The sequence below is a fragment of the Dermacentor variabilis genome, chromosome 6 (assembly GCF_050947875.1).
Source record: "Dermacentor variabilis isolate Ectoservices chromosome 6, ASM5094787v1, whole genome shotgun sequence".
In the NCBI taxonomy this organism is placed as follows: Eukaryota; Metazoa; Arthropoda; class Arachnida; order Ixodida; family Ixodidae; genus Dermacentor; species Dermacentor variabilis.
The window spans coordinates 42,507,347-42,651,525 of NC_134573.1; the positions used below are offsets into that span (position 1 = coordinate 42,507,347).

Consider the following 144,179-nt stretch of genomic DNA (forward strand, 5'->3'; position numbering starts at 1 on the left):
TCTGCGCTCCAATAGTGCATTTGCCCACTGAGCTTCCGAAGGGCAGTGTTAAGCAAACTATGGCTGGTAGGTACAACTTCTTCTAGAATGGTTACCATGTCGAAACGCGTTTTTCCAGATTTTACGTGTAAGTGTGCACCACTTTCACTTGTCATCATACTGTTAGAGAGACCTCCTCGGACAATACCTTAACGCTCATCGACATAGCTGCAGCAAAACATGGAAAGACCCCAATTCATGCCTTTTAAGGAGGCCAAGGCTACTACACCCCGGCGCTACATCCAGCCAACCATGTTGGAGCAGGCCAAACGCCGCGGCTACAGAGATATCCTTTGATCTCTCGCTCATATCTGATTCTGGAAACCCGGTAGCAACGAAAGCCAGTCCTCGGACTGTGGTTGCGTTGTGGGAAGCTTCACGAAATAGGCATTGTTGGAACACGTGCAGGCCTGCAGCTGCATCGTCCTGGTCGATTAGTCACCGGCTAAAATAGATTATGCCAGTGTAATGAAGAAGAGCACAAGAACAAGGCCAGCCAGATCGTCTGTTCCATACCTGCAGTGCAAACAGTGGGCCAGTCGGATCGCCAGTGCTTAGCGCGAGTGTGAGCCGTTCGGGCAACCAGCTATTCCTGCTCTGCGTCACCTGCCTTCTCAGTTACGAACAGATGCTACCACCTGAACTGTTCAGTATACTCCATTACAAGTGGTGGAGGTGCGGGGTACTGAAGAACATCTACACCCTGGAACTCCGGTCTCGGACTATGCCTCCCGTCATGCCTGACTCTCCCCAGCCGACGTCGCCGCCACCCTCCGTTGCCTGCTCTGGCGCTGTCCCACAACGCCATCCAAAGGTTTTCAGCGGTACGGATGAACAGGACGTCAATGACTGGTTGTCTACCTACGAACGGGTGAGCTTCCACAACCGATGGCATGATACCGCCAAGTTAAATGCCGTCATCTTCTACCTTGCGGGAGGGGCTCACCTGTGGTTTAAAAACCACGAAGCCGACTTTCAGTCCTGGGGTGCTATGCAGGATGCGCCGAGTTTAGCGAAACTTGGTATCTTCACGAGCTCTGGCGACACCCCGAGATGAAAGCACAAGTGGTACCGAGACACAGTTTATCTTTCGACAAGCCTCCAGTTTCATTGGTTTATCTAGATTCATTCTGGGTGGCTATCATTCCTTTGGCGTTGCCTTCTGGGCGGTCGACAAACTAGGGCTCACGCGACCATACTGTCGGTGCATGGTCGTGCCTTATTTCACTTGTTTGTTCTTCTACACTGAGCGCATTACATGCACAAGCGAGTTATAAAACAAATATATTTAGTACAATATTATTAGTTACTTTAACGTGGTTTAGAAGCATTTTAAAGCTTACAATATGTACGCTGAACATGTATTAGAATAATTTGTAACTTAGTACGCTTCGCATTATACCACGAGGGAACGCTGTGGTGGCGTCGTCACATCCATTCACCGGGCGAGCATGGCGGCGAAACATCGAAGAGGCCTAGTGTAAGCAAACTCGTACAACGAGCTTGCAGTGCGCGACGTAGTGATCAGGCTCGACGATGACCACTATTTCTTGGATAGTTCTGTTCCTCCGTGAGCAATCTTTCCGTGCACACAGTAAGACTGCCAATAGCTTCGGCGCTTTTACAGATCGCAACGCGCACCCACTGTTCACGGCGCAATGATGAAGAAAAAACTTCTCCAGCGCTGCTTCTGTGAGTGCGCTTAGTTCCTCCACTCTGCGGGACTGCGAGCGTCACGAATATTACATAGTGTGTGCAAAAGGAAGACAGCCTATATAGCTACGATGCGACAAGAAGGTGGTGCCGACGATGGATCTCGCACCCAACACAGTGAAGGAGACTTCTCCAAACTGCAGGGAAGTAAGTATATTTCTACTGTTTCATATTTAGCATAATGATAGTGCACGGATTAAGTCACTTTCGTAGTAACGAACTAAATGTCCAGCAGTTTAAAAAAGGCATTGAGAACCAATGAGTGTTCATGCTTTTACATGCACGTGGGTCCGCGAAAATATGGAAAAGATAGAGGTAACCTTCACTAACTTGGTGAGATAACAGAAATTCATGAGTGGCATTCAGCACGCAGCATCTATGGAAGAGTATCTTTATCCAGGTAAAATATTGATATTAGGTACTTATATAAAGCAGGAAACTTATACAAAAATTTCAGGAGTTCAACAGCACATGGAAGGCATTACCGAATCGTGATTGCCACATTACCGATATTCTTGGAAAATTTTTAGAATCATTGCATTCTACCGGTTATGCAATATGGGACATAAACCTGGAGGTTAACAAAGAAACTTGAGAAGTCGAGGACTGTGCAGAAAGCGAAGTAACAAAGATTGTTGGAGATAGCATTAAGGCAGGAAGACAGTGGAGTACTAAACCGTGGCCACTGATATGCTAGTTGAGATTAAGAAAAGAAAATGGAATCGGCAGGCAAGCCATGTACGTCTTCAATCACTTGTTACCAATTCATACAGGCGATTACATAAGCGGGACAGAATCGTTGTCAAGGAGAGAGAACTGCAGCCGAGGATGGTAGAAAATTGCATAATGGGACAAAAATATGATGTTTGTAGGCATAGGATGCAATCAGCTCACATAAGACGCGATTGTAGGGAGAGCCATTTGTTTTGCAGTGAACAAAAATAGGTTTGTGGTGATGACAGTAGAGACTCGTGAATGTGCGCGGACACCTCAGCTGTTAGCACACTAATAAACATTACAATTGGCTCTGAAAAAAAAAAACCTGTTATGAAAAATCAAGCAACGTTGTCCCGACACATTGTTTTATTATGCATGCACTAAAGGCTTCCACAGTTAAGGGCACTTAGTACCAATAGTGCATCGAGCATATTCTTTGTAAACAATGGTTTATATGCGGTTGATTCATTCCAACAATCCACTTTTTTTGCAGCGAAACATTCTGCTGCTGGAGGCACTCAATCGCATTGTGGCAGTAGGCGAGCGCCAGGCATGTGCTCTTGAGAGGGTGCAAAGTCCAGAGGGCTGCTCCGCAAAAGTAGTATCGGTGCCCTCACTGCTCTCCAGTCGAGCCCTCAGAAGACAGCTTATAAAGGAGCTTTCAGTTTATTATTTTGTTTATTATTCAAGAGCATTAATAAAATTATTGCAGTAAATATTGTGCTGTGCATATTAGGACGCTTGTGACATGCACTTGGTGTCTCTTCTAAATGCGGAAGAAAGTAGGACAACCTGTGCCACTCTTGGACCATGTAAATGAAAAATACACTAATGCAGCATACACGTCATTGTGTTGTTTCTTCTTTCTATGTGCAAGAATACAGTGCATGTTGATTAGCCAGAAGATGAACAGTGTGTACAATTCACGATGAAAAGACAGGAAACAGGAGGAGCTTAATAATGCTATCACCTATAGACTGTGCATATGAATACAAAACTCCCCGATTCAAACGTACTTGCCTGCGCGCTGCAATGTCTGTCGCTGTGCACCTCTGTTTAAGGAGATAAAGATTCTGGGGAGAATCCATGACCAGACTGCACGCGAACTGATGGAGGCTTATCGCATGAAAAAGAAAGGCCAAGACTGTGTTAGTGACACCCCTATGAGATTGTTTCAATCGGAAATATATTTTTTTGATAATTGCTTTCCACGCTAGGCTGATGGGTGTTCTTGTTTGCTGCGATCTGCGCATGTTCTATATGCCTATATATGCCCACGGGTTGCCGTGAATAAAACAGTTGAAAGTTACCGCCCGTGCTGTTTATGTGTTCTCTCCCTCTGTCGCCGGCTTTATTTACGGTCAATATGATATGAAGTGCCATTACATGCATGTTCGATACCACATATTCTTTTACAATGTCATATATTTGCATGTACTAATTTTCACACCGCTTAAGCCCTTACATAGCTCCCTTGTGATGTATTCATTTCATAGGCCAAATAATCGTACACTTTGTCCTTTCGTGTTGCATGAAAAGGGGCATACTCTAGTCGGATACAACTTCAGAAGACAGGAGAGGCCCCGCCCAGATGACCAAAGCGCCGCAGCCGATTGCCTCCACGCCTAAAGAAATAGTCTCTCTCCAACGAGCGGGTATTAGTGCCACGTCATCACGCACCACGTCAGTCTATAGAGCGTGCCCATTGGTGCAGGCTTGTGTTCACCTGCCTTTGAAGTGCAGATTCTGAGGCCTCCTAAAGTTGTATCCGACTATAGAATCGCGTAATGCCTTGCACTGGTTGCATAGACTTTAGCAACTTGATAGCACACAATGATCAGGAATAGAAATCTGTAAAGGCATCCAAGCAAAGCTGGCTGGCCACACTTCCATTCTGAGGGGCTGTAAAAAGGTCTCGCCAAATATTCCCATGACGTCATTGAGAAAGAGGTGGTGTTTGGCACTTATTTAGAATCTGAAACAGATTACAGTGAATGTTGTGTACCACGTTAAAACAAACTGAGCTTGGTTATCTGTGCAGCACGTAATGGAAGCTTGTGCTTCACATAGGAAACAAACTGCTCTATCCAGTACAATTGTCGAGTCCGGTGTGGCACCTATTATGTCATTAGTGCCAATCTACAAATTACACTTTTTCAAAGGCCATTCATTTCACCATAATTTTTGTATGACGGTTCATTCAATCAGTACTTGTATTACATGAGCAGGTGCATTTGAAAGCAAAGCTTTCTTTGCAAACCTTCAGACTTCCATAATTGTGTGTCAAGGCACTGGCATGTTGTCGCATAGCTCACACTTCCTCGGTCCTGCACCAACGAAGCCCAATGCTCTATTTGTAGTTGGATTGCGCAACAATTCGACGGCACACAAAGAAGGGTAACACAGACAGCAGAGCCTTCTGCTGTGTGTATTTCTCTTCTTTGTGTCCCGTCGAATCGTTGTGCAATTCAACTTCAAGCTTCTATACCAATACACCCAGTATTCAACCTCACCAATGCTTTAGTTATTATGCCACAATGGCGCACATCTTTGAAATGTCCCAAAACGAATTAGCTCTCCAAAAAATCACCACAAGCGTCAAATTTTGCAGCACAGGTGTATGCACGTGCCACATTCTTTACCACTAAACTCGCCGGAATCAAAGGAGCAAGAATTAACCAGCCTTAGCGCTGCCGCTACCATCATCATCATGACACCAATGGAAAGACAGTGCCACGTCTCAGTAAAAGGAGTGCCGGAGGCAGAGGAGTGACAGCAAGGCTTACAGTAAAAATGGCAGTTAAAAGACATGTTCAATGCCAAAATATGCTGCATGTCGCTCATCCAACTTGGCATTGCGCAAGCTTTTACACATTTGAACGTATCACGTTTTGAGTAATCATTGCTCTTAAGCTGCACAAAAGGTTTTCTTTCGCTCTGCAAGCATTATTTTTATCATGGCGGGTTAAAGACCCACTTTTCAGTGGCATCAGCACCCCATTTCTCCCGATATGTAATTTTTCCTTGGTAGTTCATGACGTCTTCACGCACACCGAGTTCTGCAGAGCATTGGATCTGCATTGTTCTACTGCTTAAAAATTAGAGCTCCACTATGAGACAAAAATATATGATTTGTACACCCAGAATAACGCTGCCCCCCCCCTAAAAGATACACTGAGCCTCTGGCACATGCATCAACAGTGAACAGAGCAGACACTCTGAAGTATTTTCTTCATGCAAGCCAGCAAACTAAGATTCTCAAAGCATTTTCATTTCGTCAAAAATGCATAGGCACAATCGGCTTGGCGCAACATCCGCATCTCGCGCTGCAACGAATTGTGCAATGCCTCGCTGTTTCATAGTGCGGTCAATAGATGACGCATGAGCAAAATTCAGCATTATGCATACTAAGTAACTTCACCAATGAAGAACCCCAAGTTTTTGTGAGATTAGCATTCACAGGGTGCTTCACACAATTTGTGATATCCATCTATCTATATATAGTTAATTAACCTCTTTCCCCAAAAAGAGAGCCATTTGGAAGACACCCTGACAGACAAGTAGAACAATCGGCAGGAAGTCAGCAACCAGCGAAAAAGTCAGTATTATAGGCTGTCGCATGTGAGATGTCGGTAACACGAAATTTAAGTAGGATACACAGAAGTGACCAATTTGGCAATATAGTGTATCTAGACATTGCTTCAATGCTAATCACAGTAACGGTGACATTGAAGGTGCCTTTATTCCTACGTTCGTAATTCATAATTCCCGACTACGTTCGTAATGTTCCCACCAAGTAGGAAGCGTTGTTTTATATATGCCGGCTCAGCCGCAGTCTTCGGTCTTCGGGAAAGCCAGCCACCACTTATGCACTGCCGCATCGATAAGCGCGTCAGACACATCTCTGACACAGCGGCGCACAGTTGTTTGATGACGTCCAATGTAACGCTCGGCGCCGACGCTTCTCTGAAAACTCCCAGTCTCGTAGAAACGGTGCGCACAGATGACTTGCTCTACGACGGTGAGCGAATGAAGCCCGCCAGGCTGTCTCCGCAGACGAGAGTCTTCGCCTAGCTCGCCACACAGCCAGCGCACTGATGTCTTCGACAGGCGAAAATGACGCTGAAACTCCACGGCGGTCATGCACGTGAACAGGTCCAGACGGTCATACTGATGCTTGCTGCCGCTGGATGCAGTGACACAGGCTGCTGCTGCCGCCGCCATGTTCCCGAGTAGAACTCGGAGGGAGTTTCGCGATGTACGAGTTTAGCACGAGTTCGCCTGTCAATCAAAGCCAGAGGTCACGTCCCGCGCGAGGCATGTAACTCTTGTGCGCTCACCCAGCACGGTTTGGCCACGCCCACCTTATTTTTCGGCAACAGCGACGCGGGGTCGAGCTGAGAGGTATCATCAATCTTGACCGCCGACATAAAACGCGCCCAACGCACTGTCATCGGGGATTGACTGAGCACCACTACCAAAAACAAAGCGTTGACTGTCGCTGGCATGTGCACATATATTCTCGGGCTGAGATGGCCCCACAAGACGGTTTCATTGCCGGCATTCTGGCGATGTAGCGCACAGTAAATAATTATCGGCACGTCACTGTACCTGCTTGCAAGGCGCCGATGCGCCGAGGGGGACGACGATGCTGAGGAGTGCGTACCGCAGCAGTCGTTTGAGATGGCTGCTCTGTCATCGGTGATTTATCGGAACCACTGCGTCGTAAACACGATCAGCGTCTGAGAATCGCTCGCTTTTCTAGACACAGTGCAATGCATTTCTTCATCACAATCACTGCGCTACCCGCCGTGGTTGCTCAGTGGCTATGGTGTTGGGCTGCTGAGCACGAGGTCGCGGGATCGAATCCCGGCCACGGCAGCCGCATTTCGATGGTGGCGAAATGCAAAAACACCCGTGTGCTTAGATTTAGGTGCACGTTAAAGAATCCCAGGTGGTCAAAATTTCCGGAGTCCTCCACTACGGCGTGCCTCATAATCAGAAAGTGGTTTTGGCCCGTAAAACCCCAAATATTAATTAAATTAATCACTGCGCACTCAACACCTTCCTGCGTTCGAAGTGTCATTTTATGACGGCCCACAACAGCCTTCACGTGCCAAAATGCGATTGCTGCGGTGTCGTAACGATATCCATCTGCGATCGCTGCTGGCTCCAGCAGAGGTAATCATCAAGCACCTTGGAATGTGCAAAACACTCGAACAGTGCGTACATGGGCTTGGCGTACATGGCATGGAATTGTGTCGCTGGGAAGCACACACTTCTTCACGATGAATTGCAGAGGCTTTGCGCACAAAGATAAACTGGTACATTTTCAATGAAGCGCGTCATTACGGGCCCTAAAATAACGTACCGCCATTTTGTAGCGACAGCCATTGCTCCCGTATCTATGACTAGTGTGTCGTTTTTAGTTGGTAAAACGGGGGCCTTAATGGCCTAGTGAAGCAGCTGCGATGAACAGCCGTACCGCGGCACTGCGTTTCTATTCCCCTAATAGAGAAAGGGTGGTGATGACTGACTTTATTGAGAATAGCACTACAGCACCCCTAGACGACTTCTCACCGTATGAACTCCCTCGTGTGTGCGACTCTATTAAATGTATCCGCTTCTAAAGCACGGCCGCTCAATGGAAACTAAGCTTTCGCTTCAGTGTCGCCACTCGCGGCAAGAAGTGCAAAATTTAATAATTTGCTCTGTCTCCGTTTGTCATCAGATATTTCTAGCATTCATAACGAAAAACAGATACATACAGAAAAAATTAGTTATTTTATTTCTTGTATTTTAACAAGAAATATTCGTATGCGTTTGAGCGAAAGTGTAGGTGCAAGAATGCGCCGCATGTACCCTGTTCGCATTCGATGGAGGATAGAAAGATAGTGCCCGAAAGTGGAGGTACGCCCTTGACGCGTCCGGGAAAGGCGTGGCAAGCGGCTCACGGGAAGTGTGCAGCTAGACAGCGGGACAGTCACGGTATTGCTAAGTTGCAATAATATGTTGATAACAATACGCGGCGCTGGCGCGTTTCGTTGTGCAGCTTTCTGCGCTTGAAACGTGGAAGCAGCGTGCAGTGCAAGGTGCGCTCATGTTGTCATACGCTGCTTTTTGTCTTCATATTTTCTTGCCTGCAGCTTTTGCGCGTTTCACACTAGAGAGGTTTAGCTTGTCCGGTATTCCGGTAAAACGCAGGCAAACGGGGATTTGGAGCGTTGGGGCGGAGGCGTAAACGTGAGCGGTCTGCATGGTGCAGCCACCTGGTGGCGCAGTGCTCAAACAGACAGAAACAGCTAATATTCCATTAACCGAGCGTATTCTTCTTCGCTGCTGGTGTAAATTTGCGGCACTGGCGTAATCGTGTTGCTGCCAAAAATGTATACCAGGAGCGAAGAATACGCTCGATTAATGCAAAATTGCCTGCTTCGGTCTCTGTGAACGCTGCGCCACCAGGTGGCTGCACGATGCAGACCGCTCACACTTACGCCTCCGCCCCAACGCCCGCTTGGGTTTTACCGGAATACCGGACAAGCTAAACCTCTCTGCTATCTCCGTTCACTGACTGCCGTCGAGCAAACTCGGGTAAAACTCGGGTGAACGAGAAACTCAGCGCATCCTGCATAGCACCCCTGGTCCGCGTTCAAGAGCAGTTTCTCTGCAGTATTCTGTCGCGCCGCCGTCCACAAGTTGCGCGCCGAGCAGCGGTTACGAGAGCGAGCGCGACAACCTGGTGAAACATTCACCTGTTATATCGATGGAGGTTCTCGACCTATACAAACGTGTCGATGCTTCTATGCCCAAAAATGACAGACGGAAGTACATGTTCCATTCGGTTCTGCGTCGATTATCGCCGTCTTAATAAGATGACGCGATAAGACGTCTACCCTCTACCGCGCATTGACGACGCTCTGGACAGCTTGCAAGGCACTTAATTCTCTTCTTTGGATTTACGCTCGGGCTGCTGGCAGGTTCCGATGTCAGCAGTTGATCGCCCTAAAACTGCATTCATTACTACAGATGGTTTATACGAATTTAATGTGATGCCATGTGGCCTATGCAATGCGCCGGCTACGTTTTAACGAATGATGGACAATATTTTGCGCGGCCTAAAATGGAGCACGTGTTTGTGCTCCATTAAGGCCGACATCGTTATGTTCGTCCCTGATTTCAGCCCGCATCTTCTTCGCCTTAGGCACGTGTTGACGTCCTTGACCAACGCAGGCCTGCAACTGAACCTCAAAAAGGGCCAGTTCGCCGCGCGCAAGCTCATGATTCTAGGTCACGTCGTATCACAAGACGGCATTTGTCCCGACCAATCAAAACTTTACGCTGTGGCAGAGTTTCCGAAACCCAAGACACTCAAAGAACTCCGCGCCTTCATCGGCCTCTGTTCTTATTTAGACGCTTTGCTCGGAATTTTGCCTCGATTATATCACCTCTGACACAACTCTTAAATGGCGCCAACGACCTATCCTCCTGGTCTTCTGCATGTGACACCGCGTTCCTGACTATACGCCGTCTCCTGACTATACTGCGTCACTGCTACACCACCGCCCCAACAGAAGTGGATACCGATGTCAGTGGTATTTGCCTTGGCGCTGTCCTTGCGCAGCGCAAGCCTGGCTACTCCGAATTCGTCGTTGCTTAGGCCAGTCGTGCGCTGACCAAAGCGGAACGCAATTACAGCGTCACAGAAAAAGAATGCCTGGCCATTGTTCGGGCACTCGGGAAGTTTCGCCCCTATTTATATGGCAGGCCTTTCAATGTGGTTACTGACCATCACGCCCTTTGGTGGTTATCCCCTTTAAAAGACCCGTCTGGACGCCTTGCCCGCTGGGTTCTGCGCATTCAAGAATACGACATACACGTCATATACCGCTCAGGTGGCAAGCACACTGACGCTCTGTCCCGCTCTCCTCTGCCAGCCGACGCGGCCTCCCTCTCCACCATTAAGGCGGTATCCTCGGTCGACATCGACACCTTCACATCAGAGATCTTTTGGATCTCCTTCTCCCACCTGCATCTCCCACCTCCCGCTCCCTGCGTCGCCAGGCTGTCCATTTTGCTGTCCGGGATAACCTCTTGTATCGACGCAACTACCAGCCCCATGGTCGCAAGTGGCTCCTGGTTATCCCTAGGAATTTGCGTTCCGACATGTGCGCGTCTTTCCATACTGACCCACAATGTGCACACGCAGGCGTTTTAAAGACGTATGAGCGCCTGCGGCAACGTTACTACTGGCGAGGAATGTTTACTTTTGTCCAAACGTTTGTCCGCTCGTGCCCGCAATGCCAACGCCGCAAATCTCCGCCTCATCCGGCCCACGGTTTATTACAGCCGATTCCGTGTCCTGCTCGTGTATTCGACCTTGTGGGAATTGACCTGTACAGGCCACTAACGCTAACACCCACTGGAAAACGACGGATTATTGTAGCAGTTGATCACCTTACACGCTTTGTTGAAACCGCTGCTCTGCCTGCAGCGACCGCCAGTGACGTTGCATCCTTTCTGTTTCTTCGTTTCATTCTTCGTCATGGCCCACCTCCGGAGCTCCTGAATAATAGAGGCCGTGTGTTTCTGTCGCAGGTGGTTGAAGCTCTGCTTGCTCAATGCCGCTTAGTTCACCAGGCCACCACGGCGTACCATCTTCAAACTAACGGGCTTACGGAGCGTTTCAATCGCACCCTTGGTAATATGCTCGCCATGTACGTTTCATATTTATATGTACGTTTCAAATTATACGCAGCTAAATGTGTATGATTCAAATGCATAAGAATTTGTGTGCTTACCCCCCCCCCCAAAAAAGTTTGTCCGTCATTCACGTAAGACGAATGCAATGGCTCATACACCCCTAAACCGTGGCTGATGCCCCCACCGTAAGGTTTCTGTGGTCGGACCACGAGTGTTTCGCCTCGGCATATACAGTTGCGCTGTAAAAAGAATGAACACCTTTCTGCTAGAGACCAAGACGATCATAAGGCGCACTAACAAATGAAACTTTATTGAACATGCCAAGTAAATGCTGGTTGATAAGCAATGAATCGAAGTTACACAAAAAGGGGAAGGAAAAGCTGATGTGTGTCCATACAGATCCCAAAAGGAAACGCATACATCTCTGAAAGTGCAACAGAGGCTATGCTGACAGAAGATTCGCCCAGCGTCTTTGAATCTAGAGCTTCCATAATTTCTTTAGGCAGCAGATATCCACAGAATGCTAGCTTGTTCCTCTACAATGCACTCTCGACATCTGAGCATGCATTGTAGAGGAAGAAGCTAGCATTCCGTGCAGGTCGCCTGCTTAGAGAAATTATGGAAGCTATAGATCTAAAAATGCTGGGAGAATCTTGTCAGCATGGCCTCCATTAGAGATGGATGCAGTTCTTGTCAGGAAACACAGATTAATTTTTACTTCTCCTTATTGTGTATGTTCGGTTTATTGCTGGTCAGCCAGCATTTACTCGGCGCGCACATCAAACTTTCGGTTGTTACATCATCGCGGTTTTCTTGTTCCTCCTAAGCGTTCTCTGGTGCCGTTTGCAGCCAGGCAATTCCTTATTTTTGTAGACTGCAACAAGGTATTTAATGGCCTTTAAGATGCTTCTGTGTACCTTATAAAATCTCTTATTTGGGTAATTTTGCAAGAGCGTACAGTCTGAAGCAGTTAGAACAGGGACACGCCAGCGTCTAATTAAAAGGGACATTGTGAAAATGCAGTGATTTTTAAAGCTTACCAGAAAGACGTACAGCAAGAAAGCCTGATAAAACTGGTGCTTGATGAAACCAAACAAAATGAAAAACAGGAGAAAAAGTACAAATAAATATACAAATGCAGGGGAAAAAACATTGTGATAACCAAGTGCGCATCCGGCTATCTTCCAAGAAACTGGCTTTCTCTTTCCAATGGCGTGGAAATGGAAGAGTGTGCTTGCATAAGCAAGCTGTCAGTCTGTCTATTGCAATAAGAACAGTGCTTCTTGAAAGGTGCTGCGATGCACGATTGGCGATTGTAATGCATTTTTTCTGCACTTGGGATTGTTCAGCATTTCCTTTCTGTAGAGTTTTTATTTACGTTTGGTTGCATCAAGCACCAATATTTATCTAACCTTAAAAGCTGTCTATCTTTTTTCTGGTTAACTGTATAAATCACAACATTTTTACAATGAACCTTAGTTGGAAGTTAGCCTTCATTCCTCTCCAGTGTCATTCCCTGGATACTGCTTCATACTATGCACCCTTGCAACATTTGTGTGTGTGTATATGTGTTTGTGTGTGTGTGTACGTGCGTGCGTGCGCGTGCGTGCGTGTGCGTGCCTGCGTGTGTGCGTGTGTGTGTGCGTGTGTGTGTGTGTGTTCAAACCAACTTGATTAGTTGGTATGAATTCAATATATACCAACTAATCCAGTTTTCAGTTCTTATGTCGGGCGCATAAACCCGCTCGTGTCCTGGAATGTCTGCATGGCTATGCGTCTTGTGATTTAATTTTTGGCCATGTGCTTGCAAGTTGCGTGCCAATGTGCTGATTTTCCTGACAATCTCGTGTGATGTGCAGTCCCAAACAGTTTCTGGTGAATCCGTGCAGGTGTGCAGGTTGTTGTAGTCGCCAAATTTGGGCTGAACGTGCTGCTCTGATTGCTTTTAGTTCGGCTTTTCTAGTTGTAAGATTATCTAGAAGGGTGCTCACTTGCATGGGGTTTAATTTTAGTAGTGTCATACTCGTGTACACTGCTATTGCAACATCAGTATACTATATTTGCCTGATGTTTGCTTGCATCTTCATGACTAGCAACCTCGTCTGTACGTTTCGCAGTTGCAAATAGTGTCCTTGCCTGATTGTTTGCCGCCATATTGCACGATATGGGCCTGTTGTGTTTAAAGTTCAGGTGCTCCTGAGGTTATGTTGGCGACGGGAGAGGTACTCGTCTTTATATCTCATATGCTAGCTGGCATAGTATCTTTGGACCAGGTTCTGAGCTCTTGAGGCAAATAATTTGTGCTGCAGCCTGCAACTCCACTCGGTCTAGGTGCTTGTTCGTTTGCTCTTTCTCATAGAGGTCTTCAGGCATGGTAGAGTCGGACAGACCTGTTATTACCCGATGCCTATATTCGATGAGTTGTCTTCTTTGTGCGCAGCCAGTAATTGACACCGTACAATACTTTGGACAAAAGTATAACACCAGCGATTTTCCATAGTATCTGCTCGTCCATCCCCCATGATTTCTAGAACCAGGTGTAGCATTTGCGTCTAGGCATGCCATAATTGTTTTACTCACGTGCTGGCTTCGCCATCATGGTCTTACACTAGCTGAGGATTTGTGGATGTTGACTGGCGGGTATATTTGTCCAGCTATGTGAAGCAAAAGGTGCATTCTGGGTTACTTGCTGATGCGACGTCGTCGATGTAAGCTGACTTGTCAGAAAGCGAGAGGCCAGACTGGCCAAGAAAGTCTGCAGTGTTATCGAGAGCTTGTTCCATCATTCTTGATTTCCGTATAAGGCAGCTTTCCGATAGACTGTAGTACTTCTTGAAGTATGCCTGTGTTGTTGGTGTGGGTGAGCCAAATCTACCTCTAACTCTTACCTGGAATTTTCTGTCTTTCAAGAAGTTGCTGTTGAACTTAAAAGCACTACCAGGAATTTTCTTGCTCATCGTTCCTCTTATTAGAGTAGCATGAGGTACTGTTTCTAAAAGCCTCTTCACTCTCTTCATTCTTTCATAAGCGGTATCATACAACGCCCTGTAATAATGTTTCTGCTGCGTATGGCCCATTCATAACTGCCAGAAGGGACAACTCTTCATAAAGGTTTTCTTGGTGCTGTGTGCATGATGCAGTATGAGCGTTCATGTCGTGACATTTATACCTCTTTAGAAGCAGTTTCGTGACAGAGTGCTTGCTATGCCTGGTCATGCTTACTTGTGCAGTGCTGTTGAACCATACATATTGATGCAATGAATGCTTACACGCTCGAAGTATCAGAAAAAGTGTTTATACTACAATTTTGGCCTTTGCTTTCGAATGGTGTTAGATTTTGCATAAGCATGCCCATCTATGCAATAGTATTTGGAAGTTTAAGAGTTAAATAAATGATGATGAACTAAATCTAAGTGCAAGAGCTTTTTTTACCTTTGACTCCCATGGAAATGTGACTGCCATGGCTGGAAATTCAACCCCTCGTCTTGTGTTAGCAGCTGGAGTTGTAGGTGTAACGTTAAGGGATAAGAAAAGAGCAGATTGGGTGAGGGAACAAACGCGAGTTAATGACATCTTAGTTGAAATCAAGAAAAAGAAATGGGCATGGGCAGGACATGTAATGAGGAGGGAAGATAACCGATGGTCATTAAGGGTTACGGAATGGATCCCAAGGGAAGGGAAGCGTAGCAGGGGGCGGCAGAAAGTTAGGTGGGCGGATGAGATTAAGAAGTTTGCAGGCACGGCACGGCCACAATTAGTACACGACCGAGGTTGTTGGAGAAGTATGGGAGAGGCCTTTGTCCTGCAGTGGGCGTAACCAGGCTGATGATGATGATGATGAAAGTGAATAACCATCTTGTTGTCTAGAGATCCGTTTTTTTTTCCTTGCGCGTATGCAGGTAAAACTTGGGCTAAGTTTGTAATGTAAAAAAGCAGCTTTTGGTCCTTTACTGAATAAACCGGCTATAGTGTATAGTTGCAAAACAGAAATATATTTTAAAATCTCAGGGTGATATGTTCATGTAAGTACATGGTATTAAAGGTAGTAATCACGGCGAAAATCATTATATGGGTTTACACACTAATATATGTAATCACAAACTTACCAGAAACTGTTATTACAAGCATGTAAGGCATGGATGTTTCTGCACACTTCAGCAGCTGTCAATGTGCAAGAGCCGTTTGGGCTTAAAAGATTCAAAGATTCACAGGAAGGGACGCAACTGGCTGACTTCACAGTGCAGTTTTGATTGACTTTTCTTTAACGTGCCTTCTTCTACTGTTTGATCTCCACAAGAACAGGCTATTTGCCTGCTTTTCGCATTTTTGGCGAGTTTTACAAGACGGTGCAGGAGGGTGGCACTGTGGCACTATAGCAAGGGAATAATTTACCTAATTTGCAAACTGTAGGATTAATTACTGTTCAAAGCAAATGGTAATACAGGTGCAGTAAGGATACAAAGTCCGCAATATACAGGGTCTGTTTTGAAAATAGTACGGCTGATTTTTTCCTGGGTCAATGGACGGAGAAGAGGAAATCTAGCGCACGCAGGATCGGTGAAGGGGATTATTGGGAACACTGGGAAAAATCGACAGTCGGCTCTCGGCCGTTTAAGAGAGCAGGTCGCTTGCACTGTAAACCCCTGTCGAAATGCCTCGTCACGGAGAATCTTGCAGCGTTTACTTGCGGAGTATCTTGCGGAGCACAAGGTGGAAACGCTGCATCAGCCCTCCTACAGCGCTGACTTGGCCCCGCCAGACATTTTCTATTCCCGAAAATAAAATCGGCGCTCAAGGGGAAGCATCCCAGATCGGTAGAAATGGTTCAACAGGCCGTGACGAGGGAGCTAAAAAGCATTCCGGTCCAGGCGTTCCTGGAGGCTTACGAGCACTGAAAAACTCGTTGGAAGCACTGTGTAGATGCAGAAGGGTGCTACTTTGAAAAATTGTAATCGTTTGTACTACTTTCATGAATTATTTTTAATGACTCATACTACTCTCAGAACAGATCTTGTATTCAATGCTTACTGGTTTCTGTGCAAGAAAAAGATTTTCCAGAGAAGAGATGCAACTTAACGTGCATGAAATATTAAATAACAAATTAACGTTGCTCTTTGTTCAAGACACGGAGTTAATGCTATAGTAGAAAATTCATTAGTATAGCCTACAAGTTTGCTCTGTCAAACTTATAAGTAAGTAAGGTAAGATAACCTCTCAAGATTCATCGGAAAATTGACGGCTGATAACCGACAAGAAAATGCAACTCAACGGAACCGCGTCTAGTGCAACGTTGAAACTTCGGATAGTTTGCTGTCTTGTATTTTTCCCTTGCTGAAATTGAAATTATTTAAGGTGCTCCGTACGCACGAATATTGTGTGTTATTCAACAAAAGATAATTATGAAGACCACGAAAGGTCCAAGTCGTCTCGTGGCAACTCGCAGAGGTTTACGAAACATACGTGAAAATTTACTTCATTTGCTGCCTAGGTTGTTAACGAACGCATAGAAATGGGACAATGGAATCTGCGGTACAAGTTTCTTTTTTCTCCCTTCGCGTACATATCGAATTCGGCAATCCACGACTCAGCGCATTGCACTTGTTGAGTGAAACGCAATTTCCCAAAACAAACCGGTGAAATACGTGTCCGTGCAATTTCGAAAGAAAATCGCAGCGATCGCTGCAATGGTGCGACTGTACGACCAACCGGTTGGTCGCAGCCGAAAATCAGAGGGTCAGCACTGCAACTGCGATTTTTTTCGCCAACAATGGCAATCGCAGTTCCGGTGTGACGAAAATCTTATCATGTGAAAAAGGCTTTACGCCAGCTTCACAGATCGGCGCAGCATTCTTTTTTTTTCATTCTGTTTTGTTTTGTTTCTACTGCTCAACTGCTTGCGCTGTCTTGGTGCGGAATTGTTTTATTATGAAGAAAGAATGATTGTCAACTATCTTTACAAGCCTCTATCGAATATGTGCCTCTTGAAATTTTATAAAGAACACGCAAGACGTCTTGTAAAATGAGGAAATGTCTATTTTCCTCTATATGAATGCTCGTTCCGGGCTTTTTGTATATTCATCCAACATTGTGACACCAGGTAAATAGTTCCCATACGAAGCTCCACTCGGACAACATCAGCTGAACAAAGTAAATTATAAGCATGTGTCATTTTGGTATTAACGCTTTATAGGAAAATGCCTGTAGAGGCAAACCTACGAAAGTGGTAAATGGACGCCATTACAAACAAAATCGGTTAGCTTTTGCACGCATGGCGTAGAAGATATTCCACCAATCCTAAACATTACGGTACATGTCACGAAAACAATTGATTTACATGCATTGCACCATTAACGGACCCTGTTTCCTGCACTTCAAGAGCACAAATGCAAGGTCGACTGCGCCTTTTAAAAACAACTTGGCTTCAACTGACCGGACAGTACGCTACGTATACAAAGAGGTGGCGACAACATAACCTCTCAATCAGACCAAGCCAGGCGCTCGCAAAACTGCTACTCGCCATCAAGACAAATGTGTGAGTGCAAAGCCAGCTATTAGTCATTCAGAAGGCATAATTTTTTACTTACAAGTTCATGGTGTTTCAGCTCCTTGGCGTTATCTCGTGCGCGTTCTGCCGGCGCAAGCAACACACTTCAATGTTCTCCCTCTCGCCAATCGTTCATCGAGTTTTCGATAAGAGTGAGTGTCGAAAGAAGGTATGTGTTGTTGCGAGAGCAGAAAAAGCGTCACAAACTTGTCTCACTAACCCCCTTATTCTTAAACACGGCTTCACTCAACGGTTCTCCTTGATTCAGCCAGTTAGAGGCAACGGGGCTACCTTAACCCAAGGCGCCATTGCGTTCAGTGAACACCATTCCCACCGAGGAACGCCTTGAAAACGCACCTTCTACTCGAGTGAAGTCTGATATCGAGACTATTCCTAAATGTTCTCCTGAAAACTACATTTAGTATGTAATATGTAATATTAATATGTGATTTCGGTAATACGTCTTCCTAATCAAACAACTACATGGCGCAATGCATGACTCTAGCTCGGCAACACTGAAAATGTGAGCATTAGACTGATAGATCAAGCGGGAACATGCGTTTGAGCTCTGGCAACAATCGAACACCAACAACCGAGCGCACGACGCATTACAGAAAACCAAGAAAATTGGCGCAGGCATTTGTCCGCGGCTATTTGTTTCCTAGTGTTTCACCGGGGCCTTACGTCGCGGTTGTTAATAGCGGTCATTGGGGGTGATTTTGCTCGTGTGTGTATTGTGACCGAGCAGGACTGTCTTCGAAGGAGGTCACAGATGGAACGGCCGATGGGCAGCTTTGTTAGCCTTCAAGACTGAGTGCTGCCGAAAGTTTGCTGAAAGCAACAACAGGACAGAAGATATGCGTGAGTGAGTCCTTTTTACATGGAAGGCTCCTTTTACATGGAAGAGTCCTTTTTACATGTTGATGCGGGTTTGGTGAAGTTAGCGTCATGCTGCCGATAAGACTTTCCGATCTGTCCAAGCATGATGGCTCCCGTTGCTGATGCTGCCAGTGTTAGCACCGAAACATTTTATTCGAGGCAGCGTAAACTTGTGCAAAACATTTTTTTTGCCTAGTTGGATCTTGTGGGAGGTTCGACACGACAATTAGTTACAAGTTCCGCTTTTTTAAACAAAAATGCAGACTCTATAAATCGGCGCGTGTGTACAACGATCGTTGCAGTATCGCGTATGAAATGTTTTAGTAGAGGAGAAGCCGTTATTGCATAGAAGTGGCAGAATGCATATGGTTGAGTGCGTAGCCCCGGCAGGCTGGAGAAAAGCGTTTATGAGTCCTGTAATTTGTTTTAGAAGCCGTAGTGGTTAGTCTGTTTGTTCAAATGTAGCAGACGTGGTCAATGCACCAGCACTGGTGCCTGCATTTCCACTGCGTCCTCACTTCACATATACGCTACGCGATGTTTCAGTCGTCTGAAAACTCATAGTCAGTAGTTCATCACGAGCATTAGTGTTTTTTTTTCGCCTTAGCTTTTTCAATGTGCTATGTGGTAGCATCTGCTGCACCGTTCCACAATCTGTGCTTTCGAGTTCACGCTATGGCAACATCTTTTGCAGTTGGGCCATGCCTCTTCGTTTTCAATGCTTAGGTACACTGAATTCACTTGGCGCATGAACACCCTATGAACATAAAATTTTTGGAATTCTTGAGTAGGAGGCAGCCTTGGAAGAACCAGTTGATGAAAAAATGAACTTCTGTGCTGCACAGTAAGGCTTGTGGCTGACCTGAAAGCATCGATAGACACGTTGCCTGCCTGTTGTAATTGCACCGGCTCGCTTCCATGAAAAAACTTAGGGTGCTCAAGAAGAACTCAACCATCCTTCCTGGTAATTAGTCTTCGCTTATCTTCCTAAACTTAGCAATAATATTGATGTTACGTCTCCCCATATTGACAAAATGACGAAATGGACACCAGGTTATTTCGAACCACAAACATGAAACAGCTATACTATAAGGGATACAAACAGCTATGCTAAACCGCTATAATGAAATCAAATTCATATTTTATTCCTCTATAACTGTCATATAAACTTGTTGTGGGAAGCATATATTCATGATTTTGTTGTGCGAATTCATCAGCTGACCTTGATATGTTGTGATTACGATGTTAGTTTTTCACAGCCCACAATTTGTGATGCAGCAGTTTGGTAGCATTTCCAGCCAGCACTTTACTATTTAGTAGGATGCTGAAGCTATTTTAGCATGATGAATTGTACATTAACAAATATGCCATAATTTTATGATTGCTCTCAGCTTGTCTGAAGTAATGGTAGTGATGCACTCTATACTGCATTATTCAGCATTGCCACTGGGACAGCCTCCATCCCCAATTGGCCTAATTTGTGATCCCAGAAGGAACGCTGCTACCCTGGGTTTTGTCCCTCGGTCAATAATTGAATTTCTGCAAGCCCCATGGATGCCAACTGTCATCTCTATGCAATGGAAGAAATTCCCTGTTCGGGCCCTCATATTTCATGTTAAACTGAAGCTATAACCAGACAAAAACAGCGTATATTCTGCAAGGATTTACCATTACATACCCTCGGGTGCCTACACGCGACAGGCTACTGTCTAGAATACAGATGGTGTTTTAATCTAGAATGTATTTGTCAGCAGTAATACTGCTTCTGTCTGTAGCATCAGTGTTCACGCTGTATATTTAACCCTAAAAAAGTGGAAAAAGGCGAGCATAATATTAGTTTATTGATTTCGAATAAACTTGGCACTTAGATTGACCTGTAATGAATAAGGGGTACATACTGTCCTAATAAATATGACTCAATAAAAGAAACCTTGATGAAAAATACAATCACTTCAGCTACAATGTGTCTACGAAGGCAAATGCATGCAGTCAAACTGCTTTCACTGGTGATGTTTAAACTGGTGAGATGTCAGAAAGGAGATAGTTGTCTTAGCTAGAATAGTGCGACAACCATTGTAATGCAGCAGGGCTCATTAACTTGAGCTCTTAGCCACGTTCACACCAATGCAATCACATCACCCACAGCACATTGAAAAGAGAGATTCTGTGCATGCTCGTGTTAGCAGCCTCGTTCCTGCATAAGAGAAGGGCTTGGTTATAAACATACAATGATGTTAAGGCCCATGAAAACTTGCCTTGATGCTGTATTCGTTTTCTTTAGTAATCTTTTTGCATTAATTACATTTGTTCAAGATTTTTGTGTTTCAGAACACAATTATTTTACATCATCGAGCTCAGAGTGTTCTTGTTTAAATTTCCAAAGAAACATTTCTCAGCTGTTCTGGCCCTTGCGCAGCCAGAACGACATACAACGCTCTAATACTTACATAATGAACCCTCTAGAGAGCTGGAATGTTGGCGACAACAATATGAGATATATCTGCTACTACTTGCTGGCAATATATGTATTAGGAGCTGTCACTGCACTGCTATAACTTTTTATGGCAACACTTTTTATGGTTTGATGTACAAGAATCATGCTCTGTTGCATTGTTTTTCTGTGCTTTGTATTCAAATGAAACATTCCATTCACTTCCATTCCATTCATGAAGGTGCAATTCCGAATGCCGTTTAGTGGTTGAGCTCGGATGTTCATAGGCATGATAAGCAAATTAAACCGACAATTTTCAAGCAAGGCTCACGTAATTATTAGGGACAGCGTTAAATTCCACCAACTGCACGCGGTCATTGCAAAATGACAGTAAATTTGTGTGTTGCGCAACTAGCTCATTGAAATTAAATAAAACTAAAAAATAATAAACTGAGCGCACCTGCTCGTTTATAGAGATGACGGCCTTGCTTCGGTGTGCTTCGCCGTCCTTGGATTAGGGTAGTCAGTGACGATTTACCCCAGTGCAAACCGCGCGAACGGGGTTTACTGCCGGCGCTTGCACAAGCAATATACGCACTAATGTCAGGAATCTTCGTAGTTGTTTTCATAGGCTTGGAGTCCGTCGAAGGTATGTATCGCGCCGTGCTTGAACTGATGCGGCTTTGTACGATTAGCCGCGAGAAAATGAACCGATAGTAGTTTTGAAGCACTCGCACGAAAAATACCCGTAAGCGGGTCAATATCTGGCTCATGCACGGACTGAGACGACAGTCACTGCACTAGCTCGCAGTCTTCTTGAAAGGATGGCCGATCTTTCTCGGCGCCGCAGTGGAATAAATCTGTTGCCGAAGCGCTCTAGAATACTACACCGGTCCCTAAAACAAAGCCCTTGAAAATTCGCAGCATCATTAAAGGGCCACTGCGCCGTTTTTTACACTATTAGAATATTGCCATATTGAAATGGCATTGATAGTCCTGTCACCGCTAGGTGATTCAATTTGCTTGGAAATTTATGAATAATTTTAAATACCAATCAACGAGATAGCGAAACCGAAGCAGGTACCTGATTCGTGTGAGGGCACAATGAGTCGATGACGTCAGATCCTACAATACCATAACGTAAACACGCACAACGCGTGCTAAACACGCAGTACACTCCGAAAAAGCGAAGCTAATGATGTCTCTTGACGACACAGGGAGCTCTTACAGAATTTCCAAACTGGACAGGGGCGATATAAGGGGCGATTTCAGCGGCAGTGGCGGTGTAATCTGTGGCGTCCAAACGCAGGGTGGCCAGTAGAACGTAATGAGTCGGGAACTCAACCAATCTTTAAAATTCATTTTCAGGAAATCTAAATGACCTGGTGCCATCTAGTTTAGCACTGATAATCAGAGTTCAAAACAGAAATTTTCAAAAATATATTCAAAATATATTCAAAATTTTATTAAGATCAGTGGACATAACAAATCGCCGAAGTTGCCCTTAACTAAAGAATAGCTATGGGGGCAACCGGTGTCTATCGAAAAAAGCTGACGAGACGATCGACAGATAACAAGGCCGCCATGTTTAGGCACCCACTTCACTCGAGCAGCGATTCAAGGCAGCTGCGGGGCTACCTTGAGATTCTTGAGTAAACTCCTCTAGCTTTCCTTCACTCAAAGCGCGTTTCAAGTGGAGGGCGATTTGTGAAACGAACAACCGTACTCATGGAGCATTTCGAGCGAAGGCTCGAGTCGAGGTGCGTAGGTGAATGCGGGGGTAAGTTTCAGTACACACCGAACTAGGTTGGTCACTATGGACGAGTGGCTTTTCGCTGCGTCGCGAGAGGCGCAGCGAGTGTGCCTCAAGATTATTCGAAAATGTAACAGAATGAACCACAATAATGCTCGGGGCCAGAGAAAGCGTCACTGACTTGTCCCAGTAAGGTTCAGTTCACGCGAAAACACTGCGTCAGACGGTCGAGCTGCATTTTGCTAACTGAGTCACAACATCAGGCGCAGCGAGCGCACGCAAGAACTGCCGAAATTACTTATATTAATGTGGGATTCACAGCAAGCGCCGCAAGTACCTCGCAGTACGAGTCATTAACTAAACTACGCCAGGACGGCTAAGCTGTTTTTCGCTAACTGCGTCAGAAGTCTAGGTTCCGTGCCGTAAGCCTAATACCTTGAAGTGCGTCAAAGATTATCAAACCAAATTTCTCACCTTACTTCAGTCCAATAGTGAACTGGTGCCGTGTCGAAGTGCAAAAGAAGCGAAAGAATACGTCGGGAGCCCAGCAAACCAGCGTAAGTAGAAAAAAAGAAAAACAGGCAGGCGGGTAGCCGAACAGGCCAACGCTCACATGCGCAGCCAGCCACTCTCGCTTCGTCATGTCTGACGCATGACGCACGGATCTGGCGCTTCATTGTCCTGTCGCTAAGTAACGCGAGAAAAGTAAGTCGCAAAGTATAACTTAATTTACACGCAGATATTTTTAGTTTTAGGCCGGGAAGATTGACAAAAATAAAACAATGTTTGTTAACCTCATTTCACATCCCTTATTTTTTCCGATGCTCCCGACAGCAAACGGTCGACATTAATAATAGCGCGACGTATTTCTTCTTGCCAGTTTTCGCAGTTTTCACTTTTTCTTGAATTTATTTCTATATGGTTTAACCTTCGTTAGTGTAGAATAGATAGAATGTAATGACAAGAAAGCTAGAGACCTGAGCTAGTCCGCTATAGTCTGCTACTCTGCACTTGGGAAGAGGGTAGGAGAGTGAAAGTACGGGATGGGTGATGATGACGATAAGAGAAGTGATGAGCGCTTATGTATATGAGACAGTGGCCATACTAGACCGGCTCGTCTAGCTTGGTGTCCTGCAAAAACTGCAACAGCGCTTTAGTTGCCCGCATTGAAGTTCCAGTGTCAGGCCATGGGCGGAGGATAGCGTCCTCCAACAGTGGTTACCTGCCAAGGCTGGCTAGGGAACTGTCCACCGTCCTTCACGTTGAAGTGTCTGGCAGCGTTCACAATCAGGGCTGTCCGACTGGCCGATTAGGTTTGCGTAGCGACACGGGAAAGCAACGCTCAGCCGAATCCTGTGTAGCAATGACGTCTTGCTCGCGTAACCTACGGGGGCAAACAGAATTTACCGTCTGGGTCGATCACATGTAAGCGTCTGTGGTGGTTGTCACCGTGGGTTCTGTAAGCCTTTGAGAGCTCCTGCATGAGTACCTTGATCATAGAGTTGGTGACAGGTCGCGAGTAGGCGATCTATACTATGTATAGGAAGAGAATGCCGATCTTGCCTCATCGCCAGCGAATTCATTGCCAATCACACCACAATGACTAGGCGCCCATAGAAAAGTGATCGCGTGGCCACCTGACCTGGCACTTTGATGGAATTTGTCGATTTCCAGCTCACGCAGGTAATACGGTCCTTTCATTAAAAAGCATTTTAGAGCCTCTAGCGCTGATTTGACTTCGCAGAACACCGTCTTTTTATGAGATGTCAACGTTCTCATAAAACAGAGCGCCTCCCGTATAGCCACAAGTTGCGCGGCCGTAGATTTCGATTTGTGGTGTAATTGAAATCGCCAACTATTTCGAAGTTTTGGTATAACAAATGCTGCCTTTGTGGCAGATGGTATGACCGAACCATCCGCATATACATGTACAGTCCCACTAGATAATGAAAATTTATGGGACAGGGTGAGCTGTTTCAATCCAATGGAAAGAACCTGGGATTTTTTCCCAATTTCGGGTATTTGAAGCCTCTTAGTGCTCTCGGTCATGACGACAGGGCGTCTCGGGGATGTTGGTGGCCTGGAACGTTGAGGGTATAATGCTTCCGTGACATGCAATTGCTTTAGAAAAAGCACAGTCAAGGTTGTTTCGTGGAAGCGTTCACAGTGGATGGTGTGAGTGTCTGGTCAGCAGGCGAAGATAGGTCTGCACAGGTTCTCAAGACTTCTATGTGTCGATTGGACAAGCACGCGCTTCTGCTATTCTGCCCTAAGTTGGCGTGCAGCGTGGCAAGCCTAGGCATATACTCAGTGCTTGTGCTTGAAAGCTCTCCAGCGTGTGCATAAAGATGATGCCATGTTACTTAGCACAGGCATGCTGTAGCGTATGTAGCCCACAAAACGTGTCTAGTACACTTGAAACAAAATTTGTCCAGAGGCGACTAATCTCAGTCAAATATAACACGAAGAACGTGTATGGAGTTTCTCAGTTTAATCCTAATTCAGTAACATGTTTGGTCCAAGAAAGATTGCAGCTTATTATCACCGCAAGAAATCTGTGGTAGATGACTAAAGGGAGCGCCGTTCCGTCGACAGCGAGAAGGATAAACAAGTACAGGTGTCGATGCCCCACTCTTAAAACACATCATTCCGATGCTACTAACATAACAGGAGATCAAAAAGCAAAAGCACGCTTTGCAAAGAAAACGTAACGCAGAAAAGGAGCCCCGAAGTTTGTCAGCGCTGGTAGAACAGCCTAAGCCACACAGCATGGACTTTTCTCAGGCCGTGAGTGGCGCCGGGAGGATAGTGAAATGCCCTCATGAAATGCACACAACGTCATAGTCCAGTGCGCCAATTCGTCCGATGAATTTGTAGGGTCCGATGTAGCGTCCCAAAAGTTTCTCACTAAGACCTCGTGGGCGTATTGGGGTCTAAACATAAACACGGTCGTCGTGCTGGTAATCCACCTATCTTCGTCGGACACCGTAGTGCCAGCTGTCAGTCCTCTGCTGATTCTTCATGCGCAGACGGTGGACTTCTCGGGCTTCTTTGTCATGCTGGAAATAAGCGGAGACGTCTAGAGTCGTCGTCGGGTTCCTTCCGTAAACCAGCTTGAATGGTATGATCTGCGTTCTTTCTTGCAAGGCCGTGGTATAGGCGAAGGTTACGTGCGTAACGACGGTATCTAACGTCTTGTGTTCTACGTCGACGTACGTGAATGACTTGCGTGAGCGCCGCTGTAAAAGCCGTTCCTCGGACGAGTGATGAAGGCTTCTGGGGTAGCGTGTCGCAGCAGAATGCTCTCGACGAAGAATTTCACCCCTTCGGTCACATTAGCTTTAGGCAGGGCTTTCGTTTCGCCGTAGCGCGCAAGGTCGTTGGTGGCCGCAGCGATCCACTTATTTCCGGATGTTGACGCCGGAAATGGCCCCAATAAGTCCATCCCGATTTGTGGGAGCAGTCGGGAAGGATGCTCAGTCGGCTATAGTAATACTCGCTTGCCTTGTCGCCGGTGTCTGGTTTCGCTGGAAGTCTCGGCATGTCTTGACGTAACGCACGAGGTCGGCGGTCAGGCTTGGCCAGTAGTACCTGTTCTGGGTCAGCGATAGCGTCCAGGAGAGACTGAGCTGACCAGCGGTAGGATCGTCATCTAGGGTATGCGGTATTTCTGGACGCATTGCTGAGGGAACAACAAAAATTTAGTTGACACGGACTGGTGAGAAGCTCCTTACGAGGACGTCGTCTTGAAGCGAAAACGAAGATACTCCTCGCCTACATGCACTTGGAACAACGTCGGTGTTACCTTCCAAATACTCGACGAGGCTCTTTAGCTACCGGTTTGCTCGCTGCCATTCAGCGAATTCTTCCACTCTTCTTCTTCCAAGGAAGGCGTCGTCATCCTCGTCGTCTTGCGGCGCTGGGTCAATGGGCGTGCTGGATAGGTAGTCGGCATCTGAGTCCTTCCGTCTGGATTTGTAGACAACGGTTATCTAATATTTCTGGAGCCTCAGACTGTCTTGTGTTAAGCATCCTGAAGGGTGCTCTAAATTTGTCCGCCAAAACAAGGCGTGGTGGTCGCTGACGACTTTGAAGAGCCTGTCCTAAAGGTAAAGACAAAATTTTGTGGTAGGCCAAATGATGACAAGACATTCTTTTTCAGTTCAGGAATAATTGGCTCCCGCTTTGGACAGCGACCGACTAGCGTAAGTAATGGCCCTGTCAAATCGGTCTTTCCTTTTAACTGGGACGGCACCGAGGCCTAGGCAACTTGTGTCAACGTAGATTTCATTGCCGGCGCCTTCATTAAAGAGGGCGAGCACTGATGGTGACTGCGATTACTGCATAAACTCTTGGAAAGCTTAAGCTTGCTCAGCTTGCCACTAGAAACCGACGTCTGATTTCGTGAGAGAAGTTAATGGCTCAGTGATTCGTGAAACGTTCTTGACGAAGCGCCTGTATAAGACACGCAAGCCAAAGAATCTGCGCCCTCATTTCTTGTCTGTGGGCTGTGGGAAGTGAGCGATAGCAGATGTCTTCTGCTGAACAGGGCAGACTCCAGATTTGCTGATGACGCGGTCCAAAAATAGAAGCTCGTCGTAAGCGAAGGTGCACTTTTCGGGCTTCAGAGCGAGCCTTGATAACCTGATGGCCTCTACCACTGTTCAAAGCCGCCGCAGGTGACTGTCGGAATTCGCGGCGAAGATGACGACGTCATCTAACCCCCAATTCACAAACGCATCTCAAATCAACCCTCCTCTCAAAATGCTTATTGAGGGCGGTTTTACGTGCCAAAACTGCGATCTGATTATGAGGCGCGCCGTAGTGGGGGACTCCGGAAATTGGGACCACCTGCAGTTCTTTAACATGCACCTAAATGTAAGTACACGGGGTTTTCGCACTTAGCCCTCACTGAAATGCGGCAGCCGTGGCTGGAATTCAATCCCGCGACCACGTGCTTAGCTGCTCAACACCATAGCCACTAAGCAACCATGGCGGGTGAGGGCGGCTTTTGATTTCACAAAGCGCCCTCCACTCGATATGCGCCTTGAGTAAAGGAAAGTGCGAGCGTTTTACTGAAGAATCTCAAGGCAGCCCCGCACCTACCTTGAATCGCTCCTCGGGTGAAGGAAGTGCGTAAACATGGCTGCCTGGTTATCTGTCGCTCGGCTCGTCAGCTTTTTCCGATAAACACCAGTTGCCTCCGTAGCTTTTCTTTAGTTAATGATGCTGCAATTTTTCAAGGGCTTCGTTTTCAGGACTGGCGCAATCCTCTGAAGCGCTTCGGCAACAGAATTATTCCACTGCGGCGCCAAGGAAGATCGGCCGTCCTGTTCAGAAGACTGCGAGCTAGTGCACTGATGTGTCGTCTTACTCTGTGCGTGAGCCAGCTATTGACCTGCATACGGGTATTGTTCGTGCAATTGCTCTAAATATCGGCGACAGTGAATTCACGTGTTTCTCGCGGCTGATCGTACAGAGCCACATCAGTTCAAGCACGGCGCGATACCTAACTGCGGTGGACATCTAACCTATGACAAGAAAACAACTATGAAGATTCGTGCAATTAGTGCGTCTGTTGCCTGCGTGTTCGACTGCTGGGTGTGGATTTGGCTGTGCGATTGCCGGCATTTGTCCCGCTTGAGTAGTTTGCACTCGCGTAGATCGTCACTGTCTACGTTCATCCAAGGACGGCGTAGCATACTGCTGCAAGGCGAGCTTCTCCGTATACGAGCAGGGTGCATCAACTTTAATTTTTGAAATTTTCTTGAATTTCATAAAGCTAGCTGCGCCAGAGAAAACACAAAACGCACTGTTTTTTTTACGTGGTACGTGTGCAGCTGGTTAAAATTATTGCTGTCACCAACTACGTGCGCCTTCTTTCTAAATACTCAGCTTGACTTATCACGCCTATGAACATCCGAGCCCAACGAGTAAGGGACCAGCCATAAAATCACATTCAGAATTAAACCTGCATGTATACACAGGTGAATGGAATGTTTCATTTGAATACAAAACACAGAGTAACAATGCAACAGTTTTTGTACATCACATTAATTTCGTTGTCATAAAAGAGCTATACCAGTGCAGCGACAGCTCGTAATACATACATTGCAACAAGTAGTAGCAAATTAAGTAAAGCAATGAAGGGGGCTAGTTGCTGGACGTTCGTGATTATATTGCACTCAGTGTTACACTGACGATTTTAAGTGAAGGACAGGACGCGTACGTACGTGCGCTACGTACGCCTACGTCCTGGCTTTCACCCAAAATGGTCAGTGTAACACTAAGCGTAATATCATCATGGATAGTAGCAGATATATCTCATATTTTTGTTGCCAACATTCCAGCTCTCTAGAAGGTTGATTATGTAAGTGTTAGATCGTTGTATGTCGGTCTGGCTGGCGCAAGCGCCAGCACAGCTGATGAATGTTTCTTTGAAAATATGACCAAAAACAGTCGGAGCTCGATAATGTAAAATTATTGTGTTCTGGAACACAAAAATCTTGAACTAATGTAATTAATGCGAAAAGATAACTAAAGAAAACGAATACGGCACTTAGGTTAGTTTTTATGGGCTTTTACATAATTCCATGTTTATAACCAACCCCTTCGCTTACGCAGGAACCAGACTGCCAACACAAGCACGCAGAGCATCTAGTTTTTGAATGTGCTGTGGGTGCTGAGATTGCTTCGGTGTGGAAGTGGTAAAGAGCTCAAGTTAATCTGTCCTACTGCATTACAATGGCTGTCGCACTATTCTGGCTAAGGCGTCTATCTCCTTTCTGACATCTCACCAGTTGAAACATCACCACACCCCTTCGCTTACGCAGGAACCAGACTGCCAACACAAGCACGCAGAGCATCTAGTTTTCGAATGTGCTGTGGGTGCTGAGATTGCTTTGGTCTGGAAGTGGTAAAGAGCTCAAGTTAATCTGTCCTACTGCATTACAATGGCTGTCGCACTATTCTGGCTAAGGCGTCTATCTCCTTTCTGACATCTCACCAGTTGAAACATCACCACACCCCTTCGCTTACGCAGGAACCAGACTGCCAACACAAGCACGCAGAGCATCTAGTTTTCGAATGTGCTGTGGGTGCTGAGATTGCTTTGGTGTGGAAGTGGTAAAGAGCTCAAGTTAATCTGTCCTACTGCGTTACAATGGCTGTCGCACTATTCTGGCTAAGGCGTCTATCTCCTTTCTGACATCTCACCAGTTGAAACATCACCACACCCCTTCGCTTACGCAGGAACCAGACTGCCAACACAAGCACGCAGAGCATCTAGTTTTCGAATGTGCTGTGGGTGCTGAGATTGCTTTGGTGTGGAAGTGGTAAAGAGCTCAAGTTAATCTGTCCTACTGCATTACAATGGCTGTCGCACTACTCTGGCTAAGGCGCCTATCTCCTTTCTGACATCTCACCAGTTGAAACATCACCACTGAAAGCAGCTTGACTGCAGACATTTGCCTTCGTAGAGACATTGTAGCTGAAGTGATTGTACTTATCATCAAGGTTTCTTTTATTCAGTCATAGTTATTAGGACAGTATGTACCCCTTGTTCACATCTCGTCAATGTTAGCGCCATTTTTCTAAACCAATGGATTAACATTATTCTCGTCTTTCTCCACTTTGTTAGGATTGCAAATATAGCGTGAGCTCTGATCCTACAAACAGAAGCAATAGTACTGCTGACGAATATATTCTAGAAGAAACACCATCTGTATTCTAGACAGTAGCCCATCGTGTGTAGGCACCCGAGGGTATGTAATGGCAAATCCTTGCAGAATATATGCTGTTTCTGCTCTGGTTATAGCTTCAGCTTAAGATGAAATGTGAGGGCCGGAACAATGAATTTTCTCGATTGGATAGAGTTGACAGCTGGCATCCATGGAGCTTGCAGAAATTCAATAATTGACCGAGGAACAAAACCCAGGGTTGCAGTGTGCCTTGTGGGATTCCAAATTAGTTCAAATGGTGATGCAGGCTGTCACAATGACGATGCTGAGACATACAGTGTAGAGTGCATCACTATGGTTACTTCAGAAAAGCTGAGATCAACCATCAAAATTATGGCATATTTGTTAATGTCCAGTTGTTCATGCTAACGTAGGTTCAGCGTACGACTAAATAATAAAGTGCTCGACATAAATTCCACGAACTTATTTGATGCATCACAAATTGTGGACTGTACAGTAAAAACTTCACGTGACAACCACAACACATCATGGGTAACTGATGGCTTCGCACCAAATAAGCATCAATATACATATGCCGTTCAAAACAAGCTCATATGACATTTGAAAAGGAATAAAATGTGAATTTTATTTGATCATGCCATACGTGTTTTATGTTTGCGGTTCTAAATAGCATGGTGTCCCTTTCGCCATTTTGTAAATGTGGTGAGACGTAGCATTTATATTAATACACAGTTTATGTGATACTCAGTGCCCTTCCTATCTGTGAAGGATGACCAGCGAAGCTGGTGTGCGGGCCCCTTAATCGTGAACTGCACCTCCGCCGTGGGTCAGCCTGGCATTGCGCTATCTTCGGGAAGGGAAAATTTATGGAGAGTGCTTAACGCCTGCTTCACCTTCGCCGCAGGTCGTCCCGGCATTGCACTGTCTTCGGGATCGGCCCACGTAAGGGGAGGGCTTAACGCCTACTTCACCTCTGTCGTGGGTCAGCCCGGCATTGCACTATCTGCGGTATTTATTGCTACACCTGGACACGATAGTGGGTAAGGTAGCCCTTAACAGCTTTGCTGTAAAATAAGCGCAGACTAATTACCGAGTAGGTTAGGCAAGTACTTCTTCAGCACCTAGTTTTTTTTTCAGGGAAGCGGGCTGGCGCAAGGCACCGTTTCTATCGATGCTTTCAGGTCTACCACAAGCCTTACTGTGCAGAGCAGACGATTTTGTTCATCAGCTGGTCCTTCCAAGTCCCACATCTGTACCAGAATGCCAAAAATTTTATTTACACAGGACGTTCGCTAGCACCAAATATATTCAGTGTACGTAAGCAATGGAAATGAAAACTGAAACTGAACAACTGAAAGACCGTGGCCATTGCGGGAACTCAAACGCAGTTTGTGGAACGTGCATCAGATGCTACCACATAACCCATTGAAAAAGTTAAGGCGAAAAAACACTAACGCATGTAATGAACCATTGACAAGTGAATTTTCGGAAAAATAAAACTTTGCGTAGCGTATAAGTGAAGCGAGGAAGCGCAGAAAATGCAGGCACCAGTGCTGGTTCATTCACCATATGTGTTACAAGTTGAAGAAATCAACTAACCAGTGCGGCTCTTAAAACAAAGTACAGAACTCGAAAACGATTGTTTTCTTCAGCCTGCCGGAGCTGTGCACTCAAGCATATACATTATGTCACATGCATGCTATATCTGCTTCTCCTCTATTGAAAGATTTCATACGCGATACTGGAAAGATCGTTGAACAGAGGCGCAGGCCAGTACCTTCTATATTTTTGTTTTAAAAAGCGGAACCAATAACAGATTGCGCCGAATCTCCCACAAGCTCTAATTAGAAAGAAGTCGTTTTGCGCAAGCTTACGCTGTCCCGAACAGCATGCTCCAGGTGCTTGTACTGACAGAATCAGCAACTGGACCCAGTAATACTTGCACACATCGGAAAACTTTTATTTACAGCACAGCGCCAACTTCATGAAAACAGCACGAACATAACGCGATTCCACGCAGAAATGGCTCACTCACCCATATGTTTTGTTCAGTTCTTGCTTTCAGCAAACTTTCAGGAGAACTCGGTTTTGAAGGTAAACACAGCTGCCCATCGGCAGTTTCTATCTGTGGCCTCCTTCGAAGTGAATGTTGCTCGGTCACCATACACACACGGACAAAATCACCCACAATAACCGCGATTAACAACCACAACATGAACCATCAATGAAGCAAGTGGGAACGAAGACCAGCAGACAAATGCAGGCACAATCATTTTTTTCTTTCTTAGCCGTGGGCCATGCTCTCAGCAGTTGGGGCGCTATTGTTGCCAGACCTCAAACACAGCTCCCGCTTGATATATCAGTCGAACGTTCACAGTGGCTGCTTTGCCGTGCTGAAGTTGCGTATTGCGCCGTGTAGTCGTTTCATTAGGAAGGCTAATTAAAGGAAACACATATGTCTTAAATAATTTGGCTTTTGCCAAGCACATTTATGAATAGCCTCGATATCAGACGTTTTTCACACTCGGTGCACTTCACTAGAGTCGAGGGCCCGATTTCAAGGCGTATCTCAGACGAGGAAACGGGGAGGAGTGTTCATTGAACGCAACAGCGCATTGAGTGAAGGAAGGCCCGTCGCCTCGACTTGGCTGAGTCGAGGAGAAGCGTTGAATGGAGGCGTGTTTAAGAATACGGAGGTAAGTAGACGAGACAGGTCTGCCACTTCAAGCCTGTCAACACCGTGTCCATCACGCGCTGCAACGTTGGGCGCACACGTGACTCGTGTACTTGTTTATCTTTCGAGGGCGACCACTTTTTCACCGGCACACGAAGGTTAAACGTTATCACTCAGCGCAGGACGCGCCTGCATATATCTTAAGTTTCCCGAGTGTTATCCATGGTTCTATCCGTTATATGTTGTCACAGAACCTTGTGCAATCTGTATGCGCCACGCGGGCACCAGCGATAATTCTGGAATCTTCGGTGACTCATACATAGAAGTCGATGCGCTTGCCCCGGCAGATGTTTTTCCACGGTCGCCGACGGCGCTCGCCGCTCTCGTCGTGCTTAAAGTGTGACTCTCTACTCTCTTTTGTGGGCGCAGGTAGGCCCAACAAAAGGTTAATTTGGTCATTCACAATTTTACAACTGTTTTCTTCATCGTCACTACAACCTGACATCTGGGAGGGATTCTGGGACCGGTACACAGCACCTGCACCCGGTAAACAGCACCTCCACCAGGTAGAGGTGCTGGGTATCCATCTCCATAAAAATCGCCCCCCATTAATACAGTATTACAGCCTTGATAAACTGTCAGCAGTTATCAATTGGGGTTTCATTACAATCGGGTGTGTGTTAGATCCAAATTCTTACCCCTTTGAGAGGGCCACTCGGCACCATACCTCTTCCGCATGATTATCAAAATGAAGTTACTTCAGTAGGCAAGTCGTTTTCCATTAAAATAAAACCGCCTCCACCTTGCCAGTGTCTATCTTTACGTTGGACTGTAAACCCCGGTGGGGAATACTTCGCTGTTCGCGATACTCTTATCTAATCCGGAGTCGCTGCCCAGTACAACGTGCTGCTGCACAGTTTCAACCATAGAGGCAAGATGGTCCGTCTAATTTTGGATGATTTTACAGTTAACTAACAGCAGGGAAAGTCCTTTAGTTCCAACCAAGTCCTCGATGTGGGTTCGAGCTGGCTTATCATGTGCGTGTCATTTTCGGTCATCGGAATGCACCCACGGCCCCAATAGGTTGGCGCGTATTGTAGTCCTATTGTCACGTAGTAGTGACGGTGAAGAAACCAGTGAAACTGGGAATGACGAAACAATCGTTTTATTAGGCGAACCTGTGCCCTCAAAAGCAGGCTAGACTCAAAGAACAACAACAATCGTGAACACAGCTGGCGATCGTCGAAAATCTGATCAGTGGGTCATATAAGGGTCATCTAAGGCTCCAGATAATTGCTGGTGCCCGCGCGTCTTCCAGGAAGTTCTACACTGCTCGCGTCGCACATGGAATCAGATTGCAGAAGCTTCGCTGACAACAGAAAAAAGGTAAAGAAATCGATAATATTCGAGTGGCCTCCAATATGCGCGGGCGTGTCCTGCGCTGAGCGATAACACTTGTTAGACGGCGAAAAGCGGTCACCCGAAAAAGATAAGCAAGTACACGTGTAAATTATGATAGTTTCCATGAGCTAGGGTGCACACACAAAAGCTGCTGGTAGGCATGGCCCCGCCGACGAGACAGCATGTGTGTGTAGAAAACTTACACCGGGGCCGCCAGGAACAATTGTGGGTCACCATAGTGTAGCATGTGTAAAGTGTCGTATGTGTCGTATACTAATAACCCGTAACTCCTACCCTTTATTTGGAATTCCAATCTCTAATGGTGGCAGCACCTGGCCTAATGTGATAAAGTTTGCGTTGCTCCTAAACAGTCGCTATATGACCTTCTGTCCTTGTCCCGCCGCTCGAATTTACAAATGTTTTCCGTAGTCGGCAATACATTTCTGCTGCATTCTGTGCGAATACAATCAAATAGAGCTCATAATGATTGAAGAATGTCTTTCGCGGTGTTTCTGAGGAACAAAACACTGTTTCAGGTTTTATCACGCTGTTAAGAATTGTTGTCCAAAAGGAAGCCTGCTCAGACGTGGAGTTCCAATTTTATACGGGGCTGTCCCATTAAGTTAACTACGCAGTCTTTGCACAACTGCTACGCCCTTGAAAAGAAGCATCACTCTTGTGCTTTCTTTATCGTTCTTGGCTTAATCACTCGAGACCTGTGCCGGGGATAATAACAGAGTGGCACGAGTACTGTCATTAGGATTGCGGAATGCTCTTCTGCATGCTTTATACGTTCTTTTTACTTCGCTCTGTGAAATTCATCAGAACAATTCTGTGCAGCTGTAGGGAAAGTATAACTTTTACAGACATGTCAAGTCACAGCGCTATAACCACTGTGAACGGGAAGGTTTTATCTTTCGGACGCACCAAACTTGGCACTGTCAAAATATCTAATGGCGCTTCACACCTTGATACCCTTTGTCTGAGATATTTGAGCTCCTCACCGCCCTTCCTTGCTTTTTGTTGCTCTGTTAAACAAAAAACTTATTTAATTGATTTCTGGTTTGCTATGCTGCTATAATGTGATTCATATTTCTTCGTGATTTAGGATATCCTTTTCTATGGGTCTTCTGCAAGAAAAATGGCCTTTGGCAGATTTGCATTGCTGAATATTCCCACATATGCCAAACGAATATGTAGATCTGCTCGAGGTCTCCCAACTTTTATGTGGTGTTTGAAGGAATAGAAAGTAGACCGCTGAAACGTAAATGAAATGTTAGCAAAAACGCTCCTGGCGGTTCCTCATAAGTTTGAGAATATGTTGAACCAAATCATCACGTTTGTTAGAAGTGATGCTGTTCAATCGTATTTGTTCTCGAAATTCTTCTCCCTTCTTGAATATTGTTATGTAGCGTTGACGGGAGCGGTGTGGTTTATTAACCATAGAGTTGCACGATTAGGCAGTACATGTTTTAAATGCAGGGCTTTGCATTTTGCTGCTGACGTGCCTTGTTTCCAAAACAAAGAAAATATCGTACAGTACTACTTGTATTGTTTTCTTCGAGGCCTAGTTTACATAGGCACCAAAGGCAGATTTATGCGAAACCTGTTTTCCCCTCTCATGGCAGTCGGAAGCTCTCTCTGTTATCAGTTGGACGTCGGTGCGCCGACCATGTAGGTCATTCAATTCGCGGGCGCCGGGCCTTTGCGCAGCTGCTTGGAATTATGCCCGCACTTGACGCTCGATACTACCTCTGAAGTTGTGTGACCACGCGTGCATTGATTGGGAAGGCCACCGGTCACGCGGCTGCGCAATGCTCCGGCGGCCAGCCAGAATGGTCGCTCGTAATGACTGATCATATCTTGCTCTCCCGTAGTAGCGTGCTAGGGGCGCCATGCATTACCGGGCCGAACGGAAACAATTTCTACGCTGGGACAGGACCCTGTCGGATCACGCTGAATAGGTGGAAGCGGGACGTCCTTTCTCTGCCGAGCCCCAGACATTAAGTGACGTGTTGCTGTCGCCAGTAGCTGGCTAGCCGTGGCCGTGACAACTGAGGATCCCCAAGAGACAAGCGGAGGGCCCTTTGGCATCGATCAGGTAGTGCTTGTGACAGTGTAGCATGGTAAGTGTCGTTTGCTATGGGTGGACCCACTCTTTTTACTTAGCATTCGGTTTCCTGGGGAACTGCAGTGCTTTGTGTCGTGAACAGTGAACAGGTCATTGTTTAGTGATTCGTTGAGGAAGTTAAAGCAGAAGCTGTGAATTAAAAAAAAATATATTTTGTGCAACTATGTCACAGCGTGCTAGCTTCGAGTGCTTGGAGGTGTAACATATTTCAATGCAGAGATATATCAAGCTCTAGCCACCTGTCCCGCGTGTTGTCAGTACATGTCCATTGTAGCGTACACATATTTATTGAATATAGCTTCGGAGCTTATCAGAAGACCGCTCAGCATCGAAGACCGCGGGCTCGACGATACGCTAGCCGATATTCTGATGCCTGTATATTTCATCAAGAGAATTACTTTTCTTATTGTGATGGACGTCTAAGCAAAGTCACAGGTATTGCTTGTGCTCATCGGCGTGTGTCGGCTGGGTAGCTTGCTCGAATTGTGGGAAAATCAAGGTCCGACTACTGACAGCTGCTATGAAGTTAAAATAGGCGCTATACGAATCTTTGCACAAGTGCACCGCTTAACAGCAAAGAGGCCTTGTATAATGCGGCGGTCATTGACATGCTTGCACATTTTCCACCTGTTCACCTCAGAAACATCCGCGAACGCAGACCGAGGTGGCAAGCGATTACATTCAGTGACAAAGACTACTATATATTCGGGTGGGGCTTGTTTTCTGCTGGTGGCAAACTACTGCAGTGAGCAGTTGTCGACGTGGTCATTGTTATACATGCCTATCTAATCGTCATTCTATCATATTTACCAATTCAGTTCTTCAAGAAGCGGTAAAGAGTAACCTGTTGTGATTCTCTTCAATGCAATGATCGTTTACATTTGTTTGCTTTCTTCAAGAGCGAGTGCTCATCCCAGCAAGAAGCATGTCATTTAAGAATTCGGCTCTACAACTTGTTTTCTATAAATCGCCCTTGTCGAACTGGTGACAGGACATCAATTTTGATAAATGAGACACTAAACTGTGAACTACCTGGCGACCTTAGCTTTTTAGAAGGTGACTGAGAAGCTTTTAGTTAATTTTTGATTACGTAACTCCAGTAAGCTTAATATTGTTACGAAGAGGAAGCCCTATGCGTAAATGTATGCACAACTATTTACAGGAGGAAAAGTTAGTTGTAATCGCACAGACTGATATTTTGGCTGTTGATGGCATGGAAGCCAATCAGAGTTCTTAGCGAGGAGGCTGACCAATATTGATGTACGACTTGATTCCGTTGAAACTAAAGTCAACGCTGTTGGTGGTCTAGAACATGAACAGCAGCTAACGAACAAAACCATTAATGACTGGACCCAATAAAACAGTGCACTTCTTTCCCGATGAAATTTAATTTATGACACCCCCGCTGGTCAAGAATCCTGGCAAGAAACAAAACGTGGTTAATTTGCTGTCCACAAATGTTGGTTCCGAATTTAGACTTGACACGATAGAACGAGCGCACTGCCTTGATTGCCCCTTCATTCAAGATAAGTGACGATCTATAATAAGGAAAGTCTTGAATTTCGAAGGGAAATGTAGTTTGATGGCACATTGTGCGAGGTTTAAAAGTTGCAAAAGTTCAGTTTCTGATGACTACAGCGCAGCCACCAGGTTCGCTCTCAAAAGGCTAATTGCATTCGCTAAATCTTTGGCTGGATCACCAACTTTTAAGCTGCGGTACAATAAACTTGCTGTCACTCAAAAGCACTATGTTTATTACCCCAACGCAGATGCTGTTCGCGAGCTCCCCCGGCCGCATCATCGTTCCCTTCCCGATAGTGCGCCTCATGCGCGGTGGACAACGGTTTGGGTTATAATCACGCACGTCAGGCTTCTTAACACTCAGGGATGGGCAGTGGTTATCGTCTCCCTGTATCTGTCATCTACACTAACGTGCCGAGTGTTTTAAGTAAAATAGACGATGTCAGCGCAGCTATAACAGGTGCGATGCTGATCTAGTAGCACTTACAGAGATATGGTTAAAAATGTTCTTGTAGGCGACGGTGAAATTTTTACTCATAACAAGCTTTTCAATGTCTCTCGTTGTGATAGGCATGGAAAACAAGGGGGAGGGACATTGCTCACTGTTTCTGCCAGTCTGACATCATTCCGCATTAATATCGCATGTCATATCGAATCGGTCTCGTGTGGAGTCATTTCCAACGATGAAACACACTTTACTGGGACGTTTTACCGTCAACCTCCAGCACACATTTCGTTCGTCAATTAACACTGCACTGATTCGATATACATCAACCTCAGTAACTTGTCTTGGCGGTTTTCACTACCCTACAGTAAACTGGACATCGGCGCTACCATGTTTCAGGTCGTATTTTTTGCATTGCTCCCCCCCCCCAAGCGTTCCTCGGGGGGGGGGGGGGAGCAATGCTATCTTTTCAATTTTACTCATATTGTTCGTGGACCTACACGCGTTCTCGGCAGTTCTGATAACCTCCTTGACCCAATTTAGACCACTCAACATTACATGGTAGGCACGCTAACTTTCATGCCTTGACACAGCGATCAATTATTACTAAAATTTGACCTATGCTTCATTACATCCCCAGCCACAAAAATATTAAAGGTTATATTTGACTACAACAAGGCAGACATTGCATGGATGTATAGTGAACTTTCATTTTTTCCTCATAACTACCTTCATGCTCGTGAATGTCGTTCCCTCCAGGAGAGATGGGGCCTGTTTGCAAAGCTAATTTTATTTATTACAAAATCCTGCATAACTACCAATTATACCCGGGCTGGATCCTGGTGCCTACGTTGCAGGGGGGGGAGTCCTGAAAGTGGTTGAGGGGATGGCGCAACTAACCGCACGCTTGTAACCAAATGGTCATGGTTTGTTATCATTTGCATCCCTTAGCGCATTTTTTCTCACCGTCTTGCACGCAAGCATGTGCGGAATTTGAAGACAATTTATTGACAATGGTGGGCATAGTGAAACTTTGTAATAACACTAAAAACAAAAATTAAGGGCGCGGAAAGGCGATGTACGAAATCGCAATTCACCTTTTCACTACCGAAAAAAATTTAGGCGCGATAAATATTTTCAACGTCTCATTTGAAATGCTTTCAGAAGTGCAGAGAAAGAAAATCGTGAAAAATTGTTCATTTTCCAATATTAGAAGTGACTGCCCATAAATATGGACATTAGTTGGGAGCACGATGAAAATAAAAGAAAATTTTACTCCTGGAGGCAGAAGAAAACATTGAGTTTCATGTACCAAACTCTGAACTTTGCTCTGCAATCTATCTTCTTGCATAACATTGTATATTAAGTTTTACAAAATTCTCGGAAGTGCTCAAAATCATTTTCTCGCGTTGCTGTCAGGTAGCTAGGCTTGTCTCTAGAGCTGGTGGTCTACTTTCGTACCTTTATTCCCTGCTACCATATTGACTTGGTTTAGATCCGGTTCATGTTTTGTCCTGTTTGAAAGCTAGGAAGGAACACACTTGTTCTTGTTGTCAGTATAGAGCTATTGCATCGCGAGGGTATTTCACAGACGCATTGCAGACAGCAATGCCGAGAAAATCTGTGAGCAACCTAACGCCCCACTTCCCAGATTTCACTTTCGTCCTAGCGTATGAATTAGTAAAGGTAAGGCGCAGAAGACCAGGACTCAAGAACACAAACTACAGGACCGGCGCCGCTCACAACTAAGGTTTATTTCTGCAACATGCCTTACGTAGGTTAATCAAGCCGAGTCACACACGAAACTTTAGAAGTAAAAATCAGCAATATATCGACCATTCGGGAATCATATCTGGCACAATATATCAAATGACCAAACAAGAACCACACGTGGAGCAGCACGGGAAGCAATTATTCGAGTATAGTCTTTTCCAAGCCAACGGGGACGAAAAACGAGACATAAAAAGTACCGTCTACGCTTCACTGTCAAACTATCCACAACATAACACACTTAAAACGCCTAAGGCCCAGTTAGTGATAAAACCCGCACAACTATGGGAATAATGACCAAGGAATAACACGGAAAAAAAGATGAATAAAGGCTACAATAAATAAAGTACAGCGTCTGCGCCAAAACTAAAATCTGTAATATTCACTCACCTAAAGAATTTATAAAACATCTGACCGCATGAAAAATGGACCACGTGACAAACAATGAAATGGACAGAACAGTTGAACGATAAAGGTCTAAGGAACAGTGTCTGCGTGAAAGCAAAAAAAAAACCAACAAAAGCTTAAGAGCCACTAGAAAATCGTCAACAAAATAAAAACTAGTTAAATAATAGGAAGACAGACGGAAAACGTAAATGAAATCACTCTAACATGAGGCCTAAATGAAACCTTCTAAAAAATTAGTCTCCTTGTAACTAAGCACAGTGGACGGGCTGCTGACGCATGTGTGGCCCTGTTTCTTGATTAAGTAGGCTTCCCCAATATCCCGCTCGAACGTGTATTTTCCAAACTTCAAAAATTGAGTTTTGTCAAACTTAGGGCGGCAATTAGTGCATTCTCTGCAAGGGAACTCCCTTCATTGTGGCGCAGATTACTAAAACTGTGCAACGACTACAACAGGCAGGCTTCCCGCCATGTCTGATTTCACCTGTCTGCGAAACGGTGCTCGAAAAAGCTCAAGCACCCTCCTCTTATCAGGGAGCCAGTTTCACGCAGTTCTGTTGCAGTAATCCCGTACCTTCATAAGGTATCGCACAACATTAAGAAAGTGGCGAGCGGAATAATGTTCAGGTTGTGTTCTCGGCACCTTGCAAGTTGTCTAAGCTTTGTGCCATGAACCGAGAGAAACGCCCGGCTTGTTCAATTCAGCATCAGAAGAAGTTCACTGAATGCCCGACACGTGTCGTCTACCAAATCTCTGTACCCGCCGTGGTTGCTCAGTGGCTATGGTGTTGGGCTGCTGAGCACGAGGTCGTGGGATCGAATCCCGATCACGGCGGCCGCATTTCGATGGGGGCGAAATGCGAAAACACCCGTGTGCTTAGATTTAGGTGCACGTTAAAGAACCCCAGGTGGTCAAAATTTCCGGAGTCCTCCACTACGGCGTGCCTCATAATCAGAAAGTGGTTTTGGCACGTAAAACCCCAAATATTATTATTATTCCCAAATCTCTCTAAGCTGTGGTCGCAGCTATATCGGACAAACAGGTTGGTGTTTCAATGAGCGTGCAATCGAACATTGTTTTTTACTTCTAAAGTTTCGTGTGTGAGTGGGCTTGATTGACCTACATAAGGCAGGCTTGTTGCGGAAATAAACCTTAGTCGTTAGTGGCACCCGGTCCTGTCGTTTGTGTTCTTCTTCTTGAGTCCTGGTCTTCTGCGCCTTGCCTTCACTAATTCAAGCATGAACCAACTAGCCCAAGCAAGAGTTTTACTGTAGCGTATGAAATATACTTGTCGATGAATCAATTCCCATCATCAATTGGTTATATTTCGATAAACTTTCCAGGTATGGTAATAATTCTTTTCGTTTGATCCTTCGATCAGCACTTGCATGAAGACATAGGGTCTATCCGACAGCCCTCCATAAGAATTTTACGCCTTCCTTATCTTACCATTTGACCAGGCACGCGTTTCTGTTCTCACACACAAAGGGGGTCGATTCTCTACGGCTTACTTCACTGTCCTTCAGGAAGTTTACAGCTGCGCCCTCAGTGCGGTTGGATTTGCTCTTCTGGGCATAAAATCTTTCTCCTCAAGTAAGCAATAAAAATATTCAGTGCTGTAAAATATCAATTCCTGAAAATATGTTACTTGTGAACAGTTGTCTCCACAAGCTGCATTCACACTGGTTAGCCTGGGCCACTGGTTTGTCATGAGAGAGGACTGTACCTTACCCAGTGAATATAAAAAAAAATTACCGACGATTACGTTACTTCCTAATGCGAAATTTGAGCGCAGCAAATAAGCTGTTTCACCTTTTCGATAGATTGAGGCAAAGAAATCGAGCAACACATGTATGCGCTATCACAGAATTTTTTTTTTATTTTTCACACGTATTCCTTTAACAAAGACTCCACTAGGTAAGCTTCTGCTTCGGCGGCACGCACCTCTGGATTCTGACGGCGACGGCGCTGGGCCTCTGCTCTGGCAGCTCGTTTAGCAGCAGCAGCAGCAGCAGCAGCAGCAGACGGAGGAATTCCATCGGTCGTCTCGCTCATGGCTCAGAAAGAACTGGCAGATAATTTCGCAGTGGCGAACGGCAGCGGCAATTTCGGCTCGGGCGGTGCACATATACAGATCCGCCGCCACCGATCTGGCTCTCTGATTGCCACCGCACAGGGCGAACGGCAGCGGCAATTTCGGCTCGGGTGGTGCACATATACAGATCCGCCGCCACCGATCTGGCTCTCTGATTGCCACCGCACAGGGGTTGCATTGGAGGAGGAGCGAAGAAAGGAATTAAGTTCGAGCCGGCGCTTTGACAACCGGAGACTCGCAGGAAGAGGGGGGAGGGGGGCGGCGTGTACACCCAGCGGCAAACGATGGGGGCAGAAGCGCGCGCAGCAAGCGGACAACACGATAAAGGGAGGAGGGAAGAGATAGCAGCGACTGACTGATGCCGCTGACGCCGATAGTGAGTCAACCCCAGCTGCGGAGTTGGTTTCAGGGACAACGCCGCCGATGCCGACACAAACAATATGATACCCTCGCTTCCGCAGCGCTAAGAACCAGGTCTAGCCGTGGGAAGGTGATCACGTATTCGTCGACGTGCCGGGGCCTACGTGAAATAACCGGCGCGTCGGCAACTGAAGAGCACCCTATCCGCCACACAAGAACAGGGGGGGGGGACCCTTTCCTCCTCTTTCTGCATGGCGGCGACGGTGTTCTATGCAGTCACGTTATCTTGACTCTCTAGCGGCGTCAGCGGCATCCAGCGGTATCAGTCGGTCGCTGCTAGCGCTGGGGGGATGAAAGGGGGGCGGAGCAGGTTACGAGGCCGACGACAACGCCGACGACGACGCGAAACCCAGGAACGGACGCCAAAGAGCTGCGCTCTAAAATATCAAGCACTACCCCATCCGAGGAGGCTGAGACAAAATACGTGAGATAACATGCTGCGAAACGTGGAAAAAGACACTCCAAATCTCCCCACCCACAACGTCTCTCCACAAGCGTGGACGCACTTTCAACACATGCTGTAAATGCGAACCTTCTCTTTCAATGCATTGAAACTTCGTTGAGTGATTCGCAAAGGACAGTGCCATAAATTTTATTCGCTGTATTCCAGATACAAGAAATATTAATTGCGAAAATATGAATAACTTACGCCTTGGACGCCGTGCGCTGTGCGACTTGGTCGCTGCTAATTTGTTTTATATCAGCCGCTGAAGGTGATTCGTACTGCCCTCTTTTGGAGCATGAGTGAAGCACACTCTGCGCGACAAAAGGCGCGAATTTGAATGACACTGAGCCGTTCCCACATTAGACAGTTTTAGTATAGCATACGCTGTACCATTGCGAACGCTAAAAAATAGCGGGTCGTCACTGCGCATGCGCTGAACGCTAAACGAAATAGCGGGTATAGCGGGCGTACGCAACGCAAACGAGTTAGCGATAGCGTTTTTGCGGGGTTTGCGGAGTTTGCGGGAAACATGGCGGCGGTCCCGGCTGCCCGCTTCGAATTGAATTTGGCGTGGCTTTTGTAAAATGCACTTCGTTCTTAGCAAATGACTGTGTAAACGGCTTTGGCTTAGTGTCAGGCCGCTTCGACGACACAGTATTATGGATGACCTCGTGGTGTTTTCGAGATCGCTTCTCGTTTCGAGCGAGTCGAAGCCTAAAGAAAAAAACGTTCGAGATGTCAGCGCCACCTATCGCTACAGGCGCGAAATAGCCGCAACGACCGCATATGGCCTCTGAGATCCAAAGATATCGCCGGCCAACTAAAATTGTAGAAAACGTGCGCTGCTTAGCGTACGCTACGCTAAACTAAATCTGTCTGTTATTGATGCTGAGTCTCGTACCAGTACGGACTCCTAGCATAGCAGTGCGGAGTAAGGGAACACTTGTGCCTGAGTAAATGAGAGAGAAGGGCAGGTTCCCTCCTTACTGCCGCGCTGATGGCCTCACTTTTTGAAACGATCTACTTTCTGAAGGGGCAAAATTGGAGGTGAGAAGGGAGCGATTAGCTCGCTTCCACAAAGGTGGCGGTTGCGTTAGCCAGTTTCGCGGCAGCAGAAAGGTAGAAGTGAAGGCTGCTTTGCTCGCCGGGGACAAACGTGGTCACCGCAGCGGCCTAAAAAATTCCACGTGCCTAGAAATTGTTGGCGAGAGAGGGGGAGAGGGGGCGGGGTCGATTAGTTAGTGGCTTTGTGGAGGGGGCGATCGCCCAACCGCCACCTCTCCCCCCCCCCGGATACGCCGATGGACCATACAATAACAAGGCTGTAACGAATACCAGGTTCACTTTTTCGGAATAGAGGTGCACTGCCCATGAAATACCCATACGGCAGGCATTCCCAGATCCTTACTGGGAGCTTACTACTATCATTGAGAAGAAAGGTGCACAATCACTGCATTCTACCGGCACTAACATAAAGGGTAGAAACTTTGAGCTTCACAAAGAAGCAGGAGAACAAGTTAGGTAGCGCGCAAAGAGAGATTGAATGAAAAATTTTAGGCGTAACGTTAACAGCGGTAGAGATCGGTGTGGATCAGAGAGCAAATGGGAATAGCCGATATTTTAAGGGAGAAAGAAAAAAAAAGAACAGGGCGAGCCATGTAATACGTAGGATGGATAAGCAGTGGATAATTAGAGTTACAGGATGGGTGCCAAGAGTAGGGAAGAGCAGTAGAGGATGGCAGAAAACTAGTAAAGTGGTCTAATTAGCCAATTTTCTGGTTCAAGTTGGAATCGGCTACCACAAGACAGGGGTAATTGGATATCGCAAGAAGAGACCTTCGTGCGGCATTGGACGTAACAATCGGCTGATGATGATGATAAAGACCTATGAGCATTATAGGATGTTATTATATCACTTAGTTTTTCTTTCTAACAAACAATACTGCTTAATTGTATATGTCGCCTTGAATAAGACAAGTCCACTTGTCGAAGCGTTGCCTGAAACTGATTGATTGGCTTATTGACGACAGATTAAGAGCGCCCGAATGGTTGTTATTTAATAAAACTGGCACGCATCTGTGCTGTAACTGCATGGCGTGCACGTGGGAGATTCTCTCAGAAGTGAACGTCTAAAATAGGAGCCGAAGTGGAAATTTGCGGAACTTATTCAGAGCATTTTACATCAAATACATGGTGAACATAGGCTCATCTCTAGGTGTGTAGCAATACAGCAAAATGAATAGGAGGTTATGATCTCATAATTCACACTTTGCCTCTCGATGCTGTATCCGAATAAGCCAGTGTGCGGGCCACCAATGTGAGTGTACGTGTCACTAAATAAAAGACGTTCAGTAGAGAATGACAAACCATTTCTGCGGAATCCCGCAAGGTGGATAAAGCTTCATGAAAGGGAAAGCTGCGGCGGCCGCCGGGGACCTTGTCCGTCGGCGTCACCGCTGTTGGGAGGCGGCTCTCAAAAGTTCCGAGTTGGAAGACCAACTATGGGCCGTCCGGCAAGCCGAAGATGCCGCCCGAGTCCATGGACTTAGAGCCGCCACCTGAGGCCACCACAACAAAAACTGCTGGACCAATCGCTTTTAATAAAGTTTATTTTCTTTGTTCGCAATGGAGAGTGTAGCACACGGTCGCATCGCTTCTGTTTAATGCGACGCATTCTTGTTTATATACGAGACGCCATGTGCTTGATATCTGTCTTGCCTCCTTTCGTGTGTCTTGAATAATTGTATTTATTTATTTATGTATTTATTCATTTATTTTCCACACACTCAATCACCGAGGCATTGCAGAAGGGAGTGGGTGACATTATCCCATCCAGGCGGAACCCCGTCTAAGCGGGATGCTATCCTCTCGAGATGTCCCGAATAACTACTTATTAGGCCATAAACGCATGCATACCTGTCGCGCCAATTAGCCCTTTTAGGCGAGTGGCGCGTACCTCAAGTCGTGCGGCAATAGTTCGTTTAGAAAAGCCAGAGCAAGTGTGTGCGAGCCCGTTTCATTGGGCCACAGAGACAGATATGCCAGTTGTGAATAACAGCCAACGTTACTATCGACCTTCACGGGCGGCGCGCCGCATAGCAGCAAGCTGCTTATCGATGCGAGAGTGCGCCAGTGTCCGCTATCCTTCTTCTCATTTGGCAGCTACCACTTCGAGACGCTATGTGACACCGCATCAATTTCAGGGACAATCCACTTTCCTCAGTCTTTTCCTGTGGTGGCTATAGTACTATCAGATCATATGTTACATTGTAACGCCTTCGGAATAATCAACCCATGTCGCAATAAAAAGGCTTGCAACGCGTCTACCCGAACGTAAATGACAGATCATTCGTCACGCTTTCTCGTGACGCAGTGCTCGTCCCCGTAAAGCTGCGATTGCCGTCACACCGCCGCCTTGCCGTTGATGTGACACACACGCTAGCGTAATAGACAATTTCGTTTTATTATTCGGTTCCCTTGATGTTCGTTGTCTAGATGAGACAATGAGTGTACGTATACGCGGCGTGAGTGGAAATGAAAATCCGTTGGACCAGAGTGGTCTGTCTATATTTCGCTCCCGTGTTTGTTCTGTGTGCATTGCGGAAAGCTACTATGGATTTCCAATTTCACCTTGCCCATAGGAGCATCTTAAAAAGTCACATACAACATTGCTCGCTTTACGAGGAACAGTTTCATCATCTGGAGCCACGTAGCGGAACATTATTCTGTGCTAGCTCTCCAGCTACCCGCTATATGCTTAGCATAACATTCATTTAAAAATGCGTGGGATACTCCCAACTTTACATTTTTCAAATCTTTCTTTGCCACTTCCATCGTGTCCGTTAGGAAATTAGCCCAGAAAGAATTTTACTCCGCAACAACCCTACCCAACACCACTGGAGCTAGTGGATCCACCTTTCGCATCTGCTGTGGCACCCCTTAGGGAACACCACGAGAAACACAATGGCCGGCATCAAGCCGTCGCGACAGCCCACTCGTAACCTACAGGAAGCAAGTTGAAAGCATGTTGTGTATTTATCAGAAGTAGTAATTCTTGTTTTGGATAAACCGAAGCATTTGAAGTAGGATTCCGACGTCGGTGCGGCCGACCACCACCAATTGTCATCGGCCCACTCAGGCAGTCATCGTGCCAGAGGGCAGCGCATTTCTAGTTATTCCTACTCAATATCATGGAAAACGTGCTCTCAAATTTATAATGCGCCACCCAGAATGCGCAGCGCTTGGCGGCCGCCCACACCTAGTTCTAGCAGACGTTGATCTCGTTGAATAGAGATAGGGCCCAGCGCAGACTCCAAATTCATGTCTCAAACCGTTGCACACCGGTGCTTCATCACCGACCTAGTGGCGCTGCTGCCAATATTTTATCGCAAACTATTGCTTGAGCTATTTTAAGAATGTTGCTGAAGTGGAAGATTAGTAGAGTTGGTATGATTTAAGTCCCTAGGTCGGCTTTTGCCAAGTAGCGATAAGTTCATTTTCTCCTACCAAGCTTTTCCTTGCGGCTCGCGTCGGCCGCCATGTTCTTCCTAACGCGCTTTTTTTTCCTACTGCATTTTTTTCCCGCGCTTTTTCTTCCAAACGCGCATTTAGGCGGAGGCGGCGGCGGCTGCTGCGGCTGCTGCTGCAGCAGCAGGAGCTCCCTGCGGGAAGTGGGCGCTGCCCTATAAAGTGCGTCGGCGGCGCCGCAAACGTTTTCGGTACTTAGCTTTTAAAGCTCATAGATGGACTTTAGGTATGACATAGTTGAGATTCTTGAACATTTAAACAAGACAGGACACACCAGGCGAAAAAGGACACAGACACCGGTATCCGTATCTTTCTACTTCCGGTGCCGCGCCTTGTACAACTGTTTTAGAGGGCCAAGTGTTTCTTGGCACTCCCCTGCCACTCCCGAAGAAACAACCTGCCTTGACTGGGCAAGTAAATGCTGCTCGCAAGCGAGCAGAGCTCACGTAGAGTTTAACATTGCACTTATGAATGCGGTGCCCTGATGAAAGAAAATGGTACTAGCTTCATTTTATTTTCATCAAAAAATGAAGCGTTGAGATCATGTATACATCGAGAGAAGCTGCCTTGGATTTATTCCTACTATTTTAAAGCTGCAGAGGTTGGCTTGCTGACCTCTACAACTGCCGATGTGTAGCACCTATTAGTACTACTTAAAAATTTAATTCACCGATTGGCCTGCTGACAGCTACAAGTGCTGATTAATAGCAACTATTTGTACTAGTTAATCCATCATTTAATTACTTGAATAAATATTTAACTCTCAACGGTCACTTGTTTATCCCTACGTGGATAACGCATAATCATTGCCACCACGAAAGGTCGAGGGTTCGACTCCCACCAAGAATCGTGGGTTCGAGTGAAATAGGTAGCTATATTATGGCGAAAGCTTTAGACCTTTTTAAGGTCGCATTGATAAGTACAGAAATTATCACGTGATCCAAGGAAGGCCAGAAGCAAACCCAAAAAAGTCCAGCCGTGTATAAGAGATGATTATTAATTAGCAAAGTTAATTCATTATTGATTAGTGACACGTTTGAGGTCAATTAAGGTGTATTAACGTACATTAAGATGGATTAGGGTGCATTGGGGCGTATTTGAGTGATTAAGGTTGAGTAGAGTGTATTGAGATGAACTGAGGCCGATTAAAGGTGGATGAAGGAGGATTAAGGTGGATTAAGCGGGACTTTGTGCATTAAGATGGATTAAGAATTATTAAGTTGAATTACAGTAGGCTTTACAAGGCTTCCGCCTTCGCGTCTCTTAGGCGATAGCTAAGACAACTGGGACTTTATTAATTAATTTCGACTTAACACCAAAGGTAGTGGATTGCACTCCTACGAATGGTGGAGGGTTTGAGTGCCGTAATAAACTCTATCGTAATTAAAAATATTCCTTAATTTATTCTACTTTAATTAATTGTAGTTTAATTAACTTCACCTTCATTAACACTAAAGGCCTTCGGTTCGACTTCTAGCAAAGGTTATGGGTTCGAGTGCCTCTTAACGCTATCGTAAATACTGGGCCTTAATTAACTTCGAGCTCGTTAGCACCAAGGGTCCTGGGTTCAACTTCCACTAATGACCGTGGGGTCGAGTGCCTTAAATAACTCCGGCTTAATTAATTGTGCATTAACTGCATTAGCCTTGATCCACTCTGCGTTAATTAACTTTTCCTGAATTAACTTTACCCTAATAGACGTCGTCAGCTGCCTCGATTGGCTCACTTCGGCCCCCTTGACTTTTTTTACCATCGTGTGGTGACGCCTACGCCGGATTTTACACCCCATTAGCCATATACTGCGTTCGCATGATTAATTAATCAGTCCTAATCAGCAATAGCTGATTACTAGAACGCAGCGGACAGCCAGGGCTGCCGGGGCCCTGGACTGAGGACTCAATCAGCGCACTCTGGGGGAGCACAGCAGCATTTTCACAACTCAGTAAAATTCTTCAACCTGCTAAACGCAACACTACACAAACATTAAAATATGCATCTGGGAAAACACTTGCTTCGTTCGTAAGTTGCGAAGTCGGACGACCCGGGCACCTTCGTCAACGCAGAGCTGCACCCGCGTGGTGCTTCCGCCCTCCATATACGACGCCTACGGAGCGTCAGACAACTGAACCTAGTCTAGTAACGTCGACCGTGGGCACCTGCAACTCAGCGCATGCGCAGGCCATCTCCCCTGCGGTTGTCCTCCGCTTTCCGCCTCATGCTTTCACTGCAACCTTCTCCCACACTTTTCTCTTCGCACGCTCTCCTTTCGTCTCTCGCTGCGCTCCGCCTTCGCTTTCGTCTTTCGCTGTGCTCGTTAACTCGGTTACGCCGAGGTATGAAGCCGAGGCACGCCGTTGCTCAACGCAGGAACGGGCTCCATAGAGCTGCGCTTTAAAATTATTTATATAGGATAGGAAAATCGTAGAAGGCACCTGCATGGCCTATGTAAGGTCTCCAACATATAATGAACCTCTGAATGTAGTGACAAAACGTGTCGTGACAGTCATCACTCTCTGGCGGGCTAATAAACTGCTGTCGCTACTACAAGATAAGATACAGCACTGCGGCACTTTCACTGTTTTCTTTTATTTCTTTGTCTTGGCACGCTACGCCGGTTTCGTTAGCCAAAGCAGGCGGAGAGGGGCATTACAGACAAAGCGGTTCATGTGTGCTGGAGTTCCAAGCTTTTAATGGGGGTTTTAGTGACATAATCAAGGCTGCAATTAGTGTACACTTTCTTTCGTAAACTTTCATTGTAATAAACTAGCGAAAGCCCACTGGGATAATGGGACAGAGGCCAAAACGCAGGGACAGGCACGTATTTTCGCCTATTTCCAATGACACAGTTGTGTGTTTGAAAGCTGCACACCACTGTTCGCGCATGAGGTAACACATAATCGAATTATGCCTTACCGCATATATACAAAAGCATCGAAGCAGTGCGTTTAGTGCATTTATTCAACCTAACAGAGTGCCGGTTATATGCTTGAGTGAGGATTTGCGCCTTTTTACAAGTTAGCGCGTTAAGAGTAGAAGAATTTCAGTGGCTTTTTCCGAATGTTTGAAACTTTGTAAGCGCATAATAATGCCTTATAATTCAGCGACCTGGTTTAAGTACGAGCATTGTAGTCTCTATGCATGACTGAGATGTTAGTTAATTTTACTATACTGTTCTCTATAAAGCCATAGAAATTAACACCTAGATATCCCTGAGAATGATAAGGGTTTTCGCCATGCCACGAATAAACACGGACTCCACAAAATCGCCAATTTGCCTAACTTACATTACGGGCCATTGGGATTAGGCCCGCTAAAATTGTTGGCAGCGTTGCTACAAAAAAGTGTAACCTTTCCCGTGTAGGTTATTATATAACGCAATAAAACTTCTTCTTGGCGAGTTGGTTAGTGTGTATTGAAGCCATTGTAGCGCATCTTTCGGAAGGACGTTGGAGCGGGGAATTCCTCGATTGCCCGCAAATAGCGCCCGCGATGTCCTGTCCTCTTCATCATCCGTGTTACTTTGCGCTACGATGGCTTCAATACGTTATTTTTGGTGTTTCCCCTTCATCAAGTTGAGTTGTCTAAAAGAGGGTGTCGAAACAAAATATTCTAAAAGCACCAAGGAATCAATTTCCACACAAACTATTTGGCGCGGATGAGCACAACTACGAAAAATATGGCGGCTTGATACGCGCATAGATCCTGAGAAAGAAACACTAAGTAGATATTCGCTCAATGTAGCGTTGTATTTAGGGCGTGCAGTGGTAAACCTAACGATGCATCGATGCAGCCTGCCTGCACATGGCAATTCGTGAAGCGGCACGTGATCGTCGCTCCTGAAAGTGAAGAATTTATTTTTATCTTTGCGTTTGTGAAGTGTATGTTATTATCAATTGTAAATAAGCAAAGTAAATGTAGGACTTCATTTCATGGTGTTACATCAGGTTTTCGGCACGTGCTCGCAGCGAGCCATAATTGCCTAGCAAGCGTCACACAAGCTGCATTATGACTGCCTCTATGACGAAGCAAGCAATCACGTTATCTTGTTGGTCTAAGTGCATGAAAAGCGAAAAGCACCGGCGTTTGCAACATAAGCACACGTCTTGGTCATTTACTGTGCACAGATAAACAGTCCAAGGTTACGTGGCGAGATACTCCAGATTAAAGAGAAGCGCCAGCTTCAATGGCCCTTGACTTTGACTCCTACTCAAGATAACTATATCTGTGGAAAATTCACTGTCGTTCTGAGTAAAGACTAGCGATATCTGGGTCTTCTTTGTCCAAGAACAGCATCACGTGCCAGATTTGCAAGGGCAATAGCGGGCAAACTGTGCCACGCTGTAGCGCATAGACGGCACCCCCTCTTTTGGCAGCAGCAAAACATTCTTTCATGATATCTATAATGAGCGACGTTTCTGATGTGGCGTGTCGGTGCCCAGAGGAAAAACTTGGTGAAATTGGCGTTGATACTTTGCGTTACAACCTGCAGGGCAGCGTTTGCCTCACTTTGGCCGAAAGAAGAAACACCGCCGAGACTAGGGCGCCCATCAAGGAATGCGTAGTGTCTTCACCTTACCCGGCCCTAGAGCTGCTTCCAGACGAGTCCTTCTACCAGCACGTCCAAAGGCGCTTCTTGGAACGCCCGGATAAGCCAGCACTGGTACGTGATTTTTCTCGCCGCCGGTTGGCCGATTTGCTGTTTTGCATTTCGATGATCAAAGGACAATACAATTTCTATTTCTCGCGCACACCCTTTAACGTGGTACTTTATGGGTATACATTGGTGCCAAATAATCTTAACAGACGCAGTGAACACAAAGGAGCGCACTGCAAAATTATCAACCGCGGACTCAGCTACCCTGTTGCGCCCTTGGTTACAAACTCCTTGTTGAGTGCCAACAGTGGTCGCGAATATGCCGCTGCTGACCAATGACACGCGACGCACGCACACTCCTCCTATGTATCGCCCACGCAAAAGGGCACCTTGCAAACTTGGGGAAGCAAACAGCAAGACAACCTTATAGCACAGAGAAAGACATGCATCAAGAGCGGATACTCCCATAGAGCCCGATGGCCGAATTGACTGTAGCGCGCGAGCGGATGGGTTTAACGCCTGAACCCTACCTCCGACTGCGGTTTTGAACGCTAGCTGTCATGCGTTACGCGGGCTGCGCTGATCGGCGCGGCGCTTGTTCTTGCTTCTGCTGCTCGACCACGCGCGGTCTTGGTGAAGAATTCTTTTATTATTTAGTAAAAATTATTTCGAACGACCTTTACAAGCCTCCATCAAATCTGTACGTGCCAGGTGCAATTTCATAAAGTAGACGCAAGACGCCATGTGAAATGAGGAAATCTTTATTTCCCTCTATACAAATGCTCGTTCCGGTATTCTTGTGCTTTCATCCAACGTTGTCGCACCAGGTAAGCAGCAGTAGCTCCAGTACGAAGCTCCACCGTACGTCATCAGCTGAAAAAAGTAAATTGCAAGCATGTGTCATTTGGCATTGAGACCTTTAGAAATACGCGTGTAGAGGCGAAACGTGCGAAAGTGGTGAATCGGCGGCATTACAAACAAAAGCAGTTCGCTTTTACATACATGGCGCAGAAAACACCCGACTCATCCAAAACAATACCAAAAAATATGAACAACTCGTTTTATTTCCAAGCATCCCTCCATTCGCGGACATTATTTCCTACACTTTAACAGCACAAATACACTGGCGAGCGCGCATTTACAAAACAACTTGGTCGCAGCCGAAAGGATGGTACGTTACTTACACAGACGTTACAACAACACAGAAAGCCAGCCCATACTAGACGCTCACAGTATGTCTTCTATTTGCACTCAAGACAAATGCGTGGGTGCAAAGCTTGTTTTCAGTCCTTCAGAAGACGGAATTTTTGAGTTCTTGATTTTTTGAGATCCTCGGCATTATCTTTCGCGCGTTCCGCCCGCACAAGCAACACACTCCTGTGTTATCACTTCTGGCAATCGCTCGTCGCGTTTTCGACAAGCGTGAGTACTGAATCGAGCATGTTGCGCCGCCACAGAAAGCGACACAAACTTGTCTCACTAAGATTGTACACTCCGAACTGTCATCGTGGCCTAGATACATTTCGCTAACTGCGTCACAATGCCAGGCACGTTGATCGAGCATGCCTCCAAAGAATCTCATGAAGCAACAAAATTAATTGCATTAATGTTGGGGTCAGAGAAAATGCCAAAACTTGTCCCACTAAGACTCAGCACACGTGAAACTAACTGCGCCACACGACCGACCTCATTTTATGTAACTGCGTCACAACGCCCGACAGCGCCGCTGTGCTTGAAAAGTACCCCAAAAAGTAATGAACTTAATTCCAATAATGTTCGGGATCAGAGAAAGCGGCAAAACTTGTCCCCGTAAGATTCACTACACGCGAAACTAACCGCGTGACACGACCGAGCTGCTTTTCGTTAACTGTGTCGCAACGCCAGGCGCGACCACTATGCTTAAAAAGTGTTACATAAAATTCCTAAACGTTTTACTCTAACGTTGGGGATCAAAGAAAGCGTCGAAAATATCTCCCAGTACGAGTTATTAACCCAATTTAGCTACGCCAAGGCGACCGGGCTGTTTTGAGGTGTCTATACGTACACCTCAACTATCCTGATGTTTTTATAATGAATAGTACTATGGAAGTTAATGGCAAGCAGGGCTATGTGTACTAAAAGAAAAGGTGGACTTTATTTGCACTGGGTGAAGTATCTGGAAGAAACAAGATTGCCGAAAAATTACGTACCAAGTGACCCAAATTGTTCCGATGGTAGGCTTTGAACTCGGTTCCCACAATACAGCAGCCCAATGCTCTACTGATTAGATCATGAACTCCACGTGATACAATATGGCGCCAAATAGGTTAGTCGCGGCTGTACATGCGCGCACGCACACACGCGCGCACACGCGCACGCACACACGCGCGCACACGCGCGCACACACACACACACCGCAGGCGGGTCGATGTTTCCGCAAAGTGCTAATTGCATTAAAGTTAAATGTTTGAGTTCTACGAGCCGAAAGAACAACCTCATCATGTGGCGTGCTGTAGTAGGGTCTCCGGAATTATTTGGTGACCTGAGCCTCTTTAAAGTGCATTTAAGCTAAGTACACGACAGTTTTTGCATTACACCAGCACTGTAATGCGATCGCCGCGGTCGGGGTCGAAGCCGGGACCTTGAGATCAAGCAGAATTCACATGCAGGGTCAAAGTCTGGCCTGGTTGTCGGGCCGAGCACTCACGTGAAGGAGTTACGCAGAAGCCACCGGTCAATGCGGCTGTGTGTGATATACATACAGGGACAGTAAGCTATAGAGTAGGCTAGCGGAGTCCTTATGTTTAGTCTTTAACACTTATGCGCGTTTCCAACGAAAAGAAGGTAGTGCGCCTGACACGGGTGGTGACAGCGTTCTTCTCTACACATTGCTCATTGTGCCAGTTCATGTGGACCGTGCAATCTAACTATCACACGTGTGTTCATCGTGAAAAACCAACAAAACAAATACACGCCTTTGTGATCGCAAACGCGATTCCACACCAGATAGCTGGTCCAGTAAGTCAGACCAATTCAGCCCATGCTTTCAGACTTATCGCTGATTAAGCTATCACAGATGACTTTGCTAAGGAGAAGGAAATGCCGCTCGACCTTTCCATCTGGAAGGCGGGTGGGGCTGGTCGGACTGGGCGAGGGCAGATTTTTGTGATGACACACATGTCACGTGATACCCTATCCGTTGCGAAATTTCCTGGTCCAGTCTGCCGTGCGATCTCGCTTTCAGAAGGCGAATGGCATGTGTACTAAGCTACCGCAGCGAGTCAATGAAAAAAAAATAGACAAAGGGCACGCAGATCCCGCGCACATGTTAGAATCTGTGTGAAGCAATGCTTTAGTAGACCCTTTAATTAAATGCTTTTACAGCCAACGATGATGGACACAGGGTTGAATATTTTCATCTTAAGGAATGAGTTATCTCATGGAAGGTTTACGTTTATTCACATAAAAAATTCACAATTTTGTAAATTGTCGTGCTGTTTTTATGTTTGCGCAGAGCATCGATCACAGGCTATGCCGAAACGCAAAATCCAATTCTTGCAGATGCACAGTGTGAGGCGTACGCATACTTAGAGATATCCCAAGGACGAAGGCAATGTAGGAATCTTGTTGCCGGAAGAACGGTGATGACAGGTGTATGCAACAAAAGTATGACAAGTACCGAGCAACATTTAGAATTCACTTTCATGACAGTGGAGGCATCCATTTTCTGGAGGATCGGCTCAAAGCTGGCACTCCTCCAGTGGTACATAACGAATGGCTAAATAAAGAACTTAATCAAATAATCTGCAACTTAAGCTACCATTTCGTTAAGAAACCGCTGTTTAGAGGTATCCATGAGCCAAAATAAATGCCCAGGTCTTGTTTGGAATTGTAGCGCAACGTGCTCATTCTTGAGGATTGTCTAAGAAAGGGGGCATGAACCGATTGCACATAGCGAATGCACAAATCGATGAAAAGGCAGGAAATTGAAGAATCCGTCAAATAGAAGTCACTATGCTGCTAACTTAAGTCAGTGCTCTAGACGTGGCTGTGAGCAGGCAATATATGTTCAGGTTTTATGTAGCAAGGTAATATATTAAAAATGCAATTGATATCTGCATGCTTGGTGAGCATACAAGGATTGTAAAAGCCACTTGCTGGTAACTTCATATTATCTTCGTATACACATCCATAAATATACCAGGAGACACAGCGACCGACTCAGTAGCCAGGAAGCCATGCGAAACCCAGGCAAATAGCCAAAGAAAGGCTTGCTTCAAAACGGGACAAACAATTGCCTAGTAGTTTCAGCAGCCTCTTAAAGTAGCCGGTGAAACGCCAGCCATAATTTTGCTTCTGTTAACTTAGTCATGCCTAAGGGGAAATAGCATTGCGGCTTCTCATCTACAAACGACAATTTATTATCAAATAGACCACGCTTTCCCTTATTTAATGGGTATCATAATTTTGAGATACAGTTGACTATTGACACCATTCTTTAAGTCCTTCTTAACACGGCAACCCTTTCCGATGCAAACCACAAACAGAATAGGCCTACAGGCAATAAGTTAATTGTGACATCAAAAGCACGTTCGGTCACAGCAGTTAAGTGACTTTCACGCAGGAACGAGATGGAAAATGGCTCAGCTTCGCCAAAGTTCTATCCCTCATGGACAGCTACGCCAGCGGCTTCCAGAAGCTGGGTGTCTCAGCAGGATGCCATGTTTGCGTCAACGTGTCCAACTCGGCGGCATCGCTTCTCGCATCCTACGCCCTCTGCTGCACAGGAGCGGCCGTCGTGCTGGCCAAACCGTCGCTGACAGAACGTGAGACGGTCCCTGCAGCAATACAAGCAATACAAACAAGCAAGCAATACAACATTCTACGAATGTTTATCTGACAGACGTGCAATACAACAACAAAAGCAATACAACATTCTACGAATATTTATTGCTTGCTTGTTCTTTTGGATTTTTGTTGTTTTGCTAGATGTTTAAAAATAAAAGGGAAAGGCAATAAGTTCAAGACAGAGGCCACGGATAAGGCTACAATGCACGGCTTTGAGGATCGGTCCACATATTTAACACAATCGGAGCATAAAATCCGAAAGCAAAAGTTTGCAGGGCCCGTTTGCTGACTGCCCCATCTCCGAAATCAGCAGTATGCTTTGTTAGATAAAGCCACAGTTGAAGACGCGCGCAGTTTGAAAGTGCTCATCTCCCTTAATATGGCCCTGCTTGCGTCACGCGTTATTACGGCTCCGTACAAAGCTCTACGCTAAATCTGTGCCTATTTCTTGTTGCTAGCTTCATTTCGACACGTTTTCTCTTTGTCCTACGTGCACCACAAGGCCTGAAATAGCCTTACTTTAATGAAAATTTACAGGAAGTGGCAGCCAGATACCCTCATCGCATGGAACCAATATAGATGGCAAGTTGCTAAATAAGAACTTTGTCATTAAAATAAAGGTCTCGCTCAGCATCACATGCAAACCCACGCGCTATAGAATTTCTGCCAACAGCTACTAGATAGCCCTAGTGGTCCTGCCGACAATGGCTGTATCATTATCGTGCCTCCTCCCCCCCCCCCCCCGGCACCAGAATCAAACCGTAATGTTTGCGACTGTGGTCGCCGAATGCGGCGCGGCGCGACGGCTCTGATTAGGCATGGCCGGATGGTGCGGCGGGCGCCAAGCCGATACAGGATGTACAGCCGAGCGCGATATGAAGGTTATCGCGTGAGCGTCGACCAGCCTAGCACTCCAGGCATCTGGCGGCCGGTTTTGGAACAGGAAAAAAATCATGATTTCGCACTCTTCTCTGCTCGCTGCTCCATGCTCGCTGCTCCGTTCGTTGCTCCATACAACAACCATCACCCCCGCGACAAACTCACCACCATTTCTCTCTGCTCTAAGCTTTCCATTTGTTGCGATAAAGTGTGGACTTGGTTACCTCTTATCTTCGCGGCGATAACAAAATTGGTGGGATAGATCTGGTAAAGCCAGTGCTTCGCACTTCTTGATTTTAACGACTTTGAAGTTGGAAAATAATATATCAACGCAGCATCGCGTCGTCATGTCGCCTTTGTTCACCAATAAATTTCCGCTAAACGTTTTTTCATAAGGGTATATAACTGCTGCAATGATCGATGTGATCCCAGACCACTTGTCGCAAGAAAAATGCCATGACGACTTAGGGCAGAGGAGCGCCAAAAAATTGTTTCATTGGGAAAGTTTATGTCCCAGCGAGAGATATCGCGGCAGGTGAACCGTCCTCAGAAGACAGTGAACCGTATTCTTCGAGCATTTCACCGGGAGAACTGCTTGGAAGATGCCCCGCATCAAAGGAGGCCTAGAGCAACAACTGAGGAGGAAGATGCTCTGATAATAGCTGCCGCCGTCAACGATCCATTCATGACAGCGAAAAAAATCAAAGAAGAACTTGGCCTTCGCCTAAGCCTTTCGTCCATGCGAAATAGACTTGACGCGGCGGGTCTTAAAAGCGGCGTGGCTGCGAGAAAGCCACTTTTGACCAGCGAAAATCGCAGGAAACGTCTGGAATTTACGCATCGGCACGAAACATGGAGCGCTGAGGACTGGAAACACGTCATGTTTAGTGCCGAATCGGCATTCACTACCTGCTGGAACCAGCGACTCGGTGTTTGGAGAGTCAATGGCTGCCGGTGAGATTTACTTTTCTTGCATATCATCTCACTCCTAACTTTGTGCTGCCCCCTGCTACGCTTTCCTTCTCTTAAGATCCAACCCATCACCCATCCCTTAATGATCATTGGTTTTCTTGCCTTCTCATTACCTGCCTTGGTCATGCCTATTTCTTCTTGATTTCGACTGAAATGTCCTTAGCTCGTGTTTGTTGCAGAATAAGGGAGATTTTGGAAAGTTGGTACGTTGTCTTTTGAATTTACCAGAGTTAAAGACAGGGACATGAAGTTTATTGAACCAAACAGAGATTGAGTAAGCGCACAAGCATGCGCCAAGCGTGCCTTTAGGGCCGGCATACCATGCGGAGTTTCAGTAGAAGTGCAAGTATCAGTGCAAACCTAAAATCTGTGGTCTCTAGCTAGAAAATATGCACATCGCTCTGAAATTCTTCACCTCAGTATATCACGAGCTGCAAATACCTTAGCAGCTTTCGCTCAGTTTCTCGTTATATAGTGTTAACTGCAATGTGAGTGTTTTGCTTATTAAATTCGGTGCATCAATTTTATTGCAGCTTTGACGATGAAAACGTCCGCGATATCGCAGCAAGCGGGCGTGTCTCGGTGAACGTCTGGGGGGCAATAACCTACGCCGTACTGGGTCCGCTCTTCCACATCCTAGGGAGGCTCACGGCCGAAGTCTACAACGAGATCATGGACACTGTTCTCCTTCCTTTGGCCGTGAATGGACCTTTCCTTGACGGGTGTTTTTATTTCCAACACGGCTGCCCTGTCCACACTGCATCCTCAGTGCAGGAAAATCTGAACAAGAGTGGAATTGCGCAGCTCTTCTGGCCGCCAAAGAGCCCCGACCTGAACATAATCGAAAATGTTTGGGGTTTAATGAAGGCACGGTTGGCTCGCTCCACCTTGACGAACACTGACGCAGACACTCTGTGGGCAGCCGTTGAGAGGGAGTGGACTGTCCTCCGACAGGACCCAGAACTGGCAGAATCTCCGTTCGCTTCTATCCCGAAAAGGATAAAGGACGTGAAAGAAAGAATTGGCGCCGCATTGAAGCATTAGGACCGAGGTCAAAAGGTTAAGCCTGGGATAATGCATAAGAAGCATTAGCCTCTTTTGGAAGCCAACAAAGGATTGAAATTAATTTGCGCCTAATAAATATTAATGGGTAAGCATCGATGACACGGCCATTTTGAGAGGTAGTCCGTTGCTTAGCCCTCTCCCTATACGATGCCACTGACGTCGAAAACGGAATAATTCTTTACACAACCATCACTTAAATTTGCAGCACCATTTAGAGACCATAGCAGCCTGAACAGATATAGAAACGGTTAGCGTTTATCGAAATTCAAACGCCTTAGAGACACTGTCGTTCCTCGTTTGTCTCTTATTTGTGACCCACTGCTCCGGCTTGGCTTCACCACACATTCTAATCCCGACTGCATTGCCTGATCTCGGCCTCAGAGACCAGCTTGCACGTACATGTGGATCCTTTCAAGACTTCACTCTGCTTCGCACGTGTGTAACTACAGAGCTTTGAAGGGAACATGATAATTAGATATATTTTTCTTATTTCTGCATAAAATCTATCCATATTTAGTGCAGTTACTCAAACTATTATACTGCGTCCTTAACTGTTTTCTTAACCTAACGGAAAGAATTCTTCAGTAATTACAGTGAACGCCCTCACATAGTCATCCCTTGGGCGTTAATAGTTCATCAATTCCAAATCACAATCACGCACGCACACGCGCGCACACAAACACACGCACACACACAGAAAACACTGCTAACCTTTCCCTTCTTCATAAAGAACCACTTCTCGCTCTGACTACTGTGTCATTCGGTGCGGTGTTTTCGGCGAGTTCTGTCGTACACTCTAATGGACGAACCTCCGACTTCGACTTCTCAGTCAGTAGCTACGCCCGGCTCCTTTCGACGCCCACACAAGTACGTGAACTAGGCCGAGGCACGGGATGAGATAAAAAGTAGAAGCCAACGTGAAAACAATAATATTACGTTTCCTAACACGAGTGGTTTCAATTCAATGATTTCGGATTCATTCACGTAGGGATACCTAGGTGCGTTTTTGACTTATTTTGCTTCAATTTTATGTTTTATTGTGGATAGTCAACGAAGTAAAATATTCAGGCACTGTTTGAAAAAATATTGGTGTCTTAATGTAGTGGCTATGCGATTCGAAGACTCAATCCTATAGGGCAATATCGAAAGCGTTATCAACAGCGTTGAATATTCTAACACGCCTAGAAAATATGTTCCTAGTCAGTAGCAAGGACGCTTTGCTCCGCGTAATATTTATGGCAAACGCAATTTACCATCTAGGCTGCTCACAGGTAGGCGTATGTGGAAGTTGCCAGCATGGACACCGCATGTGTTTGTGCGGTCCTGCATGCGTGCTTTCATCATTAAGTTCGTACCAGGTCGCGAGTAGGTAATCCGCACTACACCAGATTAATATAATGCTGATCTTTCCTCACTCTCCGCGACATAACAAAGTCTTACATGAAGGCTTGGAGTCGTAAAATTTCGCATAAGCAGTCCATACCATGATGTCCATCATGTTTATTCAAGAATTGTTTTACTGCAAGCTTATAAAACAAACCCCAGACGTGAGCGCTTGTGGAATCTGTTAATCAAAGCCTGCGTCCTGCGCTATCAGTAAGCTACTCGAACGTATATGTATGCATTCAAGGGCTCTTGAACATGAGCGCCGGCGTCAATTATACTGTGTTGCCTGATTTGTAGGCGGCGGTTAGTATTCGCATGTGGCGAGTCAACGGGATGATTCCACGGCGTGCCAAGCTGCTAGCCGAAGGGCATCAATGGAGATCGAGCGTAAACGAGCGAAAATGGCTCGTTCAGTGGCGCCACATTTCGCGCCGTTTGCAACGTGCCGCAGGAGAGATTGACCGCGCCAACCAATACATCACGAAATGAAAACACGTAAACGGCTGCGCTTAAATTTCGCATTAAAAAGTATCGTAAGCGCCAATGACTTTTTCCACTATTCGTCCCTCAGTGCACTGAACATGGGGGTCGAGAATCCTTCGTAATTCACTCACTAATTAACTAAAGTTATTTAATTAACCCATTCACTTGTTTTAATGTCCAAGTTGCAGTGCAGCATTGCAAGAGGGATTATTAGGTGACAAGAGTAACCTGCGCGGTTTTAAACATGCAACATATGTTGTTGAGATAGTCGTCGAGAAACAATGACCTGTTTCGATTTCATAGTGAAATAGGACGTGTAAATTAACACTAGAAGCACTATCGACATTATCCTCTGTTGTGGTGGTGAAGAGGAGCTCACTGCGATGACCTGCACCGGCACCCATGCTGTCTTCGCGCGGCAGTTGTGAAAACCGTAGTAGGTTGCCGACAGATTAGCCTCAAGAGATCAGATGATAAGAAACGTCCAAGCGAGGCGTAGTGGCCATGAAGTAGAAGGGGGCGTGTAGATGATGTGGAAATGCTTTCGACACTGTTCACGCTACCAGATACGACATCACACGGCGCCCGTCTCCAATATTTCGTGCAAGAGATCTACTAAATAAACATAACTAAACCGTTTATGTCAATGAGCTGTCGGACTCCTCCATCTACCTTTCCATACAGTGGCCGCGCGTTGAAAGGGCGAAGGGTGAATTAATGATGCCAAGGGCGAAGTCTTCACATCGGTTTTGAATGATATAAAATTATGTTTCAATATAATGAAGTATGTGGGGTGTATGTGCACTGGCATTAAACAATTCTTTAACAATACTTCAACATATGATGAGGCTTATAGCCCATGAAAGGACGAGGACACAGAAAGACGTGGTACACACAGGCGCTGACTTACAGAAGTCTTTTTTGCAAGTAAGAGAGCCACATATACAGGCAACATCAGGAGTCGTCACAAGTGCGCAGTTTGCAAGGCTCACCTATATTAATGCAGATAGGAGTGTTCACGAAATAAACACTGTTGTAAGTCAGCGCCTGTGTGTACCACGTCTTTCTGTGTCCTCGTCATTTCATGCGCTATAAGCCTCAGCACGTCCTACGAACATGTCCAAAATGCTGTGTTACTGAATCTCAACATATTTCGTCTGAAAATGCTCAACAGGAATAATGTTCAACTATTGCGGAGTACGCTCAATGTTTTTGACACACATATATGTGGACATATATGGGTGGTCTACGTCGTTCAAACGGCCTGTCACATTACTGGTACCTAACGATATATAATGACGCATGAACTACTTTAATGGCTCAGGCATACTCAATAATAGCCCATTAATATTTCGATCCGATTTTGTTCATGACTGTTTTGAAATGGTCAACGAGAAAATCTTTGAGCTATGGTTGGGTGAGTTCAATCACTTTTGACACATGATTAATATTTATTCAATCATGAATCAATCAACAGCATGTCAATGATGTTTTAACAGTCATTTTATGTGTACACTCTGAATCGTTGGTCTTGCATTGGTAGAGGACACCTAGCGGATTTGTCAAGTCGTGAGGAGGCTACGTAGCGCTTCACGTCATGGGGCGTGTTTCGGCTCCAGAATCGCTCGGAAATTTATTTCGCGTTTTCGCGCAGCCGATATGTCTCGAAAGAGGGTGTGCCATGCAGTATTTTCAGCACGGGAAACCGTATCGAGTGCGGAAGAACTGAAAGCCACGTAGGTGGTTTACTGCGGATCTGCTTTATGTGCAGCAGTAATGTATGGTTCACCTTGTAGGATTTTAACAATTTACGGTAGCGGCAGCACGAACAGTCATTGTGCTCATCTGCACTGGGCAGTTCAAGCATGGAGGAAAGCGTCGGGTTCCTTTTTTGAGCAATCCTGAATTCCTCGGCGAAGGCCACACTAACGGTAAGGCGGAACAAGAAGTAAGCATCTTGGTGGTTTGCAGCTCCACGATAAACGACCGTACAACTATATTCTGGCAGATGCGGAGACCGCCGTTCCAGTTTTGACGATAAATGCTTGGCTGATTGCAGCCAGGCAAAGGCACTGTTCGTAAAAATAGCGAAGTCCTGACCGTAAAGGTTCCAGGGAGGCTTCTCGATGGCCCACACTGCTGCAAGACATTCCAGCTCAGAGGAATCGTGGCGGCGCTCCACGTACGAGAACTGCTGGCCTGCCTATGAAAAGGCACGCTGTTGTCCGGAAGTGTCTCTGAGCACTACGCCCTGTCCCTCGTGGCTGATCTCTGTTTGTAAAGTGTCCGATTTCGATTCATCGAAATTGGCCACTGTTAGTGTTTCAAACAAAGTTTGCTTGATGTTTTCAAAAGCAGCTTGCTAATCTGCCGCTCTGAACCACTCAGCAATTTTCTTCAACAAGGATGTGAGAAGCGTTGCCCGGCCAGAAAATTTTCTAATAAATTGGCGAAAGTAGAAGGCGAACCCCAGAAAAGTTTTAAGTTCTTTCACAGTGCAAGGGGCCTTATAACTGGACGAAGCATGTCCAGAGTACGTAACATTACGGAAGCCACTTTAATTAGGCCATCAAATTTACAGTGCATCCAATGCTAACTTCAAACGATGTTGGTACTTGTCACAAGTTTCCACACGGACTGCTATCTAGTCAAGATAGAGAAGTGCCATAGTTCACTCGAGATACCCTCAGACCTGGTCCATAAGCAATTGCAATGTCGCCGCGGAATGGGACTGGGCACGACCACGGACTGCAAGATGGAGATGTGCCGTGGTTGAGCCTCTCCGCGCCGTGTTCTACTAATAGGCCGGCGCTCAACCGGCGACACTCGACGTGGCTGGTGGCGGATGGGTCGCTGCCCTTCCGTGTCGATCTGGCGCCCGATTAACTGTGTGCGTCAGTTTTCCATTTCATGTGACCGTACAATGAGAGTATTCATGAAGCGGCGCTTTCACAGATTTTAGCTCTCCGACAGAAAGCTGTTCTTCAATTTTGACGGTCTCCCAAGGACGGCGTTCCACGAGTGACCGAATGACCGGCAGGTCGTGCAATTCGTTCGGAGGAACAAGAGAGCGCGTTGCAGCTGCAGAAAGAGACAAAACTGTGCCCAAACGTTCGCAGCTCTGCAGAGTGATATGAATAGTGTTGATGTTCAGCACAAAATCTTGAGTTTTCCTGTCAACAGAAAATGCAGACACCGCAGTGAAAGTTTCACATGTACGGGTGGCCTGCAATATTCCTTCAGGCAAGGTGGTGACCATGTGTGGAATATTCAAGGCAGCGGAACCTTGGCTTCGCTGAGAGGCGGTACGATTGTTGAACATGAAACATTGACTCTGCCTCTATATATGCAGGACTATTAGTAAGGCGGCGCCAAGGAGTAATTCGGTGCAAAAAATTACAAACCTACGCCGACACATTTAATAGAAGCGTGGACAACTTAGCTGAGAAACGATGCAGATTACTAGTGGTACTCTGAAAGTTTCCAGCACTAGTTTCGCAGCCACTCCTTAAGGCTTCGGGGAGAAGGCTGATGTAGCATTGGCTTCTTGGTATAAGGTGCAACCCAAAGGCCACACAGGGCTGTGGGTCGAAAACAGCAGGAACCTCATGAAAGTATGCGTGTGCTTCAAAGAAATTGCGAAAAAGTCCCTCACCAGCAAAACTAATTTCATGTTGGATATAGGAGCCGACGTGGCGCGTCACTGTAGCTGTGGAGTGCGGAATCATATGCCTTGCAGCCGGACGGGGCTAGGGTGATGAACTTTCCTCGTATCCAGCTATCGAAGTCGTCGTCAGGCGGATCGCACCGCGGCCACCAATTGAACCGAGACGATGAGGTCGACTGAGCATCACGATTTACTTAGTTGCCGTTCTTAGTAAGCGGCTCGCCATCCTAATGTCATCGTCTTCTCTACTGGCTCACTTTCTCTGCATTCGCATTGGTGCGTTGTCGTTTAGCCAAACATTTAAAATGTGAAAATTAGCTGGACAAAACCAAGCTAATGTTGTTTTTCGTCGTTTGGATATAGTCAGAGTATTTTTTCGTTTGGCCTAATTGAATAATTAGTCTTCATTATTTATCAGCTTCTCAATAATTTTAGTTAGATGAAAAGTATCAATGAGAAAATTGGGGAGCCACATGAGAAACTCCCGATACAGTTTTCTGTTGCACGATACGTGCTACACAACAGTTTCTCCAAGCGTGAAAGAAGCCCGCGAATACATGCAAAGTGCATCGAGCGGCCAGTCGCACGGCAGTTTTGCGTGTATTCGCAGGCTGATGCGCGCTGCCTCCCCGTGTGCGCAAGAGGCGGAGCGAGGAGGTGAGCGCGCTCTAGAAAGGCGGGGGAGGGGGGTTGGAGCTGCGTTTTCTCTAGTGCGTGCGCAGCTGCGAATAGCGCTGCTGAGCACGAATGCGTGTGCCTTATCTTGGTGGTAACCTGCTGTGGGTACAAAGGTAATTAATGATCGCCGTGGGCTGATGCTTTTGTATGCGTTGGGTTCTCCTGCGCAGACTTCGATTGAAGCAGGAGGTAGCCGGAAAGTCAATTTGCTCTCCGCAGCTGCCGCTCCTCGTTGCGCTAGTGTAGTCATAATGAGTGCTGACGGTCATCAAGTGCCATCTGCTCTTGTTCGCCCGCGCACACATGGCCCCCTGATTGGTAACCCAATTAGGAAGCGAATGTGGACTGCAATTTATACGAACAATTAAACTATGACCCTTGCTTTACGTTGTTGTCTAACCCATTGTTGTCGTAAACTATGCTTCGTATTCAGGCGAAACGGCGTCTTTTTATCTATGCGCAGGTGAAATTTTGTACCAAGTTCAAGATAGTGGGGCCACATTCATCCTGACTGAGAAACAAAACGTTGACAAGATTTTGAACATTCACCAGACTTGTCCTTTTAAGGTGAGCGCCCCAATATCCTAAATGAATTTTTGTTCCATGAGAGTGTTCGTCAGCAGCCTACATGGTCGCTTTTTTTTGTCTACCAGTCGTTGCTGATGGGACCATCACCCTTTATTTGTAGCATACTGTACTCACGATGCGTTGGGTAGATTTCCGAAGGGACAAAAGCGTCAACGCGTATTGATTATCTCAAGCGTACGTGTGGGCCAAGGGTGAAGGGGAGGCTAGAGCAGACACTCCATTACGCAGTTTTCTGGTAGTCAATGGATCACCTTTCTTCTCGACCTAAGCTTTTTAGCACAGGGACCATATATTGTGTCCCATATAGTTGCTATTCACCTCCATCATTTCATCATAATCTAATGAGAGCTTTTACTATAGGCCTATTTTTTGAAACAAGGCTCCACACTTTGTAGACTGCGCGTATTGATAGCCTTTACGGCTCTGCACAGGCAAAATGTTGTGTGGATAAGTTAAAATTATCGCCAATTAAGAACATTTATGCACTAAAGCAATAATACAGACCAGAAGAAACAAATTCCAGTATGCCATAAAGCAATAAATTAACAAAAACGAAATCAGGGGGTGTAGAATTTTGTTCGCAAGTGTCAGTGGCTATTGTCTTGCGTAGTTTTATGATAGATGGCCATGATTGACTACCACGATGATGATGATGATGATGATGATCTTTCTGTTTCTGTGTCTTGTGTTCAGTGAATTATTATTCAAGCAGTGCATTCCCGTACGCTAAACACTGTGCTTTTCATTTCCGCGTCAGCGCTCGAGACATGCGGGCTGTGGCTAGGAAACAATGTACGAGAAATGCCATGCAGTTTATTCGTGAGAAAACAAACGGACTTTGCTGGCCAAGCCAAGCAATAAGCGGTGAAATAAAAACTAAAACATGTTTGCGTAATGGCATCTGGTTGTTGTGTATAAACTATAAGGAAGTGACAAAGAAACGGAGGGCGGCAGCTGTTGCGCTACGTGTGCCCACGAGAAAGAATGAGAGATGATTGCAGTTTCTTTAAGCGCCAGAAAATAAGTAATTTGCACGTGTGGGCAGCAAGTTTCATTATATCGATCACCCTCAGAGGTTTTATCTTGAGGCTTTTGTCTCATTTGTTCAATGTCATCTAACGAACACACAAAGACAGGGCAACGCCTGCACCGTCCATGCGTCCCGACCATGAAAACCAGCCGCCGCGTCGATGGTGAAAATGTCTTTATAAACAAAGGTGACTTCGGTACCTAGGAAAAAATGGGGCGATGTATCGCGCAGCTCATATCAGTGAGACTATTTTCTGCATGTCGAAGAAGGGCGTGGATAAATCGATGACATTCAGACGTATTGAGTGGCAGTGCTTATTTATTGTGTCCTAGCCATTAAAACTTGGAATACTCTCTCTGCCCGTTTTCTTCGTCATATCAGTTGACTGGTTGACTAATATCATCGTCGCGCTAAAGATTGTCACTGGAAGACAAATAGCCAGGGCACACGTGGTCACGGCAAGTGCACTGGTAAAGCAGCCGTCGAGATCGTGGCAACTGATTTCGCATATCTATGTATGTTCATGCAGCGACGTTACAGCTGTCAAAATTACAAGGTAAAAATTTGTATACGAAGGCGCGGTGCTCCCGAGATATGAACATGAACTGTATCAACAAATGAGAGCCAAAGATAAGCTCTACAGACAATTCTTAAACACCCGCAATCCTGATGATTTGGCCGTCTTTAAACGGTATCGGAACCAACTAACAAAACAACTGCGCACTGCACGTGAAGAGTACTTCTCACGTTTTTTGGACGACAAAAATGTGCCTAGTGAGTTGCTCTGGGACAAATTAAACACGCTATTGCGTCGCGATAACCAACGTACCTGCATTTCCAAACTAACGATTGATGGCAAAGTTTTGCACGAAGCTGAACTGGCTGATACTTTCAATATATTTTTACATATATTAGTACGCCAGGAAGCTCCTCAAATGCATGTCAATATATCAGCACGCGGAATGAAAAATCAATACTTCTACAGCCAGTGAATGTACAGGAAGTAATTTCAACAATAAAACAATTAAACAGCAGCAGTAGAGATATCGACGAAATTCAAGTAAAACTAGTAAAGTATGTCGCAGATGTTATTGCAGCAGTTCTAACGCATATTTTTAATAAATGTTTGACGACATCGACATTTCCAGTGCAAATGCAAACCGCAAAAGTAGTAGTGCTTTTTATAAAGGGAAGCCGAAATGAATTGGGCAATTACCTTCCGGTGTCTATCTTACCTATATTTTCTAAGCCCCTTGAAAAAATAATACACTGTAGGCTTGTAAACTTTGTTCATCACTGCGAAATAATAACGAAACACCAGTTTGGGTTTAGGAAGAATATGTCTACAGAGTTAGCTCTGCTTCACCAGAAAGAGTATATTTTAACTCAGTTTGAACTCAAGGCAATAATACTCAGCCTATTTGTCGATTTTTCCAAGGCATTCGACCTGGTGAATCATGATGTTCTGCTGCAGAAGCTGGACTTTTACGGTATACGAGGGTGTGGATTACAGCTATTGCAATCATATTCATCTCATCGATGTCAAGTAGTCCAAATAAACAACACGCGATCACGAGTGCTGCCACTGCCTTGTGGTGTTCCACAAGGCAGCATATTGGGCCCCTTGCTATTTAACCTGTATATAAATGACATTGTTAACATTAATCAGAACGCCAAATGTATTGTATATGCAGATGATACCAGCATAGTTTTTTTCTGGTAATAACATCGATAATCTTATCACTGATTGCAATGATACCATAGTCGAACTGCAGCAATGGTCCTTATCCAATTACATGAAGATTAACGAAAATAAAACAAAAGCAGTTGTCTTCCGGCCGAAAAATAAACCGCTTCCTCCTCATGCCGATATTGTTTTAAACTGTCATGCTGTTGACATTGTTGACCAGCTTAAATGTCCAGGTTTTATATTCACTATCAATCTGTCCTGCCAATCGCATGTGAATTTTGTATTATCCAAACTTGCTCAAATAACCGGTGGAGCCGGTCGTCTCCGGTACATGCTTTCTACTAAAACAAAAATATTGGTCTGCAATTCTTTTTTCTATGCACACGTCAACTATTGCCAACTTGCCTGGGGTACAACTACTTTCTCTAACGCATAAAAATATTCCATATGCAAAAACGGTATCTACGCCACGTGTACAATGCGCGTTATAATGCAACCACTGCAGAATCCTTTCACAGGGCACATGTTATTACAGCTCACAAGCTATACCGCTATAGATTGAGTACTCGGTTTCAATATGAAGCGAAAAAAATATTCATAGCCTCGATTCCTTGGTACATTTAGACAGAAATGAGAAATGTTATAATACGAGACGTGGAGAAAACTGAAAGGTTGCTGTACCACGCTTGAATTCTAGTACGGAGCGTTCATGTTTTTCTCTAACATCTCTTTTAATCTATTATCATTCACTGAATTTTGATTTATTTAGTTGTTCCACTGTTACACTTAGAGACCTGTTTGCTCATTGACTAACGTCATTTCATCTATTCTGGTGTTTGTTTTATTTAGCTCAAGATTTTTCTTTTCTTCAGCATTTATCAAGTGTCTTGATATGGGGGGGGGAGGGGCGGGTGCTTATCGCTTGTTCATTCGTTTGTGTTGACTGTGTTTGATTGATATGGCTCAGGACTTTTTCTTTTATTTTGCTTTGATCAAGTGCCTTGATTTGTTTATCGCTTGTTTATGCTCTGGTGCTGTCTAGACGCTGCCTTATATGTGGGTCTGCGCACTCGTCAAGCCGCCAAGTGGCAGCTTTTTTCCGTATATAGCCCCTCCATCTGTAGCACCTGATGGAAAATAAAGATTTGATTTAATTTGATATCACCAATACGCGTTATAGAACGGCCTGTTGCACAATACTTTTTACATATCGGTGCGCCGCCACACATTATGTGGATCTCGGTTTTACTCATTCAGCAATACTGTTACAATGTACGAGTATATCATAGAGGACGCAGAGTTTCAGTTGACAGCCGTAGCCCAGTACAAGAGCACAAAACACGGCTGTGCGGCAGGCGTGGCTCACTCTCCGCCACCGGACACCCACCGATACATGCAGGACAATCATACAGTAAGTTGGGCGAGTTTCCGTTTTGCACTCGTCCTGTGGTTTTTCAAACGTTCGTCCCTTATTGTGCTCATAACATTTGGCAAGACATATAAGGCAGATACAAGAAGCTCGTGATCAAGTGTCTGAATTTCGAGAAGTGCGTTGCTCGGAAGAGGCGCGGAGAGACCGATATGCTTGCTGAAGAAGAAATAAAGAGAGTGACGCACATGCGTCAGTAACTTGCTAAAAACGACTTTGCCATGGGGCATCGAGGAAGCCACCATGGGAAGGGTACCTTCGGGTAGGATCTTTTTTCGAGGCTTGAGGTCTGGCAGAGCGACCGCCTGGGAACGCCCTTGTACTAATTTTACCAATAGGTACCTGGTGGTAGCTTCCGCCTGCCTCGCACATGCGTTGCTGGTGCTTTACCAGAAATCCCTATGTGAATGGCCAAGGGGTGCCCAGTGACCTCTAAAATCTACGTCGGGACCCCTAATCAGCACTTTCGGCTTGGAATGTGTATATATAAATTTTTTAGACCAAATCGAACACGAATCGTATAGTTCCAGAAGTAAATCGAATCGAATGTGGTATACTTTTCGAATAGCTTCACCATAGGAAAGTGCCGTCAGCACAAGTAATATTATGTTGCAAAAGTCAGATATAAAGATGTATTTACAATATTTGCAAGAGAGACAATGATGCATAAACAAGATGGCTCTCGAGACCGATTCCACATTTGCAGGTCAAATCGGCTTCCGATTGGCGCCACTCCTGGTCGCGAAGTAACATGGCCCCCGCCTGTAGAAGCGCCGCCTCTGCGCTAGCTATACGAGAAGTGAATTCGCGGCAAAGTAAGGCTTCAGCCGGGACACATACACAACTTCTGGCAGGACACGCGAGTTCAGCGGAGCGAACACGTGACATCGCCAAGCTTCCGCAATATCGTGTAGGACCCTGTGTATCGCTGCAGCAGCTCTTCAGACAAGTCGACGTGGCGACATGGCATCCATAGAAGGACAACGAATCGCGGAGATAATCGAACGCCTAGATGTCGGCTGTCGTACCGGACCTTCAGCGCGGCCTGAGACTCAGTGAGCCGGAAGCCGGCAATCTAGTGCGCCGTGCGAGCCCGGGTGAAGGCGTCTCGAGCGTAATTAGTGGGGGTATTCGTCGAGTAAGGAAGAGTGTATCAAAGGGCAGAGTAGGATGGCCGCCGAACAGAAGGTAAAAGGGTGAAAAGCCAGTGGTCTCGTGGAGGGACCAATTACAGGTGAAGGTCGTGTAGGATAACGTGCAGTTCCAATCAATTTGGTCGACGGAAACGTATACATAAACAGTATTTCTGTCAACATGCGATTAAGCCGCTCTGTCAGTCCGTTTGTCTGCAGGTTGTAGTCGGTGGAAAGCTTGTGCTCGGCAGAACAGCAGCGACGTTTGTCTTCAGCTACTCAGCTCAAGGTGTGGCCGCGATCTGTGACGAGCTACCGGGTTGCGCCGAGAAGTAGGATGACTTTATGTAAAAGAAAATCTGCCAGCTCAATTGCACAGCTTGTGCGCAAAGCTGGCGTGATTGCGTACCGGGTTGCCTAATCAGTTGCGACAACGACCCACTTATTGCCAGATTTCGACGTCGGAAAAGAGGCGAGAAGATCGAGACCGACGCGAAAGAATGGTTCTGAGGGCACATAGAGGGGGTGATGGCGTCCAGCTGGCAGCACAGCAGGTTTTTGGCGATGCTGACAGAGCGCACATGCTACAACATAGCGGTTCGCAGAGCGGTAGAGGTCTGGCCAGTAGAAAGGGCGCCGAACGTGTTCGTAAGTACGCGAAACGCCGAGGTGGCATATGCAGTAAGGGCGTCATGCAACCACTCGCAAACTGATGTCCGCAGATGGCGTGGTGGGACGACTGAAAATTCCGGTCCTTCAGGGCGTAAGCGGTGATGGTAGAGAACTTCGTCGCGGGAGCGAACATGCGTAGTGTGTCCTCTGAATGTCCAGAAATGAGACGATCAATTAGAACACGTAAGCAGTTCAGCGCGGATGTCGTGCAGATCAGAAATGGTCAGGGCGCAAGAGTCGGTGTCATACACATCATATTCAGGGCAGTCGACAGGATGGCGGGAGAGGCACCCGGTGTCCATGTGCAAGCGGCCTGACTTATATAAAACAGCAAATGAATATTCTTGGAGCCGTAGCGCCCATCAAGCCAATCATCCGGTTAGGTCTTTAAACGAGGAGAGCAAGCACAAGCCGTGGTGATCGGTAACCACGGAGAGTGTGCTGCCGTACAAGTAGAAGTGGAATGTGGCAAGTGCTCAAAATAACGCCAGGCACTCCCGTTCAGTACTTGAAACATTCCTCTCTGCGGGTGAGACGAGGCAGCTCGCGTATGCAATTACGCAGTCTGGGTTACGCTGTCATTGAACAAATATAGCCCTAATTCCATGGCCACTGGCATCCTTGTGAAGTTCAGTGGCGGCAGATGGATCATAATGAGCCAGGAACGGGGTGCCGTGAGCAAGCATACGAGGGCGGAGTAGGCTCTGGTTTGAGCAAGGCCCTGTGTAAAAGTAACGTCCTTCATGAGTAAGTCCGTGAGTGGGCGAACGGCTTCGGCAAAATTCTTGATAAAACGACGGTAATATGAGCATAGCCCAACAAAGATTCTTACGGCTGTGGTGATCGAGGGAACAGGAAAGTTCTGGACAGCACGAATCTTGTCATGCAGGTACGACGTCTAAAGCGGCACTTGGACAAGTTCCATTTTATGCCGAAAAGAGAGCAAGATAGGCCGATAGGCGCGTTAGATGACTCGTGAAAATTACTGAAAAGACTGTAACATCGTCTAGATAACAGAGATATGAGGATCATTCGTAGCCGTTCTTCGAAGGTTGCTGGGGCATTACAAATGTCGAACGGTATCACCTTGAATTGGTAGCAGCCATCAGGTGTTAAGAAGGCAATTTTCGCAGGGTACATGTTATCTACCGAGATTTGCCAATGGCTTAATCGGAGGTCTATCACTGAAAAGTACTTGACTCCGTGCAACCAGTCCAAGGCGTTATAAACACGCGGCACGGGGTAGACACCCTTGCGTGTGACTTTGTTGAGGTGTCTGTAGTCCACACGAAAGCGCCAACTGCTGTCATTCTTCTTGAAACGGACAACAGGGGACGCCCATGGACTGCAAAATGGCTCGATAGCGCCTTTAGTCCACATCTTATCCACTTCTCGTTGTATCGCTTGTCATTGAGCATACCAAACATGGTACGGCCGGTGGCGTATCGATTGGAGTCTCCGCTGTAAATATGTTGGGTGACCATCGATATCTCGGCTAAAGGGCGGCGGTAAAGGTAAAAAATATCTCGCGAAATTTTCAAAAGACGGCAGAGGTCAGCAGCTTGTGCGGGGAAAAGATCTATTGCAATCGTCTTGCTAAGTAGGTCTGAGAGACGCTGAATTTGAGGTTGCTCTAGAGGGCGACGGAATTTCGGCCTCAAGAGCCGTTATCTTGCAATCGTTCACAGGCGAGATGCTACTGTGACACTATGCCACTGGGAAGAACTTGAGTCGAGCCTTCTAAATTTAAGGAGAGGGAGCGAAGTCTCATTCCCTGTAACAGTGAGCACGGTACGGAGTACGGCCAAATTTCTTTCAAGCAGTATGTCAGCGGTGGTATATAGTTCATAGACGCCATCAGGAACAGATTGGAACAACGGTAGAGTGAGGTATGTAGTGGCTTGAGGTGACAGGCGGATGTCTTTTGGAGAGGATAACTGTGTGGCTGGTAGACTACAGCCGCCGTGGGGCATTTCAAGCTGTATGGCACTAGACAAGCAGTCAGAGGGCAGAATTGGACAATAAAAAGTCAAAGTCAAGTATAGCGTCGTAAGGGCACTGTTCCAAAACGGCAAACGAAACAGTCGCTGGCGCCCCACGATGCCAATGCGAGTGGTGAACACACCAAGCACGGTAAGCGTTCCTCCGTCGGCGACGTGGAGGGTGCGTGATGCCGCTGGTATGAGAAGGTTGTTCAGGCTTCGGTGCAATTGGGCACTCATCACGGATGCGTGTGTGCCAGTGTCGATGAGGGCTGCGACACTGACGCCATCCACTAAAACGTCCACTAAGTTCTGCTTGGTCGACAAAGTAATCAGAGGGTTCTGCGGTCGAGTCGTCAATACAGCCTCACTTCCGGGAGCTGCATCGCTAAGTTTTCTGAAGACGTGTGTCGGGGCTGCATCGGGGACGTAGGACGACGAGCCTGCGGCAATAGGGACGATGGTCGACGAGCTGGTAGCGAATGGGACTCGTGGCGTCGGAATGACGACGAGCGAGTCTTCCAAGGAGAACGAGCGTCATTGTTTGGCTGTTGCGGTGCCAATGGACGGTGCTAACGACTCTCGCTCTTTTAAGGGCGATAGTAACTGGTGAATGGCAGTCGAAGAGAGGACGACAAAGTACTGTTGTTGCAATGGCGAGCAACGTGACCAATAGGCCAGCAAGAAAAACACATTGGTCGATCTTCTACAGTTCGCCACTTGGCTGTATTTCGGTAGCGTTCAGCATACCACGGACCACTCGATGGACCTAGAGCATGATACAGCTGTGAAGCGGCAACGGCACATACAGAATGAGCTCCAAGATTAGCGAGTTCTTCGTGGACTTGGGCCCTGCAGAAATGATGCTATAGTCAAGTTATTCGGTTCACTGCGATGGGGAAAAAGGGCTGCAGGAGGCATGGCTTCAAGTTCTCGCCGCACTATCCGCATCAGTTCATCAGATTACGATGGTCGCGGCACTGCTAGCCTGTCGTCACAAGATGTCACAGCTCTGTTAGGCAGACGCGCGAACGGCGTGGAAATGCGGCGGCTCTAGACCTGCTCAAAGCGTTGACATTCTTTTGTGATGTCTTGTACTGTTTCACAATTTTCACACATGACCAGATTGAGAGCATCGTCAGCTATCCCCTTCAGTACATGCCATACCTTTTCTGCCTAAGCTATATGGCTGTCGTCCTTGCGGCACAAAGCAAGCACGTCCTGGATGTAAGAGACGTATGATTCTGTGGATGTCTGGGGGCGGGTCGCTAGTTCTTTCTTTGTGGTGCTCTTGCGCTCGGCGGGAGGGACAAGTAAGTCCCTCAGCTTTTGTTTGCACGTGTCCCAGTCGTTAAGGTCTTCCTCGTAGTTGTCATATCACCCATTCGCCGTGTCATGTAGGTAGAAGACCTAGTTACCCAACATAATCGCTAGGTGCCCCTTGTGGGCACTGACACGCTCATACGTGGCGATCCAGTCTTCCACGTCGAAGTGGTTGGTGCGGCAGAACGATCCTGGATCCCGCGGCTGAGCCAAGACATCTGTCGGGATTGTAGGCACTGATATGAGCCGTCATGCTCTTCAGTCCGACGTTACAACCACTGCGGAGCTCCATTGTTGTTCTTTTGGGTACCCAGCACCTCCATCAATTTATTACGTAGCAGAAGTTACATATAAAGGTGTAATTACAATATTTCACAAAAGAGACAACGATGTATAAATAAGATGGCTGTCGACACCAATTACACATCTACACATCAAATCGTATTCTTGCTGGCGCCATTCCTGGTTGCGCGGTATCAATATAAAAGCTGTGGCTAAAACTAAGTCCGCCGTCTCCACCCAAATTTCTTTGCAGAAGAATATAGGACTCTCGGTTTATGGTAAGGGAATTTTTTTCAGCTTGAACTAGACAAGGGCAAAATACAGACAAATGAAAACAGAACCATTGCTGACTTTGAATTGAAAGTTTAACCAATTGATGTCACAAATGTCCTTGCATACTTCGCGCTGAAAAATTTTCATTTCTTGACAGGTACGTAGGACGGCCCGGAACTGTTTTTGTAGGTGTACCTGCGGCGTTTCTTGTTGATTTTGCCATGTTTGACGTTAGCATACATTGGCCATAAGCACTTAAAGCAGCTCTATACATGTCACTCTCACGACAGCACTTATTCTGTGTGCGTTTCGGTGCGGTGTGTCTGTTTCGACGCCGGCCGGCGAGCTTCAGGGCGCCCATGCACCCTCAAGTTCTCGTGCTACGTGTTCAAACACGTGGCATGACAGAACGCCCTGGTTGTCCTACAAAACCAAATATACCCGAAACACACACGCACACTCGAAAAAAAAAAGATCTGGTAGCTGATAGGCTTGCCGCTTCCAACCTACCATTTAAATGAAAAAAAAGGAAAACAGCTACTCTAAAAACAGAAGCAAGCTCAAAGCATGCACCAAAACAATGCAGATGTTTTCGTCGCCACAACGCAGCCTTACAAAAAGACCTTCGTCCGCCACAAACTTCCTCTCCGGCAGACGTTACTTCAGCGCCACCGCAAAATCTTGGGCAGCTGCTTCTGTAGTAGTGTTAAACATTGCCTAAAGATTGTTCGGGCTCGTGCCGCGTTGTTATTGCGAATCCGATGCTTTGAAGGCTAATTCTTGCGCACTTTACATACAATCAGCTAGCTTTTCATCTATACCGTATTTATGGATGGATGGAATAACTTTAATGAAAGGTCCTGCGAGCTACGGGGCGCAAGGTCCCCAGAGCAACTTGTAAATGCTGTCTCGTGTTAGGATAGCGGGCTCTACGCCGCGCTAGTAATGATTGCCCGTTCAAGTGCATTATGTCACTACTTCTTCCTCCTGTTTCACAGCTTGCAGCTGTGACGACGGGCAGGTGTGCTAGCATGATAAGCAGCTCAGCACGTATTTTAAGCACTGCATCGCTGATGGAGGTGCTGCATATTTCGCGGAAAGAGCGTTCTCCTTATGGATCAACCTTAGCGCCGTGTCCTTAAAGCGAGAAACTCGATGGTTCGCGCGTGCGCACGACGTTGCTTTATACACTTTGTAACATAAAAGAATGGTTACACCTTAGTATTTATAACTTTCACAAGTTCTTCTCATTCTATTGTGCCTTATAGTAAGGAATAATAACGTTTAATAAAAGCAGAAATGGAGTAGCAAGAACAGATGAGCACTTCTTTTTTTTTCGCCTCCAAAGTACTTTTCTGAGCCTGCAACTGACCACAGTATAGCAGGTAAGGAATGGCTCTATGAATGACGCAACCTGCTCCAAACGTGTTTTCGTGTTGTTTGCCTGTGCTATACCCTCGGTGATAAAATGTAGACTACTTTTGTTCCAATATGGCGTTTAATTGCGGACACTTGAAGCTCGCTCGCCAATGTGAATGAGTGAGGAGTGTGAGTCAGTGTACTCGAGAGTGAGTATGCCGTTCTAAGTTCCGAAATACTGCTCGCGGCATGCGTATGTGGCAAGCCACGCCCCAGAAAAAGTTTACTAAGTGATATGCGTGGACACTCCCGTAGGCCCCTAGGGCCTAGTTTGGCCCTCAGAATACCTGGAGACTCCACTGAAACAGGATAAATATGGCAGGATCATCCCTTGTGAATTTTTTACTGTGTCCGCGCAATCACAAAATAAATTAAGTTTCCATTTAAATAAAAGCTGTGATGTTCTTTCATTTTTCTTAAAAAGACGAATTAATGGCTGGAGCCACATGCAACCAGTTTCGAAGTATTATTTCCCAAAGAGTGGGAACAGATACAGCGTTCCAGTTACGCTTGTGCTTCAGTCCTTAACAGAACGTTTCCTTAAAAAGAAGTAAGTCGAACAACAGTACATTTTTATGATGAGCTTGAGGGCGCATGTAGGCAAACTTGCGTTATCCTGTGAATTCCGTTCAAGTGCATGCGCCTTGGAAACTCACCGGCTACAATTAGTAAATTCTAATATATGCCCTAAGGAACGTAATTATTAAGTTCATCAGTGACTGTTTCTTAATCTGTTCAAATGGTGTTTCCTTTCTCTTGCAACTAATCAACCCCTCTATGAATATTGCAAACCAAAGACTAGAATTATGTTATCTGCATCGGGCAATACTTCAAGGTTACGTAAAACTTCAAAATCGCCACCCCGTATAACACCTCTGAACAGGCCAAAAAGGAAGGTTTAATTCCCTTGATTTCTAATTTAACACACGCACTTTGTAATTTTACTGCTTCTATCCCCCTACATTTATCGCATTGCCTAAATATATGCACTCGGCGAGTAATTTGCTTTCCTTGGAATGCCGTTAAAACAGGCATATAACGTTCTTGAGAGCTTCTAGTCGTACCGATAACTTTGCGTAGAAGACAAATTAAATCGTAATAAAAGAAAGGACATACATGATTCCGCCTTGCAGTATATCCCACCTAAACGTTGTCAGTGAAAATGTATAAATGAGACACGTGTTCCTGAGAACAAGCCCACTTGATATTTATCATTCCGAGGAACAATAGTTTTGCCATATAATATAGATGTTCGTCAATCAACTTAACTTTCCTTATTTGTACAATCTATTTGTCTGCGCATTACGTTAATATTGTTGTTATTAGATTGCAGCTCTTAGGCACCTGTTGCTGCGTCGCGTAGGCTTCGTCCCTCGGCGCAACCGAGTGAACGAGCTGAACGAAGGATTAAAGAGTGAACGCGGAGCGCGCGGGGCTATGAAAGACGGTGATAGTGAAGAGAGCGCGAGGACGAAAGCGGAGAAGGAGGGTATAGGGAAAGCGTGAGGAGAAAAGCGTAGGGCCCTGCAAGACGGGCTATGCGGTGACGACTGCTATGAGATGGCGCCAAAGTAGCGCGCCATCGTCTCTTCATCCATGGCATGAGGCGAGCGCGTCCCTCGATATCATATATGGAAAAATAGCACTACATGAGCGGAGGTCTGCCGGCGGCGACTGCTGTGAATCGCGCCCACACGTCACCCACGCGCTGCCTCTCGCGACCTCCCGATTAACGAGGCAGTCGCGCCAAACTTCGCTCCGTTTGCAATATATCGCACCAGACAGATTGTCCGCACCAGCCAATACATAGCGCAATGTAAACATTTACAGAGCAACGTCCAAATTTCGCATTTGGGAGTATCGTACAGTCGGTTAATTTTTGTTTTGTTTTTTGCAGGGCTTGTTTTCGATTGAGCCGGTAGATGGTTTCCACTGCGTTCAAGACTTCGAGAAAGAGGATGGCAGCTCTTTCGAGGAGCCTTTCGTCGATGATGCCCGAGCCCACATTATGGTCTACACCTATACGTCAGGCACCACAGGCCTACCGAAAGGAGTGGAGATCAGCATGTACGCGTTCATCGCGTCCGTGGAGTTGTGCAGGTCAGACTCATTGGGGCCTTATATTCCCACAGAACTCATTCTCCTGGTCCCTAAAGAAGACGTAGCGCCCGTCACAAGAATCTTGAACAGAACAGCGAGCAGGAATACTTTTTACTCTACGCGCGGAAAGAAAATGAAATAGAAAAAAATTGGCCGAAGATGGATGGCAACTGTAGCACATTATTCAGAACAGATGACGCGCAATGTGGTTGGGGGAACAGTGGATACATTTACCCCGAAGTACCTAAGTCACATTAATAAGATATTTCTACTCCAGTTGGCATAAGCTGGAGCCCCCGCGCCACTTACCAGTGCGCATGTGAAATAATAAGCGTCAAAGCTATGGTACATACTCTGCGAATTTCCGAATTAAGTAGAGGGGAAGTGGCAGCTCTATTCTCATCTTCTGTTGTAGGCACCAGCGTCTAATATTTCGCAGGGAGATTATTTACACGAGCTTCGTGAACATGCACTACCGACATATCTACGAAGATGCCACAACTACCTTGCTTCTCCGCAAGAAAAGTAGAAACTTAGCAATCAAGGAAAGGGTCTGGCAAGGAGTCACTATTTCACTAATGCTATTCACTGCTTGCTTAGAAGAAATATTCGAGCTATTAGAATGAAAGGGCTTAGGAGTCAGGATAAACGGACAATATCTGAACGAGCGTTGGTTTGCAGATGACATTGTACTGTTCAGCAAAAGTTGGAATGAATTGCAAAAAATGATTGAGGAAATTAACAGAAATAGTGTAAGCGTGTAGTTGAAGATTACAATGCGGAAGACAAAGGTAATGTTCAATAGCCTGGCAAGAGATCAATACTTCAGCGTTGTACAGCCTGCACTGTACAGCCTCCAAGAGACTGCACAGGAAGAAGTTTGTCTAGCTCAATCACAGACAGGGGACCCTTATCATGAGAAGAAAATGTACAGCAGGATAGAAATGTGTTGGAGTGCTTACGACAGGCATTACGAGATCCTGACTAGGAGATTACCACGATTATTAAAAAGAAAGGTGTACAGTTACTGGATTCTATTGGTGCTAACATACCAAGCAGCAACTTGGAGGGTGACAAAGAAGCCCGAGAACTTGTTAAGCAACGCGCAAAGAGCGATTGAAAGAAAAATGTTAGGCGTAACCTTAAGGGACAGGAAGACAGCGGTGTAGATCAGAGGGCAAACGAGGAGAACTTATATTCTGGTGGACATTAGGAGAAAAAGGTGGAGCTAGGCCGGTCATGTATATAATGCGTATAGGGAAGATGACCGGTGAACCGTAATAGCTGTAGAATGGGTATGAAGGGGATGGAATTGCAGTCGAAGACGACAGGAAACGACGTGTGGTGATGAAATTTGTAAGTATGCAAATGCATATTGGAATCAGCTAGCCCAAACCAGTGGTAATTGGAGATCGCTTGGAAGAGACCTTCGTCGTGCAGTGTGCATCAAAATAAGGTAATTACGATGATTCAAGATGTCGTAATAATAAGGATGATGTGTGCATAGTACTCGACCGATGTCATTATAGAGGTTATTTTACAGTTTTTAATAACGCTACATACGACTTAGAACAGGCAGTTGACGAAGTTTGGTGGTCAAGTGTAAGTTAAGCTTGAGAATGAGCACGGAAAATGTGGTGCAGTCGCGCGACATTCAGGTGGATGATTATTTTTTCTTTTTTTTTTTTGAACCTTCCTCAAGCTTGCGGAATAATTCCGAATTCATTTGCCATATTCAGTTCCTTGGCTATGAAGTGTCGAATAATTCGGCCTTGCACTGCCGAATGCTAGCCACCTGGATACCTGGGATTGTGAGAGACCGTGCCGGACAGGCGTTCGACCCGGGTTAGGCTCCCGGAACAGAACAAATTTTTCAATGGCGAAGCTTTCTTTCTGAGTACGCTATATAACTTTTTTTGTAGTGTCGTGCTATACTGGGGGGGGGGGGGTCTATAAAAATGATTCCGTTTCGCGAGCATTGATCTACCTTGTAGGCTGCCGCAGAACTGATGTAAGATAAGATGCTGGGAGGCGTGCCGGTGCTTACAGACGCTGAGAACAGTTCCCTCGCTGTCCATACGCATTAGTGGAACCGCACGTTGCAGCTTCGGACTGACGGGCTTGTTGACTTAATTCCGCATAGCGCCGGATTAATTCTGAAGGATTTTCTTTTAATGGTGCGGCACATACGCTTTCTGGGAAATTGATCAAGAATGCGCCAATGTCCAGTTACACATGCCTAGTCGCACATACTCAATGGCCCAAATTGTGGCGTTGAAAAGGTTATCACAAACACTGCTCAGAAAAGTGGGTAAGGACCACAAAGAATGTTCATTGCAATAATAATTTCGTACTTGGCAAATGTTTGGGCATTCTGATGGTTGGTGAACAATTTCAAGTGCACTTCTTTGGAAAACACGTAACATTTTGGTAAATGTATCTGCTGGATGGTTCTCTAGTATTTAGATAATGCTTCTCTGTCGTTCGCCGCCTTTCTTTTTTGCTTATATGTAAGGTTTCCTGAATGAAACCTTCACAGTGACAAGTCAGCACTTGTGTCGTCTTTGGGTTCTTTACATGCACCTCTTCCACTGTTGTTAGTTATATACGTATTTGTTTTAAATATTTATTTCGCATTCAATGCCTTTAATAAACTTGAAGGGGATCGCTTGCTGAAACCGATGTAATGAAAACATGAAACAATTGACAGAACGCCCAATACTCGTCTGTTGTGTTTTTCTTGAAGTTAGCACTCTTATAAGAACTGCAGAAGCTGATAGATGGTTGAATTTTCTTGTAGCTTATCTATATGTCAACTACTCTATGAGCCCATAAGTAGATTCACCGTAGCGCATGGAGAAAACTATAAAATAGCTTACGTTTACAACAAGTAATACGATAAACATGTAATACGATAAACGTCCACTTCGATGGCGTTACAGTTAATAGAGGCCTTCACAATAGCCGCTGCTCTAGGTGGCATAAATTTCGATCGTGTAAACAATTTAGCAGCTTTTTTTTTTCTTTTCTTGACCGGCTCTTCTACGTTTTATGTTCCTTGGGATTCTTTTTTTCCTCGGGGGGACGAACAGGGTGGCCGAGTTGTTCTACGAGGAAGAAGTGTTTCTTGGATGGAATCCTCTGTCACATGCTTCAGGATTTATCCTGCCAATGATCGCCCTCTGCTGTGGAGCTAAAGTAGTTCCATCACGGGGAGGACTCTCCGCCAATGAGTTCGTCGACGTTGTAAACGAGCATCAGGTAAAATCTCCACTTGCGCACTTAACTAGTGGAAGATATCTCTACAAATGCTCAAATTGCGGTGTAACGCTGTAACCAAGTCAATGTTAAAAAATACGAGGCACTAGTACTGTAAAAAACACATTTACTAGTCCCTGCTGCTTGTGTTAGAGACGAAAGTTGCACATTTTATGTCTGTATCAAACTTTTTACCATTTTCTGCTAATAACTTTGATTTTTTGTTCCTATATTGTACGCTTCTGTAGTCATAATGCGAAACAAAAAAAAGAATAGATTCAGAGCATAATTTTGCGTATTGCATCGAAGCCTTCTATCCCAAACTTCATATTATAGACCCACCTGTGTCATTTCTAATTCCTAAATAGGCAGTCATAAGTGTGTCATGCTAGTCACGAGTGATTAGGGGGGACTTGACCACAAATAATGTCAAGGCTGCTTGCAAGCTTCCAGGGTAGCCCGCTTTAAGGGGTAGAGCAACAAAGAGCGGAACAGAGACCCAACTTCGGTGTTCGTAAACGTGTGCACATGTACTGAATTTGAAAAAAGAATTATCTGCAGCACTACGCGTTCCGAAATCATTGAGTTTATTAAAACCGTTTTTTTGAAGCAGGCAAACATCCCGATTATGCCTTGGGCTTCTGAGCACGAAGGTCGCGGGATCGAATCCCGGCCACGGCGGCCGAATTTCGATGGGGGCGAAATGCGAAAACACCCGTGTACTTAGATTTAGGTACACGTTAAAGAACCCCAGGTGGTCGAAATTTCCGGAGTCCTCCACAACGGCGTGCCTCATAATCAGAAAGTGGTTTTGGCACGTTAAACTCCATATATTAGATTAAATTATGATTATGCCAAGGTTGGCTTATTTCCGCTCATCCATTTTTTTGTGTCATGAACAACCAACAGACGCAGCGGAAGTTTTATTTCCAGGGACATTGCCGATGTTCCCATTGTGAAAAGCAAAAACATACATTTTAGAGTGAGATTGACCACTCAAAAAATGCGATTTTATAATATGCAGACTGTGTTTCGTCACACTACTTTGTTTTCGAAATTTGCAAACGTTTTATCAGATAGCATACGAATGCTGCTCCAATTACGCAAATGCAGACGAGTTACTTGCCCAGACGCGCCTAAGTGGAAAGAGAGGAAATTGGTTGTTCTGTAGCAAAATAATTACACCAAGTTTTGCTCAATTACAAATTTTACGCGACGAGTATATGTTGGAAAGTTTAGAAAAATTTCAATACCAATCAAGTTACATTTGTGTATTTCCATGTGGCCACGTAATCGAGGTAACATCCACTAATTTATCTCTTCAGTTCAGCTTATTACACACTGGGAGCTGCAAAGCGAGCCGCCGTGGTGGCGCAATGGCGTTGTCGTGGCGCGGCGAATACCGGGAGCGTAGGATAAAATCCTGGCTGCGGCGGGCGCATTTCGATGATGGCCAAATGCAAAAAAGCGTCCGTCTACCCTGTACTGGTGCACGTTGAAATATCCCAAGTGGTTGAAATTAATCCGAAGTCCCTCACTATGATGTCTCACAAGAATATCTTGGTTTTGGGCGCCTAAAAACTACGATTAAAATTCAATTAGCAGCCAAACACGGCTCGCGCTCCAACCCCCCCCCCCCCCTATCACGAGGTACACGAGCGTGGGCGGACTATTCAGCGTTGAATGTGTGTGGGGTGTTGCGGAGAATAGCTTGTTCGGTTTTGTGTGCCTGGCAGTGAACCTAGCGATTGGGGAGACGAGTAAGTTCGTTGAACCTCAGGAACTCGCTTGTACCCCAGCAGATTCCGTCGCTGGTGCCTCTCGGAGTTACGTACGTCCCACTAGAGGAATAAGGTAAAAAATAAGAGAAGAAGAAAGTCGAAAAAATGAAACGAAAGAACAGAATCAGGAAAGTAATTGCGCTCTACCAGTCAATATTAAAAATGATCAAGTGGTTTTCTAGAAATAGAAGCAGGTTTAAGGGTGACATAACAATCAGCACCACGTTCAACAGACAAATTCCCGGGTGCTTTGATCGCGGTAACATCTCATAATCGTATGGTCAAGAAATGGCGGACAACCACAAGTCAAAGAGTGCAAAGCCAAACTTTTGGGTGCCTGATTTTGACTTGAAATTCCTTTCGTGTGCTCTCAGTCGATCGCTGAGACATTGACCGGTTCAACTGATGCAAATTCTCTCACCTGAAAGCGTTACCCCGTAGACGACTTCACATTTGACGGGTGCATGGGTCGTGGAGTTCCTATTCCGGCAGGCGTTTGGCCGATTGTCGCCACAGTGGCAGACGGACACGCACATTGTTCTGCGTTCGTTTGCCGCTTGCCATGTGCCGTTCTTTTTGCGCTGTTTTCACGTCAATCTCCCCTGCCTTCTCGCTTTCTTTCTTTCCTCATTCCCCTTCGTTCAAAGATGTTGCATTAAGAACTAAGTACAATGTAGAAATGTTTACACTCTTAATAGTGTGTTGTTGTCGCGCTAGTAACAACACACTATTACTATTATTATTATTAGTGTGAGGCCTTACCGTTAGGGCCTCACAAAAATTTATAGAGGACGACAACGGAGCTATATCTAGACGTGCGAGGACAAGATGAGTAGTTGAAAACTAATCACTCTGACAACCCAGGGTGCGCAGAAATATTCGACAAGAAAATTTCACAAGGAGAGATATGAAACTCTGCTGGATATCACGATGCATATTACGCATCCCATACTACAACATTTACATAGTTTTCAACTATGTCTTCTGTCCTCGCACGTCGAGTTAGAGCTCTGTTGTCGTCCTCTAAAACTTTTGTGAGACCCCAACGGTAAGTGTGTTACCAGTGCGACAAGAAAACACCATTAAGGGCGCAAACGTTTTTACAGCGTAGGGTTGTAACGTTAGTGCACTACTTATGCGCCTATAAATACAACTCTGCGCAGCATTTAGCCCTGCTCTATGTGGGTAACAATATTTTTATTCGTTGAATAATATTAATTCATTGAACTTATATAAATACCTCTATTAGCTTTTATGTTTATTACATATGGTGTTTAAGCATTACAGGGGAGGGCCCATACTGTTAGAACAGAACATAAAGCGAGGCACTTACACAAAGAGACTGCCAGTACAAGATACGTTGGAGATATAAAAAGCAACACGTTCTATCACGTGTCCCAGCCACGAAGCAAGAATTCTTGAGGAGGCGAAAAACAGCGCTCGCTCGGGCGTCCCAATAAACTCACGGCGTCGGTTACCGCACTGACGCGCCCTCTGTCGTGAGTGGCCTCGTCGAGAAGGCAGAACGGGCGCAGCGCGATCTCTAAAGAGGCTCGCAGGTTCAAAACCGTTCGGTGGCGTTTCACCACTCCCGAATGAGTGTGCTTCCTGGGACTCTTCGCCGGCTCCGAATGCATCGAAAAATTTACGAAAGAAAATTGTCGCTTACAGAGCAAAAACATGCGTGATGTATTTCTTAGAACGCCAAAACTATAATGTAGGTTGTTTTTTCAAACGCGAAACCGATAAGTTAGGTGTGAGTTTGTTCCACCGAATGACGGTACTTACCCTCTATGCCATTAGTTCATATTTAGATTGTTCTTCTAACTTCTTCCCCACCTTGTCTTACATGACTGAAAGCATCGTTAATGACAATGCTGGGAGCGTCAACTCCTGCGATAGCATCGCTTCGGGTGTCTGACCATCCGTAGGACGCTGGTACAAAAGAAAATGCGCGCAATGCACTACGCCTACCTGTGCATCCTGTGGGTCATTTTCCAAACATAACGATTCGATTTCTTTCCTACTGCTATCTAATTATGTATACTGCGAGAAAGCAGCAAGTTTGTCCGGAGCTTCCCGTTTCCTCACTTACCACCCTGCTGGTCAAAGTGTAATATTCCACCACCAACCTATTGATGGTCGCCTTGCTAATTGCTATACAGCTTTCATTCGGAAGTCCTTGTTGCGGGCTAAGAATTGCACGAACCCACCATTTCGGCCGTACAGGGTAGCAGGAACGTTGAAGGTAAATACCTTTTCTCTGCAGGATGTGTAGCCACTCTTGCAGTTTGGCACAGCACATTTTTGTCCCATCTTAAAAAAGTACGGATGGAAAGCTACCGCCTTTGTTGCAATGTTAAAAGTGTGTGCGAAGTCCGAGAAGCCAGCGGCGAGCTAGTTGCCCGCGCAATGTGCAAGCCTGCGAAAGCTTTAAAGAGACGGAAAGCCTGCAGATCGCGAAGCAACGTGTTAGCATGTATGTCCAAAATTGGGAGCTTTCCCTCCCAAGGTCACCTACGCATGCGCTCACACCACATGCGAGCGAGTGAACTGTGGCAGCATCGGCAGATGTCGTCTGCTCCGCAATTACTGTTGGTAGCTCGTTTAAAGCGCAGTACGACATGTAATAAGGACAGTACTCGTTAATAGCTGTTGGTAAAATATTTTGTTAACGAGTACTGTCCTTATTGGTAATATATTTTGTGGCCGGGGGAGAACGACGACGAAGTTACTGTGCTCGGTTGCTGGTTTTCTTCTGGTGCTGCAGTTTTTCTCTGTTTACATATTTTGTGCATCAGTAACAAGCAACGACGTTTGTGCTGCACCCTGAAGTCTTCTACTCTGCTGGGAGATCCTCCCCGCGGAGCTTGCCATACAAGATATGGCCTTGGACGCGTCTGGCGGTCAGCATAGACCGCGCGCGGCTCGGAAGCGGCTCAGTTCGGCAGTAGGGTCCGACGCTACTGATTCCGAGCTTTCTGACACAAGATCGGAAGATTCGGATGCTTTCATGCCTGTCAAGCACCGCCGCCCACGACGAACGTCTCCGGCGTCGTCCTCAAGTGAAGGGACTATCATATACAGCACCATCAAGACTACGACAGTAGCTTTCATTCCCGTCGACGCGATGGTAAGCCTGAATGCTATCTCTCGACAGAAACTTAATGATTTCGTCTTGAAACTTGCCCCTGGACTAATCCAAGAGGTTCGCGTGAACCCCTGGAAAAATGTCATCGCCGTTGCGTTGACACAACTGATGATAAGATGGTGCAAACTCTACTTGGTTTGTCTGAAATCTGTGGGGTACACACGTCCCTACATACCACAGGGTACAAATATAGTGACTGGTGTCGTATCTGATGTGGACTTGGATCTCAAAGACGACGTTTTTAAGAACATGATCGTTTGCACGCCACCATGCCAAATAGTTAGCATTCGAAGGCTGGGCACGTCAAAGTTCATGAAGATAATTTTCGCCTCTGGAAAGCTGCCTAGTCATATAAAGGCTGGACTTCTGCGCTATCCTGTTCGACCTTTCGTACCACGGCCTTTGCAGTGCCATAAGTGTTTCAAGATTGCTCATGTTCTGGGATTTTGCACCAGATATCTGGTCTGTGCCAAATGCGGTGGGAATCACCATGTAGATTCCTGTGAAAGTCAGGCATATCGGTGCCCTAACTGTAATGGTGAACATTTGGCAACGGATAAAGGATGTCCCTCATTGAAGAATGAACTAAAGGCACTAAAATCGAAAGTCATAAAGAAGGCAGCAGGAGATGAGAGCTCCCGTCGCCGTAGTGCTGCCCCGGTGACTGGAAAAGCAGCGCGTTCAAAGAGTGACAAAGAAACAACGCATCAGAAAGTAGGGGGGCGGACCTTCTGCCTGTCACACATCGTGGCCAGCGCTTCCATCGAAACCGCCGGAACAAGTATCTACAAAGACTTCGACCACAGTGGAAAGCACTGCAAACACAGTACCTAAACCGGTATCAGCCAACGACGATATGCAACTTGTCAATGTTCTAAAGATGCTTGTCAACGTCATCAGATCTCTAATCGCCGGTCGCCAGACACCAGCAGCGTCAGCAGCAGAGCAACTTTTGGAGGCACTCGTTCCTGTCCTCGACGGCCTTCGCTAGACGTTTTACCGGAAACAATTCTAACAGTTGTCAGCAGCCTCGCCCCTTTGTGCTGCAATGGAATGTCAGGTCGATGCGACCGCGGCACGCTGATTTAGTCCTTCGACTAGTCGCTATCAAGACTCCACCAGACGTTGTAGCGCTTCAGGAAACTAACGTAAGGAAAGACGAATATCGATTGCCGGGCTTCGTGGGTGTCCACAGTAACACTCGATGCGCGGAACCAGCTTGTGGCTCTTTCCAGTGTGTGGAGGCGGCGCATACGCGCAATGCTTCAAAAGCATCAGTGTACGTTCGTGCTGACTTGAACTTCGCGGTTATTGACACAGACGGCATCTGTGACGATGAGTTCGAGTAGCTGTTACTGTGAGCCTCAGAGGTGTGTGTACGGTGGCAAGCATATACAACAGGCCTACACGTTCTTCCGATACCTCGCTACTTGAGTGCTTAGTGTCTCGGTGCGGTGCCTCATTTGTGTTATGCGGGGACTTTAATGCCCACCATCCACGATGGTGTAGCCGTCCCCAAGACGATCGTGGGGCAGAGATTAACGAGGTCCTTATCAAGAATGATCTCCAAATACTGAATGACGGTTCACCTACATTTATTGGTAGAGGAAAGGAGTATTCCACTATAGACCTTGCGATAACAACGAGAGATGTGTACTTAGCCTGGTCATGTGAACCCGACCCGTGGGGCTCAGATCACCGACCCATTTGGTTAACACCAACACATACTACGGATCGCCTGGATGTCGTTTATACAGTTCATAACTGGGACAAGTTCCGACAGCTGATCTCAGAGGCACCATCTCAAGACAGCCTATTTAAACTTATGAGTGAGTGCTTACAAAAAGCTACAGTACAACGAAGACGGAATATCGGCAAACCAAATCCCGATCTAAAGCTTTTGCGGCTCCGCGCATGTCGACGGCGCGCTTATAGACGGGCACAGCGCTCTCAACGAGGCACCGACTGGACTATATACAATCGCCTTGATGCAGCCATACGGCGGCATACAAAACAGCTTCGTTGCAAGAGCTGGGAAGCTGTGTAGTTTGTTGCATACTGTAAGTGGTTTTGGAAATGTATGGCGCATACTGAAGGCTCTCCGAACTCCTAAAATCTGCAAGAATCCTACGGCTACATTGACCATAGCGACTGGCCAGTCACCAAAAGTAATAGCAGAGGCATTTGCAGACATTTTCGTCTCTCCTGCATCCAGTGACACCACAATTAGCGACCTTCCTTGTTTGACAAGTCACAGCACCGTAACCGCTTCCTACGGTCCAGCTTGCCAGATGGACGAGGCAGATTTCACTCTTGAGGAGCTATGACACGCGCTGAGCCTCTCCAAACGCCGCACTGCTCCAGGCGCAGATGGTGTGACGTACCAAGCATTGCGGAACGTTGATAAGTTTCCATGACCGTATATTGGACGAGTATAATGAAGTTTGGAGAACCGGTGCAATCCCTGCTGAGTGAAAATCGTCCGTGATAATACCAATATTAAAGCCCGGGCGTCCGGCAAGGCACCTCAAGTCCTACCGACCAACATCCCTAACTACAAACATCATCAAGTTGATGGAGCGAATGGTCTTGCTTTGCTTAGATGACAGGCTAGAGGAGCTGAATTTTTTGCCTGATGTCATGACTGGCTTTCGTCGCCACCGTTCGGCTCTGGACAGCATATCAGACCTTGTCTCAGCACTCGAATTTGCTAAAGAAAACAAGCATTTCGCTTACATGCTCTTCCTAGACATACAGCAAGCTTTCGATTCAGTTCCGCATAAGGCGATTATTTCCGCTCTTGCAACTGCGGGAATTTCGGGTCGTCTGCTCCAGTTTGTGCATAATTTTCCATCGGAGCGCCGGATGAAAGTGCGGGTCGGAGGAGTAACTAGTGAATACCGAAATGTGAAGTGTGGTGTTCCACAGGGCAGCGTATTATCGCCTCTTTTGTTTAACACCGTACTCGCCGCGCTTCCAAGTCGTTTGCCTCGAGACACTGACTTCCCGGTGAGCATAGCTGTCTACGCAGATGACATTGCTCTGTGGATAAGCGGCCCTTCGCACCTTAGTCCGCGGCTTCGTGCAAGCTTGCAAAGAGCTCTCAACGCTACTTCGGAGTACTTGGGTGAAGTTGGCCTGCTCATATCACCTGCTAAGTCGGCTGCAATAGCATATCACCGTAAACAACGCGCTCGTCGAACAATGAGCCGACTGTATATTGACGAAACGCCTGTAAAGTGGGTGCGACAACACCGTTATTTGGGGTTAATTGTGGATGATCGCATCTCTTGGCGTCCTGCCGTTAAATCTGTACGACGCAAATAGCACTCCCTTCTTACGTATGTGGCCGCCTTGACTGCTCGAGGTGCTGGTTGCGACCAAACAACGGCTCTTCAGGTGTACCAGTCATCTGTACTCTCAGGCATGCTGTACGCATTACCAATTTTGAACATACCACCTAGTTTGATGGCCCAACTGGAGCGAGATCATCGCGTTGCCCTTCGACTAATGCTTGGATTGCCTCATGAGGCGCAATCTATTGCATTACTTACTGAAGCGCATCAGTTACCCCTGAGGCTGCAAGCAGATCAGAGAGCTCTGTATCATATTGAGCGTCTGCACCGCGCATCGAATGGTCAATCCCTCCTTGATCGTCTGATTCACCGCCCATTATTTCACATGGGAAAAATGGCGGCAATATTTATGGATATCACTACCATTTCTGAACATGCTGCTTCAGATACGTCTCCGCCTCTAAAAGGTATCACGAAACACGTATTCCCCATTTTCCTCACAATCCCTGACATGCACAAAAAGTCTGATATGGCTGCTTTGGCAATATTTCAGTTGGCTCAGTCTCACTTGTTCCAAAAGTTTCCAGATTATCTTCAAGTTTTCACAGATGCATCTGTACACAACGACGGTCAAGGCGCCCTTGCAGCTTTTTACTGCCCTTCAACTCAAGTACTACGTATCTTTCAAATACCTCATCCAACTTCGTCAACGACTGCAGAACTAGCAGCGAATAATGTTGCACTGAAATACGTGCAAGAGGAGTTAATTACATCGAAGGTTGTCATCTTTACGGACTCCCGTGCTGCCCTTAGCAGGTTACAACGCAGTGAGCTTGATTGCCCACTTGTGCGCAGCATTAATGACTCTGCGAGCAAAATTACATCACGTGGGGTATCTCTCATTGCTCAATGGATACCTTCACACGTAGGAATCGCGGAAAATGAAGAGGCTGATCGGCTGGCTTCAAGTTGCGCTCATAGCAACTGTGACTGCCCAGAAATTATGTGCAAGCTTGATGACGCTCGTCTGCTGATTCGTCGCCACCTACTCAAGCAGCATCCAGATCAGCGCGTCCCAAATGGAACGTTCCCGCGCCGTGTTCGCGGTCGAGGCTTGCCTCGTCGCGCTAGAGCACAACTGCTCAAGCTGAGGGTTGGTTGCGTGAACGTGCACGAACGTTTATACAGACAAGGGCGTGCGGAAAGTCCATTGTGTACGTCTTGTGGCTGCTACGAGACACTTCAGCACCTTATACTTGAGCGTCCCGCTTTCAGTGCGCAGCGCATGTCGCTGGTGAGAAACTATCATCTCCTTGGCCTGCGGTGTGCGACACTCGAGGAATGTTTATACCCCAGTGGCTGTGCATCTAAACGTGATCAGGCCCATCGCGCCCTACTAACCTTTCTAGAGTTAACTAACTTAGGTTCACGTTTGTAGCATGAACATTCGACATTCTGTAGTAGCGTGACCTTTAGTGACCGGCCCTACTGTGTGTGATCAGTACTGTACCCTAACGCTTCTTCCTTCGAAGATGGGCGGTGGCGGGATCAAGCACCTTGTAGTGTATATTGTGAACCGGTGATTACGTGCAGGTGATTACGTGCAGGTGATTACGTGAAACGGTGATTACGTGCAGCTAAACTTGGCGTCTCATCGTGGAGAACACAATTAGCCGCATAGCGAACTAGCCATGGATGTGTTTGATAATTGTGGAGGCTGTTCGACGCGGCGTCACTTTAATTCCGGCTGCAGAGTTCTACTTTAGTCTTTAGATTTGTCCTGTTGCAGTGTTCTACTTTGGTCTTTAGATTTGTCCTGTTGCTCTCCTTTCCTCTTTCCTTTTTCCTCCCTACCTTCCTATCTTCCATTTCTGTGTTGCTGTCACCTCCCTTCAGAAGAGTAGGCAGGCGTTGTGCCCCTTCCGGTGGCAGTTGCCAGCCTGCTCCTCGCTTTCCCTTTCCTGTTACCTGTGTATATGTGTATATGGGTTCCAAACAAATAATAATAATATTTTGTCCATCACTTCGATTTATTGAAGTTACAGAATGAAATGTGGGAAAATTTGCAACATGCGAGACGATATCGTGATTTTGTGCGTCGCGTCCGTAGAAGAATATGTGGACGACGGCAACGCGCCGGACGCATCATCTGTTGTGCTGCGGCGAAAACTGCACTTTCTCCTCGCCCGACCGTGACTTCATCGCACCGCCAGGGCCCGCTATCGCGGCCTCGCGGCCTGGCAGATTCCTCTCCTCATCATCGTCTCCTGGTCCCAGCTAACGCAGGCCTAACTTTATAAAACAAAAGTGCTGCAAGAAATAGTGACGGAACCAACGTCTTTTCACCAGTCGCCTTGCACGCGCTGGAGAGTTCTTTTTACTCATATAATTGGTTACATAATGCGCGAAAATAATTACCTATATTTATAATTAGTAGCGGGATTGTGTATATTAGAATTTCGAAATGTGCAACGCATTCGAAAAGATCGTATTTTGGAAAATTTGCTAGTTGCTAAGTTTTGTATATGATGATTTCGAAGGCGAAGAACAATTTTGCAATAGAGAAAAAGCAAATATGCAAGTAACTATATTTTTTTGTAATTAATTTTGACTAATTAGCTAATCAATACTAGCAGAAAAATTTACGAGCGTACGCGAGGTAACACACCAACGGTCTCATCGTCCCATATATTAAGCATTTTTTATAACTAACTTGGCACCCTGTTAGCTAGAACACACGGTATGTATACTGCCTGCGGGTGCATCTTAAGGGCGCCCCCATGTATAGCACTATTCAAGCTGCACAAGCAGAAAAACCCAAACAATGCGACCAGTGCGAAACAATGCGAACAGGCTGGGCTAGAAGCACAAGTTTGACTTAGGCTTATTAGCTTGAAACTATTTCTCCTGCCTCCTGTATAATCTCACTGTTTGTGTGTGTTGCTTCTAATATAGAAGAGATCACGTCTCGCAGGGCATATAGAAACTTGAGCATTGGATTGTGCCTGCTTGTGCCTTAAGTAAATTACGACATTTATTTGTTTACTCATAGAGAAATCACACTTACATTGAAACGCTGGAGCCAGAAACTCAATTCTCGTGCGTAAAAAAAAAAAAAAAAAAGGTCGTGTCAGATTTAGTACTCATCCTGTACACACGTGTTTACTTCCAGGTGACGACCCTGTGTGCCTTTCCCACTGCGTTTCGTAAGCTGGTCTTCAGTTTGGAACCAGGATTGACGCCATCGCTGAAGAGAATCTTGATGTGCGGCACCGTCTGCCACGAGGACCTCTATAGGAGAATAATGCAGGTACGTCTGCCGAATCACCACCTTCAACTCACTACTTTTTTCTTTCCTTTACTTTTTGTAGGTATGCGCGAATATTTCAAATTTCGAATATGAATCAAATATTCGAGTTCCAGGGACGCTTTAAAGCAAGCGGCAGCACGACGCTTTCCCTCCCCGAGATCTGCGCTCTTCATCAAGTTACCACTGACCGCAAGTGCCCTATAACCTACAGCTGTTCCGAACTTTTCTATTCGAATTCTGCAATCAACCCTCAGCGATTGGTCAAAAGCTTTCATGGGGCCACCCATACTTTGCCTGTCTGTCACGTGACCTTACGAAAACCGCGATAGCTCCCCATCTGTTATGATGTGTTCACACTAATTATGATTAGACCAAGCAAAAGAAAAAGTATTTCTGATTCCACGCCTTTTCGCCATTAGCCCTCTGCTATTGGTCAGAAGTTTTCGGACTATGCCCACTTCGCCAGTCTATCACGCGGCGTCACAGCACTGCGAGGACCCAGCACGTCTAAGTGACGTGTACGCGTTAAAAATGCATTATTGTGCCGAACAAAACTGAATTTCTTTCTGAATAGCCGGAGGTTGTCCCGTTCCGAAAGGAATAGAAGGCTGCCGCTGGTCGCTCAGGCACTGGCTACTCACACCTGCCGGAGAGCATGTGTTTATTTGCGCGTAATAAGACTCTTTGCGTTGCCGTATCATGCCCAATAGTCGGGGACGTTTCGTTCAGTTTCCTTTTCTCGCCACCAACCTTAAGTATTTCTAAAATTGCGCCATGACGTATGCCATGACGCACAACTAAAAAAAAACGCAATAAAAAGAAGCACACCCTCAGACTGTAGCTTCCCCTCGGCACATGGAAATGAGTTCGCTTATGTATCAGCGTTATATCGAAGACGGATACCTACTTGCTCTACTATCAATGAGTCGATTATTTGTATAGAAAAATGGCCAGACAGCTGCTCGTCATTACGGATGAATTTCTGGCCGAGATAACAGCTCCCGCTAAGCTTCTGTTGAATATGGTTTTCTTGAGTGTTTTTTTTTATTTCTGTACCACGGTGGCTACGGGCTTGCGGATACGTGGGGACTTCGGTTTCATGGGTTTCCTATAGAACTGGCGTGACCCATTCTTTAACAACAAGCTTTAACTCGGGCCTATCTCCGATACCGCCTACTCAAATGCATGCAAAACGGAGGAATGCTTTTATGAAAATATCACCAAACCGATTTGAATGAAATTTGTTAAATTTAAGAAAGAAAGTAGAATTGCAGTCGCTCCAGCAAATGGAATTTTCATTTATACATTGAAATTTTTCACAACAATAGCAGGAAATCTATAAACTTGAAGAAACGAAGCATGAAGTTTACAAATACGCAACTCAGCCATGTAAAACAAATACGCATTTCCATAAACTGTTTCCGCTGGTGCATCAAAAGTGAACAAATTTTATGCATGATCTTACAACTTATGTGAATTCGTTAAATTGTTTGGAAAAGTTTTCCAAATCAAAATTCCAAATTAGTAGTATATTTCAGGGTGGCATATGATATATCATTGCTGTCCGCTTTAGATGTATTACTATATGTAATTTACAGAATTTCGATATCGTTTTAGTTGCTGAGGTAGAATTGTAGACGTCAAGTTTTGTTTTTTCAGATTTTGCGATTTTTTTTTTCATTTACGTAAAGGAAGTAGGCGGCTTCAATAAAATATCGCTTTCTAAAATCACTACATTTTAACGTTTTCTTTGAAATTCGACATAACCCATAAGATTTAATGCACTGGTTCCGCTGAAACATTATTGCCGATTTCGCATGCATATAGATTGGAGCCCCAAGCTAAAACTACAGCTCGGGCTGAACTCCGATACTGCCTATTGTAATACATGTAAAGCGCAGAAACGCTTTTCCGAGATAACCACTGGCCTGATTTTAATGAAATTCCTTGCATTTGAGGGAGCAAGTTATATTCCAGTGACTGTTGCAAGCGCAAGCTTGCGTTACGGCCCGAATGTTTGAAAGAAAGTTTCAAAAATGGCTAACAATAAAAATATGGTAGCAAGAAGTTTACAAATTCGTAAAACAGATAACGTAGTACTGTCAACTGCAACCGTCAGATCATCCAAAGTGGACAAATTTGCTGTATCAATTTATATCTTACGTGTATCTTTTACATGGCTTAGAATGGCTTTCCAAAAGTCCAACTGGCATATTCGGGCTCAATTTGACACTGGTGTATATACATCAATTTTGCCCGCTTTAGACGTACTATGAGATGTAAGTTGCAGAATTATGATATGGTTTTTCGTTGCTGAGTTAGAGTTGTAAAAATGTTAGATTCGTTTTCTCTAGATGTGCGATTTTCAAAAATTGTTATTAAAATATTTCCAGCACAAAAGAAAAATTCACTACAAACAATCACTTCATTTTAGCTCTTTGTTTTGAATGCAACAAACCTCATCAAATTTTGGGCACTGGTTGCCGAGAAAAATGATTTCTCCTTTCGCATGTATTTGCATAGGAGACCCCGAGCTTCTCTTAAGTTCGAGTTAGAATAGTATATTTGTTGGTAGAATACGTTTGCAAAGCTGCCTGGGAAGGAAGAGGAGAAAAGGAAGGGATAAAGCAGGAATGTTATTCAGAAGAGCGTTTGGTTGGCTACAAATTACTGAATGCCTACTTCTGGAATGAGATAACTGCTAGATCAAATAATTTAGAAGGTGTTACTTGAGTGTGTACCGGAAAATTTGAAAACGGTACACTGCAAGTCGCATTACAGGCCTTCTGTTATTCTCTAATTATTCTTAATATACGGCTGAAGTATTATCAAGATAGGCCCATACAATGTAATAAATGCACAGCCCGTGTGCGACCATAAAAAATTCAACAATATTTCGAGCGATGCTAGTTCTGTCGAGCAGTTGCAGTAGGAATTTGAATGGCTAGTAATATTAACACGCAGCTTAAAACTTTGCCTCCGTATGATATTGCAAAGTACGCACGCTTGAACCCCATTTCCTCCCTAATGAATCGAGTAACAGGTCTCCTTCTCCCATGACGCCTAGGAACATGATTGTAACGCGCGTAAAGCTGTCATTAACCGAATGGAATAAAACTTTTCACTCACGACTGACGTAATATGTGTCATTTCTAAAAATATGAAGTCGCTTCCTAGTTCAGCTGACCGAGAATGGTGGACATGGCGACTACGTGCCTTGTATTGCCTATAAAAATTTGGAAAAAGCAGTATTTACTAATTTCTGCAAAGCTCATAACTACCTAGAAAATGCTGTTTAACTGCTGCGAGTAAACAATTGCTAATTTCTTTCGCAGTGCTGGTGTTATCAGCATCCGTCAAGGTTGGAATTCCCCTTCTCTGGTTTAGTCGCGTCCTTGAGAAAAGAAACCGGGGAGTGACAAGTCATTCTTGAACGATGGGCTGCTGCCCTTATTGTTATCACAGATGACGATTCGCGCGAATGTACCGGGCTTTGTCGTCAGACTGCGGTGGTTCATATTTAGGAACTGTGCTCATCGTTGTTCCGCTACGTAACTTGCGTCATCGGGCAGATTTAAAAATATAAAGTTCATGAGACAAGCGGTGGTGCTCAGGCGAAATGAACTATGCCCGATAAAGGTGGGCATACAGAGGCATGCTCTTTTAAGCGATCAAAACGTTCAAATTTAACACACAACAGAAGTTCGCACACATTGCTTTTCCAAGTAGCTTAACAGAATGCTAATAAGTGCTAATATTATTAAACTTATAACTTTTTATGGCAGGCACTCTGAGATGATTTAATACATACAATAAGGGGCTCTGCAATTTCGAGCATCGCTCAACGTAGGTACCTCGACGTACTTCGTAATATAATCCATGTCAGCCTACTCACACATGCAGCATTACTAATCACATCTACCATAGCCACAGCTACGTCCCAAGAAGCAACTGCCTACGTCTTCTCATTCCTAAAGACTCGGTAGGCGTAAGACAGACCAAAATTGCACTAGGAATGCGCAGTACGGAATTAGTGTGGAATCTGCAGCGATATAGAACCTATGCAGTACACGCGAGTCTGTACAAAATCGGACGGTAAGATTCATTTACTCTGACTATTCAGTCATCATCAGTGTTAACCCGCCGTGGTTGCTCAGTGGCTATGGCGTTCGGCTGCTGAGCACGAGGTCGCGGGATCGAATCCCGGCCACGGCGGCCGCATTTCTATGGGGGCGAAATGCGAAAACACCCGTGTGCTTAGATTTAGGTGCACGTTAAAGAACCCCAGGTGGTCAAAATTTTCGGAGTCCTCCACTACGGCGTGCCTCATAATCAGAAAGTGGTTTTGGCACGTAAAACCCCAAATATTATTATTATTATTATTATCATCAGTGTTACTAAACAAAAAAACATGTTGAGCTTGTATCGCTACACTTTCTTAGTGAAGTCACCTGACCTTGCATAAATTCTACCATTCTACCCTCCAATATTCCATCAAGAGTTCGGCGCTGGTCATCACGTATAAGCTAAAAAACAGCTCACTCTCCGAACGTACGGTCAGCGTCAAAAGCTTACGCAGCGCGAATCCTGAAGAGGTTTACATTTCTGCAACCCAGGCACGCAGCGCGCTATTCGGATTTTCAGCATCTGCTGGTCTAGAGTAAACACGTTTTGCATAACTTCACTGGACGCGGGCCTAGCTGCGCTGAAAATTAACTTAATCGCAGAACCTCACCGCGTAACACTTTCACGGCGACTGTGCCAGTGAGCACCTGTGTTTTCTTTATTCTGCACGCAATTCTTTCTAAGGAATGCCTTTCCAGCCAACGTCATGCAGTGCTTTAGCCGGTGCTAATTTTCGGGACGGCCATCGCAAACATAGCGTATTGAGTGTAATAACTCAACTCGCATTTATTACATCATTACTTGCATTATTTAGACATAATAAATAAGTGAACAATTACCGCATAATAAAAATGCCTGTGAAATTTTACTACAATGTCAGGGCTATTTCAAAACTTCGCCAGCTCGTCTCGTGTACCTCCCTAAGCTTTCTGGGAAACTAAAAAGGCGAAATTCAAGGGTGAAATTTACATCTTGCGGCACCGTGGCAGAAGAAGAAATGTGCAGCTGAGTGATACCATATGAAAGGTTCAATTACCGTTGTGCCAATCACGCAATACAAACGACACTTTTGGACTTTTTTCACAGTCAGTGGAGAAAATAATAAATGGCGCTCAGTGGGCGCTGGCGTGATCATTATAAAAGCGCCGTGCAGATATGGGTCGTGAACGATCCTAATGAGGGAACATTTCTAACAAAGCGTCGTCGTCGTCATCATCATCATAATTTATTGTCCCTTAAGAGCCCTGGCTCCTCAATGCCCTTTCTCGTGTTTCTTCAATTGTTCGAAGATGCTAAATTTTGGATGAAAGATTATTGTCACAGAATTTCGGAAGAATTGCTTCAGTAATTGTATCACGGCGCTGTAACCTGACTCAGCAATAGAGCGAGTTAAGAACTGAACAGAAAATGCTATAGCATTTGTGGTGATTGTAGCCCAGGACAAGGCCTTCTTGCACAACCTTGCGGGCATAACTAAAAAAAGGTTGTGCGGTTGCAATCGCTCTCTTTTTACACGAGAGGCTACAATAAAACGTCCATGTGTCATTTCGCATAATATTTACAATACTCCTCTGCGTGCGTCGTGGTAAGAAGATATGAAAATCTTTAGTACTTCTTAAATTGTGGGAAGCTATATGGGAATGGTTGAAATCATAAGACACGGGCGCTGCTAATTGAAGATATAATTTTTAGGTTCCAGATACCAGTTTGTACTCGGCAAACAAACATGCACAATAATTCTGACAGCCTTCATTTGCGCCCAAGATCAGGTACGCAAAAATCCTGCTTTGATATTGCGAATGTACTTAGTCAAATCGCTTCGGTTATACTCCTTTGCACGAATACTGTGTAGGCGCCTCCTGGTGATTTCGCTACCTTTGTGTCTTTTATCTGCGCACACTGGATGCTAATTCTTTTTCTGGTACGTTTCCAGCGGCAGAAGAGCCGCACGAACACGCATTTCCCATGATACAGTTGCGAAGGCAAAAATATTTCTTAGTATTATCTTCATAAATTTTCGCCTTAAGCAAGAACTGAACTGTACTGAACTGAACACATTAACGGTATTTATTCTCTTAGAAGGGTTTGGGTACGAGCTACATGGTACGGATCATTCATTTTAAACAGCGCCAGAAAACCACACGGGCAAGGAAGAGCAGAGGACCAGCGCTGACTGCCAGCATTTTTATTGTCGTCGTCATCGTCGCCGGCATCATCATTATCATCATCCTGGCTACACCCACTGCAGGGCAAAAGCCTCTCCCATGCTTCAACTACCCGGGTCATGTGCTAATTGTGGCCATGTAGTCTCTGCAAACTTAATCTCATCCGGCCACCTAACTTTCTGCCGCCCCCTGCTACGCTTCATTTCCCTTGCAATCCAGTCCGTAATCCTTAATGACCATCGGTTATCTTCCCTCCTCATTACACGCCCTGCCATTGCCAATTTCTCTTCCTTGATTTCAACTACGATGTCAATAAATCGCGTTCGTTCCCTCACCCAATCTGCTCCCTTCTTATCCATTAACGTTACACCCACCATTCTTCTTTCAATAGCTCATTGCGTCGTATTCAATTTAAGTAGAGCCGTTTTTGCAAGCCTCCAGGTTTCTACCCCGTAGGTGAGTACTAGTACGACACAGCTGTTATACACTTTTCTCTTCAGGGATAATGGCAACCTGCTGTTCATGATCTGAGAATGCCTGCCAAACACACCACAGCCCAGTCTTATTCTTCTGATTATTTCAGTCTCATGATCCCGATCCGCGACTACTACGTGCCCTAAGTAGATGTATTCCCTTACCACTTGTAGTGCCTCGCTACCTATCGTAAGCTGCTGTTTCCTTCCAAGACTGTTCAGCATTACTTTAGTTTTCCGCAGATTAATCTTTAGACCCACCCTTTTACTTTGCCTTTCCAGGTCAGTGAGCATGCATCCTTATTGAAGCCTGCGCAAATATATGCTATTTGCAACAGGCTGAAAGAGAGAAAGGATGAAAGGGCAGGCGAGTTATCGTCAATGAACTCCTGCTGCGCATGCGTCGAACGTAAAACTATACAAATATAAATTACACAACATGTACACGATAGAAACTGATTAACTTCTAAGGAACATAGGTTCCTTAGAACTTAAGCCTAAGAACGGGTGCGTAGTGTTCGCGCAAGGTCGTACCACGCCGAGCCGCACTTATCGGAGACCCAAGCCGAAGGGGATTGCCCGAACTCTCGCGAGTTGGCCCATTGGTGATCGCGAGAGCAGGTAGCATAGCCGCCGTGACTTTTCCTAGCGGCGTGTCCCAGCTTGAGCCTGTACTCTCGCAGCGACGTGCTACAGGCACCCCTGACTGTATTTTGCGCGCTTGGTGCAGGATCGCTTTGGTTCCCCGTCGCCCCGGGACCGCGCGTTTGTGCAGTGTCGGGTACCGCCAGATAAAATAAACGGTTTCGTCAACTCAGGGCAATACTGTGTTCTTGCGTGCGTCCCTCGGTAGCGCCTTGTGGCCTGAGCTACCGCGTACCGGCGCTAGAGGCTGACGGCTGACGCGGCCCTGTGGCTCGCAGAGCTCGAACCCGCGGTGTTCGGTACTCCTGAGAGACACGAAGACCCCACAAGTGTGACAGCAAGTGTTCGCGGTCGTCGAATGAGATCTCTTCATGTTTGCCTCCTGTTAGCCAAACGTTGACTGCAATTTATACGACGTATAATATCACGATAATACAACTGATAATCTGCTGTAGCTACCAATGCTTAGCCTTTAGAGTAAAACTGTTTTCTGAAATTATCCCTTGCCATATGCTCAGCTGCTTAGGAAAGAAATGAGGTGACAAGCGTCGATAAGGATTTGCTGTCCAACCTAAAAGCAATACTGCTTTTGCATGCAGTTTCTCTCATCCTTATCAGGCTAACATAAACCTGTCGGCACAGGGGGCGATTCCGCGTTGCGGAACCACCTGACCGAAGACACTTTCAATGCGCTGCGCTTGGGCAGCATGCGCTTACTCTAGAATTTTTCGCTGCTGGCCTCCATAATACGGCGCCTATCGGCTCTCAAGTCGACACTTGCGCCATATTGTTGAAAAAGTGCAAGGGGGAACAGCCACTATGCAAACAGTAACTGTGCGAGAAAATTACTTCAGTAAATGAGTAGAGATCGCTTGATGCATATAATTTGGTACTTTACGAGCTGACAAAATTATTGACATCGGAGAGGCGCTTTGATGAATAGAGAAGTACCCCAACCAAATATTTGCCGACACGTTTACCTTAGCCTTATTTCGTGTTAAAACTTCCCTCCATACAAAAGTAGTAAAGGACAGCGAAGTGCGTTTCCTGTCTTTTCCAAAAACCAAGCATTTGGCGAGGAATTATGCCTGCATTAAAGTGAAAAGGCAGTTTTTTTTTATTCAAGTACCCTAAAGGCCCATGCGGGCATTACATAGGGGTGTTACAATGAATTAGTGATATAAACAGTATACGCATTTAAACAGATAATGCATGCTACAATAAAAAGAACACAAGCGAAAAACAGGAAAACAAACAAAAAGAAACCAGTAAGAGCAATACAACGACACGTCCTAAACGCTGAAGATACATATAGATTTAAACTGGGTGTTACACAAAATCAACATAGCTTGGTCACTTTATACAAGGAAAAATACATGGAAAAAGCGTACACATACCTGCAGATATTGCATGAAACAACGAAACGCACAAGCAGAACAAATTTTATGCAGTACAAGTGACCCTGCGCTAACCCAGAACAAAGCCATTTGCGCAAGAAATATCAAAATATGGTGAGGGGAAAAAATACAAGGCGCGCAACAACACAGTGATGCCTATAACAAATGAGCAAGAGAATACTATGTTAGTACGTTAAACCACTGTTTTAGTTTTGCTAGAAAATCATCGTGACTTAGAGCTGATACGATTTCATGTGGTAACATATTCCAATGATATTTCGCGAGAAAGAGGGGTGAGTGTCTCAAGAAGTTAGTGCGCGCAAGAACGGGCTGCACTTTAAAGGAATGATCAAGGCGCGGCAAGATACGATGGGCGGGCCTGATGTGGCGTGCGCTGAAAGACGACCTGCAGTGATATAACTTGTGAAAATGGGAAAGAAGTCCTATCAGCCTTCGATTTTCTAACGAGGGGAGATTTAGAGATATTTTAATGTTAGTGATGCTAGAAGTTCGTGAGTAATTTTTTGTGATGAAGCGGGCTGCTCTGTTTTGGACCGACTCGAGCTTGTTCCTGAGGTGCGATTGATGCGGATTCCAAATAAAAGACGCGTACTCCATTTTCAAACGAACTAGCGTCGTATAGGCTAATAATTTAGCGGATTTGTTTGCCAAGTAAAGGTTACGCCTAATGTAGCCAAGGGTTTTACAAGCGCTGCTAGTAATCGCATCGATGTGATGATTCCATGAAACGTTTGAAGATAAATGAATTCCCAAATATTTTATTGTTTGCGCATGTGCAATACTATTGTCGTTCATCACGTAACGGTTAACCCTAGGGTTACTGGTTCTAGCGAAGGCTATAGCCTTAGTTTTTGAAACATTTATTTCCATTTGCCACTGATTACACCACTCGGTAATTTTCGCGAGGTCAGATTGCAAAATGTGATTGCCGAAAGAGTTAATTATTCGTCTATAAATTACGCAATCATCTGCAAATAGTCTTATTGTAAATTTAATATTGTTGCTGATGTCGTTGACGTATAGCAGGAATAAAATTGGTCCCAATACAGGTCCCTGCGGCATTCCGGATTTAACTAGTGATCGCGGAGAAGAAAATTCATTAGTAGTTACGAATTGGTACCGGTTAGTTAAAAACTTACTAATCCAGTTCGTAATCCTACTATTTATGTTAAAATGGTGAAGTTTTAATAATAAACGGTTATGAGCTACCTTATCAAAAGCCTTCGCAATATCAATAAATATGGCGTCTATTTGTGAGGAGTCGTTGATAGCTTGGTGCAGGTCAGAGACTAACACGAATAACTGCGTCTCACATGAGCGACCCCGTTGGAACCCGTGTTGGTTAATGAAGAGGAGATTGTGATCAATCAGGTATTTCATAATTGCTGATGATATAATGTGTTCTAAAAGTTTACATGGAATACTGGTCAGTGAAATAGGTCAGTAGTTTGAGACAGATGACGGGTCACCGGACTTAAAGATTGGAATTATTTTAGCTATTTTCCATTCGTCAGGAACGAAAGGCGAAATGTTCGAAAGGCGAAACATTCAGTGCCATAGCAAGTTATTACACAATTACACGAAGGCTTGTAGTAGCAAGCGCCATCTATATTGAAGTAAACATTTGCTTAAGAACCAGTTATGCATAATGGCATGCGTGCACAACGCAAGAACGGTAAGGACAAGGCAAACACAAATTCGAGCACTTAACTGCTGTAAAATAACAGTAACAGTAAAATAAACATTGAAGTCAGCAACTCATCATTATAACCAGGAGTTTCGCGTTATGCTGTTTACCCATAATCTTTCATTTTTCATTAAAGCAAATGTTTTTCTCCTTAGTAATAGATGATCATGTTAGTTGACTACATGGAGCAAGCAGAAAGCCAGTCGGGTTTTCACTGCAGTGGACAGTTCTTTCACATAGAAGTAATTATAGCGGTATCTTTGAACACTTCTGATATATTTAGCATTTGCTGCATTTTCTTTTTCGGTTTCGATATGGTATTTGTTATGCGCCTGTCTAACTTTTTGACTTATTTAATTTCTTGCACTGAGCTACTGTCTTGTCTGCAAATTAATTCCTCGAGTTCATTTCCAAACTTTTATGTGCGTATATTGGTTATGACAAACATTGCACAAATTTCTTGCAGGTATTCCAACTGACAAGTTTGCGAAATGGTTACGGCTTGTCTGAAATCATCGGCTTTGCCTGCGTCACTCCGCCGAACACACATAGTCACAGCAGCGTAGGTCACCCACTGCCGATGGTGGAATGCAAGGTACGAAAATTATGCATGATGGCACGAGAACTTTAACTTCCTGCGATTGGCGAGGCGAATTTATGACACTCGTGATCAGTTCAGCATTGGTTTGGAGATGGTCGACATAACTAACAAATTCGTGACTGCTGAAGAACTGCGCCGCCATCTGGCTGACATTCTAAGCTGGTACTGAGGCCTAGCCGCATGCACTTCAATTATTTATAGAACGATAGGAAAGCTTATTATTCAGTTAAACCTAACATATTGCCCTACCTAATAGTGTAGTAGTATTTTATTCCTTCCCGTGGGCAAATTTCTCTCCTGTCGCATTCGGGCGGTAGTCCTATTTCTACTCCCTTGCCGAACTCCGGCGAATGGGTTGGTAGTGGTCACAGCTGTGCTTTATTGTTAGGAGCTTAAAAACTCGAAAAGAAATGACAAATTACAAGATTAGGTGATGAATCATTGCGAATAGGTAAACTAAATTTTGGTACTACAGTCTCCTTTCCGTAAATGCAAACTGTGAATATTAGACGTGCCTGTCGAGACTAGTGAGCCCAGGAAAGCTAGGAACCTAGAAAAGCGCACCTCGCATTGTTCAATCAAATAATGTGCCTTGGGATAATGTGAACAATGTATAAACACTTTCACTCGTAGATTAAGTACTTGTCCTTTTTGGTACCTTCAGCATGAACGAAACGGTTGTCGCAGAGATTCGTTTCCAATAAGTGTGTAAATAGGAATACCATTCGATTTATTTGTTAAGTGATTCCTTCAGAACTCTTGTGACGAAAATAATCAGCCGTCGACAAACTTCATGCTCCGAGAATGGGAACCCTCTCGGACTTTCCTGACCCTGGCTGCTGATTGGCCGCTGTCGTCCTGCCGAACTGCTCGTATGCAGTGCGGCGCTGCCATCTTTACAGCCTCTTTATTGCCGAGGTTGCTGGCCTTGTTTAGTGTGGACTATGCCTAAGTAGACTAGTTGCAGAAAATATGCGTTATCACGAGCACAATTCTTTTCAAAAAGCCAACCTTTCTAGCATTTCTATGAATGATTTTCTGAAGGTTAGGCCAGAGTGACACGCATACATTTATCGTGTTACTCAAACTCCGTCATTCAGGTGATCGCCAGGTACATGTTGATGGCGATAATAATTTCCTTACTATGGCATGAAGCCACAACAGGCAACCGGCCCTCCCCCGTTACGGGTAACAGTGAAGTAAGCGGTAAGCAAATTTAAAATAATTCAGAAGGAATTAATATGCGATCATATAAAGGCTGCCCCATACGTAGCAGGGGCGCATGGGAACACATGTACGCGTGCGCTGGTTTCCTTTACGCCAGTGACGCAGGAATGAAATAGGCAGACTTGTAGCATTTCATTAACAACTTTACGGACATCTCGCTTCAAATATATTCTAATGGCTGCGTTTGATTTGCGCAATTTTTTTTCTCAGTTTTTCTCCTAAGCAAATATGGGCCCTAGTATTTAGAATAAAACAGGGCCCATGAGCCCTGACGTTCAGAATGCTTCAAATAAACACGTACCCCACGCAGAACAGACTACACCACTACATGCCTGACCTATACAAAACATCATATTGCGAAAATTGCCATAGCACACTAGACGTACATCACTTGCTCTGGCCGTGTGGTCGGACCCACGCAAAGAAGGATCAAGACTCCGCCAGGCTACAAGATGCATTACGCAGCACGGACCTGGCGGAGCAGCTCTGGGCCGTCCAGCGAGCCCACGATGCGGCCAGGGAGTTACAACTACCGGTCCCAACGTGGGAGTAGCCCACTCTATGGGACCTTGCGCCCCGTAACTCGCAGGACCTTTCTATAAAGTTACTCCATCCATCCATCCATCCATGAGCGCTGGCAAATAAGCACTTCATTAAGCCAACCCGTTTCGATACCGTAATGGATGTGAAATAAATCCGAGGCTCCCTTCAAAGAATGCGTTTCATTATGTGTTTTCTTTCACGAATATTTTTTATTTGTATTGTTTCGTTGTTATTTTGCTTTAGACGCACTCACTCAAGCATATGATTTTCAGGTTATTTTAAGAAGAGAGCTAGACAACGTTTAATTATATCTGGAGAGCTTTGCCCAGCGAGAGGCTTGACATATCATATGATGAGGGACGAAAGAAAGCGATTCAGTGAAAAATAAAAAAAAAAGCAAAGACCTCCCACGTACAATATAAGCGCTTCTGAGAAACGTCGCACGACCAAGGTCGCCGCAAAGAAACTGGTCGCATCGTCATCATCAGCCCAGCCTCGTCCCCTCCCCCCCCCCCCGGGACGAAGGCCTGTCCCAGCTATCTACAATTACCGAAGTCTCGCACTAGACAATTCCTACTTGCGCTAGCGAGTTTCTTAATTTCATCGCCACAGCTAATTTTCTGCCGTCCTCGACTGCGTTTCTGTTCCCTTCACGCCCATTCTGTAACTCTAATCGGCCGCCTGTTATCTGCGCTAGGCGTAACATGTCCCTGCACAGCTTCATTTTTTTCTTAATACATGCCAACTAGAAAAATTTGGACGACGTTTAAGCATCGCCGTTAAGAGGGGAACGCGATAGCATTAAAGACCCCTGAGTGCTTCTCACGCTTCCTGGCAACTGCAGCTTATGTAACCGTAATTTTCACCATGAAATGCTGGCGGCGGACGCTGTGCACGTGGCCAGGGTTCTCTTAACGCTATAGCGTTATAGGCAGCACGTGTCGCAGGAAATCCTGCGTCGCCGTCCATTGTCCAGCGCTGGACGTCGTTCCGGCAACAAGATTTTTGAATCACTCATACCCATGCCCTCCATGTGGCGCAAGGAAGCTACTGATCTAATGGAATCTCTCAAGAAGAAATAAGCAAAGAAATTGTAAAGTATACAACTTACACACAACCTACAGACGTGATAGCGTCGGATTGTAATTTGGGTTTGCATGATGTGAAATTCTTTTTGCCGAACGAATGTCCGATGCCGGACGTGGAACGCCGGATTTTCTGTGACACGGGGACCTTAACGCTCTCGCGTTAATACCGGCTGTCCCAGTTTGACCTCTGATCCACAGCAATCTCTACCCGTCTCTTAACGTTACACCTATCATTTTTCGTTTCATCGCTCTTTGCGCCTTCCGTAACTTGTTTTCCAGCTTCTTTGTTAACCTCCAGCTTTCGGCCCCGTATGCTAGCGCTGGTAGAATGAAATGATTGTGCACTTTTTTTTTTCAATGACAGAACTAAGCTGGAGGGGTCGCAAATGGTCGCTTTCCTCGAAAAGCGATTGTTTTGGGCCAATTCATCGCTGCTCGATCGGCAGTGTGAATGAGTCTTACCACCTGCACACCTATACGCGCACAAAAATGCGCCAACACATAAAGGTATCCACGGAGTCCCATGACGTCTATATTCTGCAGGACCGCCATAAGTACTTTAGTGGTGATTTGAGATAACAATGTCGGCATCTCAAACGATGTGGAAGCTCCTGTGTAGAAAATACAGCCGGCTATTCTCGACAGGTGAGGCAAACCGAGGAGCGGTGACCTTGAAACGAAACTTTTGTCTGCTGATATGCATGTAATATTTGTGCAGACACTTAGTGCCACGTGCTTACAGGACAGAACGCAGCTTACGTCACTCATAATTGCGGCATATTATATAAGAAAAATTCTCCTCTGTGTTCTTTTATTGCCGTGTTGTTCGCATTCTCGTTTGAAACCTAATATCAGAAACTCGCTTGACTATCCAGCTTTCTAATTGCAAGTGTATAACGCAGGTAGTGGAAAGCCACACCGGAAAACCACTGGGACCTGGTGAAACGGGAGAGATTGTTTTTAGGTCACCGCATTTGATGCGAGGGTATCACAACAGACCCGATGCAACTGCGGAGGTGATTGACGAGCATCGCTGGTTTCGAAGTGGTAAGCTCCACAAATCCTCGCACCGAGAGTGCTCTGAAATGCTGCCCCAACAAGACAGCACATATTAAAAAAAATTGCAACGCTTTCCTGCTCAACTGTCGCGGTGGCGTAGTGGCTACGGCGCCCTGCTAAGCCCGAGGACGCGGGATGAAATGCAAGAACATCCGCGTACTGTGCATTGCGTTAACACTAAATAACTCCAGCTGATCAAAATTACTCCGGAATCTCCCCTTACGGCGTGCCTCATAACCATACCGTACGTTTTGACGTAAAACCGCAGAATCGATGCATGGCCTAATTACTTGTGTACAGACTTTCAACCACAGATTACAACTGGCGATGCTGCCTAATGTTAGTAGAACCATTGAATATATTTGTTAAAAATTATTACCTTTCAAATGCAAAATAACAGGAAAAGGCGAAGCAAGCACCGATAACCCTAGAAATTATTTAGCATGTGGAATCGGGTGAATACTGCGCAAATTCCGAATATTTATTCACTTATTCTAATGGGTTGCTAATTCTAAGGTAGTAGTTTAGGTCGAATTGGTAGTTGAAGAAAGTCACATCTATAATATAAAAACACGAAATATTTAACGCTCAGAACGCTAGAGTATAAGTATTGTAGGCGTGGCAAAAGAAAAAAGGATAGCGCAAGCAAATACATGTGCGATTACGAGTTAGCGCATACGCCTTCTGTCACTTCTGTGCGTGTTTTTATTTCCGATGTTCTTTAAAGCAAGCTAGCACGCACTGAACACGGATGCCAGACGGAAGCGGAGGTGTTGTTGGACAGGGGTGGTGGTTCTGCTCGCCGTGGCGTGAAGTAATTGTATACGTCAGATAAATTTACGAGCACGGTCACGTGACACCTTCATCCACACCAAAACAACAGCACCTAATCTATAAATATATATGCCATTTTTGTCTCTCAAAGAGCAAGAACATTTATAGTTCAATTGATCGACATATTAATAATGACCAGTACACGCATGTCACCCTCGTGTAACTGACCTACCAAAGCTTTTTGTGTTCTGGGTATTTCTTGCTCTATCGTAGCAGGCATGAAATGACGATTAGTAGTTAGCGAATTGTTCGTGGCTATATTTGTCGACTACAATTTGCTGAATAGGAGAAATGAACTCTTAAAGCTTTCGCAAATAACGGTTAGGAGCAACAAAGGGAAGCATCAAAATTAAAGAAAAGGTATGAAGCCCACTTTTCTGAGTTGCTTTGCGATGTCGACTGCCATTCCTTTCGTAAACATGCGTGATTCCGGCGCTTTGACACCTGCTGAGGTAGCTCATATTCTAACAGGATCGTCATAGTGCCAACGCGCATCCTCAACAAATTCCAGAAAACATGATGGCAGTGAGTAAATAATGAAAGTTAACCACAGCATTCAATTTCAATGCTTCTACCAATTCTACTGTAACGATATCTTAGCACTGCCGTTAAAGAGGCCAAGCTCTAGACTGCACTTAAACACCGTACTATCTCCGATTGTCGAATGCATAAGACTCCGTGCCATGGGCGTGTTAAGCGAAAATCATTGCACATTACCGTCCGCTGTGACAGCTCATCCTGGAAAGTAGTGAGCCCATGAATTTCCTTTTTCTTCTCTCATTGTGACTGTCTAGGTGACGCTGGCTACTATGACAACGATGGCAAGCTGTATGTGGTGGAACGTGTCAAAGACATGATCAAGTGTCTCGACCAGCAGGTGGCGCCAGCGGAAATCGAGGCTCTATTGTCTCGCCATCCACTCGTTCTGGACTCGGCGGTAGTGGGGATCGAACATCCTGACTTCGGGGAGGCGCCGACCGCCTTCGTGGTGGCCGAACCATCCGGAAAAGGACGCATCGAAGAGGAGCTGAGGCAACTCGTGTCCGGTGAGAATCTTGGGAGAGTCCTCAGCGACTATATCGTTACCACTCCAACTTGTCGATAGTACTCATTTGGCTAAATTCTTAGCCCAACAGATTAACAATGGTCGGGTATTTGAAAGAGGGAAAGCGTGAGGTCGGCATTAGCTTGTGCGATCTAGATTGTACTATGCACATGAGATATATTTTAGCAGCGCAAATAGTTTAGGGGGGGGGGGGAGGGGGCAAGTTTTTTTGGTCATCCTAGGTATGCTTACAGCGCGACGCCAGCATATAGACAGAGACAAGAAGCTACGCAACGCTGCCCATGTTGTTTCTTGTATGTGTGCACGTTTTACTTTCCACTCTAAGCATACTTGGGATTTCCACAGGATGAGGTAAACGTGCGATGAAGGTTGATGACATTAAAGAGAAACGCACTACGTTGTTTCAGTCCGATTCAATATTGTTCATTATGGCTACTGTGTTAGCGTAACGAAAAGGCGGAGGAAACACAAGAGTACGAATTTGGACCTGAAAATTTAATTCAAGCTTCACTTACGCACAAATAGTAGTGATTGCGCACGCTGCTTTGTGGCAACTGTGTTCGCATTCTATTGCTTTTTGTGCTGGCATCTCTTGTTCGTTGCATTCTTTGTTTATTTTTGCTTAAGGCTAGTAGCGCGGCTCAGGACGAGCAAAAAAGGAAAGAGGTAGGGGTAATCAAAGGGAGCGGAAAACAGGGTGAGCGCTCACCCTGTTTTCCGCTCCCTTTGATTACCCCTACCTCTTTCCTTTTTTGCTCGTCCTGAGCCGCGCTGCTAGCCTTAAACAGTTATGACATACCAACTCGCCCAAACTGCCACGCTTTTGACCTTTATTTTTGCCCCCCCCCCTGCGTGCACCGCATGTCGGCAATATGTATTAAGTAAATAAATAAAATATAAGTGAAGAAGAAAATAAATATTGAAAAATATACTTGAATATTTTATTTGGGGGGGGGTGCAAGTAAATGCTTTATCCAGCGGTATTTGTCCTTTAATTTCGCTATGAAGTCATCGTGATGAACGTTAACCAATCAGCCCGCTGATTCATATTAGCTTAGTATTCTGCTAACCAAACAAATAAGTCCAAAAGATTCATCCCAACAGACCATCCAAAGTACCATAGGGTACGCGACGGCTGCGGCTATGGCATGAGCGAACAAAATGAAGAAAACGCGATAGCGCATCAAGGCAGACACACGGAAGCGTTTCCTTCAACTAGTGTGCCGGCGCCATTGTTTCCATTGTGTCTTTAGGAGCAGAGTATCCTTAGAAAGTTGGTTCCGGTCCAGGTTGAAAATTCTGCTCGTGCTGAAGAGGTGACCTGTTACGCTCAGAAGCTATTTTCTAGCAAGGTGAGCCAGTGTGCTCACTGACATGAAATTATGACACTTTATGAATATTAATCAGATGTAAAAGTTAATTCCCTCTCCTATGTAGCGTGTTTGTGTTTTGGCTTCATCGCAATTAATTCTCATTCGAAGCGCGAAAAGCCTACATGTCTGTGTTGCCTCATGTTGCCTCGTCGCTTAGCAGCACCAGTTTTTCACTCACCTGAATTACGAGTAGCTAATATAAATAGTGATGGTATTCAACTCAGAGGCTATATCCATGTGGTACCTCTATAGTTGAGCATACCTACTGCAAATTATGTAGTTAAATGAGAGCGGATTTTATTTAGCTTCGACAGTTTCCATGGGAGTGCCGTTACGTACGTGCAGCACACTTCGTAATGTTTTCTCATTTCTCATTTCACTCATTTCCAACTGTGTGAAGTCTATCGAAAAAAGTGTATGAGCGTACAACACGCGCGAAAGCAGTGCAGATAATTCAAACACGGACGTACAGCGTTGTGGACGGCCATCGGTTTCGGACGAAACGATTGCGAAAGTCGAAGAAACGACGCTGAAATATCAAAGGGTGACGGTTCGGGAGCTCTGCGAGATGATCCCTCATATCAGCAAGACCTGCATTGACAAAAAATTTGACAGACCCTCTAGGGTATGTCAATGTTTGTGCAAGGTGGGTCCCGAGAATGCTTACGGAAGACTACAACCGGTACCGTGTTGAAGCGGCCCGCAAATTTCTTTAGGCCTACAAAACTTATGGCGAGGAATTCTTGGCCTCTGTTGTCACTGGGGACGAGACTTGGGTCCACTGCAGGACAACGGAGACGAAAGAACAATCCCGTCGGTGGGAACATCCAAAGTTTCCGACGCTACGGAAGTTTAAACACTGTTTCCCGGCAATGTAATGGCGAGGGTCGTTTTGGACATGAAGAGGTTATTGCAGTGAGAATTCATGCCTGCCGGTACAACAGTCAATGCGGCCCGCTACTGTGAGGCTTTGTAGAACCTTCGCCGCGCGATTAAAAACAAGAGGAGAGGCATGCTCACGAAGGGAGTGCGTTTCCATCAGGACAACGCTAGTCCGCAAATCGCCCGTGTAACAAACGATCTCACTAACAAATTTGGATAGGATACTGCCCCACACCTGCCCTACAGAGCCGGGATAGCCCCAAATTACTGCCATCTCATCCCCGAATGGAACAAACACCTGGGTGGAACGCATTTCTGAAGCAGTGAGTAGCGGAAAGAAGAGGTTTTAAACTACCTTAACGGCACGGCGGGAGAGTTGTACGATTCAGGTAGAATGAACATGGTACACCGCATTCAAAGACGCATTTATTTCAACTATCATTACATCGAAGTATTGGGGAAAGTCTAAGCATTCAAAAAAATGGGTTACTCAATTTGAGTACACGTTTTTCATTTTGAACAATTATTGGGAACCTTACTTTACGGACAACCCTCGCATTACAACGTGGATTCCTCAGCCAGCCTGGCCCGGCGTTCGCGAGTCGATGAACATTTCATTCCACAGTATCCTTTGAGCTCCTCCTCCAACGAATTCTACGAAACTCTGCGGCGCAAATCTCAAGAGAGACTGATCGCAGGCTCATTGCCCCTGCGACTGATTTTCCTGGAAAGACATAGTAGTGCACGCCGATGATGGTCGTGATACCGTTCAATTTCATACCTAACATTTGAAGAGTCTGAAACATATCCCTGTGTACTGCCTTTTTTAACCTCTTTATTAGAATTATTCTTTCGTTGTGAACATTTCCATGTCCATTAACAGCGCATGAATTTATGCTTTCTTTGATACCCACTCGGGCTACTTGGTTCTACCATGGAGAATAATATACATAAACGGCGCCAAATAGTACATGCCTACCCAAGGCAATGTTAAAAAATAGATGACACAATGCTTGTGCAAACAAACAAGTCAGCCGCAGTTGCAAATGTCACAAGAAAAGTCTACTTGCCTGTAGCTGTTAGCTGTGTTTTTTTACGAAGACGAAGACAATGTATGACGCTTGCCAATGCAACGATGTTGATGATGAGTCTATGCACAGTGAATTATGACGTATATATTAAATATATGTGAGCTTCCACACCCCTTGCGTCACAGTCGTACATTTATTTTGGTGGAATAACCGAAAATTGGGCCATATTTACTACCACATACAGCTAGAAATCGATAAAACAATGTCCTTAAATCAGCACATTGCTTCGTTTCACTGAAATTCGATTTTTATGCGATAAGTACACTCGCAGACGTATTTTTTTACACAGAAGGTGGCGTAGAATTGGCTGAATTATCGGGGAATCATAACTAATTTCAATGGCAAAAAAAAAGTTGTTTAGTTCAATTCCAGAGTTGGCATCCAAAGATGACCACGGTTTCATGCCATGTCGACGATATCTTCACACCGGCGGTACAAGGTGAAGCCTGTGAAACTTTCACCTCCAGTCAACTTCAGCGGCTGACAGTGACTCAGAAGGGTTTGGGTGCGAGCTAGTTTGAGTGCGAGCTAGCTGACAGTGACGTCCGCAGTGGGACGACGCAGTGGTGAAGATTGCAGTCAGAGGGGAGCGTACGCTTTGCCTGCCTCTCACTTGAACGCTTTTTCAAAATTGCCAATCACGCGACCTCCAGCAAGACAGCGCACACGAAGCTAAGCATTTCCATGTCGGCTTTGCACCAGACCTGCAAGATAGGGCCAGCGGCGGGCGTAAGCGCTCTGCCGGGCTGACATCCATGCCCAGCCACAGCCGGCCGGACTAGAAGGGTCGCTCGCCCTCCGCTTCCGCCAGACCTGGCGCCCGTTACATCACGTTGCCTCGCGCTAGCCGTGTTACTGCGTGCCAGCGTCGTAGTTGGTCCAGGTGGTAGAGCGTCGAGCCTGTAAAGGCGTTGGCCGCGGGTTGGATCCCGAGACCAGCACGAGTTTTTTTCTATTGTGAAGCTTTCTGGGGAACCCACGTGGTATCTTTTTTTAACATTGTGTTACCGTTCATCTGAAGTGACATTTTTAGCCCTCGTGTTTATTCTTCTAACTATTATTAATCCTTTATATAAGTTGCAGATTTAGATTGAAGGGCTTTGGTACACGATAACGAGTCGAACTCAGTCATAAATGCTGGTTCTAGACAGAGCTGGTTACTTTTTTTGATAGACCGTAAGCATTTGAGCTTTCTTTGCTGCAGTCGGTTGTAGATCGACGCGTAGATCGTTCGTGTAATAGGGACGCAAGTATAAGGACACACCTACCATTAAAAAAAGAAACTGTCTTTAGGGTGCCTCAATTTCGCGGGCTATATATGTCATCCTTTGATTTTTTCCTCACAGGAAAGCTAGTGACATGGACATTTCAATTGTTTATTTGTGGTTTCTGTGCATCGAAAGATTGATTTACTCGTGAAATTTAACATCCCGCCGAACAACTATATGAATACGAAAGGCGCCGTAGTGGAAGTCTGCGGAATAGTTTCGACACTGTGCTTTTTTTTTTATATGCGCCCAAACTTAGGTACACGAGCATTCCTAAATATCGCTGGGTCAGATATCCAGCTGCCGTACTAGGCAATTCTTCCCGTGGTTGCGTTTTCTGCACTGGAACGCGTAAGCCACAGTGGAGCAGGATGTTCTAGACAGTTGGCATATGTAGCCTTGCAAGGCACACGCAGGCAATTGACCCCCCCGAGCGCCTCCTTTCGGAAAAGTTCGGTGTTCAGAAGCGCAGCACTGGAAGCACGAACGCAGGCCATGGCAGCGGGTCGCTCACTTTCGATCGCCAGCTATAAACGTGCTTCACTGTAGTAACAGCAACACGCAACTCGATTTTCACGTTGCACATTTGGAGCAATGAATACGCGTATTTATTTGTTCTCACGTGCACCGCACAAGTGAGAAGATTGGCTTAAAATGGGCTCATATTTTTCTGTGCAGAACAAGCCGCCTTCCACAAGCATTTGCACGGAGGAGTCGTCTTCATTGACAGCATTCCCAAGACGGACACCGGAAAGTACATGCGACGACAGCTGCGATCGCAATATCTGGCGACACTTGGAAAAGCCACGTAGGCTTTCGTAGGTGGTCTTTGGTTGCACATATGTTACGTGTATATAAGCCACGTAGGTAGTGGCTTGTGTTTGGTTGCACATACGTTACGTGTATATAACACCCATTTACCTATAACGACAGTAAGGAATACACCCGCAGCGAGCAAATACCCTCACTATAGAAACACGTTTGGTAAACTTAAAGCAGCCCACATTTCATTGTAGCACGGAGTCCACGGAATTTGTTCAAAGTGGCTATATCACTGTATCTGCTGATAAACACGTTTACATTATAAGCGCAGTTGCATCGCTACACTATTACGTACAATAAAAGAATGTGCATTGGTATTCCATGTGGTTTATTTTTTGTGCGAAAGAATGCGTAAGAGACTTTCTGTGGTGTGGAAAGCACTCAGCGGCCAAACTTATGCAAGCTCAATTTCAGGTGTCTGGCTATGCAGTGTCAACTGAAACTGACTTTTCACCTTGCGCCAAATTTGCGAGCCCAACACTTTGGACGATTATAGAGGCCCAATTTTTCCATAAATCATTCCAGCAAGGCTGTGTGCTGTTAGCATTTCGAAGGAATGAGGTGTTTTCGAGAAATTATTCTTCATCTGGACACACGGGCACCTAGACAGTAAACCCCAAATAATGAGTACTCATGGAAAGGCAGATGCACTGGTACTATATATTATTAAGTGACCCTCTTCTCTCTTCTAACCGGGCCTCATGGCATGGTTCGCTTAAAAGTGCACATCTCACGAAGAATTATTGATACGCGGGCATGCTCGGACAAGCAGGCTCGTACAGCAGCCTGCTTGCAAAGCTCGTGTACAATGTATTGGTGGCACGTTAATGGCACCAGCGTGGTGAAAATTATTCCGGAGCTCTCAATTACAGCATCTCTCGTATCCCAAGAGTAGCTTCAGGATATTAAACTCCGCGTATCAATCCCACAAGTAACGCCGGAATAAGTAAAGGAAGCCTTGGCAGCTATGCTAAGGGCGAAGGCAGCTGGGCAGGATCAGGTAACAGCAGATTTGTTGAAGGATGGTGGGCATATTTTTCAACAAAAACTGGCCACCCTGTATACGCTTCGAGCGTACCGGAATCTTGGAATAACGCTAGAATAATCGAAATCCATAAGAAAGGGGACGTCAAAGACATGAACAATTATAGATAGATGCGTTAAATGTCCGTTGCCTATAAAGTATTTACTATGGTAATCGCAAAGAGAATCAGGAACACCAAAGACTTCTGTCAACCAAGGAGCAGGCAGGATTTCCTAAAGGCTACTCAACAATAGATCATATTTACACTATAAATCAGCTGATACGGAAATGTGCGAGATATAACCAACCTTTATATATAGCTTTCATTGATTACGAGAAAGCGTTTAATTCAATCGAAACGTCGGCAGTCACGCCGGCATTACAGAAGCGGCTCCACAGCCACCGTAGTCCTCAATAAAGAAAGCGACAAAATCCCAATAAAGAAGGGCGCCAGGCAGGGAGATACGATCTATTTAATGCTATTCACAGCGTGTTTACAGGAGGTATTCAGAGCCCTGGATTGGCAAGAATTGGGGTTAATAGGTAATTGAGGATACCTTAGTAACTTGCGGTTCACTCATGATATTGGCTTGCTTAGTAACTCAGGGGACCAATTGCAACGCATGCTCACTGACCTGGACAGACAAAGCAGCAGGGTGGGTCTAAAAATCAACCTGCAGAAAACTAAAGTAATGTTCATCAGTCTCGGAAGAGAGCAGGAGTTTACGATAGGTAGCCAGGCACTGGAAGTGGTAAAGGTAACACCAACTTAGGGCAGGTAGTGACCGCGGATCCGGATCATAAGAATAAAATAATCAAAATAATAAGAATAGGCTGGGGTGCGTTTGGCAGGCATTCTCAGAAGGTTGCCACTTTCCTTCAAGAAAAAAGCGTATAACAGCTCTGTCTTACCCGTACTCTCCTACGGGGCAGAAGTCTGGAGGCTTAGGAAGAGGGTTCTACTTAAATTGAGGACGACGCAACGAGCTATGGAAAGAAGAATGATGGGTGTAGCGTTAAGTAGGACAAGAAGAGAGCAGATAGGGTGAGAAAACAAACGCAAGTTAATGACATCTTAGTTGAAATAAAAAAAAAACATATGGGGGGGGGACATGGGCAGGACATGTAATGAGGAGGGAAGAAAACCGATGGTCATTAAGGGTTATGGACTGGATTCTAAGAAAAGGAAAGCGTAGCAAAAGGCGGCAGAAAGTTAGGTGGGCGGATGAGATGAAGTTTGCAGGGACAACATGGCCACAATTAGCACATGACCGGGGTAGTTGGAGAAGCATGGGAGAGAGGGGAGATTCTTATGGAAGGGGGATGAAAATATGGGGTGAAGTGCAGCGCAGTAACTGCTTCTCAGTAGAGGACACCACAACCGCGCTGCGTAGGGGGAGGGGTAATGGAAAGAGGAGTGAGAAAGGCAGAGGTGCGGCGGAGGCGGCCGGAGCGGCAGGGGCATGGGTGGGGCGAGTTTATAACCTCGGCCAGTGGCGTAGTCAGAAATTTTGTTCGGGCGGGGGGGGGGGGGGGGGGAGGGCTCACGTTGCAGCTCGGCCTCCTGCATAAGAGGAAACATTAGGTCGGATGCTCCTATCTGAATACATGTAGAAGGACAATTCGTTTTTCTCGGCAACCACTGCACCAAATTTGACGAGGTTTGTTCCACTTAAAAGAAAAACTGAAGTTCTAGTGACTGTTCGTTTCGAATTTTCGATTTAGGTCGTCAATATTTCATTGAAAAGTGGCAAAACCGAGAATTTTTAGAAAACGAAACAATTAAGTTTACAACTCTGTAAATCAGTAATGAAAATTGATATCACAATTCTGTGAATTGCACATAATAGTACATATACAGCGGACAAAATTGATATGTTACAAATGAGTCTAAAAAAGTTAAGTATTATGGAAATACGGCTTTTACAGAACACTTGTACATAACATAACCAATTCACGTAAGATACAAATTGACATATCGAATTTGTCCGCTATGAATGGTGTAATGGATGCCGTTTACAGAACCGCGATATCTCTTCTTGATGCAGAACTATTAATTTGTAAACTTCGTGCTTCTATTTTTTTGAACTTTCGAATTTTTAAAAATATTTAAACAAAGTTCATGCCCTAATCACAAATTCCGCTTCCAACAGACACTATCATTTAACTTACTCTCTCAAATGCAACAAATTTCATGAAAAGCCATTCAGGAGTTATCTCAGAAAAGTGTTTCTGCGTTTTACACGCATCTGAATGGGCCGTGTCGGAGTAGGGCCCGAGCTAAAGCTTCCTCTTAAACAATTTGCCTAGGGATCAAATACACGAATAATAACTGCATTGCCATTGCCAAAGATGTTGCAAACGAACTCTTGAACGCTACGCGCTGTCAATGCAAGTAAAATATGTATTTTTTCATAAAAGAATGTACTCGTATGTGCAAAAAATTGTGCTCAATATAACTGATGTCAATGTTTCCATGTTTATTGTCTATTTCATAAGTAAAGAAAATCTAACACGAACTTTAGAACTACATCAGTTCGAAGCCAGCAAAGCAGTGCATGCCGCTGATATGAAAAATGTAAAGACCATGAAAGGAACAAGTTGAGGACAAATATGTTAATGAAATTTTGTCATTCAAGATCCTTGTTTACATACTTGTACATATGCAACGGCCACTGGAAAATCTCAATGGCGCTATCACTTTTTCCAATGTATTACCCAGCAGCAGCTGTCACAGGTCGTGTATCGTGAGTAATTGCACCGAAATTATAGTCGCAACAGAAAGCACGTATAAAAAGCAGGAGTTCTGCAGAATATACGAGGGCGAGTCAAATGAAAGTAAGCCAATGCGAATATATGACAAACGGGGTACTTTAATTAAAAGTAGCCCCCATGAGCATTTAGACATTTGTCCCGTTGACTAAAGAGTCGCGCAATTCCCGTCTCATAAAGCAACTTGGGTTGCTGCTTCAAAACGTCTGCAACTGACTTTCACGACATCGTCCGAGACGAAGCTGGTTCCCTTAAGCTGTTTTTTCGGTTGCCCCAAAATGTGGAAGTCGCCAGGCGACAGGTCTGAGCTGTATGGCGGATGTTGCAGCGTTTCCCGCTTTAACTTTGCCAGTTTTCTATTAACCACATCAGCGACGTGGGGACGGGCATTGTCGTGGAACAAGATGACCCCATTCGTCAATTTTCCACGTAGTTTTTTCTTGATTGCAACACGCAGCCGAACCGGCGTTTCACAATATCGAAAACAATTGATAGTCTCTCAAGATTTAGCAAATTCTATCAGTAATGGCCCCTGACGATCGAAAAATAAAAGTCAACAACAACATTCCGGCGGAAATGACGGCCTTTGCTTTCTTTGGGGGTGGTGAATTCGAATGTTTTCATTCTAAGCTTTGCCGTCGTGTTTCAGGCTCGTAGTAGTGGCGTGATGGTTCGTCTCCGATCACAATTGCAGACAAGAAATCGTCACCCTTATTGTGATACCGGATCAGATGAGTAAAGACCGCGCCGATCTTCTCCGTATTCTGGCGGTGGTTCAAAATCTTGTGCATCCATTGCACACACAAGAGGCGGTAAACGAGATGTTCATGAATTGTGGTGTGAACCAAACCATGACTGATGTTCACACGCTCTGCCAGTTCATCGATGCTTATCCTCCGTTCTTGTCTCATCAGCTCATCAACCTTTGCAATTTTGTTAGGGGTGATTGCACGATGGCTTTGGCCCGGCCTGGGATCGTCTTTGCAACTTTCACGTCCTTCTTTTAACCGTTTGTTCCAACGCTTCACAATGGCCAATGAAATGAAACACCTTTCTGGGAAACACCTTCAGCTGTCAAAAACCTCACGGCACCACGCTGCTGAACTTCTGGAGCCTCCATTACGGCACGAAACCATGTTAAACCCAGTGTATGAGAACATTAAAGAACATTTATCCTCACACCTGCGTGTCACTTTTGTAAATGAGAGACGCCTGTGCGCTACGCGCATGCCTTGCAGATAATGAACAGAACCATAATTGCGCGGGGTGGGTAGGCTCACTTTCATTTGACTAGTCCTCTTACATTATAAATGCGAAGATACAATGGAATATACAAATGCGAAGATACAGCTTGATAAAGGGCAAAAAAGTGCCACTGGAAACAAAGTTCACTGCGCATATAGACAAAACCTCGCAACAAGATACTTAAACATACGTATAAGTAAGTCTCCAATAAATCTACGTATCTAAATAAAAGTCACTGTATACAATGCATCAAACAAGGCAAATAAGCACGTTGCGCAATCACAGATTCACAGATCCCTCTCCCAATCCATCCACTCCATCCGATGTATCGCGCGCGACGGAAGGCGGCGCGCTTGCTCCTCACTTTTCTCCCTTGCGCACACAAGACTGAGCCACCATCGTCGGCTCACCCCTTCCCCCCCACCCCTCACATGCTTTCACTCGCCCATACAGCATGCAGCGCGGGGTCACGATGTTATCGCCCTTCGACTTTATGAGGAACATGAGGGCGACGGCGACGGCAGGAATGTGCCTAGAGTGTCCATATAATTGCCGTCGCAATAATATAATAAGAGTATGCGGCAACTGAAGCGTCCCATGGCCCATTACTTTCCGCAAAAGAAGTAATAAAATAGGACTTTCACCATGCGACAATTCGCTGCACAGCAACAACACGTTTTTTATTTCCTTTTATTGGGCGCGGGGAACCGTAATGAAAAAAAAACGCACAGTATGTTGGTCACAATCGAATGCCTACTTTGGGCAACTAATGTGGCTATTAAAGGAATATCAAAGAAAACACGAGACGCTTGTTCCACCAAGAACCATGCGCATATTGCTCGGTATCCTATCCGGCGAGACAAGACTTTCTGGAGAGGTTGCGCTCAAGCGAACGCGGCGCAATCCGTCGAGTCCCCACAGTGATGGCAGCTCGCGACCATTGATTCTTTTTCTAGTCTGCTAGCTAGAAAGCGTCCAAAGCTCTGCCAGGCGAAAATGCACTCGGCCAGAGAAAACCGAACGCGCACCGAAGTGCGCCGCGTGGTGGTCGGGGCAACACGAGAAAAACGCGTGCGCTCTGGCTGGCTCTGGCAGCCCGCGGGCAGGGGAGCGAGAACAAACAAATTGAAGAGGCTCAATGTGTCTTCGAGATTAAAAGTCAAAGTGGAAAAAATAAATGAATAGTTACCTTGGCTGGCTTTAGTGTCTTCACTAGATGCTTTGGAGCAGGTGAAAAAAATGTTGATATTTTTTATGCCACATGACCGCACGAATGAACCACCACAATGCATCGGCTCATCGGGCCTCGCTGCGGGCTTTGTCGACTTGTCTGATAGTGTGTTGATTTGACCTGTCTCTTTGTATGGCCTGATGTACGACTTTGCAAAAGTCAATGCACCTTTGGCGTCAAATATTTATGGGGGCATTAAACTTACAAAGTTCCGCAATTGAAAATCGGAAGCACACGTTTGGAAATGTCAATGCACCTTTCACATCAAAAGTTTATGAGAACTTTATACTCATAAAGTTTCTGAATTGACATCCACGCGCTCCGTATATTCCGTGATAGAGTGTAGATTCCGCGGCCTCCGCGAGGTGCCGTGGCGAGCCCGATCGCCATCAAAACGTCCTTGAAACTTTGTGCTCGGATGGGGCTGCTTGCGTTATGCGACTCCCGGTGCATCGGCGTTGCCGCGAAATCAGCACGAGTTCGCAATTTTCGCGGTGAAATGGCTTTTCGAGCGTGAAAAAGATCTTCTAGACAAAATCCAGAGTTATTTCCGTAGCCGGTGGTTGCTTTGGTCGGCGGTGCATGGACAGCACGAAAAAATTTCGGGGGGATGGGGCTGAAGCCCCATAAGCCCCTCCCCCCCCCCCCTTGGCTACGCCCGTGACCTCAGCGTATATGGCGCTATGTCGATAGCCGTGTTGAGGCAGAGCTTCCTGTGCGGCGAGAGCCGCGACACACATTTGGCGTACATTGCCGTCGATATTTGGGCAGTGGTCCTGGAGGGTACGGAGTGTAGCAGCGAGCGCGGTTATGAGTGCGTTTTTTTGGTCGCTGCTCGGAGCAGATGAATGGGAGAGGCCTTTGCTCTGCAGTGGGCGTAGCCAGACTTATGATGATGATGATGATGATGATGATCCATCAACATGTTGATCTCAGAATAACCCTGGTGTCACATAGTGGTCAATTCATTTCACTCAAGCTAGAATACTCTTCATGCGATGCAGTTTGTGTTCTTTTTCTATCACGTGTCCGTACGGATCTCACTTTGTACTTCGAAACAAATAAAACCCCGTAACGCTAATCTGTGCGCAATCGGGTTAGACGTATGCAAAAAAAACGCATATAATATGGAATTTCATGAAATGAAATGCATATAAAATGACTCTTTTCTCCAGACTTGTGTAGGGTGAAGTACTGTTTCCAAACACTCCTGCAGCATTTCAATGGTGGATGTGACAGCATTCTTAATGAAGACATGGTGAGTCGACGCAATAGAGCCCGGAAAGTCTTCTCCGTTTTGTAACGATCGACCTAGTAATACTAGTGGCACCATAATGTGTGGGGTATGCATAATTTTTGTCACTAGCTTCAGCGGGTCCCAACTGAGAACACTGTGGAAACGCAAGATCTCTCGACGTCTGTTGCCAACGGACATTTTGTTATCCCAGGGAATATTTGGCTCTGCCCCTTGATGTCAGTGCAATAAGGCAACTAATGCTCTCCATCATAATTTTAACAATTAACTCAATGCACCCAGAATCCACTCCGAGCTGCATAAGGATATCGGCCTGACAGCTGCAGATATTTGCCGAACATGTCAGTACATGGTCACCATGGCGTCTCTGCTCTGCCCAAGCCACCCAGCCACAAAGTGCAGCAAGCACACGCGAGCACCGCCTGAAATGCATCGCTACGCCTTACAGGCGCTCATTCCCGCTCTCTATGCGGACCTATCCAGCGTCGCTGCCTGGAGGTCACTGACCTGGAGAGGCAAAGCAGAAGAGTGGGTCTAAAAATTAATCTGCAGAAAACTAAAGTAATGTTTAACAGTCTCGCAAGAGAAAAGCAACTTACAACAGGTAGCGAGGCACTGGAAGTCGTAAGGGAATACATCTATCTAGGGCAGGTAGTGACGGCGGATCCGGATCATGAGACGGAAATAATCGGAAGAATAAGAATGGGCTGGGGTGCGTTTGGCAGGCATTCTCAGATCATGAACAGCAGGTTGCCATTATCCCTCAAGAGAAAAGTGTATAATAGCTGTGTCTTACCAATACTCACGTACGGGGCAGAAACCTGAAGGCTTACGAAAAGGGTTCTACTCAAATTGAGGGCGACGCAACGAGCTACGGAAAGAAGAATGATAGGTGTAACGTTAAGGGATAAGAAAAAAGCAGATTGGGTAAGGGAACAAACGCGTGTTAATGACATCTTAGTTGAAATCAAGAAAAAGAAATGGGGGGGAGGGGGGCATGGGCAGGACATGTAATGAGGAGGGAAGATAAACGATGGTCATTAAGGGTTACGGACTGAATCCCAAGGGTAGGGAAGCGTAGCAGGGGGCGGCAGAAAGTTAGGTGGGCGGATGAGATTAAGAAGCTTGCAGAGACGGCATGGCCACAATTAGTACATGACCGGGGTTGTTGGAGAAGTATGGGAGAGGCCTTTGCCTTGCAGTGGGCGTAACCAGGCTGATGATGATGATGATGATGATGATGATGATGATGATGATGATGATGATGATGATGATCCAGCTTCAAGGCTCGTATTGTACGGCGGCTTCAACACAGAACGAGCTGTCCTGGGTGACTGTAAAAACAAATGATTGATTTCGGTGCAAAACGTGACAACACCATTACCATATTATCAATGAGAAATGAAGGAATATATATCTTACAGGTGTTTCGGTGCCTCTACGAAGCTTAATTCGCTCTGGTTAAACATATCTGGTGGTTTCTTTAGGCGTTGCGTTCTCAAATCGTACAAGCAATCAACCTTAAAATTCATTATTCAGAAAGGTGTTCTATTTGTTTGGTTCTATTTTGTCATTCTTTCGAGATCTTCTAACAGTCTCTACTTGGCCTACAGTTCGTTTACATTTTGTTTTCATGAGTGTTAATGAGATGCTTGTCGGGCTAGAGAACTAAATATATTGCTCGCCCGCGTTTCTCTTCGAACATGTAAGTGCCGCGATAGTCAAGACCACTCACATTAATTTTGCGGGAACTTTTATGGTTATTTACTTGGGGGCAGTGCTTCACATGACAAACAGGTGCAAGTGTTTCTGAACTCTAGCTTTCAACAAATATTCCTGTCCCTGCAGACAGATGGCGAGTGTTGGGCCTCGAAGATTGAAAAAGAAATTTGCGTCTCATGCTGAGGGACTACTGGGCGATGTATAAAACGCGGACGTCATTCTCCGAGCGGTCAGCATGGAATATCTCGCAATACGTGAATAATTCTGGTGGTTGGCAGTATCACCGACCTTCAAGTTTTAACACCCATAGCCGTCGCATGCGTCGTGAGTCAAACAGGCCTAAGTCTGTTTGATTCACGGTAAGGCGCAAGGTAAGGCGCAAGCAAGCATGACCGCGTTGTGCTTTACACCTAACTAAGGAGCTGTATTTGTCCGAGAGAGCGAACGTTTGCATCTGTAAAGTGGACAGTTGGGCTAGTTGTTGAGTGATCATCACACCTTGCTGGTGAATCAGCGCACTGACATGGACACAGAGAAGACACACAAGAAAAGACGACACTCGCTGCACTCGCAACTATCGCAACTACAGTTGCGAGTGCAGCGAGTGTCGTCTTTTCTTGTGTGTCTTCTCTGTGTCCGTGTCAGTGCGCTGATTCACCAGCAAGGTATGATGAACGTTTGCATCTTGGCTCTAGTTACGTATTTTCTTTTCTTGGTTGGCTTATATGCAAGTGATCCCCAAAGAGCTTTGTTTCTCTAGGAAAGGTATAAGTACTTACAATTAGCATATAAGGAGGTTTGCAATAGATCAGAATTATTCATGTTGCTCTTACATACGCGTTGGCGACAGTGTTCTGAACCTATATCGGGTATGGATTGCACCATCACCAACATCACGATTGTGCTCTAATAAACAATAGTACACAATTTATATTTATTCAATTTCTTCATCACATATTAAGACGAACAGGTGACCCTATAAGCATGTAGTGCTAGGTGTCAGAGCAGCAGGAGACCATCTCAACTACATACATAAAAAGTACATATGAGGTAACTTGTTACACGCCTCACAAATGGAAAGCGGTACCTCGTAAACCTGTAGTGTATCACAATAACACATTCACATTATTTTCAAAACTACATCAAGTTAGCAATTCAACACAAGAGCTTAATGATAATGAGTTGAACGTATCGCCAATTTCATGAGTATTTTATTCTGAAATCATGCACTACGGCCAGATGGTGCCCCAGCTATAATGTCCCTTTGCAACCGATATAACATGCTCGTAGTTCGCCTGTTTGCGAGCCGTTTCATTACTTTACAATACCAATTGCTACGTCTTTTTTATGCAAGAGCTTTAAATGCACCTTCTTTCCCCTCTTACTCAGACAATTGTGCTACTGGAGAGTCCCGCGTTATTTTTTTTTCAATTTACCATTGTGTAGGAATTAGCTAACCACACAACCCAATTATCTGTGCTTCAATTTATGTTTACGTCTTTGCGGCAGGTTATACTCAGACTACCTCTCATTTATGGAGTAAGGGCACTGTAGATTCCCATTTCGTACACAAAAATGAGTCTTAGTGAGCTCTGCGACGCAGGGAAAGAATCGCATGAATAAAGTAATAATTGACTAAAGACAAACGTTTACTGAAAGAATAAGCCACTTCTTTAGGAGCTGACTGATTAACGTAATGCCAAGTTGGACCAAAGCAGCCAGACAGGCATTGAACCTATATTCTGGTGGAACAAAGGGAAGCTCGAGTCAAAGTTTCCACAAAGGCACTCGTTTTCGTCGAAGACTTCGTGAAGTACTTTCGCGGTAATGTTTGCTCCTGGCTGAACTTCTCATGTTCGTCCTTTCTTTTTACTTTGAGAAAGGTGCAATAAGAAAGGCCACAATAAGCGAGAAATGAGAATGACAGGGCACTTATAGGACCACAGAATATTTATTAAGGAGCAGTCGACAACATTGAAAAAAAAACGCAATGAATAGACTATAAACGATACCTGTGAAATACCAGAAGAGGCATCGATGCAATCAACGGCATCACTCGCATAGTCGCGAACATCTTCGGTAAGGAATCTTGTTTTCTGTCAGTGAAACCGAAGTCTGACTCGCGCACTCAACACCTAGCTAATCAATATTTAAAAAAAATGGAAGCATAAGGAGTTCAGGGCTCTTCATTTTGGACACTGCTATGTAGGGAGTTTGTGTAAACCTGGCGGCTGTCATGTGGGAAATTGGGGGTCTGAGGTCCAATTGTCCTGCTTCGCATAGGCAGGTGCATGGACATTGCAGACATTTTTCTTTTGCGCTGACAAAAAAAAATACCAGCACGCTGCGGCAAATATTCGTGCTTTGAGCTCATGTACTTCTGCTAATTCTACATCCAACTTGGCAGCAAATATGCTGTGCCCATTCTTTTGAGAATCTCGTTCTAGTTTACTTAAAGGAATAGCTGTATATAGGCTCTCACAATTGAGATCGACTGATATTTAAGGACTTATTTGGAATGCACGCAACATCGTTCTTGTCTACAAGATTGCCTGTTTTGTCCTCAGAAGTACGCCCGTGGGAAAGAGTATACGGACCACAGGGTCACCGAGAAAACAGATTTTCTTCGTTATTAACAAGTGTAAACGGAAACTTACCAGTGCACTAGAAAAATCGTGATTCCAAGTTTGGAGAGCAATCTTTAATTTCAAGTTGCATTCCCAGAGAGAGGAGAAAATTAGTTTTACTGCGCTAACCCTGGTACGTGCACTTTTTCTCATGGGCATATATTGTGGCGACGAGCGACCACGTCGACCGGTAAAGTCTCGGGCTCTCGCAGCAGACGAAAAACCGACACTCGATCTCTTAGCGTAACATTCTTTTAGTGCCCTTTCGGAACGCTAGCCTGTGCCGGAGCGTGCCCGCCGGTCGGGCCTCGTGTGGACGCGAGCGTCTCATTATCATCAGCCTGGTTACGCCCACTGCAGGGCAAAGGCCTCTCCCGTACTTCTCCAACAACCCCCGTCATGTACTAATTGTGGCCATGTCGCCCCCACGTGTCTACGTAACTCTTATGCGACGCCGATGCTGCTGCCGCTACAGAGCCCCCCCCCCCCCCCCCCCATAGAGGAGGAAAATCTGACGAACTATGGAAAGTCCCCGTGACATACGGAGGCAGCGTCGAAGGATGCAGCAGGGTTGCGTCGCATATTAGTCGATGGCGCGGGTGCTTCAATGCAGGCGGGATTGAGACGTTCCAGGGGGATTGTGTCTGAGCAGCCATTGACATTCACGACAAATGTCGTCTTGCGAAGCTCGAGAACACAACATGACCCGGTGTACTGTGGCTGCAAAGGCTTCCGCACGACACAGTTACGCACGAAAACGTGGTTAGCAGAGGTGATTGTGGGAGATACGTACGGAGACCTAGCTTCTTGCGCACGTATAGGCACGGGACAAATGTGGCTGAAGAAAGCTTGCAGTTCGGCAACGTAGTCGGCAGGCGATGGCATAGGTGTTTTGGTGGAAGTGACAAAGAAATCACGCGGAAGGCGTAGGTGAGTGCCGTAGACTCGCTCAGCACAGGAACAACCTAGGTCGCTCTTGAGTGCGGCTCTGATGCCAAGTAAGACGAGGGGAAAATACAGGACCCATTTCTCCGGTGATTCATACGCCATAAGGGAGGCCTTGAGATGCCGGTGAAAACGTTCAACTAGTCCATTGGACTGCAGCTGGTAAGCAGTCATGCGAAAACGTGTCGTTCCGAGTAGTTTGAGTAGCTCGTTGAAAAGTGCTGAGTCAAACTGCCGACCGCGATCGGTGATTATTGTGCATGGGCAACCAAACCTTGCTACCCATGTAGACATGAAATCTGCTGCAACAGTCGGCGCTGAGATGTCATATATAGGTGTGGCTTCTGGCCACCATGTATAGTGGTCGATGCATGTAAGTATGTGGCAGTAACATTTCGAAGGTGGGAGAGGGTCGACGAGGTCCAGGTATACGGTGTCAAAACGAGCACACGGTGGAAGAAAAGACTTGGCAGGCGGAATGAGGTGACGCAGCAGCGAACCCAATAGCGAACTTGGGCGTTTAGCCGAGGCCAAACGAAACGACTGGAAAGGAGCTTCTATGTCGCGCGTATGCCAGGATGCGGCAGGTTGTGCACGGTTTCGAATAGACGTTTCCGAAGGGATGCCGGAACTTATGGTCTAGGTGTGTCGGTAGCAGTGTCGCAGATGACGGACGTTCCATCTGGGGTCACAACGACGTCCTCCAATTTCAGGGACGTTGACGGATTCCGGAGTGTACAAAGTTTAGCGTATTCACGCTGTTGCCTGGCGAGTAAGTCGACCTCGATGGTGAGAGATTCCGACGTAAACGTGGAAACGGCATTGGCGCGACTCAGAACGTCGGCTGGAACGTCGTCGGTGCCCTTGATGTGGCGGAACGTTGTTGTAAACTCGGAGATGTAGGAAAGGTGTCGATTCTCGCGGGGCGAGTAACAGGACGCCGAATGATTCGTTGCGTGCACAAGGAGCTTGTGGTCAGTCAAGACAGTGAATGCGCGGCCTTCTAGGAAATGGAGAAAATGTCTGATAGCCAGGTAAACGGCGAGTAATTCACGGCCGAACACGCTGTAGCGGGACTGCCCAGGCTTCAGCTTCCTGGAGAAAAAAGCGAGTTGATGCCACGCATTGTCGATTAATTGCTGCAGAATGGCACCAACGGCGGTGTTTGAAGCATCGGTCATGATGGCAGTGGGCGCGTCTGGCTTTGGGTGTCTAAGCAGCGTGGCGTCCGCAAGGGCAGACTTGACTCTTGTGAAAGCGTCGGTGGCCTCTTCAGTCCACTGAAGCACTTGTTTGCATTTGTTTACAAGGAGAGCGTCTAGCGGAGCCATAAGTCGTGCGCACTCGGGAATGAATGGGCGGTAGAAATTGACAAATCTGAGAAATTGGCAAAGCTTGGTGAGTGTGGTTGGTCGGGGAAGGTTTTCGATGACGCGATTCTTGGACGGCAGTGGTCGAATGCCGTTAGCGTCGATGATATGACCGAGGAACTCGAGTTCGGATTGACCGAATTCACTCTTGGCGGCGTTGATGACAATTCCTTTACTGGCAAGGCGTGAAAACAACAACCGCAAGTGGTGAAGATATTCTTCTGCGCAAGAGCTTGCGACGAGAAGGTCGTCAATGTATGCAAAAACGAAAGGCAAGCCGCGGGTGACGGATGCGATGAAACGCTGAAAGGATTGTATCGAGTTCTGTAAACCGAAAGGCATGCGATGAAATTCAAAAAGACCGAAGGGTATGGTTATGGGCGTCTTGGGAATGTCTTCTTCAGCGACCGGTAGTTGATGATAGGGGCGAACGACATCGATCGTAGAAAAGATCGTCGCACATGCAACGCTACGTGAAGTCCTGAATGTTCGGTAGAGCGTAGCGATCAGGAACTGTAACCTTGTTTAGTGTCCTCTAATCACAGCATGGGCGCCAGTCTCCGTCTTCTTAGGCACCATGTGAAGAGGTGATGCCCAGTTACTGGAGGAAGGGTGGATGATGCCAAGTTGCAGCACGTGTTCGAACTCCGCGCGAGTGATCTTGAGTTTCTTCGTGGACAAACGCCGGAGTCGGAAATAAACCGGTGGACCGGAGGTGACGATGTGATGGCACACGTCATTTTGGAAATGGGATGTGTAGTTCGGAAAGAGAGCAAGGAGTGCAAAATGGCCAGTCCAAATTTGAACGCTGAACAAATAACAAATATAGTCACAAGAGTCGAGGAAGAACTTTCCAAACGCTCAGGTAAATAATGGGAATATAGTGATATTCTAAGTGCAATAACGACAAAAATGCAGAAACAGAAACCGAAGAGCTGGTAGAACAGGGAGACGCGAGAAGCAATCACCGAATGACAGAAAGCATCCCGAGAGCACAGGCAGGTAAAAAAAGGCGCAGTTGCCGCAGGATGAAGTGCCAGTAAATGGGAAATATACCGGGAGAAAAAGTATATGGTTCAAATACTAGTGCAAGCAAAGATAAAAAGGTGAAAGTGAACGTTGGTTGTCAGAAATACTTAAGAAAAAGAACGCCGCACCTAAAATATTTTGGAAGCACATAACGTTTTTACGCAGGAAGTCAACAATACAACATATCCTAGACGAAGACGGAAACAAACTGGAAGAGGAAGCGGCAATAAATGACATCCAAAAATAACAACGGAATCTTTCCACGTTCCAGGCAATCTTTCCAACCAGGCAATGGCAGGTTGTATATGAAGACAAAAAAAGAGCATGAAAGAGACCCAAGTGGGAAAGGAGCTGGTGCTGACAAATTTCCACTGGAAGAGAGCGAAAGCGAACATTCCTAAGCGCACAGCCACGGGGCTAGACGAGGTTCCCGTTAGTCTGATTAATGAACTAGGACCAAAAACTAAGGAAGCTCTGGTGAAAGCAGTGGGGAAAACGTTGAAAGATAGACGAATACCAGACAGTTGGCGACAAAGTAGAATAAATTTAATTTATAAAAGTAAGGGGGTGAAAGATAGAATTCACTCGTATAGACCATAGACCATTGCATAGGTAATATAAGGGCTAGTAATGCAGACAATCAAATGAAAGCCGCAAGCATAAGGAGAATAAAGACATTTTGGGAGAACTTCAAAATGGCTTCAAAATAGGTAGGCGTTTGGATGATAACTTATTTCTTCTTACTCAGTGTATTGAAATATCAAGAGTAGAAAGCAGGCCGTTATATGTGGGTTTTTAGACATTACAGGAGCGTATGACAACGTAGACCGCCGCATATTGGGGGATATTCTGGGAGGAAAAGGCTAAGGCGATGATTTTCTACAGCTTTTGAGAGATATTTAACTAGAATATACCGTTTGCGTTGAATGGGAAGGAATAAGGAGCGAGGAGAAAGTTGATCTCAGCAAGGGACTGAGGCAGGGGTGCCCTTTATCCCCACTGTTGTTTATGATGTACCTAAATGGTGAGGATTGAGAGGGCGCTGGAAGTAATACCAGGTTTAATCTCTCATACAAATAGGCGGGTACAGTAGTAGAGCAGCAGCTTCCACATTTATTTTATGTGTACGACATATTGTTGCTAACTAACAAGCAAAGTGATTTGCAACGTCTGGCTAATAGCTGCGGACAGGAAGGCGACAATTTAGGTTCGAAATTTAGCGTTAGGAAATCAGCTGTTATGGTATTCAATGAAAACAGTGAAAAGACAGTGGCAATACAGCACCGGGAAATGTCCAGGGTAAAATAATATAAATATCTTGTTCTATGGAAGAACGAAGGCAATAGATATATAGAAATACAGGAAAAAACAATAACAGTGAAGGGGAAGCCAAATGAAGCCATGTTGAAGCATAGAGCGCTCCGGGGATACAATAGGTACGAGGAGCTCCGGGGTATGTGGAAAGGTGTAATGGTTCCAGGACTTACTTTTGGAAATGCGGTTGTTTGTTTGACATCAACGGTACAATGAGGACTCGATGGCAACCAAAGGTCAGTGGGACGCCTCGCACTGGGCGCTCACGGGAAGACTACAAATTAAGCTGTGCAGGGTGACATGGGCTGGATAAGTTTTGAAGTGAGAGAAGCTCACAGTAAAATTGATTATGAAGAACGACTGAGGAATATAGAAGAAAGTAAATCGGCTTTGAGAGTGTTGAGGTATTTTCACAGAAGAAGCATTGATTCACACTGGAGGAAAAAAATTAGGAAGCTTACCAGCAAGTATGCGACCTCCATGGTGAGCAACACCGCAAAAAGGAACGTCAAGCGAAAGTCAGAGAGGCTGTAATAATCTCATGGGTGGTGGCAATGGAAAAAGAAAACCTGCCATGAGTAACTGCTTAAGACGAAAAAACGAAATCAAGAGAGAAACACTTTATGATAACTCAAAGGGAAGCTCATCACATTTGGAAGCAAGATCAGGATGCCTCAGAACACTCACCTATAACGCGAGACATAAGAACGAAGAAGAATCATGTGCTTGCTGCGGTACAGCTAGGGAGAGGATGGAGAATGAAAGAATTAAATTTATTTCCCTTTTAAGAGGGCAGGGGGAGGCAGAGGGAGGTCTAAGTACTCCAGTCCCAGCAGGCGTTCGTCACCACGTTATGTAGCTAGACGTCCATCTATCACTCGTGGTAGGCCTCCGCTGCCTGCTCAGCCCACCTCACGACTCGGTCCTGTAGAGTGGGATCGGAGCTAGGCATGGCGGTCTCCCACAGCTCCTCGCTACTAATTAATGGTTTGAGCGTGCGGGGGTGGCGGGGAGTTTTGATGGGGCATTTCCACATGATATGGGAGAGATCTGCTACCGGGACAGGGCAAAAGCGACACTTGGGTGTCGGGTATGTGACGGGAAAGAATAACTGCAAAGTGCGGGGGCTAAGAAAAGTGCGAGTTTGTAGTTGGCGCCACCGTATTTCTCTCTGGTGCGTTCTAGGCACGGAGACAGCTGGATACATTAGGCGTTGGTGTCTGTAATGTGTGTAAATTTCATGGATTGGACCGAGTGCGTCATTATTGTTGTGTTGTTGAGATTCATTGGGTTCTAGAGTTAGCCCCAAATTTGTGGCCACTCGGTCCGTGAATCCTGGAGCAGCGGCATGAGCCATTTCGTTTCCTTGGAGTCCTTGATGTGCTGGAGTCCAGACGAGAGCGATGTCGTTTTCTGGTGGGTGAGCGACAAGTAGAGAGTGCGCGAGGTTGTTAATGTAGCCGTTAATGATGTTCTGGATAGCAGTCTCAGAGTCAGTAGTGATGACGTCGCAATCGGGTAGCCCGATGCGAGTGCCATAGCGGCCTCTTCCGCATCACCCGCCAAGGTGGTCTTGATTGATGCTGAACAAACAGTGTTGCCCCGGTTGTGTACGACCGCTAGAGCATAACGATGTCTAGTGATGATGGCTGCATCCTCCACATGGTAGACTTCTTCAGCCTGCCCATAGCTGCGTTGTAACGCCTCAGCTCGAACTTTCGTGGCGTTTGACGTGAAATTCGGCGTGCATGTTTCTGGGTAGGGGCTGGATGTGGTTAGGTATATGTTCGGTTGAAGTTGATGTCACTTGCTCTCGTTGAATGGTGGAGCATGATGAAGTTGCCTCAGCATCTCAGGCCCAGCTTCAGTGGTGGTGAATCTGTGGTATTGCGATGATAGATGTGCTTCGGGTAATTCTTGATGGGTATTTAGTGTGGCTGTGGCCATCACCATCTGTGCGGATGGTCTAATTGGAACACCAAGAGCGACTTTGTGTATCTTGGGGATAAAGCAATTCACAGTATGTTTTATTAGAGTGTGAAGATATCTTCCAAGCGATCGATTTAGGCACCACAGCACTCCTTGAAGCCATTGGGTTCAGTGAGGGCAGGGGAAAAATAAACATGTCCGCAATAGAGATTAGCCAGAGGCGATTGGAAGATTGGTGGAAGAAGGGAAACGACAAAAACGGAGATGTACAGCAACAAAGTTCACAATAGGGGGTCAGAAAACTTGGTTGTGGGAATTCATCGTGCTGGGTTTTTCTTTTCGTTTTCGTTATTCTTTTTTACCTAGGTAGGACATTAGGCAGTATAACAGCAAGAGCTTGGTGGCACAATGTACCACCTCGTTCTCAAGGGGACGCTCATAACACTCCTCCATCCTTATGAGCTTGGTGGCGCAACCCCGCCTCACCGCGTCCCAATGGGGACGCTGGCCGCATTCAACCATCCATCCCAGCCGGTGCCGCCGCGGGAGCGTTTTCTGGTTTTGGACCTACGACACGTGCTGTACTTGGTGCTAGGCTGGTGCTAGGCTGTGGAGGTCGCATGCTTGGCTGTGATAGTCGAAACACTACAATCGTCCACAGCCTGAAGACAGTGATTAGATCTGGCGTCTCAAGAGCATGCTGGCCACTTATGCAAACGAGCACGTAAGCATGCGCAAGAAAGGTTGCTCCAAAGCGTGCACTCCGCGCCGAGGGCACCTAGGCCCGAAATAAGCGCCGCGCGGAACAGGAATGCCTTCGCTACGCAGGAAACCGGGGTGAAGACCACGAATGTATGTGTGGAATGCGTACATACACTTAGAATAGTTAACTGAATTACGTGCAGCCTCATTATTCAAATAAACTTTAACGCTTTTATTACGATGCGATGAGTCATGTGAATCAATGATAATGCTCAACCCCATCAGAGATTATGAACCAAGACGCACAACAACCCTTCAAGCAAACATGTCGCCCTCTGCGTTCTGTGGACTACGCAGGCAAACAGTGGTGCACGAAAGTTAACGTTTAACATCAACTGGTCACTTTCATATTGGACTAAACGCTCAAGAAATGAGGAATTCGCCGCGAACATCACCCCTATAACTATCGTCAATCCAACGAAACAGCATACAAAACTTCGCTTACGTCGATTGCCACAATGCATGGCATCTGCAGAATTTTTTCTATACTATTTCGCGCTCTCCATGGTAGCATGCACTGCGAACAAACTAGATCATGTGAACATATTCATTGTTTACGAAGCGCTCCTGCTGGAAATCAAGTTGTGAATCTAAGCAAGTGTTTCCTGAAATAATTTGTTGTACATATGCGGTGTTTGTCAAATCAGTGATTAGGCTGGGAATTAAATACGCTGTTTACATAATTCCCGGAATTGATTTTATATCTTTTAAGCACGGTGAAACATACATTAATGGCGACTGCACAATTGACTGTATCATAATTTGCTCATTTTGGTTTTCACCTCCGTAAGTAGCCATGAAAAAATATACGTACCTGAGGAAGCTTCTAGCAGTTTCTCACTTTAGCTACTACCTCTCTCATGGCAAACATTCCACACGGAGACAATCAAGTCGTCTCTTCATCTAGGATATTTGGCGCTTGCCAGAGCCTGAATATTTGTAAAAGGGGGCGTCTTTGAACTGCGCTTAGACGTTTTCGACGTTGCTCTTATATAAAAACGCCCTTTCACAAATATGATCTTCCCTTTTCTCCGCATGCTGTTTTTTCATTATTGTAGTCATTTTAACGTATCAGTAAGTCTCGCAGTTACCTTAGTTGGTACCAATTAGCAGCAATGAAGCAAATGTAACCATGATCAATTATAGATGTTTTCTCTAACGTATCTGGTGTGGCTGGTCGGGCGGTAGCGGAAATACCTCACAACAGACTGGAAGGCCCATTTTTCGCCACTAAAGTCCGCACCTCTGAAGATGGTCGGCAACCAACGATTCTCGACTTCTCGAGAAAGGAACCACAGTTCTTTACCAGTATTGGATGGTGTGACTGCCGTTCATGGCGCGTAATATTTTCACAAGGACGGTTTGCTGGGCGAGATGGTATTTCATTCTTGACGTAAGCTAGACAGTGCCTGCCTTGTTTTATAGTAAGTCTTTCGTGGCATCACTGACAGCAAGCACAATATTTTATTGATGATCCATGTGGAAGTTTAGTCCTTAAGAAAATATTTGAGTCAGCTTTTCCCACAATGCATGCATTTTATATGCAATGATCTTCGCCTTCTCTTCAATTTATTAAACATTCATTATGGTCAAGATAATGATACTTCAAGGCAATGCATGTGCTTGCGGGCGTGTGTGCATGCTTGCGTATATCCTTCGGTAAAAGGCGCACTGTTTTCTTAGTATCTGTTATTTCATAGCGGTGGAAAGGCAATGTACACGTGCCTAGAGCTCACGAATGCCATACAAAAACATAGAAATCCTAGACAGTATCGAAAGCACTCAATGCCGTACATTAAAGAAGTTCCAGACACCTAAGAGGAAATTTGCAGGCAAAAGACGGGGCCAGCTGGCATTAGGCACGGGTAATTGGAGATCGCTGGGAGAGGCCTTTTTCCGGCAGCGCACATAAATACGCTGATGATGATAAAGATGATTATGAGAAACCTCTGATCAATATTTTTTTTTCAGAAATATCAGTGCCCTTCCACTTTGTGTAACAGGATGGCCAGCGAAGCTGTGTAAGTGGGCCCCTTAATTACGAACTGCAGCTCCGCCGCGCGTCGGCCCGGCATTGCACTATCTACGGGATCGGCCCACGTGTGGGGAGTGCTTAAAGCCTGCTTCACCTCCGCCGTGTATTGGCCCGGCATTGAACTGTCTTCGGGATCGGCAGACGTATGGAAAGATTTCTGTCTACACACGAACAGGATCTTCGGGGTACTAGCCCTTAAAGGCGTAACTGTAAAATTGGTTACATCATTGTGTTTCTCAATTCATTAATGAATGACGACGACGACCGCGGGAGCTTTGCAAGAAGACGACGACGCTGGAGCCAAACAGGATGATAGTTTTTAGCTCGGGCCCAACTCCGACGCGGAGTATTCGAATACAGGTAAAACGCAAAAAAAAACGTTTTTCTGAGATAACCCCTGCACCGACATAATGAAATTGGTTGCATTTGAGAGAAAAAGTTATATTCTAGCGACTGCTGGAAGCGTAATTTCAATTTATCGGCTCAATTTTCCTAAGATAGTTCTCAAAAACCTGAAAGATAAAATAATAGACGCACGAAGTTTACAAATTAATAGCTCTGCATCAAGATCAGATATCGCGATTCTCTAAAAAGCACCCATTAGATCATTGAAAGTGGACAAATCCAACACGTAATTTTATATCTTATGTAAATTTGTTACGTTGCGTACAGAGGTTCTGCAAAAGCTGTATCTTCATATAACAATTTTTTTATATTGATGCGTAAAATATCAATTTTGTCCGCTTTAGATGCACTATTAGGTGCAATTCACAGAATTGTGGTACCTTTTTCATTTTGAGTTACAGAAATGTAAACTTGCTAGCTTCGTTTTCTGAACATTTCCGATTTTGGTCAATTTTTAATACAAAATTGACGACCTGAATCAACATGCGAAACAACTTGATTACTTTGCGACTGTCTTTGTCTTTGCTATAAGCATTTGCTACAAGGTACAGGAAGGAGAAATTAAAAATAAAACATCACCGAATCTCTACGTCGTGCAGGATGCGTACCAAAGCATCTAAAAACTTGCGTATTCCAAAGGGGCGTATTACTAGGTTGTTATAGACCACAGTTTCGGCTGCCATCTCAATTGAAATCTGGTGGCATGCGTACAGCCGCAGCGGACGAGCATCTATGAGGTACCACAAGGATCGGTGCTTGGCCCTCTCCTCTTTCTAATCTACATTAACGACTTACCTTCCTGCGTCTCTTCCCATATCAACTTGTTTGCAGATTACTGTGTAATATTTCGAGAAATAACCAGTTCTAATGATAATACTATTCTACAGTCTGATCTTGATGCTGTGTCCGATTGATGTAAGACTTGGTGCATGAAATTAGACTTAAAAATGCAAAGTCATGCGTGTAACTAGATATACTAATGCAAATGTTTCATATCTGCTTGATAACTTTCCTTTGGAAATAGTATCGTCAAATAGATATCTTCGCGTCACTATATCTTCCAAAATAGCTTCGAAGGATCACATTGAATCCATAATCGCCAGCGCCTACAAAACACTTGCATATCTTCACCGGAATTTCTCACGCGCTCCTCAGGCTCTTAAACATTTACTTTATAAAACGCTAATTCGTTCGAAGGTGGAATACTAATTAGTTCCTTACCTCATGTTATTTTTCATTGTTTCTTCTTGTTTGCTTGTGCTTACCTGTATCATCTAGTCATTTTACATTGTTTTGTAGCTTGGTGAGGTGTATTGATTTGATTTCTTAATTAGAGTATTGAATTTGTATTGGTAAATTATGTAAATCCTTGTAGAAGTGCATCTTCTCACTGAAATTGTTTTTTTTTTTTGCCACTCCTCTCTGTAATGCTTCGGCCCTGAGAGTACAATAAACAAATAAATAAATAAATAAATAAATAAATAAATAAATAAATAGCGGCTGGAATTAGACACTGGAGACGGATTGTTTGGCCTTTCGCTATCCAAGGCCACGCCCAAGGGACAGATGGGTTCGCGTTCGCATGAATCTCAACTGCCGGCAGCGGTTTTGTGGTTTGCTACACTCACGGGCAACCTTCTGTGCCACTAACAAAAAAAGCTACAGGGGCGGAGCTTCGGCCTATGTGTTATAGCAACAAGTATTACGGCCGTGCGTGACAACACTTTTGGTTTCTAGCAATACATACAGAATCAGCCTGGCTTCTACTCGTGACGGTTGCACATTTTCCCGCTGCCGGAACAGAATAGCAGCGACAAATTCGCAGCATGTTACAGTCCTGTAATGCCTGAAGGGGACAGCCTGCTGCGCACGTGTTAAGTGATTAAGTTATTAGATCGGAGGGGTCGCCCTTCTTCCAAGATATAAAGAGCTGTAGTGTGAAGTAAACATATTGCATTGTAGGGGGATTTCATCAACGACAGATGCGAAAAAATAATGCACCAAAGGTCCTTTCATTCTTTCTTCCGTTCTCTCTTTCTTTCTGGCTTTTTCCTTTCTTTCTTTCTTTGTTCTATCGTGTTGTTTTTTCGTTTGTTCTTTCTTTCGGTCTTTTGGTCTTCCTTTCCTTCTTTGTGTCGTTCTTTTGTTCTTTTCTTTCATATTGAGCCATTGCACCTTTGCTTGTTTACGGGGCATTAACGGTTCCAAATTATGTTTTTTCCGCTGTGAGCCATTGCTGACGATGATATTGTTTGTACCACTCGTCTGTTGTTCTTGTATCACTGGACCAGAAGCCACTTTTTTCGGGTATGAGCCATTGCAACGAGCCATTGAAGGTTTTGGCCTTAACAAGTCAATTTTCCCACTTATTTGTGTGACTGGCCTCACTTTAACATATTTTAATTAGTTAGATTCTGGTATTTTACTTGCGAAAACCGCGATTTGATTATGTGGCACGCCGTTATGGTGGACTCCAGAGTAATTTTTACCATCTGGGGTTGTTCAACATGCCTCATATGCACCGGACACGGTTTTTATTGCGAAGCAATACTACTTTAGGTCGCACTTCAGCCCGTTCCGTGGCGAGGCGGTGGTAGGCACCATTGACCTTTAGCGTGACCTCGCTGCGTGATGTCACACCACGTGACCTAGAGTGACGTTACACCAGCTGTGTAAAAACGGGGCCCCATCTCACGCCATCGCGAGGCGAGGCGGTAGCCACCAACGGCGGCCTAACTCCCGCTCCTCTCACCAGGGGCGCTACCGTCGGTGTGACGTCACACCAGCTGTGTAAAAACGGGGCCCCATCGCACGCCGTCGCGAGGCGAGGCGGTAGCCACCAACGGCGGCCTAACTCCCGATCCTCTCACCAGGGGTGCTATGGTCACTGTTGCTTTGCAATCATCAGGCTTAACCAAGCTAAGCCACGGCCGTTTTTTTTTTTTGCATTTCGGCCCCATCGAAATGCGGCCGCTGCAGCCGGAATTTCTCAGTTTCCTGTTCCAAATAAGATGTTTATGTTTAGTCTACCCCCTGCCTCAAACAACCCGAAAGAAAGTGTGAGGTGTTTCAGGAGCGCTTGCACTTGCGCGCGCTTCGTCTCGATAGTTTCTCCTTACTTCATTGGCCCAGACTGCTGTCAATGGATATAAATTGCGTGAAAGACCACGCCACTTCATCTAAAACTCTACATGAAACGCGTCTACGATTAACATGAACTTGAGTTGGACCAGTTGGCTTAGAGAATGAAGTTTCTGCGATTCGATAATGGAGGCTCAGTTGCTTTCGAGGGTTCACGTGCGAAACACTGTCTGTCTTTGAGAACGGAAGCCAAAAAGTGTAATAAAAATCCTTAAGAATAATGGACTTCATCGCATTCATACCTGCTTCTCGTTGAGATACGCCACACTACGCCTTGAACCTTCGAAATAGGCATAGGTTAAACAAAATTAATTACGCCTGGTTGAAAAAGTGCCACATTCATTAAATCAAAAGCTTTTTTTATTGAGATTGTGAGCCGCGCCTACTGTGGTGCACTAGTAAGTGAGCGCTCTCGTTGGCCTGATGATAAAGTGATTCCGCTACCTGGCATGCCAGATTGTTTGTGTAAATTTTATCTACATAACCTTGAATTTATTTGTAAATATTGATGTAAAAACATCAGCTATTGTCCCACCGGGACCGCTGTATGCCTCTTCGCAGTTTCACGACAAACATTTTGGAACTTGTGTAATTTAATAGTCTGTGTCTGCCGTGTAGTCTCGAAACAACCTAAAAAGATCAGGATGATGTACCGGTGCTGCCAACAAAGTCCCGAACAGCCAAAGTGTAGTAATTTTTTTTTATTCTGCAAACAGGAAATGAACCGGAACAATATTGGAGCGCGTTGCTCCTTAGCCCAAACCGAATTCAAGTTGCTTCTCTCGAAGCTCCGGTTCCTAATGATGCCTCCTTTCTAACGTGGAAAAGCACGCACAGATCTATCGCGGATTCTTTTCAACTACCCCACTTCTTCCCTATGATACCGCTCAAAAACATAAACATATACGTAAATTCCTTTCTCATGAAGTTAGTCACAATAATATCAGATGAAAACAAGTATTCAGTTAGGTGGTCGATCTTAGCTCAAAAAATTGCAGAATGAAAGGCTGGACAACCCAGCCTGGCCTTGCATGACGTAAATTACTACAAAAAAAATGTCCGTCTTCCTTAAAAAGATAGCAAAAGTTCAACACATTGCACTGTGACCCAACCGGAACACGTGATATGTCTTGCAGTCAACTGCTTTTGCAACTACGTTGCAGCAAAATAAATGGAAAAGCTATCAAGACGTACTTGCTATTGAAATCATTTATCGACAAGCAAGTCAAGCAGGGTGCCGGGCGGAAATCATCCTCTTCCACGTAGCTTCAGAAAAACGCGTCACTATCGTCGTGACCTAGTGCTCTGTACTGTGGTATCAAACCGATCTTTTTGGTAAGGCCACATCTTTGAACGAAACAGCGCACAAGATGGCACAACGCAAGTGGCAATGCTCTGCGTCTTTGCCAATCACCTTGTTCCGTCTT

The 144,179-nt window shown here is 45.6% G+C and overlaps 1 protein-coding gene across 2 annotated transcripts; it reads left to right on the forward strand.

The window, feature by feature from the left end:
• The first annotated feature begins 36,240 nt into the window (after nucleotides 1–36,240).
• Nucleotides 36,241–118,263, forward strand: LOC142584762 (uncharacterized). 2 transcript variants are annotated; one of them, XM_075694997.1, is made up of 11 exons: nucleotides 36,243–36,677; nucleotides 52,801–52,971; nucleotides 57,509–57,710; nucleotides 67,326–67,429; nucleotides 80,581–80,783; nucleotides 83,876–84,044; nucleotides 95,442–95,579; nucleotides 106,559–106,687; nucleotides 110,454–110,598; nucleotides 112,239–112,490; nucleotides 117,803–118,263. In XM_075694997.1, exons 1-11 carry the CDS (start codon nucleotides 36,675–36,677, stop codon nucleotides 117,934–117,936), a joined length of 1,650 nt encoding a protein of 549 aa, XP_075551112.1. In that variant the 5' UTR covers nucleotides 36,243–36,674; the 3' UTR covers nucleotides 117,937–118,263. The 2 variants fall into 2 exon arrangements, with proteins under 2 accessions (XP_075551113.1, XP_075551112.1); XM_075694998.1 differs by lacking the exon at nucleotides 106,559–106,687 and having other exon boundaries at nucleotides 36,241–36,677.
• The last annotated feature ends 25,916 nt before the right edge of the window (nucleotides 118,264–144,179 follow it).

Bases quoted from the DNA above. Each gene is read 5' to 3' on its own strand.
- LOC142584762 (XM_075694997.1), top strand. The intron at 80,784-83,875 runs GTCAGACTCATT...GGGGACGAACAG, and splicing joins GCGTCCGTGGAGTTGTGCAG to GGTGGCCGAGTTGTTCTACG. The intron at 106,688-110,453 runs GTACGAAAATTA...TGTATAACGCAG, and splicing joins TGCCGATGGTGGAATGCAAG to GTAGTGGAAAGCCACACCGG.